At 38.0% G+C, this 144,179-nt stretch overlaps 5 protein-coding genes across 10 annotated transcripts; 2 read left to right on the plus strand and 3 right to left on the minus strand.

Annotated features, from left to right (window-relative positions):
• The first annotated feature begins 22,753 nt into the window (after positions 1-22,753).
• LOC110628230 (protein RRP6-like 3) lies at positions 22,754-48,997 on the plus strand. Of its 6 annotated transcripts, none has more exons than XR_002490024.2 (13): positions 22,754-23,115; positions 23,305-23,552; positions 23,663-23,761; positions 23,878-23,961; positions 24,142-24,228; positions 24,450-24,570; positions 38,262-38,446; positions 38,533-38,571; positions 39,629-40,140; positions 40,219-40,717; positions 47,625-48,271; positions 48,366-48,489; positions 48,676-48,997. XR_002490024.2 is itself a non-coding variant. In XM_021774790.2 (12 exons), exons 1-12 carry the CDS (start codon positions 22,893-22,895, stop codon positions 48,680-48,682), a joined length of 2,751 nt encoding a protein of 916 aa, XP_021630482.1. In that variant the 5' UTR covers positions 22,754-22,892; the 3' UTR covers positions 48,683-48,997. The 6 variants fall into 6 exon arrangements, 2 of the variants coding, with proteins under 2 accessions (XP_021630482.1, XP_021630480.1); XR_002490023.2 differs by having other exon boundaries at positions 48,706-48,997; XR_002490022.2 differs by having other exon boundaries at positions 48,366-48,448.
• A 3,033-nt stretch (positions 48,998-52,030) lies between these two features.
• LOC110628152 (NEDD8-activating enzyme E1 regulatory subunit AXR1) lies at positions 52,031-66,819 on the minus strand. Its single transcript, XM_021774671.2, has 15 exons — positions 66,667-66,819; positions 65,731-65,903; positions 65,491-65,654; positions 64,951-65,061; positions 64,501-64,580; positions 64,272-64,422; positions 64,088-64,181; positions 59,695-59,783; positions 59,394-59,467; positions 59,127-59,289; positions 54,567-54,652; positions 53,036-53,119; positions 52,748-52,928; positions 52,522-52,617; positions 52,031-52,399 (listed from the first exon to the last, which is right to left on the minus strand). The coding sequence occupies exons 1-14, from the start codon at positions 66,702-66,704 to the stop codon at positions 52,534-52,536; spliced, it is 1,572 nt and encodes a 523-aa protein (XP_021630363.1). The 5' UTR covers positions 66,705-66,819; the 3' UTR covers positions 52,031-52,399; positions 52,522-52,533.
• Positions 66,820-118,927: 52,108 nt separating this feature from the next.
• LOC110627515 lies at positions 118,928-124,137 on the minus strand. Its single transcript, XM_021773864.1, has 3 exons — positions 124,017-124,137; positions 119,371-119,585; positions 118,928-119,290 (listed from the first exon to the last, which is right to left on the minus strand). The coding sequence occupies exons 1-3, from the start codon at positions 124,135-124,137 to the stop codon at positions 118,928-118,930; spliced, it is 699 nt and encodes a 232-aa protein (XP_021629556.1).
• A 2,587-nt stretch (positions 124,138-126,724) lies between these two features.
• Positions 126,725-130,718, plus strand: LOC110627952 (probable terpene synthase 12). The gene is made up of 7 exons (XM_021774372.2): positions 126,725-126,975; positions 127,069-127,336; positions 127,505-127,892; positions 127,981-128,199; positions 128,544-128,682; positions 129,359-129,607; positions 130,019-130,718. Exons 1-7 carry the CDS (start codon positions 126,754-126,756, stop codon positions 130,313-130,315), a joined length of 1,782 nt encoding a protein of 593 aa, XP_021630064.2. The 5' UTR covers positions 126,725-126,753; the 3' UTR covers positions 130,316-130,718.
• Positions 130,719-140,406: 9,688 nt separating this feature from the next.
• On the minus strand, positions 140,407-142,311 carry LOC122725260. The gene is made up of 2 exons (XM_043962291.1): positions 142,060-142,311; positions 140,407-141,876 (listed from the first exon to the last, which is right to left on the minus strand). The coding sequence occupies exons 1-2, from the start codon at positions 142,309-142,311 to the stop codon at positions 140,407-140,409; spliced, it is 1,722 nt and encodes a 573-aa protein (XP_043818226.1).
• Between the last annotated feature and the right edge of the window lie 1,868 nt (positions 142,312-144,179).

Consider the following 144,179-nt stretch of genomic DNA (forward strand, 5'->3'; position numbering starts at 1 on the left):
TTCGGTTTGGTTTTTTTAATTTTTTTTTATTAAAATCAAACCGAATTGAAATAACCGAATTTTTTAAAATTAAAAATCGAATCGAATTAAATTGAATAAAAAATCAAACTGAATTTTAAAATTAATTTAGTTCGATCAATTGTTTTTTATTTAAATCGAATAATGTTGACCTGAATGGGAGAGAATGAACTCTTGAGTTTATTTCGCAAAAAATATTCTTTTATATTTTTTAGTATTTAAAATTTTAATTAATAAAAAATATTTTTTAAAAAAAATTTAAATTATTTTTTTCTCTTTTATATATTTTATTTTTAAATTAAAATTAAATAATTAAAAATATATTATTTTATTGAAAAATATTTTCTCCTATTTTAAAAATATTTTTTATAAAAATTATTTTTTAAATATAAATTATTTTTTATAAATAAATAAAATATGAGATCAATGAAGACCGGTGATTCTAAGATGTGAGATTATAGTGAAAAGAGTAAAAAAAATAAAAATAAAAGAGAGAATTAATATACCACAACAATGTCGGATTTAAAATATTAGTTCAATTTCATTATTTAGGTGTCCAAATCTTTTTAAGATCAGCGATCGAACCTTCATAATTATTTTTCAAAATTTATCTTTTTTTTTATAGTTAAAATTAAAAAAATATATATCTAAAATATAATAAAACTTCCATATTAATCTGAAATCTTAATTTTTAATTGACTAAATATACAAATTAAAATTTTTTAATAGAAATTAAAAATTAAAAGAGTAGAATTTAAAATTTTTTAAATTTATTTAAATATATTTACCATCAAATAAAATCTATAAGTGTGAGCGTATTTCGATGAAAGTCTTATTCTCCATAATTTTAACATTAGATTCTTCGGATATTACAATTTGTTATGTAAAACTTTTCACAATTAAAATATTACATCATATAGTTTAATTTACGATTTAATAGACATTTAAATGAAATTTTGATAAATTAATGTTTCAAAATATATAAAAATAATAATAAAATTAAAACATAATTAACATATTAATCTCTCAGCCATGAAGCACTCTTTGATTTAGTTGCATGAGATATTTTGTGAGAAGCTCCTGCTGCTTTTAGGTATCCCCTAACAATAATCATAAAATTGAAATTTTTAAAATTTGTAAAACAATAAACTATTTAATTTATAATTTCCAAAGAAATACTATTTGGCTTCAATAATAAAGAACAGTCTTGAAAAATATATTAAATATTTTAAAATTTTAAAAAATTTATTAATCAGTCTTTTTATTAATTTTAATTATTATATATTAAAAAAAGAATTTAAATTATCTTCAATATAAAAATATTAATTAATAGATTTTTTTAAATATTATGAGATTTTAATTTATTTTTCAAAATTAAAATACTTATTAATAAATTTTTTATACTATAAAAAATAAATAATAAACTCGGTTAAAATTAATTAATAAATTTTTTAAAATTTTAAAAATATTTTAATATTTTAATAAAAATTAATTAATAAATTTTTCAATACCACAAATACTAAATAGTAATTTTTTTTTAAATTTCAATTTGCAATGCTACCTGTTATTTCTCTAAAAACTAGTATTGAATTCTCCCATATTGGATGGACCCCAATTGGAATTCACCTTTCAAATTCTTCTTGAATTTCTTTTTGGGCAAAAGACGTTAACATTTTAACTTAAAGTTTGAAGTCCTTTTACTTATGATAGGGTATATATTTTTCCCATTTAATGTATTTTTTTTTTATGAAATTTGAATTAATTATGTTGAATTATGGATTTTTTTTTTGTGATATTGACTGATTTTGTAAGACCCGGCTCGAGTCCGACCTCGGAATTCCTGTCGTCTGGTGGAATCTCGGGTGTCGGAACCCTCGAAAAGGGTAAGACATATGTTTTCATGTGTGTTTTAAGAGTTTTGAATGGTTTAAATTGTTAAAGGAAATAAGTTTTGAAAGAAAAGCAATAAGGGAGAAATGCAAAGGTTCGGCCGCCGAAGGTCACTTTCGGCCGCCGAACATTGCATGGTTTCGGATTCACGTTCGGCTGCCGAAGGTGGTCTGGCCAGCCACCTATAAAAGGGCCAAAGGTCGGTGGCAGGAGGATATTTCTCCTCCACTTGCAGCCAGAGGTGAGTTCAAGCCTCTCCCAAGTTGACTTTCATGTTTTTCATGTTTTTCACCAAATCTTTCAAGGGTTTTAAGAGTTTTGGTGTGTTTTGAAGGTTTTGAGCAAAACTAGTAAGTTTGGAAGTTTGGAGCTTTGGAAGAGGTTTTCTTCATATCTCCACGTTAGGATCACTTGATCTCTTGTTTGGAAGAGGTAAGTCAAGATCCAGAACCTCTTTTACTGATTTTTGAAGGTTTTATGGGAGTTGTATGGATAGTATGCATGAATAAGGTTTTGGTTGAGGTTTTGCATGATTTTGTGTTTCAGCATGTTTACGTGTTGTTTGTATGTTTCTTGGGGTTATAAGTGAGTTTTAGGCCCTTTTATGCATGTTTTATGGTATGTGCTAGTTGGGAGTAGTTGATATGCATGTTGGATAAGTTTGGGGGAAAGGTTTGCATGAAACAGAGCAGGGTTCTGCCCAGCGGGCAAAACCAGGTTCGGCCGCCGAAGGAAGGTTCGGCCGCCGAACCCCTTGTGGAGGCAGTTTCGGCTACCAAAGCTTGCCCCCGAAAGCGAGGCTTTCGGTTTAGAAAGGGACTTTCGGCCGCCGAAAGAGGGAGTTTGGCCCCCGAAAGTGTGTGAGTTTCGTCTCTGAACGAGACCTTCGGCCGCTGAAGGTGCCGCCGAACATGCATGTGTTTCGTCTCTGGAGAGGTGTTTCGGCCGCCGAACCTGCCGCCGAAAGTGTCCTGTCCAGCTTTCTTTTGCATGTTTTATGTGATTGTTTGGGGATCGTTGAGAGGGTTTTTGAGGGAGTTTCTTCGAGAGTTCTTGAGTTAGTTTGGTCCCTCATTTGAGTTCACCTGTGTAGGTACGGACCAGAGGAACCCCAGAGAGCAGCAGTGAGCACTGTTTCTGAACCTGCCGAGTCAGCCAGAGGTGAGTGGAACTTCTCTTTTCAGAACTAAACTGCTTTGAGCATATGTCATGCATCATAAGAGTATAGTAGGGTGTTTGCATTAGTTTCACGAAGTTGACGCATTGCATAATACGATGTGTATGAGGCTGTGGATAGACCAAGACGACTCCAATAGCCCAAACTCTGTTATAAGACCTGGCCGGGCCAGGCAGCCATCTGTAGGTAAGACCTGACCAGATCAGGCAGCAGAGATAGTAAGACCTGGCTGGGCCAGGCAGGCAGAGTGGTAAGACCTGGCCGGTCCAGGCAGATTGAGGTTGTAAGACCTGGCTAGGCCAGGCATCCTTTGAGTGGGATTGTTGGTGGTCATGTCTGATCCCTGAGATGATGTGCTGTAGTGCATTCCATGAGATCATGTTTTCAACTTATGGTTTATATAGTTCTGCTCATTGGGCTTGTATAGCTCATCCCTCTCCCCTATCCCCCAGGTTTGCAGGTTCAGAGTCCAGAGGGAGTCCAGCAGGGTTTGCAAGAAGAAGAGTTATGTAATAGCTAGTGTGGACATGTACATGTAACGAGATAATGTATAGTGTGTAGCTTTGTGCTTGACTGATAAGAGTTGTAATCCCTTGTTGTAGACACATGATCAGTTTATGTATGTTTTCTTTTATTGTTATGAATATGAGAAAATCAGGCTTAACATTATGAGTTGATAGACCAGAAATAGTGCATGCACAGGTTAAGCCCTGGAGAAAAGAAAAGTTGTAATGGTTTGACAGAAAATGTATGATCATGTATGGGATTTCACAGGTACACAGACAGTATAGTAGGCTTACTACGGGTCCCGGCGACCTTAAGTCGATCTGGATCCTAGTGCCAGTAGCAGTTCGGTTTCCGGGCTGTTACAGATTGGTATCAGAGCCCTAGGTTCATATGGTCGGACCTAGATAGATAGAGTTGGGCTCATAGAGGATTAGTGGGTCAAGCACAATAGGAAAACATGTCCACTAGAATAGGATGTTAGTCCTGTCTATCTGCTGATGATGTGCAATGCCATGATGCATGTGTTGTTTTCCTCTATGTGTTGCTTATGTGCTCTGTTATGTGTTGTTTTCCAGAGAGAGTTAAGATGCGAGGAACTCGTCGATCCGCGAGATTGACTGGAGTCCCACCTGAAAGTGAGGGTACAGCTGCTCGTCCTCCTGCATTGCCAAGGGCAAGGACTCATAGGTCAAGCAGGGAGGGAACGTCAAGAGACCCTAGAAGGTCTTCTGACGAGAGCAGAAGAGGAATAGGCAGAGGGGGAAGATCAGAAGAAGAGAGAGTTGCTATGGAGGAGGATCAGAGTAGAGATGTAAGTATGGGTATAGGAAGGTCAGAAGAAGGTATGGGGGAGTCCCAGGGAGGCGTACAGGCCTCGGGGTTTGGCTATTCACCCTTTTCACAGGGCCCAGGGGATCCGATGGGAGGTACGTCGGATTACTCCAGCTTTGCCCCATATCCACCCTACATGCCATATATGCCCTATCCTTCCTTTTATCCACCATATCACATGTATCCACCCCCACCTTTTTATCCAAGTTCAGCATCGCCTGAAGCCAGAGAAACAGTACCTCCACCACCACCACCTGAACCAGCAGCCCCTGTTGTTGAAGCACAACCTAGTTCTTCAGGGGGAACTAAGGTGAAGATGACGGAGTACTTAAAGTTGGATGCTCCTAAATTCAACATGGGAGATGATCCCTTTGAGTATCTCAGTGCAGTCAGAATGATAACAAGTGAGTTGGGAGCAGATGAGAGCAGGGCCATTGAGATGGCAGGGTTCACATTAAAATGTAAGAAAGCCAGAGAATGGTTCAAGAACTATGTGGACCCCAGAATAGACAGTATGACATGGGAAGAGTTCGCCAACGAATTTGCTGGGTGGGCTTTCCCTGATAGTTCTAGGGAGCTAAAGGTTGTGGAGTTTGAGCAGTTGAGACAGACGGAGGAGATGAGCGTTGATGAGTATACAGATAAGTTCTTGGAATTGTTACCATACGTGGGTCAGGCGTATGATACGGATCAGAAGAAGGCAAAGAGATATGCCACGAGGCTTCATCCCAGGTATTTCTCCTTGATTCTCCACGCGGAGAAGGAGAGTTTCCACTCCATTGTGGATGCTGCGAGAAAGATGGAGGCTAGTGCCATAAGTCAGGGTGTAGTCAAGCAATTAAAGGCACAGTCTTCTGGTGCTAAACCAGGTTCCTCCTCACAGAGTACGGCAAGTGCGAGCAAAAAGAGATGGGAGAAATTCAGAGGAAAGAGAGGCAAGTTCTGGAACAGGATTAAGACGGGTCTAGGCATGAGTAGTGGCTCCAGCTCTGGCACAGATCTTCCAGTTTGCAATAGGTGTGGGAGACCGCACAGAGGAGCTTGTTTGTTGGGATCTACAGCCTGCTATAGATGTGGGCAGGAGGGACATTATGCACGGGAATGTCCTCAGGCGACTTTGGTTACACCATCCCAGCAGATGACCTCAGGTAGTGTCGTCCAGTCAGCAGCGTCAGCCCGTCCACCAAGCAGTGGCAGAGGTAGAGGAAGAGGGGCAGCCTCTTCATCAGGGATGGGTTCCCGAGGTGCAGGTCCGTCAGCTCCAGCACGGATTTTCACCATGACGCAACAGGAGGCAGACACGTCGAACACAGTGGTGTCAGGTACTCTCATCATTGGGTGTTCAGAGGTGTATGCTTTGATGGACCCCGGTGCTTCTCACTCTTTCATTTCTTCTAGAGCCGCAGAGAGATTGGGGTTGATTGTATCAGAGTTAGAGTGTCCTCTCTGGGTCAGTGGACCTAGATGTGACCCATCATTGGCAGAGTCAGTCTGTCAGTTCAGTCCAGTGTTTATAGAGGATAGATGCCTTCCAGCTGACCTTGTGGTTCTAGAGTTGACAGATTTTGATGTCATTCTAGGGATGGATTGGTTATCTACCTATAGTGCTACCTTGCACTGCAGGGACAAGGTAGTGAGTCTCAGAGACCAGGATGGGTCAGAGTGTGTCTTCAGAGGAGACAAGAGAGGGACACCTAGGGGTTTGATATCAGCCCTCCAGGCTCGTAGGATGTTAAGGAAGGGGTGTCAGGGGTTCCTAGCTTATGTGAGAGAGCTAGACAGTCGGGTGAGGGAACCATCCTTAGTACCAGTTGTTAGAGAATTCCCAGATGTGTTTCCTGAAAAGCTTCCAGGATTACCACCTGATAGGGAAATAGAGTTCGAGATAGAGTTGATGCCCGGTGCCATACCGATCTCTATTCCTCCCTACAGGATGGCGCCAACAGAGTTGAGAGAGTTGAAAGAACAGTTACAGGATTTGGTAGCAAAAGGTTTCATCCGCCCGAGTACCTCCCCTTGGGGTGCTCCAGTATTATTTGTCAGAAAGAAGGATGGACCACTTAGACTTTGTGTCGACTACAGACAGTTGAACAAAGTTACTATCAAAAACAAGTATCCTTTACCCAGGATCGATGATCTATTCGATCAACTGGCAGGAGCAGGTTGCTTTTCGAAGATAGATCTGAGATCCGGATACCACCAGTTGAAGATCAGAGAAGGAGATGTATCCAAGACTGCTTTCAGAACCAGATATGGGCATTATGAGTTCCTAGTGATGCCGTTCGGGTTGACTAATGCCCCTGCAGCATTCATGGATCTCATGAATAGGGTTTTCAGGGAGTACTTGGATCGTTTTGTGATCATCTTTATCGATGATATCTTGGTGTACTCCAGGAATGCGGAGGAGCATGCCCAGCATCTAAGAGTAGTTTTGCAAACTTTGAGAGAGCATGGCTTGTATGCCAAGTTCTCCAAGTGCGAGTTCTGGCTAAGGAGCATTGCCTTTTTGGGACATGTAGTATCAGAGGAAGGAATAACAGTAGATCCCAAGAAGGTAGAGGCAGTAGCCAATTGGCCTACACCCACGACAGTGACAGAGATCAAGAGTTTTCTGGGTTTGGCAGGCTACTATCGGAGGTTCGTTCAGGACTTTTCGAAGATAGCTGCTCCTATGACCAGACTGACCAGGAAGAATCAAAAGTTCGTTTGGACAGAGGATTGTGATGCGAGTTTTGAAGAGTTGAAGCGACGGTTGACTTCAGCACCGGTGTTAGCTCTGCCGATCAGTGATGATGATTTCACAGTGTTCTGTGATGCATCCCGAGTGGGATTAGGTTGTGTGTTAATGCAAAATGATAGAGTGATAGCTTATACTTCTAGACAGCTTAAGAGGCACGAGCTGAACTACCCGACACACGATCTTGAGATGGCAGTTGTTATCTTTGCACTTAAGATGTGGAGGCATTACCTCTATGGGGTAAAGTGTGAGATCTATACGGATCATAAGAGCCTGCAGCACATCTTGAGTCAGAGAGAGTTAAGCTTGAGGCAGAGACGGTGGGTAGAGTTGCTCAGTGATTACGATTGTAAGATCCAGTATCATCCGGGTAAGGCTAATGTTGTAGCTGATGCCTTAAGCCGGAAGTCACTTGGCAGTTTATCCCACATTGCAGTAGAGAGAAGACCGGTAGTGAAGGACTTTTACAGACTCATGGATGAAGGGCTACAGTTGCAGTTATCTGGTACAGGTGTTTTGATTGCACAGATGAGAGTTACACCAGTGTTTCTAGAGCAAGTGGCTCTGAAACAGCACGAAGATCCTGAGTTAGTGAAGATTGCCAGGACTGTTCAGTCTGGCAACAGTGCAAAGTTCAGATTTGACAGTGAGGGGATTCTTCGTCACGGTAAGAGATTATGTGTACCAGATGATAGCAGTTTGAAGGAAGACATTATGAGGGAAGCTCATAGTGCGAGGTATAGCGTTCACCCTGGAGCCACCAAGATGTATCAAGACCTGAGAAGGGTGTATTGGTGGCCAGCGATGAAGAGGGAAGTGGCACAGTTTGTGTCAGCTTGCGAGACATGTCAAAGGGTGAAGCTAGAACACCAGAAGCCGGCTGGAATGCTTAACCCACTGCCGATTCCAGAGTGGAAATGGGAGAACATAGCTATGGATTTTGTAGTGGGGTTACCGGCGACGTCTAACAGGCTAGACTCCATATGGGTGATTGTGGACAGACTGACGAAATCTGCTCACTTTATTCCAGTCAGGAGCAACTATTCTGTAGACAAGTTAGCGCAGGTCTATGTAGAAGAGATAGTCAAGCTGCATGGAGTTCCAGTGTCGATAGTATCAGATAGAGGACCGCAGTTCACCTCCAGGTTTTGGCGGAGTCTGCAAGCTGCGATGGGCACAAGATTGGATTTCAGCACGGCTTTCCATCCACAGACAGACGGTCAGTCCGAGAGGACCATCCAGACCATAGAACATATGCTGAGAATGTGTGTGTTAGACTTTGGCGGTTCTTGGAGGCAGCATCTACCTCTGGTGGAATTTGCCTACAACAACAGCCATCATGCTAGTATAGGGATGGCTCCTTATGAAGCTCTGTATGGAAGGAAGTGCAGAACACCTGTTTGCTGGGAAGAGGTAGGAGAAGGCTCTTGCAGGGCCAGAGTTAGTTGAGATTACCAGCAAGTTAGTGCCTATGATCAGAGAGAGGATCAGAACAGCTGTAAGCAGGCAGAAAAGCTATGCAGACATTCGTAGGAAGCAAATAGAGTTCTAGGAGGGGGATATGGTATTGCTGAAAGTGTCTCCAATGAAAGGAGTGGTTCGCTTTGGAAAGAAGGGTAAATTGGCTCCACGGTACATAGGTCCCTTTGAGATCTTGCAGAAGATCGGGCCTGTGTCGTATAAGCTGGATTTACCTGCGTCGATGGAACGAATTCACCCGGTATTTCATGTTTCGATGTTGAGAAAGTTTGTGTCAGATCCAGAGAAGGTTCTTAGTGAGCCTGAGGTGGAAATCTTAAGCGATCTCACCTATGTCGAGCAGCCAGTGAGGATCATTGACACCCAGATTCGAAAGCTGAGAAACAAGGAGATACCAATGGTGAAAGTCCTGTGGAACCACCATAACCTAGAAGAGTGCACCTGGGAGACACGAGAGTCGATGCTCCAGCAATATCTATATCTGTTTTAAGGTTAGATTGTTCCTTTGCTATGTGTTTATGTGTTTATGTGTGTCGTTGTTTGAGGAACATTCGGGGACGAATGTTCTTAAGGGGGGAAGAATGTAAGACCCGGCTCGAGTCCGACCTCGGAATTCCTGTCGTCTGGTGGAATCTCGGGTGTCGGAACCCTCGAAAAGGGTAAGACATATGTTTTCATGTGTGTTTTAAGAGTTTTGAATGGTTTAAAGTGTTAAAGGAAATAAGTTTTGAAAGAAAAGCAATAAGGGAGAAATGCAAAGGTTCGGCCGCCGAACATTGCATGGTTTCGGATTCACGTTCGGCTGCCGAAGGTGGTCTGGCCAGCCACCTATAAAAGGGCCAAAGGTCGGTGGCAGGAGGATATTTCTCCTCCACTTGCAGCCAGAGGTGAGTTCAAGCCTCTCCCAAGTTGACTTTCATGTTTTTCATGTTTTTCACCAAATCTTTCAAGGGTTTTAAGAGTTTTGGTGTGTTTTGAAGGTTTTGAGCAAAACTAGTAAGTTTGGAAGTTTGGAGCTTTGGAAGAGGTTTTCTTCATATCTCCACGTTAGGATCACTTGATCTCTTGTTTGGAAGAGGTAAGTCAAGATCCAGAACCTCTTTTACTGATTTTTGAAGGTTTTATGGGAGTTGTATGGATAGTATGCATGAATAGGGTTTTGGTTGAGGTTTTGCATGATTTTGTGTTTCAGCATGTTTAAGTGTTGTTTGTATGTTTCTTGGGGTTATAAGTGAGTTTTAGGCCCTTTTATGCATGTTTTATGGTATGTGCTAGTTGGGAGTAGTTGATATGCATGTTGGGTAAGTTTGGGGGAAAGGTTTGCATGAAACAGAGCAGGGTTCTGCCCAGCGGGCAAAACCAGGTTCGGCCGCCGGACCCCTTGTGGAGGCAGTTTCGGCTGCCAAAGCTTGCCCCCGAAAGCGAGGCTTTCGATTTAGAAAGGGACTTTCGATCGCCGAAAGAGGGAGTTCGGCCGCCGAAAGTGTGTGAGTTTCGTCTCTGGATGAGACCTTCGGCCGCCGAAGGTGCCGCCGAACATGCATGAGTTTCGTCTCTGGAGAGGTGTTTCGGCCGCCGAACCTGCCACCGAAAGTGTCCTGCCCAGCTTTCTTTTGCATGTTTTATGTGATTGTTTGGGGATCGTTGAGAGGGTTTTTGAGGGAGTTTCTTCGAGAGTTCTTGAGTTAGTTTGGTCCCTCATTTGAGTCCACCTGTGTAGGTACGGACCAGAGGAACCCCAGAGAGCAGCAGTGAGCACTGTTTCTGAACCTGCCAAGTCAGCCAGAGGTGAGTGGAACTTCTCTTTTCAGAACTAAACTGCTTTGAGTATATGTCATGCATCATAAGAGTATAGTAGGGTGTTTGCATTAGTTTCACGAAGTTGACGCATTGCATAATACGATGTGTATGAGGCTGTGGATAGACCAAGGCGACTCCAATAGCCCAAACTCTGTTATAAGACCTGGCCGGGCCAGGCAGCCATCTGTAGGTAAGACCTGACTAGATCAGGCAGCAGAGATAGTAAGACCTGGCTGGGCCAGGCAGGCAGAGTGGTAAGACCTGGCCGGGCCAGGCAGATTGAGGTTGTAAGACCTGGCTAGGCCAGGCATCCTTTGAGTGGGATTGTTGGTGGTCATGTCTGATCCCTGAGATGATGTGCTGTAGTGCATTCCATGAGATCATGTTTTTAACTTATGGTTTATATAGTTCTGCTCATTGGGCTTGTATAGCTCATCCCTCTCCCCTATCCCCCAGGTTTGCAGGTTCAGAGTCCAGAGGGAGTCCAGCAGGGTTTGCAAGAAGAAGAGTTATGTAATAGCTAGTGTGGACATGTACATGTAACGAGATAATTTATAGTGTGTAGCTTTGTGCTTGACTGATAAGAGTTGTAATCCCTTGTTGTAGACACATGATCAGTTTATGTATGTTTTCTTTTATTGTTATGAATATGAGAAAACCAGGCTTAACATTATGAGTTGATAGACCAGAAATAGTGCATGCACAGGTTAAGCCCTGGAGAAAAGAAAAGTTGTAATGGTTTGACAGAAAATGTATGATCATGTATGGAATTTCACAGGTACACAGACATTATAGTAGGCTTACTAAGGGTCCCGGCGACCTTAAGTCGATCTGGATCCTAGTGCCGGTAGCAGTTCGGTTTCCGGGCTGTTACAGATTTTGTACTTTTTGAATGAAAAAATTTATAGTTGGAAGATTTAAACAGAAATCAGAAGTAGAGTTGCAAGGACAAAGCAGACCTCAGATAAAACAGACTTTGGGCAAAACAGATTTCGAATAAGGCAGACACCGTACAAGACAAATCTCGAGCAAAACAGACATCGGACAAAATAAATCATGGGCATGACATATGAAATATCATGAAATTTTCGAAAATGATAGAAGAAGACCCATTTGAAAAGAAATGATTTCAAAATGATCAAGAAATTAAGAATTGTCACCTCCTTTTAAATTGATATTTTATTTTCTTTCTTTTTAGTTTAAGATTATCCTTAAAAAATGAAAGTTCTTTGTATTAGGTATTAAGATTTTCAGAGTTTAAATTCAGAGTTTTTGAGAGAATTTTTGAGAATTTTGAGAGTTTAAACACGAGTTTCAGTAGCTAAACTCTTTTATCTAGTTAGAAAATTTTCAAAGTGTAATTCATAAGAATAAGCTTAATTTTCTTTCTTATTTCTCATTTCTATATTATTCCTTTTATCCTTTAGATTATTATTTGTTTAGTTGATACAATCTAACTAATTGTTCAATTAAATAAATAATATATAGCCATTTAGATTCATTAAGTCTGTAATTCATTAAATCTGTAATCACGGATGAGTTTGATATATATGGCAAACTATATTTTATTATAGAATAATATATTTTAATTTCACAGCCGCGGTAAGTGAGTGAGTCAAGTCTTCTTAATTTTTAATATTATTATTAAATTAAATCTCATTGCACTGATTATGTGATTTGTTTGTTGATTAAGGGCTGATTAGTGAAGTGATCATTTTCAGTCTTTTATCTAAGGAAATATTAGGTTACTAGATCGTGTCAACGGCTATAATTAGCTTACTAAAATTCGAGTCGGATATTCTTACATCTATGATCAATTCAGAGAATTAATATCGAAATATTTTCAAAATTATATATTTTCTTATTCTAATTAATCTCTTTAATTAATTATTCTTTATTAATTTTTTTTTTGCATCCGATTAAATCTACTCAACTCAAACCCTTTTATTTTTGCAATTTTATTTTGCTTAATTGTGAAGTTGGTTACAAGTCGATCATTAGTCAGGACTATAACCATTAGATTGTCACTGGTCGGCCATCAAATTATCGAGTGATCGGTCGATAGGGCACCAGGATAGACAATAATTCAATCTGTCATCATGTGGTCGTGGATAATCATCAGTCGATCATCAAGTCGTCTGCTCAACAGGTCGTCACATCGTTCGTTAGAGTAGTTATCAAGTGATTGACAATTAAATCATTTTGTAGTCCGTCGATCATTTTATCAATAGTGAAGTGGTCAGTCGTAAGGTCGACAGGTCGATCATCCAGTCGACAAATCGATCATAAAGTTAGCAGTTTGTTAGTTTAGTTGTAATTCATTTTCTTCCATATTTATTATCACAAAATAAAAATACAAAGGTTAACCATTTTTTATGGATTTGACTCTACACACCATATTTATAATTCATAATGATTCAAACGAATAAAATTTATTTTTATTGGATTAGACATTCACCAACTTACAAGGACAATTTATTTTAGCATTCATTTTTACACTTCAAAAATTCATATATATATATAAAAGATGAAAATTTTTAAGAAAAGTAATAAATTCTTTTAAAAATAAAAATTTTAAACTTAATTTTGATACCTTAATCAATTTTATCAAATATTCTTTACTGTTGCTAGACATCTTTTCTCAAATCTAACCATTCATCAGAAACAAAATCTTGCAATTCTCCCAAAGATTCCCCCTCCTTTTTAATTAGTTGCTTCGATGCATTAAATTGAATCATAATTCATTAACCTCCAAACAATCTCTACACATTTTTTGTATGTATAATTTCTTGCTTTTTGCACCAGTACCTTACTCATCTATATGGTAAATTAATAATTTATAAACTTTTATCACTATTATTAAGGTAATATTCCTCATATTTTTACGCTCCATGACACAGAACAATTAATTTTGAACTTTACAGTAGGATTAGACCGGATCTAATTTTTATTATCGATATTTGATAGAGACCTACGATAATTTTTCGAAAATAAATTTCAAAACACATGACTTTTAAAAGGCTTAATTACAAAATTCAATATGAAAATTTTATTATTTAAAGATCAATTTTGCATTTTAATTATTTTTTTAAATATTTTTATAATTTTACATATTAAAATTTTATTTTTATTATAAATATTCTCCCTTTCTCTATTAGAAATTTATTTTTTCGATATTTAAAGAATTTCAATAAAATTGTTCGTTTTTTTCAATCTATTTTTTTTATATTACCTTAACTAAATAATATTAATTAAAATTTATGGAGAAATCTAATTAGATTTTTTATCCCCCATCTTCTTATATGTAACATAATTTATTAAGTGTTTAGTACCCTTCTTAAAAGGTAGCCAATGTCTGATAAGTATCCCATCAGCTATCAGCTGTTTCTTTGATTAGGTTTTTTTCTTATTAGTTGATAACTATGAGATTTTATCTTTTATTTTGTCTTTATTAATTATAAAATTTTTATATTAACATAAATAGATATTATAAAAATAACAATATTTGAGTTTTTTATTTTTATATAATAAAAATATAAATATACGTAAAAAATATTTTATTAACAATCAAATAATTAAATCTTTTATAATAGTAAAATAGACCGAAAAAATCTAAATATATGATGAAAGTAAAATCAAGAGATTAATTTTGAAAACACAATGATGAAATTAATAATAATAATAAAAGTTAGGAGTAAATAGTAAATTTGTGTAGTAATATCAATGGAGAAAGGTGCCTTTTTGGGTACAGTTGCGGTGAAGAGAAAGGTTCGATTTTGTTTATTCCACCAGTTTTATGGTTAGATTCGGTGAGGTTGTGGTCCTTGAATTGCTAGATGAGCATCACATGAGCTCAAATTAACGCTGCCACCTAACACCTCCCTGCTCCCTTTATCATTTTTCACACGTCAACTGTCCATCCTATGCAGATAAGGTATTCTTCATTGGAAAAAAAAAAACTTTTTCTTTTTTTTTTCATTGACTTTTTTTAATTATAATTTATTTATATTTATAAAATTTTCAAGAATATAATTAATGGTATAATTTTAAAATTTTGAGAAATATTGGTCTAATCTATCCGTCTCCAAAATTTATTCATCCAATTAATTTAAATTTATTTTCTTTATAATACCCTTATTATGATTAAAAGTAAAAATAATAAATAAATTTAAGCTTATCAACTAAAAAAATACCATCTATATAAGTAACTATATAACTATAGAACTCAGCAAGTTATAAAAAAAAATAGACGGTAAAATTTATTTTTTTAGTTTTTGAAAATATAGTCATGTATAATAAATAATTAAAAAAATTTAATAAAGTTAAAATAAAAAATAATCAATTTCAATTGATGAAAAAGAATAGTAAATGATTTTGAGAAATAATTGTTTTTATTTATATTCAATTAGTTGAAAAATATATAAGAATACCATTAATTACATTATCTTATAATTCGTTATTCTAAAATTAAAATGAAAAAAATTTAATTTAATATTTTTTAAATTTATTTTCAAATTGAGTTCACATATTTAATATTATATTTATATCTATTATCTATAAAACAATATTTAAATAATAATAATAATAATAATAATAATAAATTCACTTGATTTTATTATTTATTACTAACTTTTCACTTTTAATAACAATAATTTTTAATGATCAAAATTCTCAAATAGACTTTTAATTATTTTCTCCCACCGTTGAAAGATAAAATTCTCTTATACTAAAAATAAAAATAGATTCTTTTAAAAAAAATAGAATACAACAATAAAATTTAAGTCATGTTAGATACTGTTTTTAATTATTTATTTTACAATTCCATGATAAAATAAATGATTTATTTTTAATTTGAGCATATTAAAAGTAAAGAACAAAGTAGATGATTTATTTCTAATTTGAGCATATTCTAGCTGAGAGCATAGTAAAAGTAATGAATAAAATAGAAAATAAGAGCTATTTTTCATTCAAGATATATGCTATTTATATTAAAAAAATTAGTCGTTGTTATAAACTATTATAAAAACTTTCAGATAATATAATCAAATTTATATAAAATAATTACAATCAGATTTAATAGTAGATTTAAATATTAAATCTACAATAATAAAAAAATCTCATAAATAAAATTTTCAACTACTATAAAATCTTTTAAAATAAAATAATTATATTTAAAATTTAAAATATTTATAAATAAAAAATATTTATAAATAAAGAAAAATCTTTTTAAATATACATTTTTTTACAACAAGATTAAGAAGTCTTTTTAACTCAAAGAAATTAATTATTTATTAATTTGATCCTAGAAAAAATAAAATAAAGTTTAGTGTTTGGGTAATTTTTTCTGATATAAATAATTTTAATATTTTACTCGAATTAATTTTTAAATATATTTAATGCGTGTACACTCAATTAATAAATAAATAATAAATTTATCAAAATTACAGTAACTTTTGTAATTTCATTATTGAGATCACTTCTCATCTCATTACATTTCTAATTCCTTTAAATTCCATCTCAATATCGTTGGAAAGTAACTTTCAATTGTATAGAGAAACCCTATAAATGAGGAAATTGAAGCTTACACACAACCACATCAGTATTTTGAAAAATATAACACTAAGACTTCATATTATGATTGTTAAATTAGTATCGTAACTCGAAAAGAAAAATAGATTTTGGAGTAAGAAAATCAAAATTAAGAAAATAACTTTATATTACATTTTTAATATATTCTCAACATTTATTGATTTTATTATTAAATTATTGAAATTAATAAATTTTATTTGTGTAATGCTTTCTAAATAGTGATATGTTAAAAAATTAATAAAAATGTTATCTTTTAACATTTAAATTATATTTAATTAAGTGAATTTTTATTTAAATTTAAAATTTATCAGATTAATCGATAAGATTTTTATTATTTTTATTTTAAAATTTTAAATTATGAATTAAAAAATTATTTCAATTAAATAAATTTTTTATTTTAACTTAAAATTTTAAAATTCGAAATGGATATAATTTTATTGTGATTTTTAATTCAATTATTATTATATATTTACGTTTAAAAATATTATAATTAGTCTATTATTTTAATTAATTTTTTATTATAATTAAAATTGTTAAAAAAATGAAAGCTTTTAATTTTTATAAACATATAATTATAAATATTACAATTAAAATTATATGTAAATTATTTTAGTTACTCTTTTTACTATGATTAAAATTGTTAAAAAAAATTAAAATCGTCTAAAAAGTGATAGTTTTTAATTTAAATTTAACCCTTTCTTTTTAAAAAATAGATTTTAATATTAAATTGAGTAATATTTACAATATTTAAAATTAATTTTTTTTAATATATTAAATTTATTACTATTAAATGATAAATTTAATAACAAATAATTATTATTTATTTGAATGTAATTGAATTCTCATAAAATAGTAATTAGCAAAATTGAATTAAAATATAAATTTATAATATTGTGGATTATATATTATAAATATTTAAAGGCTTAATAACACCATCTTATTGATAATTTATAATTTTTATCTAAAAAATATAAAATTATTAAATTATATTGTTGGTTCAGTTATATAATTTAAAAATAAATTCAATTAATTAAAAAAATTAATATTAACTATTTAAATAAATATTATATTTTATTATAAATTATATTTTTTTATATTTTATATTTGTTTCATTATTATAAATTTTATAACAATTTATTTTTTTATAAAGAATAAAAATTGAAACAATTATATTTAAATATTTATTTGAAAAACAAACAATCCTATAATTTATTTTAATGTTCACATAAAGTATAAATTAATTATAATTTTACATTATTTTTTATTAATATTTAATTTTATCAATTACGTTTTTCTATTTTTTATAATATCAATAATTATTTAAAAATTATTTTATATAAAAAATATAATAACGAAGGAATCACATCCAAATTTATATAAATGTCAATGTTATTTTTTTATTAGATAGATAATTTTATTTCTTAAATTTATTGATTTTTTATTTAAATCAAATTAAAAAAGTAATATTTATAATTTTTAAATTATAATATATATATATATATATATATATATATATATATATATATATATATATATATAATAAATAATTCATTTTGAAAAATTTTAAAAATGGATGTTTTGAATATGCTAACTGAACCTGTTTTAACCAATTGTGTTAGGCGTGTTTAAGATAACCAATTGTGTTAGGCGTGTTTAGGATATAACAGACAGTGTCCGCAACATAATTCAAAATTTTAAGAATGGATATTTTTTATATGAGTTTTAATTTTTATATTAAATTTGATAAAAATCAAAACTGTTTTGGAATTTCCGTGTTTTGATTCCAAAGTGAATTAATCGGAGAAATTTATATCGAAAAGTGATGTATTTACATAAATTTTTTATTATTTTTTAGCTATTTTATTGATATTTTTTTAAATATAAGAAAATTATAATGCGTACATATTTTTATTGTGTTTTTTTTTTAAATTTTTGTATAAATTATTAAATGGATTTTAAAAATAATTATAGATATTAAAATAATTTTTTTTTAAATTTCAAAATTTCAAAATTTTTCTATTCATAATTCTAAAAATATATAATTATATATCAATTGCTATGTTGGAGTGTTGATCCCATTTTAAAGTGGGTTTATAATTATATTTTTTTATTAATAAGAAATAGAGAATTACTACTATTACTGACACAGTGTTTTCATATTGAATTAGAGGGATATAGATTTTGTGAGAAATCAATTTAAAAATAGTTCGTATTATTGAAAATAGCATGGATAAGAAAAAAAGTTTATGTATTGTTAAAATCTCTTAATAAAATTAAATATAATATTAAATAATTAAAGTTAACTCTTTTAATTTTTAATAATATAAAATATTAATAATAAATATATAAATTAATTAAATTATAAATTAAATAATGAGTATAAAGTGTGGGACACACGTATAAAAAAAACTGGTTATTTAAATAAGCATCAATAATTTAAAACGGATTAAAAATAGAAGAAAGGAATATATATATATATATATATAGTTTAATATTATATTAATTTGATTAGAAAATGAATAGTAACGGACAAATTGAGTTGGAAAAAAAAAAAAAAGAAAGAATAAAAAAAGGGAACAAGTAATGAGGCTTCGATTCTGGAAATGTTGGTCAAGAACACGTGAAATTAGTGCGACGTCTGATACGTGGCAAAATTCAAGTGGACAAGCGTAGCTTACTATGTCCTTTAATCATGTGACATATTGCACTTTGAGTCACGTGGACGCTGTAAGACTTTGCATGGGACGGGGCCCACCTCAAGAGCAATGCCTGACACGTGCCATGCCTGACACGTGCATGATATGGTTGACATGCACTAAATTTGATGTTACTTGAGAGTTCAGCCAATAAAAAGTGACATCCCCTTGCTCCTCCTCTCTGCAGCACCTCCATGTTTGGGGAAACGGCCATCCCCCTCCTCTTGTCACCCAAGGTCAATTTCGTCACAGAATTTATGGGTTAATTAACAAATTTATTTAAAAATATACTTTACTTCTAATTGTTTAAAAATGAATTTTGTAATTTATAATTAAATTATAAATTAAGAAAATAGTGGGTTAAATTCTTAATCTAATCATATTTTAATATTGTTTTATTTTAAAATATTGTTCAATATCAATTAATTTTTATTTTAAAATTATTTAATTAAAAAAATATTTTTATATTTATAAAAAAAATTAAAGAGTTAAATTTTATAAAATGTAAAACTATTTTAATTGAGTAATTTTAAAATAAAAATAAATCAATTAAATTTATAAAAATTTAAAGACTGAATAATAACTTATTCGTAATTTAATCTTAAATTTCATTGTTAACCAAAGTTTAACAAGAATTTTCCTTTAAATATAATAATATAATAAAAAAACACTTAGATGCATTGATGATTTCGAGAGAGCGACGGTATTGGTCGGTTTGGAATAACCATTAACCATCATCATCTTACAGCTAGCTTATCGAACGTCTCAAAACAATAGAGAGTTTATCGAAATTTTGTAATAATTGTTTTTGAAGTTGTCGTGGAATCCGAAAAGTACTCTTTGTTAATCCTAAGTGAAGATTAAGATATTAATTAATTGCTAAAAGGTTATTAAACCTATGGAGTTGGATGATGAAATTAAAATAAAAAATAATTTTTTTATTTTTTATTTTTTAATGGGTTATCATGCAGAATTTCACATGAGTTCGTGCATTTAAATAACCAATATTTTGTAATCTAAGCTAGTTTTCCACAGCAATTTGTCACTTTGGGTTCAGTGTCTTTAAACCATTTAGCTGACGAAGGTGACCATTTTTAAATATATATTCAATAAATATTATTAAAATAAAATAATTCAAAATTTCTAAGAAAAATGAGATTGGGGTGAATTGGTTGCTTGTGATAGGAGTTTCTGTCGCTTTACAACACCACATACAGCTCTTCTCAAGCAAACCCCATAGGGCTAAAAGCTGCCATTCCACCACTCCATCTGCTCTGCTTATTTTTTCATTTTTAGTAGGTGCAGCTGCTTTTTCAAGTAAACTAAAATCTTCTAACATTCTTGCGCATCAAGTTTCACATTACCTAAACATAACCTAACCCTTCACTCCTCTTCACCCTTTCTGATTTTTTTTTTTCCTTTTCTTTTTTCAATTGATTCTATATTTTCTCTAATAACACTAACCTTATCTCTTAATTTAAGAAAAAGCATACGAATCACATACTAGCACCGTTTTTCTTTTCTTAATTATGAGGGTGGATATTCTATGAAATGGAGTAAATGATAAAAGCATTATTACATATAATTAACCTCTACTTTTTGCATGAAACATGCAAGTTGATGCTAAGTTTTAAGAAAAGAAAAAAAAGAAAGAAAGAAAGAAAAAGAAAGAGGGATTCTTGTTGGGAAGAGGCTAATAAGGCTGATGAACAATCATTCCATTGCCACATAAATAAATCAAATGCTAAGGTAAAAAAAAAAGCAGAGACAGGCAGTCTACTCCAAGGTCCCACTTCTTTCCTTAAAACCTTTCAAAGATTTGCTAAACCAAACAGAACACACCATAAAGTTAACAATCAACCTTAGGTAGAATGGTCCTTATGATTTATGCACCACGTGGCCTATTTGAATTTTTTTAAAAATTATTATTTAATTTCGGAAAAAATTATTAATTTATTTATTAATTTTAATATATATATCTCTGCTCTAGACTTAAACATCTATTTTAATCATGATTTTCAATTATTGGTTTTTTAAAAAAATTGTAATATCTAAATTAGTTATTGCTATCTAAACAACCAGAAGCATAAGCATCCTTTAAAGTTGAATCAAAAGGACACTTAGATTATTATAGTGTCATTGTCAATGTCCATTTGGAGCTTAGAGGGTATGGACTTCATGGCTAGGAGATAGTCTTCCTTTCTTCCCATAATTGATGAGAAGTTGGCAAACAACCCACTCCTTGTCATGTCCTTCTTCTGGACCCATCCCATGTTTTCTCATTTATTTTAGTGCAACCTCAGGCTCGACCTTCTTTCCTCTCCATTTTCCTATCACCTAACGTTTTATTGGGTTTTTAAATATAAAAATATTTTTTTATTTGAAATAAAAGAATTTATTTTTTAATTTAAAAAATATTAAATTATATATAATTTTAATTTTTTTTTTATAAAATAAATCATGGTAAACGATGAGTTAAAATTTTGATTTGAAATGATAGAAAAAGATTTAATGAATTGTTACACAATGATTTTTATTTATTTTAAAATGAAAATTTTCAAAATTAAAAAGAATCGAATGTTATCCTTTGAAACAAGAGAATCAATATAAAAAATCAATTAAAATAATTTTATTTATAAAATTATTATTTTCAAAGATGGGAAAATACCTTAACATGAAAAATTATAGTTATGATCAATGCTCCATCTCTATCTGAAGTCTCACTGGGCCTCCATAAAATGCCAACACTGATGCCCATCCTACTCAGCCATCCACACATCATACCCTGTCAATAGCCCCATGCACCATGCACCATGCACCATGTGATCTCTCTGCCAACTGCCATCCCCTTAAAACCAAACACCACCTCTGTGTTGGGACACTATGACCCTAACCACCCATTTGGTGTTAGAAAAAGTTAGAGAAAAGTGGGAGAGAAAAGAAAGGAACGATAAAAATAAAATAACATTAAATGATGAAGAAAGAAAATGAGTTTTAATGGATAATTAAGTAATTTTGAAATAAATATTTTTAATTCAAATCATTTTTTATAAAAATCAATTAATTTTGGTCAAATTTATTTTTAAGTACAAAATCAATTCTCATAAAAATTTAAAATAATTGAATTTTTAAATTATAAATTTTGCTAAATATAAAAAAAAAATTCAATTCATTTAAATTTCTTAAAATCAATCATTCCAAACAAGGTGTTAAAATGATCAAATTTCTCAACAAAATAGCTGTTTATCATTTTCTTTCTGTCGAAGGTAATATGTCATTAAAGCTTTTAGGCAAAGAGTACAAGAAATGACTAATTCGTACGCAATAATTCAACACAAGACTTAAATCCAGTCTTAAAAAAAAAGACCCAAAGCCAAAAATAAATGGAGATTGAGACCAACGGGTCAGGACAAATTACTACAAACGCCATAAACATGCTAGAATCCTTGATTGGAGTGTCTACGCATCACTAGAAAGAAAAGAATTTCAAAATAGTCTCAAGCAACAGTCACTATAATGAAGAAGAATAACAAATTTACAATATTAATATCCGAGTTGTATGAAACCCGATAAAACTATCAAAGGCAAGAGAATTCATAGCAAAAGATATCGGTAAATGATAGATGTTAGCGTCCCACTTAGACCTTCCAAAACTTTTTAATTACTGCGAAGTCCAGGAGGAAGGATGGTTGCTTATCGGTTCACTCTCACCCATTCATCTTTACCCTATTCTAAAGTATGAAACCAAACAATTTAATCCTGTAGTTCAAAGTAAGCATATAAAATTTTAGATTACAAATTTTTTTTTTTGGCAGAACTGAACCGATCACTGATTCAATTTCTAATTAAACCAATCGCATCAATGAGCCCAGTCCAAAAGATCATGCTTGAGGACTATAGAAAATTATAAACAGTTGTCAGACTCGATAGAAACCCTTTAGGATCGCCATAGACTAGGCTTTTTAATATGGATCCGACATTGGGCCGGATTGGATTTTGAACAGGTATAAGTTGAGTTGGAGCACTGAGGTTTCGGCCTAATCCACTTGGATCCAAGCCGCCACATAAACCTCCCATCACCTCCTCCTCCGGTTCTCCGCCTCTTTGAACCCGCGCTCGTCGCCTCCATTTACATTCCGGCCAACGGAAGAGGAAAACCGGAAGCGAAATGGAATACAAAGACAAGGTCAGAATCGCAGTGGCCGTAGCTTCTCTTGCAGCAATTTCAATCTTTTTCACGAGGCAGTATCGTAGACGAGGAAAGCAAAAATGCCTTACAAGTAAATGCTATTTGCATTCCGACTCAAAGCCACAGTTCGCTTTCAAGCGCGTTTTGGCTGATAACTCTTTTTCTCAGTTCAAGCACTTGAAGCTCCCAAACTCCAATAATGGTAAGATTTTTAATCTTTTTCCCCTTTCTGCTTGTTTGATGAGAAAATTGAGATAAATTGAACTTTGACTTTAGAGTGATTAGCATTTAAACTCTGTTTAGTTTCGCTGAATGCTGCATTACAGAAAATGAGCAGTGATGATAAACTTGTGGCATAACTCAAAAAAATTTATATTTGATGTTATGGCAGAGATGTCTTCGAATTTGCATCCGTATGAACGAGAGATTACAGCTTTCATAGAGAATCCGCGAGTTGAATTTGAATTTGATATGTATTCTAGCATAGATCTGAAGGAAATGAATGATGTCTATGTTTGGGTTGAAACCGAGTCTCAGTTGAAGGAGCTAGCTGATGCATTGAGTAAAGAGAGATTTTTTGCTGTTGATACTGAGCAGCATAGCTTACGCTGCTTTCTAGGTTTTACCGCTTTAATTCAGGTTTTGAGCATTTTGATTCTATTTACTTGCAGCATGTCTATTTGTTGTTTTTTGTTGGGATGCACATCTGATCATGTGTTTATTTTTAATTTAAATTTTTGAATGAGCAGATATCTACTCAAAAAGAAGACTATTTGCTGGATACAATTGCATTACATGATGCAATGGCAATTTTAAACCCAGTTTTTGCTGAGCCTAATATTTGCAAGGTAAAGTAATTAAGCAATTACATGAATGCATTTAATCACAAGGATAAATATTTAGTACACGTTTGATTTCAGAGTTAAGTTTTGTTTCTTGTCATTGATTGTAAATTGTGGTCTAGGTGTTCCATGGGGCGGATAATGATGTTCTCTGGCTACAAAGAGACTTCCATATATACGTAGTTAATTTGTTTGACACTGCAAAGGTGAGGTTTGATGTATATTACATGAGCATATGTTAACGCTAGTGTACTTGTTACAATCATTTTGTATTGATGAACAATTACCAGAAAAATAGTTGCATGAAATACAGAAAGGACAGATGTTATATCTTAACAATTCACTGGCTAACTTTTGATTAATTTGTTCCCATCCTAATATGGCAGGCATGTGAGGTGCTGTCTAAACCACAGAAATCACTGGCATACTTGCTGGAAACTTATTGTGGTGTTGCTACAAACAAATTACTACAGGTTTGAGATTGATACTTTCAATATCTGTTTCCCTAGCATTTGATGAAGCTTATTAGCAATCATTTCTGAAAGAATTCTGTGACATCTTCTCTTTCTGAGTAACTAAGTTATGAATGACAAAAAATTTTAGATTCTTAGGCATTTTTCTAGATTTTGATTTATTTTATTGCTTAAAATAAACATGGATGTGGAAAAGAAGTAAATTCTTATGTTTAATTCAGCGTGAAGACTGGAGGCAACGTCCATTATCAGTAGAGATGTTACACTATGCTCGAACAGATGCACACTATCTATTGTACATTGCAGGTTGTTTAATTGCTGAGCTCAAACAACAAGATAATGGTATGTTCTTATTCTTGTTGTTGTAAATTCTCCACAAATTTTTATTACAAATTGATGATCTGAGATCCAATAGAATAGGGTTTTACAAGGGTTTTGTGTTACAAATTAAGGCCTTGGCTTTCTGAGGATGGGACTCCTCTTTTATACATTGTCTTGCTTGCTGGTGACGTGTAAAGGTCTCTCCAGGATTGGGCCACGCGTCTCTGCCATGCGGATTCGGAGGTACTAGGGTATCAGCCGTCTGCTCCATGCGTAACGGCCTCTGATTCTCCTCGTGCGTACGTTCGAGCGGATCTGCCAGGCTGTCTGGTGAATATTACTCCGGATCCTGGGCTGGGCTGAGAGTTGGGCCGGATGCTAAGCCTGAGTGGGAAGGGTCTGCTTCGTGCGGGCCGGGCCGACTTGAGTGAGGAAGATGGGCCGAGCCCGGCCTTGAAGGTTGGATGAGCCAGGCTTGTTATGTACATCAGGTATGCGGGCCCCTACGTCGTGGGCCTTGGGCTGTGGTCAAGCCCCTGGTCTGGGGTGAAGGGATCCAGCGGTCATCAATTGCCCCTTCACCTTCTCGGCTGTTATTGCTCCAACTGCCGAGGGGGTGAATATCAAGAACTATTATGATCGCGTCTGTTCGGGTTCAGGTGCCTTAATAACATCCTTTCATCTTTCAGTCGTTGCGCAGTTTCCGAATTCTATCTGCTCTTTTCTCTTTCTGTCTTTTCTCTATTTTTCTTGTCCTCTGCCGCCTTTACTTTCTTGTCATCATTATCTGGACATCTCCTTTCTTTCCTTTTCTGTGAATATCTTTTAGAAATCTGACATCATTAGCTTAGGGTCTATTGTAGCTCTGCCCCATGCTAAGTCCTCAGGCTCCGAGTATATATCAGCGCCAGCTTTTCTTCATTCTTGGGCCTTCTGTTGAAGCGAGAAATTCTTGTTTTATCTGTGGCAGGTCTATCCGACGCCTTCTTCAAACAGATTGCCTTGCGCCCCAGAGGTTTGCCTTGATTGTGCTCTCATCATCTTAAGGGAGAACTGTTTCTGACTTGTCCCTGTTTTGAAACTTTTGGCCGTTCCTGAGATAAAAATGGGTCAGTTCAAAATTCTTGAAAATTCAGTGTTACCTCTAAGGCGTCTGGATGGTGTATTGAAGATTCTTCGGATATGGCAGGCGAAGGGCGAGACCATTCAGCAAGCTGTTGAAACTGATTTACCCAGGTCGTCTGGCCGACCTCCTCCTCTGCTTGTTGTCCGGGCTCCAGAGAAGTTCTGGACTGTTGAGGGGTTCGATCTTACTTTGCCTTTTTCCACAGAGAAACAGGGAATTTCCTCGATGCCCCTGTTGTCCTCTTTTGATATAAACGGGAGTGGCGCCGGCGCTCAGCTTGCTGTTCTTTTTGGTGTGAAGTACCAGTATTATTATTCCCTTTGGTGTGAAGTACCAGTATTACGTGAGACTGGGATCTGCTGCACTCAGTCAGGTCTCCAGCGATTTATTCGAATGTGTACTTCGCGATCTTTTCGAGGCCATAGCCTCGAAGACTTATGTTTTTCATGTGTGATGCACGGCCGGCATACCATATCTGAGCTAGTTCGAATGTATCGTGCATCACACTTGGATAACTGGACGTTCGCCCAGGGGAACAGTGAGAAATGCTTATGGGAATCAACTTGTTCAGTTCCCCTGTAATAGCGAGATAGATCTTGGCCTTTTCTGAAAAACTCTCATTCCGAGCTACGAGAAGTCCTCCGAGCTGAAGACTAGAATAGTAGGGTAGGTAATAGTCGTAGATGAGGAAGTATCTGGATATGTAAATTCTTTGAGAATAGTCTTTTATCCCGTAGTGTAGGCCTTTGTAACGTGCTGTAATGTGCTTTTCTTTTAATGAAGCTCTTGTTCTGCTCTCATGCTTAAGCCGTTCTTCTTCTATTATGTGTGAAATACTTTAGATTGCTCGCCTTATCATTTTAACCAACTGAGCTCTGTCCTGCTTTTTCCCGAGCTAATCTAACCTATCTGCGAGCTCTGATGAGTTGAACTCCGGATCCACTTAGTCAACTGGGCTTCCAAGTTTTCGAACTGGACTGTCTGACCGACCTGTGAGCTCGGTCTTTACTTCGATGAATTGAGCTTTGAGTCTCCTTCATCCGATCGGGCTCTCAGGTCATGTTGTCCGAGCTGAATTGACCGACCTGAGAGTTTTGTCTTTGCTTAGTGAAATGAGCTCTGAGTTTCCTTTAGCTGGCCGAGCTCTCAAGTCATGCTGTCTGAGCTGGACTAATCCGACCTCTGAGCTCGGCTTTATATGAGTTGAACTCTAAGCTCTCAGCTTTGTATGACTCCGAGGTGCTTTTGGCGCCTTTTTCCGATTTTCCACCCTTTGTTTAGTAGTGGTAAATCAAATCTTATAACTTTTTAAGTGATGCGTAAGTCTGACCTTTATCATGCTCCCATTTGCTTGTACTTTTGAGTCTTTTCATGACTTGCCCCTCTGTTTCCACGGTATTGACTATAGGGATGGTAAAGTAGTAGGCTAAGTTGCTCTGACTGATGATTTGGGCCTGTATTATGTGAATGGCGAATGGGCTTTTAAATAATGGACTGTCATCGTATACTTGGCCCTTGATAGATGTAGAGAAGCCCAGCGATCATCCTTTTGCCCCTTTACCGTCTGGCCGGTGATTTCCTAACCGTTCGAGAGGGTAAACTTCGAGAACAATTAATGATCGCGCCGCTCCAAGACAAAACTGTTCAGTATCAGCGCTTTGCCTCATAATAGCCTTTCTTTCTTTCTTTTCGAATTCTTTCTGTCTTTTGAAGAACTAGCTCTTGGTTGCTCTCTGTCTTCCTGCAATTCCTTCTACGTCTCTTTTTTCATCCCATCGTGTTCTCAGGTACGCTTCCTTGTTCTTCCATGGCAAGTTTAAAGCTTCCTGATGTTTTTGACCTTGAGTCGCATATTACCCCTTCCAACATAGCTAATCACATTTCCCGGAGGCTTTTAGACACTCCGTTGTATCTTATTCGAGCACCTCTTCCGAATGAGAGGATAGTTCTTCCTTACCCTTGCCCACCTGGTTTAGTGGATCCCCAAGGGGTTCGTAGCATAGTGTTTTTCCTGAAGCAGAGAGAATTTGGTCTACCGCTTCCTTTTACCCCTTTCTTTGTTGAGGTGTTTGAATACTTTGGGGTAACTCCTCGAATGTTATCCCCGAATTCCATTTTGTTCATGTCCTGTTTCGAGTCTATCTGTCTGGGTTGGGGTTTCGCCCCTACAGCCTGTCTGTTTGTCACATTTTTCCGCCTGGTTAGGGCGAAGCAAAACTTCTATTACTTTTCCCCCCGTAATGGGCTGTCTCTTCTTACGGGCTACAAGGATTCTATAAAGGGATGGGTAGAGAATTTCCTTGTGGCGGAGTTGAAATTAGGGTCCTGCCGATCATGGGATGTGGACCTAAGGTGGGGGGAGATCTTTCCGGGTTGCAACGATCTGCCCGAATTGAGTCTCATTGAGCAGGTCGGGCTGCTTCGACTGACTTCCGTTGAGAGGAAGTATGATGTCGAGAAATGTATGTTTGCGTCCAACCTTGGGGATATCCGGGACACGGGTATAGTGCTTTGTCCGGCTATTCTGTTTCTTCTTTGCTCATGATATCAGGAAGTATGCTGATTCTTTATAACCTCTTGTTTCTTGCAGCTTCTGAGGTTAGGATGGAGGGCATCAAATTCCCCAAGAATTTTGACCTGTCTCGGGAGAACATGCATGCCATTTTTGACGCCTTTGGGGATGGGCGTTCTGTAACTGAGATTGCTGCAGAGCTGGCTCAGGCCGCTTCCTCCAAGAAGATCAGCCGACCTCCCGTCAAAGCCTCTTCTCGAACTTCCAAGCCGAGCTCTCGCAGCACCAAATCAGCTCGGTCATCTAGCCATGGTGGGTCGAGCTCGACCTCGACGCCTGCTGAAGGGTTTAAATCCGGTCCAGCCTCCTTAGAGGTCGTGAGGGAAGCTTCCCTAGCTGTTGTGGAGCAGACTCCAGCTACTGAACAAGTGGGGCAGGGTGCCGTTCATTCTACTGAGGAGGTGTCAGGGGGGAAGTTTAAGTCCCCTGCTGAAGATAAGGAGATTTCTAGGACAGGGATGGAGATCGTCCTCCTGGAGGATCAAAGCCCAAAGGTTTCTGGTGAAGGTGCCCCTGCCCCTGTGAGGACTGAGCCTGAGGGATCTGAGGGTGTCCCCTCAAAGACTGGGGGCAAGCGTCCGACCCCTTCTGGAACGCCTGTCCCATCTCTTGCTCGGAAAAAATCCCGGACTGCTGTGGGTCCTTCCCCACCTCTTCCTCCCATTGGGAAAAGGAAGGGTGTGTCTACTGTTCCTTCGTCGTCCCCCACTGACAACATTCTGGACCTGTCAAGCATTTCCTCGGAGTCTCCGGCCTCCGCTGTTGCCGCACTTCTCCGGGAACGGATGTTCGGCGGGATAACAGAGGCTTCGGATCCTCGTCTTCTGGCCCTGACTGGTCACTTGGCCAGTTCTACCAAGGAGCAGGTGTCCTTCCAATCTCGCTCTCGTGAGGAGCTCGGATCGACGATTGGAGAAATGCTGCTGATGGTAAGTTATGTTTTCACCTTTCTTTTGAGTTTGCTTGGTGTTTTTTCGTGACAATTGTTCTTCCGTCCTAGGTGTTAGGCCTGGTTATGGAGGTGGATGCCCGTGATCTCTCTCTCCGGGAGTCCGTGGACCGCCGGATCGAGGAAGCGCGTCGTGATGAGAACCTGACTGCCACCAGTGACGCAAGGGGCCACCTGGCAGCCGCTCGGGAGCAGATCCAGTCTCTTCGAGTGGAGTTGCATTCTGCCCAGGAGGCCTCTAAAAGAGCTGAGGACAAAGCAACGGAGGCGGCAGAGCATAGCAAATCCCTGGAGTCAGAGCTGTCTCGTACTCGCAGAGTTCTCCAGGAGTCTGATGAGAGGGCAGCTGAAGTGGAGACTCGTTGTGTAGAGGTTGTAAAACAGCTGTCCTCTATGACGACGGCCCTTCAGGAGAGAGATGAGGCTGTAAGCCAAAGAGCCGAGATCCAGCGCCAACATGAGGCCTTAAAGGCTGATTTTGAGGGGCTTCAAGCTCACCTGGGTGAGGTGAAGGCTCAGAAGGAAAGTGCCCTAGCCCGGGTGGAAGTCCTTGAGCAGGAATTGGGCACAAGTTCGGAACGTATCAAAGATCTGTCTTCATCGGCTGAAGAGTTCACCCTTCGCCAACAACAGCTAAAGCATGAAGTTAGGTCTTTGGAACGTAAATGTTTAGCCCTGCTTGAGGTGGTAAAGTATGTGGAAGGGAAGGCGCAGCTGAAGCATGAACAGTATATAGCGGAGTATCAGGAGTCTGATGAGCTGAAGGTTAAAATTGATCAGGCCTGTGAAGCTCATCTTCAGGACTACAAAGACTCTTCTGAGTTTAAGGAATTTGTGGCTGAGGCTTGTGAAGAACACCTTGAGGAGTATAAAGCTTCTGGTGAGATGAAAAAGGCTATCCTTGATAAGGCCTACCGTATGTATGTAACTGGCTACAATCGCGGTTTAAGAGAAGCTAGGCAGGCTCCTGATATTCCTTTGGCCGAGCTTCGTAGGCGCGAAGTGGACTCAGATGGCGAGTCAGTGCTATACGGGGAGGATGATTTCCCTTTGCCCCGAGGAGATTCTCGGAGGAACATAGACCGGCCAGCTGAGTCTTCGTCAGAGGAGTCTGAGGTAGGGTCGGAGGAAGATGATCTTGATTATGAGAAGGACGGCCTCCATCTTAGGTCAGAAGTTGCCCCTACTATTAATGTTGAGAGCTCTGGCCCCAGGGACACCGAGCTTCCTTCGGGGGTGGCTGTAAATAGAGATAATGCGGGCGAGGGCGTTCTTGCTGATGTAAGTCCTTTAAGGACTATCTATCCTTCTTCTTCGTCGGAGAAATAAATTGTAATAGTTATTAATGAAATATTATTTTCCTTCTTGTTTTTCATATTTCTTGACATTCTACTCTTCGTACTTGTGATGTAAACTACATCTTTTCATTCAGAAGCTCTGAATTAAGCTTAAGTTGCGAGCTCAGCGCTTAGCTGATAATCTGAGAGATCAAGTCTCGTACCTTTTTAATGACAACTATCATGTCAGTTGTTGGCTTTTAGTCCTGCTTTCTTTGTTGTAATTTCGCATATTTGTTTCAGATAAACTGATTGAGGCTGTAATATAGGCTTTGATTATAGCCTTTTTATCCTCCTAAGGATGTCGTCATTTATGAGTCCTGCTATGGAGAGAGCTCGGCCTTTCTTTTTGGCCTTCGTACCTTGATCCCTTAAGGATATGAGCCAACCCGAGCTGAGAGCTCGGTCTTGGGTTTTTGTGGACATCGGTCCGGGCTGGGAGCTCGACCTTGAGTATTGTAAGGATATAAGTCCGTTCGAGCTGGGAGCTCGGCATTTTTTTTTTTTTTTTTTCGGGACGACCTCGGGGCCTCGCCGGTAGTTTTTGTTTCCAGGAGATCTTACGGGATCCTGTTTTTCTTTGAATTTCCGGGACGACCTCGGGGCCTCGCCGGTAGTTTTTGTTTCCAGGAGATCTTACGGGATCCTGTTTTTCTTTGAATTTCCGGGACGACCTCGGGGCCTCGCCGGTAGTTTTTGTTTCCAGGAGATCTTACGGGATCCTGTTTTTCTTTGAATTTCCGGGACGACCTCGGGGCCTCCCCGGTAGTTTTTGTTTCCAGGAGATCTTACGGGATCCTGTTTTTCTTTGAATTTCCGGGACGACCTCGGGGCCTCGCCGGTAGTTTTTGTTTCCAGGAGATCTTACGGGATCCTGTTTTTCTTTGAATTTCCGGGACGACCTCGGGGCCTCGCCGGTAGTTTTTGTTTCCAGGAGATCTTACGGGATCCTGTTTTTCTTTGAATTTCCGGGACGACCTCGGGGCCTCGCCGGTAGTTTTTGCAAAATTCAGGCTCATTGGCCTTACTGTCGCTTCGTCATCTCAGCTGGTTTTTGTGCCTAACTGAGGTCTTGTTTGCGAGGGATCTTTTTGAGCCCTGTTCTTTTCCTTATCATGAAAAATGTTTTTTCACACAGATAATCATATTGTATAAACAATTTTCATTTATTCACATTTGTCAAAATACGATGTTTTGTCTTTACAAATATTTCAAGGAAAATACCTTTTTAAGTGCTGGATGTTCCAAGCATGGGGCTCGGGGTTTCCTTGCATATCTTCAATTCGGTATACCCCGGGTTTAACCACTTTTGTCACCTTGAATGGACCTTCCCAGGTCGGTGCTAGTTTGCCTGCGGCTGCTCTTTTTCCAGTAGCTTCCAGGTTTCTTAAAGTCAGGTCTCCCACCTTCAAGCTTCTTTCTCTGACCTTTTGATTGTAATATTTTGCCGCTCGTTGTTGATAAGCAGCAGTTCGGACTTGGGCTTCTTCCCTAACTTCTTCAAGAGCATCTAGGCTACTCCTTAATTTGTCCCCATTAGCGTTTTCACTAACGAATTGAACTCGATGAGTGGGGATCTGCAACTCAATTGGGACTACAGCCTCTGTGCCATAAGCAAGTGCAAATGGGGTTTCTTGAGTGGGCGCTCTGGGAGCGGTTCGGAGTGCCCATAGAGTGCTATTGAGTTCTTCTGCCCAATTCTCCTTTGCGCCATCCAGCCGTTTCTTTAATCCTTGAAGGATAGCTCTGTTAGTGACTTCTGTTTGACCATTAGTCTGAGGATGAGTCACGGAGGAGAATTTATGCCATATGCCCATGTTCGTCGTGAAGGCTCTGAAAGTGCTGCAGTCAAATTGTCTGCCGTTGTCTGAGATAAGTACTCTTGGTATGCCAAATCTGCAGATGATATGTCCCCATACGAAATCTATCATCTTGCGAGCTGTGATTGTGGCTATTGCTTCTGCCTCTGGCCATTTCGAGAAATATTCCACAGCCACCACTACGAATTTCCTTTGCCCCGTAGTCTTGGGGAAAGGTCCCAGGATGTCAATTCCCCATTGTGAGAAAGGCCATGGACTGGATATGCTTGCTTGAGGAGTGGCAGGGGTCCTGATGGCATTAGCAAATCGCTGACATACGTCACACCTCCGGACAAACTCTTCTGCTTCTTTTTTAACAGTGGGCCAGTAGTATCCTTGCCTGAATATTTTATTGGCTAATGTCCCTGCTCCCTCGTGAGCTCCACATAGGCCTCTATGTATTTCCTCCATTACCTTTGCAGCTTCTTCCGGACTCACACACCGTAGCCATGGGCTGGATTTCCCTTTTCTGTATAAAGTTCCCTTTATTACTTGGTAATTGGCAGCTCGAGCTGCTATCTTTTTGGCTTCAACTTTGTCTTCGGGGAGTTCGCCCTTCTCCAAGTATTTCAAGTATGGAGTCATCCAAGTTGGGCTCTGCTCCACCTGTAGTACCGTACATATTTTTTTGAAAGCAGGTGTGCTGACATGCTGTATGTAGACTTCATCAGGGAGCTGCTCTAACTCTTCTTTGGTCAGCCGACTAAGCAGGTCTGCCTCCTCATTTTCATCTCGAGGTATCCTCTGAAATCTCGTAAATACTCCTCGGCGCGTGAGGTCGGCTTCCACAGCTTTTACTTTATCAAGGTAACTCTGCATGATGGGATCTCTGGCCTGATATATTCCCGTCACCTGGTTGATCACCAGCTGAGAGTCACTATTTACTTCGAGGTCGGTTACCCCTATTTCCAAAGCTACCAACATTCCGTTCACCAAGGCTTCATATTCGGCCACATTATTAGAAGCTTTGAATTCTAGCCGTAAGGCATAACATACTTTAAAGCCCTCCGGCCCCTTAAGTATTATCCTAGCGCCACTGCCCTCAGAGCCTGATGCTCCGTCTACATATAGCTTCCAGCTGGACTCTTGGGAAAGCTCTCCCTCTCCTTCTTTTCTTGGTATCTCCGAAGATGATCCTTCCTTTTCCTCGTTGAATGAGCATTCTGCTATGAAATCAGCCAGCGCTTGAGATTTTATAGCTGTCCGAGGTCGGTACTCCAGACAGTAAGGGCTGATTTCCACGGACCATGCTAACATCCGTCCTGAAGTTTCCGGCCTACGTAGGATCTTCTTTAACGGTTGGTCCGTCATCACAACTCCTTGGTGGCCTTCCAGATAAACTTTGAATTTCCGGACTGCTAACAACAAGGCATACGCCAATTTTTCAATGTTCGAGTATCTGACCTCAGTGTCTCGGAGTACCTTGGTGACGTAGAAAATAGGTTTCTGCTCCCCTTCTTCCACTCTTACTAGTACTGCGCTGACTGCTTGCTCTGAGGCTGCCAAGTATACCAAGAGTTCTTCCCCTTTTACGGGGCTGCTGAGCACGTGAGGTGAGCTGAGGTATTCCTTAAGCTCTGTGAAGGCTTTTTGGCAGTCTTCTGTCCATTCAAAATTCGGGACCTTTCTCAATTTTTTGAAGAATGGCAAACACTTTTCTGCCGACCTTGACATAAATCGATGAAGCGCCACTACTTTCCCGGTTAATCTCTGGACGTCCCTTACACAGGTCGGCTCTGGCATATTCAATATGGCTTCCACTTTCTCCGGATTGGGCTCAATGCCTTTTCCACTCACCATATACCCCAAGAATTTTCTTCCCCTGATGAAGAAAGCGCACTTTGCTGGATTCAGCTTCATCCTGTATTGATCTAACACCCCAAATATCTCCCTTAAATCCGTTATATGTTGTTGAAAAGTTGAACTTTTAACCACCATGTCATCCACATACACTTCTACATTCCTGCCGATCTGATTTTTAAAGATTTTATTCATTAATCGTTGGTAAGTTGCCCCGGCGTTTCTCAATCCGAAGGGCATAGCTCTGTAGCAGTAAGTCCTGTCTTCAGTTATAAATGAGGTCTTCTCTTCATCCGTTTTTTCCATTGGGATTTGATGGTAACCAGACATGGCATCCAAAGAAGACATATAATCAAAACCAGCCGTTGAGTCGACCATCTTATTAATATCGGGGAGGGGGTAACAATCTTTAGGGCAGGCCTTATTCAGGTCGGTAAAATCTATACACATCCTGTATTTGCCATTGGCTTTTTTAACTAACACAGGATTTGCCAACCACTGCGGGTACATAACCTCCCTAATAAAGCCTGCCTCTTCTAGCTTCTGCACCTCTTCTTGGGTAGCCTGCTGCTTTTCTCTTCCCACTACTCTCTTCTTTTGCTTTACTGGTCTAGCCTCGGGGAGGACATTCAATTGGTGTGTCATCACTTTGGGGTCAATTCCCGGCATGTCTGAGGGCTTCCATGCGAAGGTCGGTGAGTGACTTCGGATCAGGGCCATGGCTTCACCTTTTTGCTCTTTGGTGAGGCCGGCATTGAGACTGAAGACCTTACTCGTTTCTTCTTCTGATAGGGAGAAAGTCTCCAGCTCTCCAATGGGCTCTGTCCGGGCTTCCTTTGTCTCATCCCTGACCTCCAAAACTTCCGAATCAAGCGCTTCTCCGGTTGAGTTCGGTTCCGTCACTGTGGCCAAGTATACTGCCCTTGCTTCCTCCTAGCTTCCCCGGACCATTCCCACTCCTCCTTCCGTTGGGAACTTGAGTGCCAGATACCTGATGCTAGTGACAGCTTCGAAACTGAACAATGCCGGCCTCCCCAAAATCGCATTGTAGCTCAGTGGGAGTTTGACCACCAAGAACACCTCATAATGGGTGCGAGCTTTGGGTGCTTCTCCCAAGGTAAGGGCCAGCTTCACCTTCCCTTCTACAAGTACCGGTGTTCCTCCGATCCCTTTGATGGGTGACCGGTCCCGAACCAGCTGTTCCTCTGGTATTCCCATCTGCTGGAAAACCCGATACGGCAATAAGTTGACCTTACTCCCATCATCCACCAGAACCTTCTTCACCCGAAAATTATGAATGACTGCTTCAATGACAAGCGCGTCATCATGGGGCATCTGAATGCCCTGTGCATCCTCCGAAGAGAAAGCGATGGTCATGGGAGAGTGTTCAACGATCTGCATCACCTCGCCATTGTTGGTCTTCCCTTCCCGGTTTCTCTTCTTTCCTCGACGGTTCATTCGTCCTCCAGTTCCTCCAACAATCATATTAATGGTCCCACTGGACCCATCATTCACTGGTCCAGTGCCAGTTCTCCTGGGCATCTGGGCTGCCGGACCGGGTTGAGGCCTCTGCCCCTCCGGTTTCTTCACAAAATTTTTGAGATGCCCCCTTTTTATCAATCTTTCAATCTCCGCGATTAACTGAAAACAGTTATTTGTATCGTGGCCATGCGTCCGGTGGTACTGACAGTACTTGTCAGGATTCCTCTGATCTGCTTCTGACTTCAAAGGTTTGGGCCACTGGAGAAACTCCTTATCCTGGACAGCCATGAGCACCTCGGCTCTGGACGCATTTAATGGGGTCGGCTTCTCCGGGACCCAAGGAGGGAGCACTCGTGGTTCATGAGCCCTGGGAGGAGGGGGAGGCCTTTGATCCCTTCTTTCCCAGGCCTGCTTATACGGCTCAGGCCTCTTTCCATGCTTCTTTTCGTGTTTCTCCGGTCTCCCCTCCTCCGAGGCTTTCTCTTTTCCTTCCCCCCCTTTGGCAAATCTACTTGTTACTAAGGCGTCGTCCTGCCTTATATACTTTTCCGCCCTCTTCATCAACTCGGCCAGTGAGGTCGGAGGTTTCCTGCTCAGAGAACCAAAGAACTCGGCAGAGGTTGTTCCCTTTTGCATGGCCTCTACCGCCCTTCCTTCGTCAAGCTCGGGAATCTGCAGGGCCTCCGTATTGAAACGGGCGACATACTCTCTGAGGGATTCACCAACTTTTTGTCTCACTGTTTCCAGATAGCTCGTCTTCCTATCTGCTGGCACCCCGGCTACGAACCGGCTAATGAAACGGGTGGCCAGATCTCCGAAACTTTTAATGCTTCCTGCTTCCAGGCTGTTGAACCATGCCCTCGCTGGCCCCGAGAGCGTTGTGGGGAACACCTTGCACATCAGAGCATCTGACAGAGTTTGCAACTCCATGAAGGTCTTATAGTTCATGACATGCTCTCTCGGGTTACCAGCTCCATTATAGGCCGCCATCGGCAGCATCATAAACTTTTTGGGAACGATCTCCTGCTGCATTAACTTTGAGAAAGGAGAAGAAGTAGGCAAGGAGGTTTGACTCTGATCTTTCTTACCTAGCTCGGCTAGGAGCTGCTCCTTCAACCTTTTCAGCCTTTGGTTCATTTTCTCGTCTTCCGGGCTGGATCTTTTGCCCAAACTGCATTCTTCCTCCTCTGCTTCAGTTCCCGTTTCTCTGGTTATTTCGGCAGAATAGTCGTTCACCTCTTCATTTTCTATCAACTCTCTTGCCCTTCGCCCATGAATTCGGGCCTCCGGTTCTTCCTCTTCTCCAGCATCGTGGTTATTAGTTCGGAGGCGGGCAGAGGTAGGTTGGGGTTCATCGGTTCTGGGTTCCTCCACTACTGGGAGTGCGTTTACTGGGGTGCTAAGTCCCCTTTGTTGCATTATCTGGCCCAACCAGTGAGCAGTGGTTTGTAGCTGGAGAGCCATGGTTTGAATGTCTTGGTTAGACAGGGTCATGGTGGGAGTATTCCCTGCCAGGTTTGGCGAGGGATTAAGAGAAATAGGTGTTTGGTTATTCAACGTTGTAGGGCTAGAAAAGGAGAACTGCTGCCCATCTTGGGCAGAGCTCAGGTCATTTGGAATATTAAGGTTACTGTCTTGGTGGTTTGCCATCGTGGATCTCAGTGGGTTTTGAAAGTGAAAACTCCGGTGATGAAAAGATCTCCTTCGTTTCCCACAGACGGCGCCAATTGATGATCTGAGATCCAATAGAATAGGGTTTTACAAGGGTTTTGTGTTACAAATTAAGGCCTTGGCTTTCTGAGGATGGGACTCCTCTTTTATACATTGTCTTGCTTGCTGGTGACGTGTAAAGGTCTCTCCAGGATTGGGCCATGCGTCTCTGCCATGCGGATTCGGAGGTACTAGGGTATCAGCCGTCTGCTCCATGCGTAACGGCCTCTGATTCTCCTCGTGCGTACGTTCGAGCGGATCTGCCAGGCGGTCTGGTGAATATTACTCCGGATCCTGGGCTGGGCTGAGAGTTGGGCCGGATGCTAAGCCTGAGTGGGAAGGGTCTGCTTCGTGCGGGCCGGGCCGACTTGAGTGAGGAAGATGGGCCGAGCCCGGCCTTGAAGGTTGGATGAGCCAGGCTTGTTATGTACATCAGATATGCGGGCCCCTACGTCGTGGGCCTTGGGCTGTGGTCAAGCCCCTGGTCTGGGGTGAAGGGATCCAGCGGTCATCACAAATATTTATTTTGTTACAGATGTCAAAGAAAAAAGAAAGATTGTACCATCTAAACATGCAAGCATCAATATGACCAAACAATAAAAGCTGGTCATTGAAATTCGGATATTTCCTTTGCACTTAGGGAGAGGAGATGGGGCTGCATCTAACAGGATTATTCATAGATAGGGTTTAATTTTTTAAACTCAAAATGTAGGGGCATTATAACTCAGGAAAAGAAAAAAGAACTTAGTTGATGTAAAAAGGAACAAAAAGTCCTTTCTTGGCACTTGTTCATGCATTACACATAGTTCTATGTTGATAACCATGCATAAACACAGTTACAATTGCCTCAGAGCCACTAATCATGTTAATGGAACAGACAACTCAACTCATCCAGATGGCAAGTTGCATTTAACTCTTGAGGCTATTCGACGTTCAAACATGACTTGTCTGCAACTCTACACTAAGGAGGTTGAAGATTTTCCTGGTGAGTCTGCTGCATCATCAATTTTTTCTCGACATTTGAATGGTCAAGGAGGTTCATCAGTTTCATGTGAGATACAGGTGCACTGCTTTGCATATGTTTATTAGAGCAGGCTGTTTCTACTAACCTTCATATACAGTTGTTAACTTTACAGTGTTAATTTCAGGATCTTGTCAGACGTCTATGCACATGGAGAGAATTAATGGTTAGTGATGACCTTTTCAGTAATTTTTCTGTCTGGTGGATAGTGACTTCTCTATACTAGGAGGAAACAACTTTACTCTCATTCATTCATTTTTACCTTGTTGATATGCAATTTTAAATTTGATTATGTTTTATCTATTAGAGAAAATGACTTGTCATTTCATTTACAATCAATCAGCATGGAGGGATCACATAATGTTATGTGTAAAACCTGCATCAAGACAGCATATTATTTAATCCTCCAAATTAGAATCTGTAAGCACAAAGCGTTCTTGATTTCCTGGCTTAGGTTGAGTTTCACGGATGGTCTGATCGAAAGATATGATTTTATATCATAATATAGAAGCATTTTCAATTGAATTGCGGAGTTTGACCATGCTTTTGCTCATGGAACTACCATGCAGGAGGCAAAGGATGCAAATCTCATGTTGAGGATCATAATTGCTAGTGTGGACATTCCTATAAGTAATTTTCTCAGTCTTGTGGCTATCAATGCCAAGTTCAATTAATTTGTATTTAAGCCTAAAAAGGATAGTAGCATCATCAACATGTCTCATATTGGCATATGCAATAATTTTTGTAGCCATCAAAATTACATATGGTTTGGTACGTGGAGATGGGCTATCAAGTTGCCAGCCACCTCTGAGTGCAACTGATTTAAGTGCTGGCTTATCCTGTCCTTAAGTTACCTTTAGTAATTACATGAGCCAATGCATCTGTCAACTCATAGAACTAATGATTAACCACTACTTCTCTGAGCAACTTGGTAGTATCCAATCATTTTCCTGTCGTGTTAGATGTTAACTGTGATGTTGGATACATAGTTTTGTATTACGTTTTTCTTTCAAGAGAGCTTGTCATATACATCTTTGCCAAATTTGTTGTTTATCATTAATTTTGTATTACGTTTTTCTTTCAAGAGAGCTTGTCTTATACATCTTTGCCAAATTTGTTGTTTATCATTACAATGCTCCTCTTCAATTCTTTGTCATTGTGAGACATGTTAGAGAGTGCATTTTGATTGTGTAATTTGATCATGTGGTTTTGATTTCCTTCAGGCTCGTGTGCATGATGAGAGCTTAAGATTTGTATTATCAGACCAGGCCATTGTTTCTATTGCAGACAAGTTTGCAACAGAACCAACAGAAATATGTGACACCATAGCTCAAGCTGATGTGAATGTGGATCCTATGAATTTGAATTCTGCTCTGCCATCTCCATCCCCTGTTGTTTACAGTCATTTGGACGATCTTTGTTGCTTAATCCAGGAAAGTAAAAGCGACATTGATAATATTTTCTCAGTGCTTCTTCAAAAATGCCTGGGTACAAATGGGAGTTGTCCGTTGTCTGTTTATAATTACGCATTACTGGTTAACTGTGACATGAGACCAACAAATAGATCAGTTTTAAAGAGGAATGGGGTTAAAAATTCTAGGCAAGTAGCTCGGAAGGCTTCACGAGAGCTTTTCGTTCAAAAATTCTCCTGCAAATCTCCGGTGTATCATAACTGTAGGATCTATGCGAATGATGGCCGGTTACTTTGCTATTGTGATAAGAGAAAGCTTGAATGGTTAGTGGGTTGACATCTTTTTAATCTTTTGTTCAACTAGAAATGTTGTCCGTGATAGGATCAGGTTATTTTTTACAGGTACCTCAATCGAGAGCTGGCAAAACTTGTTGATGACAATCCCCCTGCCATAATGCTTCTTTTTGAACCAAAGGGTCGACCTGAAGATGAAGACAATGATTTTTACATCCAAAGTAAGAAAAATATATGTGTCAGCTGTGGTGAAGGAAATCATTACTTACGATATCGAATAATCCCGTCATGCTACAGAATGCACTTCCCCGAGCATTTGAAAAGCCATCGTTCTCATGATATTGTCCTGCTTTGTGTGGACTGTCATGAGATTGCTCATGCTGCTGCTGAGAAACACAAAAAAGAGGTGGCTGCGGAATTTGGGATTCCATTATTTGTTCGTAAGGTGGTTGATTCTAGAGAAGCCCCTGTTATACCTGGGCCAACTTCATCAGTGATAAATGCTGAAGAGGCAGGGGTATCTCCTTTGCAATTGCGCACTGCTGCAATGGCTCTTTTGCGCCATGGACCCAGAATGCCACCTAGGCGCCGAGAAGAACTGACACAGGTCAGTAAAACTGGTAACTTAATTAAAATCTCAATATCTGAGTCTTGTTTATAGTACTTATCCAGCGTTTTTTATCTGTTGCTTTAATGCATAGAGACTTGCATATTGCATGGCCTTTCAGTAGTTACCTCTGCTGAATGCAGACTTGCATGGCATATTATGCACTCAATAGAACATGTCATCTAAGTGAGCACTATGTGATAACTGTTGCATTGCTTAAATACTTTGTGTTTCTCTCTATTTGTAAAATAATGCTTACATAATCCTGTGTCACTGGTTTCATTTGTAATTTTGTTGCATAGTAATATATTAAAGACTCAAGACTAAAGGAAAAAAAGGAAGTGAAAAATGGAGCTCAGATATATGCATCCAAATCTTTTGGGAAATCTGACCCATTAGTCAATTACCCACCAAAAGACGATTGTGAGAGTTGGCACGTATAATCTACTTTAAAGCTGTATGATATTTTTTTGATGTATAATGTTAATTCCTTGTGACCACAAATGGTTAAATTGTCTCCCACAAGAACCCAAGCAAAAAAAAAAAAAAAAAAAACAAAAAAAAGATCCTAAACACAAGGATGCTACTGGCTAGTTGTATTTAACCTAATTTTCATCACCAAAAAAACCTTCATTGTAAAAGGTGCAAGTTGGAAGGCCTTAATATGTCCTACAAAGTAAGTTGGGTAGACTAGGTAGACTAGCAATGACAATGGAATGGGATAGCTTTGGTTTAGGAATTCCATCTCAACCTGATAGGAATTGGAGGATGTAAACTGTAAGCAGACCCTTGCTAATATACAAAAGATTCACACATGGAGAAAGAAAAATATTGAAATACAAGACCAAGTCAAAGTCATTAATACAGTTGAGAAAAATTATGCTGTTACTACCTATGATATCCTACTTACTAGTGGTGTTGTCTCTTATGTTAAGGGTGATGTTAGCAGTGATATTAGTGTTTTGCTTTGTTTTCTTCCTCTTTCTTTAGTTGTAGGAGGTGATCCTTCGTATTCTGATCATGCTAATAACTTTTCTTGTTTATAGAAAGAGATTATCTATTTTTTTTGTATTTAAATACAAAATTTAGTTGAGTTAATAAAGAAGACACGATTAATTTGCTAAAAGTTATTGAGTACTTAAGAGATTTTCAAGTTCTCTCTTAATGAGTTTATACGACCTTCATCATAGGTCAAAAAAGAAACAACCACTTTCTTCTTCATCCATTGATTCATTAATTCCTCAACTTCATCCCATAACTCAATTCCATTTCTAAGGACCCTAACATTTTAGTATCAGAGTCATGAGTTACGGGGGATTCAATCCAACATCAATTCAATAGAATTTTAGCCTTGTTTCTTGAAGAACAAGCTGCCAATAAAACTCGATAGGAGGAACTCAATATAAAATCGGAGAACCTCGCAAGAGCCGTTGCTAGTGTCAAACAGTCTCCATCCATCTCTAATAGTAGTATCCAAAGTCGAGCTTCAAAATTAAAAGGGGCAACCAATTCAACTTGTACAAAATTTGATTCTTCTAGTAATGCTCCTGTGGTCCCTAAATTCACTATATTGAATTTTCCACGTTCAAAGGGTAAAAAGATCCTTTGGATTGGTTAACTCATTGTGAGTATTTTTTTCATCATCAGCAAATGGGGAACTATGAGAAGGATCCATCTTGGGAAACTTTCACTCATTTGAAGCGACAATTCTTTGCACTCGTGTTTGAGGATAAGCACGTCAACATGGGGGAGAGTAATGTTAGTAGACCCTTGCTAATATACAATTTATTCACGCATGGAGAAGGAAAAATATTAAAATGCAAGACCAAGTCAAAGTCACTAATGCAATTGAGAAAAACTAGCTCCATATGTTGTTACTATCCATAATATCCTACTTACTAGTAGTGTTATCTCTTATGTGTTAATGGTGATGTTAGTAGTGGTGTTAGTAGTTTGCTTTATTTTCTTTTGCTTTCTTTAGTTGTAGGAGGGTGATCCTCCATGTTCTGATCATGCTAATAACTTTTCTTGTTTATAGAACGAGATTATCTCTTTCTTTTGTATTTAAGTTTAGTTGAGATAATAAAGGAGACGTGATTAATTTGCCAAAAGTTGTTGAGTGCTTAACTCAAGAGATTTTCAAATTCTCTCTTATTGAACTTGTACAACCTTCTCATAGGTCAAAAAAGAAACAACCACTTTCTTTTTCATCCATTGATCCATTAATTCCTCAACCTCGTTTCATAACTCGATCCCATTTTTAAGGACTCTAACATTTAATGTTAGCAATCCTCTCTAGATTTACAAGAGATTTACTCGTGAAAAGAAGAAGGGAATGCATGCCAAACAAGTCACTAATGCAGTTGAGAAAAACTAGCACCATATGCCCATGATGTCCTACTTACTAGTGGTGTTGTCTCTTATGTGTTAATAGTGCTCTTAGTTGTTAATAGTGTTGTTAGTTGTGTTGTTAGTGTTTTTCTTTGTTTTCTTCCACTTTTCTTAATTGTAGGAGGGTGACCCTCTATATTCTGATCATGCTAATAAATTTTCTTGTTTATAGGAAGAGGTTATCTCTTCCCTTTGTATTTAAGTTTAGTTGAATCAACAAAGGAGATATGATTAATTTGCTGAAAGTTGTTGAGTACTTAAGAGATTTTCAAGTCCTCCCTCAATGAACTTGTGTTATTGTTATCATAGATCGAAAGAAGAAAAAGATTTCCTCTCAGCTATTAATTCCTTAACTCCACCCATTTGCCTCATAACTAGATTCATTTCCTGAAACCCTAACAGTTTGGTATCAGAGCCACGCATTATGAGTGAATCCATCCAGCATCAACTTGATCAAATTCTAGCTTTGTTTCTTGAAGAGCAAGCCGCTAACAAATCACGGCAGGAAGAATAAATGCCAAATTAGAAATCCTCACCCAAGATGTGGCTAGTGCCAAGCAATTTTCCTCTACTGTGGATGACTTTGACTTGATCTTACATTTCAATATTTTTCTTTCTTCACGTGTATGCTAACATAAACAAAGTCTAGCGTGGGGATGGCTATCCTATCTGTTTTTGTTCCGTTTAATTAATGTACAAGACGTTGAAAGTCTGCCATCTTCTTTAAAAGTAGTTTTTTTTTTCTCTAATCCAATCCTTTTTTTTGTCCTATCCAACCCTACACTAGACAAATGTCTGTGTAAAATTAGAAAAGAGAGAAAGAAGATTGGAGTAAATTAGCTTTTATTATTTCCTCAAGCCTTTGGGAGTTTAGATGCCTGATTGTATGAAGAAATAGGAACATCTAAAGTAAGAAATCTATTTCCAACACCATTTACGCATATAACAAATATCTTAATTACAAAGTAATTTTCTAATCTAGTGCAATTTCTCAATCTAAGGCATAACGATAGCGATGATTTCAACACTCTCCCTCAAGTTGGAGGTTAAATATTATGCATCCAGCTTATTATGGATGTAATTAGTCATAGATCCTCTGAGAGATTTAATACAAACGTCTGTAACTGGTCATTTGAAAAGGAAAAAAAAATAATAGCAATATATCCCAAGTCAATAGTCAATAAAGAAAAAAAGTGACAGTATAGCTTTGTGTTTTGTTCTTTCATGAGACACTGAATTGGAGGCAAAGTGCTGCTTGATTGTTGCAGATCAGTTTCTTTTTTTTTTTTTGGCACCTCATTCTAATTTCTGAAGAAGCTGCTTTAACCAGAAAAGTTCACAATGGCTAGGATTATAGCTCGATATTATGCTTTTGTATTTCACCACTACATCTTGCTTTTTTTCTTGTCTATTGGATATTAGATTCCTGTAATAAAACAAGGAACAATTAGGCAATTTTGTGTGTATTCTCTATTGAAATAACTGTGTTTATATACAGATTATAAGGTTTTGTTAAGGCAACTCTTAAGAATTTTCTATCAATCAATTAGTATCAATTAATATATGATTATGTAATCTCCTTTAATTATGTATAGATTATATTCACACCCTAACAATTCCCAATTAGAATGCCATACCTTGAAGTAGATCATCATTTTGAAGGAGAATTTGTCCAAGTTGCATCGAACTATGTTACTCAGACTTGGTTATGGGTGTCAACTGGATACATATCCATGTGTTAGTCTTATAACTTTCATAAATAAAAAATAAGGGGATATGGATAAAAATTTAGACACGGATGCTTAAACATATTATGTAAATAAAATAAAATATAAAATTATTTAGTAACGACTACTGTGGATCATATTTATTTCTGATTCATTTTTTAATTTTACTTAGTCTAATGTATTTCTAATAAAAAAAGGTATATGCGTGGGTATGGTGGGGCTTTCTGGTGTTCATAAGCAACACTTTATCTGGATACAGGTCTTGCAAAAGTACATGCTGTACGTTTCAGCATTGCTCTTGCATTTCAACATGGCTACCGGTAGTATCATAAAAATTGCAATGATTTGATGATAATGCCTATTTTATTCTGAATTGTGGAGCTGATGCATCTATTTCTCTCTTTCTTCCCTTCAAATTATTCAACTCTTGATCCGTTGAATTTAAATCATTCAAGAATGCACTAGCTCCTTCCATCTTCCCTTTTCCATATTTTCAATATTTCCTTCTCCTTCATGAGTATATTAATTAACTCTATATAAATTAACTCTATATATTTTGGTACCTCAAAATCAACCTCTCCAAAAAATTCATAGCCTTTATTTTCGACATTTTAGAATTATAAAAATAATTATGATTTTTTTAAATAATATGACCTTTTATGATTTTTTTTTTATGAATTCTTTAAAAAAATTTATAATTTTTTAGTAAACCTTTTAAGAACTTTAGGGACGTTTTAATACATTTTTAAAATCGAGAAACCAACCACGTGTGAGTTTTCGCATAGTAAACAATACATTTAACGGTTTTAATTAGTAGATTTTAAATGTATTAATTAGTAGATTTTTTAAAACTCCATGAACTTTTTAAATCGATGGATCAATTAATAAATTTTTCCATACTATAGAAACTTAATCGTGATTTTTTCTATTGATGAGGGAAAATTACTTAATTGCATCAGGTTCTCTCATTGCTCAATGGACATAGAAGCTTAGGGGTCGAATAGCACAAATAAGTACATTCAAACTGTAAAGGCTGCAATCACAAATGCAGAAACAAAGGCCAGCTTTGTCTTATGGAATGTAGGGACCCTCTATGAAGTCTTTTAGGTTTTCAGGATTCTTGAGAAGTTTTGAAATTGGATGAAGATGTGTGTACAATTCTTGGTTACTTAAAAGTTGCGTAAAATATGGGCTAATTTACATAAATAGTACACCAATTTAGTGGTTGTAACTGTGAAGTACATAAACTTCATTTTGTCACATAAAACTACCTCAACTTCTATTTAAGTAATATAAAACTCTATTTTCCTATAGTAACAGGTTTTTAGATTATTTTGCTGACGTGATGCTTGTTAAGTTAAAATTATATATATTTTCTCCCTCATATGTAATATTTAATTAATTTTTGATATTTTAAACAAATTATTTGATTATTTAAAAAAATAAAAAATAAAATAAATATTATACATGAGAATATATATATATAATTTAATAAGTGTCACATCAGCAAAATAACCTAAAATTCTACTATTATAAGTGGAATGATGTTTTATATTACTTAAATAGAAGTTGAGTAGGCTTTATGTTACAAAATGAAGTCTATGTAGCTTACTGTTACAGAGTTTAAATTGATGTACTCTCTATATAAATTATCCTAAAATATGTAAGCACAGGAGGTTTCCATTGTTGGTCATAACCAGATAAAAACATTAAGAAATGCAAGTTAATGCTAACAAACAAAAAGGATACTTTAGAATTCAGACAAACCCCTTGTTTATTATCTAGGTAATATTTTTATTTAAATTTATTTTCGGTTTTTCTTAATTTTATCTTGTTGAAGGTTAAATATATCTAGCAAATATTATTAAAGCTTAAAACTTTCTTTGATATTATTTTCTTTTTTTTTTTTTATATATGTTTACCTAAAAATAATTAAAAAAAATAGCTAAAAAATAGGAAAAAGGAAAAGAATAACTCACACTTTTCTCTCATTCACTTCAAAATCATTTTGTCTATTTGATGAGATATGCTATTGAGCTAAAAAATTTGTAGTGAAATCAAGTTTATTGTTGAAAGAATTAAGAGAGTTGAGAGAAAATGGCTTGGCTGCCTAGAAAAAAAAATGAAGAGGAGCAAAAATCAACAAGTCAAGCTAGTTGTCTGCCCCCAAAAAAGTCCTCTTTGCTGCCTTTGATATGAAAAATGTTAAAAACAGTTAAAAGATTATGAGCTGGAGAAATAATAGCCATTACACTTTCAAACAATAGTTGGTGATGGCCGTTACCTTAATATAATGTTGGTAATGGCCTCTGGGGTTGCAAATTTAAAAATACCTATATATAACGGTAACAGTAAGCTAAAATTCCTTTAAATAATGGCCGTTACTTAAAACCATGACTGTGAGGCACATGGCTAAATGAATTTATGTTCCTGATCATAAATACCTTCAACTGACTAATATTTTCCTCTCTTTTCATTGTCATAAATACCTTCATGACTAATTTGCGTCACTTTTCATTGTTCTTTCCTCTGCATTTCATCCAGTAACTGTAGTACATAATTTAAGTCTATATGCATATTAGAGGATCTCCGTTAGGGGCCTACTGAACTGTTTTGAAAATGTTCATTTCTCCCAAGTTGCAAACTCATTTTTCATCAAGGAAAAAGAAAATGTAAAGGAGTAACACTACTTGTTATTTACATGCAATCATTGTACTCTATAGTGCTGCTGGTTAGTCATTTATGTTCTGCCAGAAATTTAACGTTAGGAATAATTTTACCGTTTGTAGATTGTCGCACAATATTATGGAGGAAGGGAGATCACTGAGGAAGATCTGAAAAGAGCCTTGCTGGTGGGCATGAGTCCACATGAAAGAAGGCGATATGAGAAGAAAGGTCTTTCTTCAAAATATTCTCCTCGTGATATCCTTCCAAACAACAAGAAGATTCATGATTCTGTTACCATTGTCCAATCTTCCATTGACACATCCGAAGTTGATTCTCCAGATGGTTCCCGAACTACTGAAGCAGAGCCAACTGGCGTACAGGATGATAAAGACTATGTCGCAGTAACAGACTCCGATTCAAGTGTCTGTTCTAATCTACAAGTTGCAGCAGTTTCAGCTACTGCTTATAAGGATACAAATTTAGATGAAAGTGAAATTTCTGCCATAAACACATGTGAAAATTGTGAAAGAAGTCCACCGAAGGAAGCAGTTGGCATAAATTATCCTAGACATGAAGGCAGTGCTCTGCCTGCAAATAATTCAAAGCTATCGCTATTAGGACATGGACCACATGGGAAGCAAGTCGTGGAACATATACTTCAAGAATATGGAGACGACGGCATTCACCAATTTTGTCAGCGATGGAGACAAGTTTTTGTTGAAGCAGTTCATCCTCGTTTCTTACCTGCTGGTTGGGATGTAAGGCACAGGTAAGTCATCTCATCATGCTTTCTTTGACCAAGATACACTCATAAAATCAAGGTCAATGTATCTCTAACAAGATTTAGCTTGCTCTGAATCCAGATCTTTCACTGCATCCGTTGTAAAACATTGAGCGTACCATGCATTGCTGCCGCTAATAAAATACATACTGTCACCAAACACCAGTATGTCTCCAGCAAATTCATTAGTTTACATAGCCTAGGAGGTTGTATTCTTAGCTTGAAATTGTTCACGAAAAATCATGTTTTTGTCTAATTTTGCTTTGCGACAATTAGCTTTATTAAGTGGGTAAAAGCATAATGTATAAATTTGGTTGGTTTATTTCTTCATATACTTGAAAAAGAAAAAAATGCATATGTTCAGCAACTGAAGTTGTGTTTATTTGTCCAAGGATTTGATTGTGAGACGCCGTTTTTGGCAGTGGCAAAAGGGACTTCGGAGAGTTCAGCGTATACAATCCAGCAAAGAACACATCAACAGCAAAAGGTTAGAAGAGTACATTCACCAGCTGCTGCAAAGATTAGAATATCATTTAGGTTCACTGGTTGGAATTTTGAATTAAAAATCAGTTTGACAAATAACAAAACATTTTGAGTTATTATTTGTTGTTGTTGTTATTATTATTATTATTATTGCGGAAAGATGATGAATTTTGATCAGAAATTGATAGAACCCAGTAATGCGATTGGCTCGTTGCTTGCTGGATTAAATTTCGGAGAGGTTACTCGTACACAAGTAAGTCTCATGAGTCGGATTCTGTTTGAAGTGCTTGAATTTGTACTTTTATGGTCAAATTTGCACAATTAATTAATACATGTGAATTTCGCTCGTTATTCTCGTAAATTTAACTAACGTTCCGGGCACATTTTCTTTGTGAGGAGAGTGTAAAATAAGTTTATAGATGTATGTTTGTTTGTTTGTCGGTGCTTCACATGTAACGTTTCATCTTTATAAAATAATTATTTCACCCTAAATTTTATAAGAATATTACAAAAAGTGAAAGCATGAGCTGATTTTTTGTTTTTTTTCCTACCATGTGAAATTCTTGCAGTAAAAAAGTCCAGCGGACCAACCGAACATGCAAAAGAGGACTCATGCTCAACAATAGAAACCCATACCAACCAAACTCTCAGTCAATGTACAGCCCAACTCCAAATCAATGCCACCAGAATCACAAGCCACCGCCTTACGTCCTCTACGGTCACAACTGGAGAAGGAGAGGAAGAGATCCATTGTATGCCCAAAAAATCGATCCACAAAAAAACATAAAGACCTGCAAATTCATACTCAGAGAACAACAAGAGTAAGACAAGAAGCAAACAATCCTCAGCACAAGGCTCACCACCCCCCAACCAGGCGATAGAAAAAAAAAAAATCATAAATAAGGAAGCTTGAGAGGAGACACGAAAAAGCGCACAACTGCTCAAGAGTTTAGCGGTTAAAAACAAAAGACTTAAACAGTTAACAAGAAAATAAATTGAACAACAAAAACCTCTCAAAACAAAACAAATCTCGATCAGTGGAAAAACTACTAAAATTATATGCTACTAAATAGAAAAAAGACACGGAAGCCAAAGCATCTTATCTGTCGAACATCAATAAAACTTAAAACGTTTTCTCTCGCCGCTCTCCTCTTCTCTTCATTTTTCAGTTAGAACGTCAATAAAAGTTGAGTTTACATGTGTGCTGAATTTTTATGTAAATATAAGAGATCCAGATAATATATTATTACTTAAATTTATTGATGAAATTTTTTTTTATTTAATTTCTTTTGATCGCATTAAAAAAAAAAAGAGTGAGATCCAGATAAAAACTATTGTGTCAAAACAATTCAACACAATTCCCATCCATTTCCTTTTTTTTTTAATCACTAAAATTTAATTCTTGTTGCTTTATTCTATTAAAATTAAGATCTTATTAACTTTAAAGAGATATAAGTGAAATTTGATGAGTTTAATGAAAATTAGTAGTTATTAAATAATGATAGATAAATATCCATATGTTTTCCTTGGCCACTTAATAGAGGTCTTTTTGCTCTTCATTTGAATACCATGGATTTGTTTTGAAAAAAATATTTTATAATTAAAAAGTTTAATTGACTTCATGCATAAGTAAACATGGTTTTTTATTTCGTTTAAAATAAATTGATAAAAAATTAAATTAAATTATTTATAAAAATTTTCCAAACTAATGGATAAAGAGAAAGTAAAGAAGAAAATTGAATACCCTTTATTCATTTTAAAATAAATAACATTTTTATTTTGCATTTGTATCACACATATAATTCCAGTTGTCGATTCAACTGATGATTCATGTTCACTTCTCTTTCTTTAGGGCATAAATTGTATAAAATCCTTTCAAGAATCGAGACTCAAATTAGAAAAAAAAAAGTATTAAAGAATTGAATTCAAACTAAAATATTGAAAACCAGAGCAAATAAAAAAATAAAAATTTGACTATATTTTGCTCCATTTTTTTCCCCAATATTTAGCCGGAGTTTGATTCTTAAAGAGAAAGACAACCAATTTGGACCCAACATCCCAACTAAAATTAGTATGCCACATATTCATATAAGTTTTTTTTTAAAAAAATAATTATAGATGGTGAATCTTACATAATATGAAAAAAAAAAATTATAAACCGAAAATACTAAATAATTTTCCAATCATAGTGATAGGAAATTGAAAGCCTCATTATACACTTAAATTATTTAAAAGTGAAATTAAGATATAGGTAACACAAATCTTTTATATTATTTTTAAACTAATTTAAATTAAAAAAAAATATTGTATACAAAAAATAGAGTAAATTTTGATTTTAAATTTTAAATATTCTATATGATAATTATTATTAGATTATTTGCAATGTCACGAAGATTTTTTTTTTATAATAAAATTCAAGTCAAGAATGCATATATGTATTTGACCTTATCTTTCCTATCAAATTAATAATCAATGATACTAGGTATTTTAAACAAATTACAAATTCAAGAACCCATTAAATTTGACTAACCAAGCAACTACGGTCTATTTTTTTATTAATTTATTTGGATAGAAAAATTTGAAATATGATATTTAAATTTAATAAAAATATATATTTTACTCAATTAATTAAAATGATAAATACATACTAAATTTTACAAACATGAAAACCATCACACTTGAAATGTGGATTGACAATAATTCATAAAATTATATCATTTCAAATATAATTAAAAAATTGCAATGATTCATAGAATAGTATCATTTCAAACACACTTCAAAAACCTCTTAATAAATAAGATAATGCAATTTGAAATCCATAATTTATTAAGAATCTATACAAAGGTTAAATCTAAATCCTCCGTTTTAAACTTAAGTATCCATAATTCACATTGGTTTTTCTTCTTTTTGCGTTTTTTTTTTTTTCCCCGAAGGGTGTAATTTGTAAGCTAGTGACCTGAATGGAGGACTTTAATCGAGTGTAATTCTCAAGTATCTAATTTAATTTCTGAGTTGAATACATCAATGGATGGAGGCTAAATTTGAAAAAACGAGTAAAAAAGTTTAAAAATGAACTTAAAATATATACTAGAAAGGGTTCATAATATTCAAATGCACCCTCTCAAAAAAATAAAATAAAAATAAATAGCCTTTTTTTTTTTAATATATAGTCCACATCCAAATCTGAATTCTAAGGATTCAAATGGGGCATCCAATGCTTGCACTAATTCACGTCAGTAGCAAACAGCTCTGAACAGAAACAAATGATAGAAAAGAGGCAGGAGAGTAATCACGTAAAATCATTACTCTCTTTGCTAGGGCTTGCATTATAGATGGAGCTTCAATGTGAACAAGTTCAAGATGCCAAAATAAACCCAACAAGAATCATGAATAGTGCATTCTCATGGCTAAAAAATTGAAAAAGCAAGTATTCTTAGATTTACCTTAACTCATTTCATTTTTTTTCCTTTTTGAAGTTTCACATCAATGACTAGATTACAAAAAACTTTCAAATCAACGAACCCCGCCTAAATAATGTGTGCCTTGCAATGATGCATAGAATGCCTCCATTATGCAATGTAATGAAGCCGTACCTGCGAAAAGATGGACTGTTCCTTCCCTAAAGCAAAGGATCTGCAAGTAGAAACCAAAGCCGTGAATACAAAACCTCAATAGAAACCAAAACCGTAGATATAAAACCTCGAAAAAAACTACCGTTGACAAGCGGTTGCATGCAGGAATGCAAAATAACTTACTTTTGAAGCATTTTACAGTGCCAACAATTGAGACTTGTGATCGATTCCATTGAATATAAAGGTCCCAGAAATGGGAACAAACTGTCTTGTTATTAGCTGTAGTGAACAAAAAATAAAGGCATCAACTAAATTTTGAAAATGTTCATCCCCTGATGAAAAATCTTGAAGTGATAGTATAGTCATCATTATGCATGGCTCAATAATAAACTAAGCTCACAAAACAGACCTTGATCACTTCTTGTGATGCAATTCCTCCTATGAAGGCTGCTACTGCATGGAGCTCTGAAGCACCAAACCGGCACATTTCATTTATAAGGTCCTCAGTCAAGGGGGATCCATTGCAACCCAAGTCACTTAGCAGACTGACGGCTGTAGTTTTTAATCGGGATATATCCTCGTCCATTGCCCTGTGAGATGCCAATCAGAGAGTTGTACAAGCAGTACTCAATTCATTAATCCAATAAAGTAGATGTTCAGATAAGAGAAAATCACTTTCCAGGTTATCAGGCATTACCCATCAAATTGCCCAGGAAAACTGTTATAATTAGCGGCAAAACGGTCAACAGCTCGCAGCAAAATATAAAAGCCCATGGCCATACTGCAACATAGTGGGAATTACACAGTGGTCTTAGAATACCACCTCATCAAGTTGAATTGGTGTACTTAATTAATAATAACATGAAAAATCATCACATGATCTAAAACTAACCACCAAATTCCACACCTCTGCTAAGCTAATCATGACATATATGGTAGTTTAAAGTAGATTTAAATTTACTAAAAATTTTTTAGTAAAACTATTGATGTATAATATTGGTCTGGTGTAGAGCTGAGGTGGTATTCCAGGTTCATATAATAATATTTCATGAATAGAAAATATTACAAGTCTATAAGGAAAACAAATTTAGATAATTTAGTATGAAGCCACATTTGTGGCCACATATGAAAATATTTGACATAATTGCATAGGATTCAACTTCTAAGAGCCAAGGCATTTACACTAACAAGCTCAGCACATTACACAATCAAGGGGGGAAATATAAAACAATAAGAAAATCTTTAAGGAATCAAAACTACAAATTTACACTATTTGGATCGACGGAAAATAAGGAGGGAAGGAAAATAAGGATGAAAAATAGAAGAGAAAAAGTTATTTTCTTTTGTTTGGGAATGAGAGGAAATAAATGGAGGAAGGAAAATAAATCGTTATTTCCCTTCGCCATAATCTCTCCAATTTGGAGAGAAAATAGAGAGATATGGAGGGAAATTGTACAATCTAAATTAAATTACAATAAAGTCCATATATAATTCAAATTTGAATTTGTAATTCCATGTAATATTTTCATTCTTCTCATGTTTTTAGCTTTGCAAACAGAGGAAAATAGAATTATTTTCCTCTCTTATTTCCTTCCTCGCACTGCCATTTTGCCAAACATAGAGTTAATCTAATAAACAAAATACACTAACAGGAATCTGCAAAATAAATGTTGGATCCTCTAATAAAAGACAAAATATAAGAAAAGCAGGGGTTGAAAACCAATCATGCTGATCCCTGTTCATGATTGTTAGATCTCCAAATTTCCCAAAAGTCTTCTACTACATTTGGGGATTGAGTTGCACTGTAAAGGAGGGATGAGTAATGCAAATGCATTTGAAAGCTCATGCGCATTGCAACGGAATGTGAAATTTTGATTGTGTATCAAACTATTCATCAATTGTTCAAAACAGTTGCATACAAAAAAAGGTTCCAAAATGATAATAGAGCATTATTTTCTTGAAAATCATGTTGAAGAGGAGATCCCCAAAAATAATAAAAAGGTTTTCAGCACAAGAAACAAATCTAAGGAATCAAAACCAAATCAAAATGAACAAAGCCCAATACATCCAAGTATCTCACAGAATTGAAATCCATGATTTTCCTGTTTCCTCTACCAACCTCAAAAATTTTTCAGAATTTGTACGCAGAACTCCTTAAGTTTCGGATACACATTGCACTACAAGTGCAATCTGAAATGTGAAATTGTAAACAATAAACTCAACATCACCTGTAATCCTCATCCGTTAAATACTTCTGCAACTGAGGTAGGGAAGGGTTGTTGAACTCATCCTCAATAGGGCGATACCTGCAAACCTACAAAGTAAAGTTTGAAAGCCTCACTACAAAGCCTAGTTAAGAATAATAACCTACCTAAAGAGGCAACACGTCATTTCAATTTTCAAATAAACGCTGTGATGTAACATAATGGTCATAATTTAATGTGGAAAAAATGAAGGGGTGATCTTTATCATAAGGCCCAAGTAATGAGCACCAAAAAGTTTGGGTAAATTACACAGATTGATCTCAATTTACGGGTGTGTAATAACAAGAGATCTGAACTTTAATTTGTAGCACAAAATCCTCTTAACTTTAATTTCAATAACATAAAACCCCATGTGTTAGTAGCTGATTTGTAGGTAACTTTTTTGCTGATGTGTCATTATCCTATTACAAAAATTATCTTATTCTCTTCTAATTTGACATTTGTCAAAAAGACATTATTAATTATTTATAATTAATTTATCTCCCTACATTCTCTCTCTTTCCTATTCTCTCTCCAAGATCCCCCTTTCCAACTATATACACCGATGTGAGCTACACCCCAACTCTATTCTTCAATTCTCTCTTACATTTCCATAGCTTCCTCCACCCCACAACCAATCTCACCTTGGTTAGTCCAATTGAACCAAGGCCTTGACCCTATCCCTCTCTGCCATCTCACCATCAAAGAACCCTCAATTATTCACAATCGAACCCAACTCCTCACCCACACCTCCCATACCTCTCACTCCCAATTGCTCTGTAGACCCACAATTGACTGAGGCATACAAAGAGGAGACATTTTTGGAAGTCAATGAAATAAATCTAGAATTATTCCAGATTGCTCAAGTCACACAATACAAGTTTGCCGACCCTACCAGATTCATCCCCAATCAGGTGTTGAGGCATACAAAGAGGAGATAGAGCATTTGTGCACCCAAACAGATAGGGGTGGCAATTAGTAAGACGAAAAAGGATTAGGATTGAGCTTATTCGTGTTCGTGTCAAAATCGTTTCTACTCGTTTATGACATACTGATAATTGTGTCATGTCACAAGTTGATCTGCCAATCTGATTTGACACATTTATGACATAGTTTGTTATTCATATCACGTTCAACCGTGACCACCAACCCATTTTGGCCTACCAATTGATCAGTTGAAATTTAGACCATTTTATCATGATATTATTAATGTTAATTTACACTTTTTCTGCCTAATTTTGTGATTCTGGTCTTATTTTGCAGAAAATGGTGTAAAGAGGCAATTTGGAGAAAATGCTAACTGCCTAAAATGGAACAAACGAGAACAAACATGCCAAGTTGCAACCGAAGAGGAGATAAATAAGGAAAGTAATTTGAAATTCAAATTTCAAATCTTTAAGAGCATTCAAAATTCAAAATTCAGTTTATTCAAGAAGCCAAATCTCAAGGAGATACGCATTCAAAATTCAAAATTCAAAAGGAGGCTCCACCTCATCAATGCAAACTTGGGCAGCAAGTTAGTACTTGGGTAGCAACTTGGGCAGCAAGGAAGAGCTAGGGCAACACATAAAGGCTATATAAGGATCACATAAGCAAGCCGCACGCCCCATCTCTCTTCTCCACCATTCGGCCGCACCACTCCTTTGATCACCAAGCCGCCGCACACTCTCCTTCCTTCTTCCTTTCTTTATTTTCTTGTTTTGTTTCAGCCATGAGTGGCTGAAACCTTTTTTTCTAGTTGAAGATTGGTTGATACTTTAGTTGTTTTATGGATTGGGAGATCTGAATACACATTGTTTAACTTTTGTTTTTCAATATTCATGCAATCTCATGTTTAATTCCACTGTTGCTTTGTTATTTTGATCAATATGGCCAATTGATTCTTGATTACAAGGTAATAATTTGTTAGTTTGGATAGTCTTAAGTCCGTAATTGCTTGGATTGTTCAAGCACAAGTAACTCTTGGTGTAATAACTAAGAAAATTGCATGATCTAGCAATATCACCATGCATTTGGGTAGCTAGAATTAGGTCTCTCTATTTCTTAATGCAATTGACAGTTGTTAGATGCCTAAGGCCCAAGGACATTCCTTGGCAACTTGTTGATTAGTGATTAGTTAGAGGACGTTCCCTAATTAATTTATGCTTAAGGAGAGAGATGGTGGTGAGAAGCGTCTTCCATCTCCATAACTAATTTATTGAATCAAACAAAGGAACCTAAATATCAATGATCAATCCCAACAACTGAAGTGAATCTAATTCTTCAACTAGAGCTTTTCTCATATTTGAATCTTCTTTACTTTTGTTATTTGCTTTACTCTATTGCTTTCATTATTAGTTTAACTGAATCAATCTCAAAACCCCCATTTTATTTTGCTTTCAGTTTATTTACTTTCAATTTATTTTCTTGGTCTTGATAAGGAAAATAGGTAAGTATCAATTCCCTGTGGATTCGATCCTTTTGCCACTATCTGCAGTTGTAAAATTGTTGATAACTAAAAAGGTTATTTTTTACCGGTTTCGACAACCGCACAGTCACCAACCCATAATTATATTATTCAAAAAAGATAATACTATCCAATAAACCACTAATTTGTCAAATATTGAAATCTCACCTTATTTAATTTTACATAATTAAGTTTTATATTTTAATGTATTATTAAATTTATGAATGTTAAAATAAATATATAATTTCATATAATACCAATTTTGTTAATGTGACGCCTCAGTCCACTAAGGTGTCTGGCGAGCGGCACTGGAGTCAAAGCCTCACAAAAGCAAGTTTTTTTTAAAAAAAAAAAAAAAAAGCTTTTAAACAATAAAAGAGAAACCCTAGTTTCTCCCCATTTCTTTCAAACGGCAAATACTACTTCCACAACAACCAAAATGCAAATTTCTTGCTCTTTCTTGTACCTAATACCATCAATCAGGTATATGTCTCCTACTCTCTCTTTCTCTCTTCTTCTTTCTCCTCTCTTCTCTCCTTGCTGGACTTGCATAGCATAATATCTTTTTTTTTTTTTAATTTTTCTCTCCTCTTTTCCTCTTTTCCTTTCTCTTTCTCATCCTCTCTTCTATCTTTGTTGGACCTCGTATAGTAGCAAATCCTCTTTTTTCTTTTCCAATTTTTTTTTTTAAAAATTATTCTCCCTTCTATTTTCTATTGTTGCAAATAATATATATATTTCATTTAAATAGGTATTGTTTTTCCTTCGAATATGGGTATTCAATGAAGTGTTTATATATATATAACAAAATTTTGGCTGTCGCGATTTTTAAAAAGGCGTCGCCTCGCCACTCGCCTAAAGCAATAGGGGACCATGTCACCTCTCGCCTTAATAATACTATATAATATTCTATTTTATAAATATTAAAAATATTGAATTTTATCAAAATATATCAAATAAGTAATACTAATTCGTGACAAAATGTGTTAAATGTGTTGAATTGTGTCAATTTATATTAATGGTTTTATCGTGTCAAATCGTGTTAGATGGATTATGCCATGTCGTCTTAACCCAATACAATTACACCATGTCTACCGTGTAACTCGTATAATAAAAAGGTCGTGTTGGTGTTTAAATTTTTGACACAATTCATTAATCGTGTTGTATTCATGTCGACCCTTAATCATGTTCATGTCGACACGATCACGACTTGTGAACCCAAATTGCCACTCTTACAAACTAGTCTATGTAACTCCTCTATTTTGCCAAGGCACCACCCAATGGGCCAGCGACACCTCTACTATTCTCGATGATAGGTGGTGAGATTTGAGACAACAAAAATTAGTGAAATACAAAATTAGTTTGTGTTGCTCTGAATTTTGATGTGTATGTGGCAAAGGAGTATGTGATCTATGGTTTTTGTGAGGTTCGAGAGGAAGAGGGTATAGGATAGTGAGGGTCTGTGGAGAGAGAACAAGGGAAATAGAGAATATGGAGAGAAATAAATTATGATATTATTATTATTTTATTATTTCAACTTTTTAATCTAACAAGTTGATGTGTCAGCAAAAAGTTTACCTACAACTTCACTACTGTCATAAGGGGTTTTATGTTACTAAAATTAAGGATAAGGAGTTTTCTATCACAAATTAAAGTTTAGGTACCTTATTGTAAAACATTAAGTTGAGGCATAACTTGTGTAATTTACCCCAAAAAGAAATTGCAAGATTAATGGAACAGCTGCTCCACATAGGTAGTGTCATTCTGAACAGGTACAATCTTCTATCATCCACATCCATTACTTAATGGTAATAATCACTATCAAGTTTACTCCTTTTTGCTGCCAATCCATCTCTTTCCCAACCTTTGCTTTCTTTAACCCTAAAATGAACTCATATTGCTAACATGAAATTTTCACCTGACACTTTACCTTAACAAACCCCTAGGCACTCTTTTTGTAGTGATAAGGCTAGATCTTAAATCTTCCTTTATTTTGTGGTCATTATTGAAGTCTATTGATACTTTCAAAATCAACAGACCTGGAAACCATTCACACTTGCATATAAATGGATAGTCAAAATTATACATTAAAAGTATACCTTTAGCTTCCTAGCATTTTTGCAGAAGCTTTTTATCATAGTCTTTGGGATACTATCAGGATCTCTACCAATTTTCTTCAGTATATTCCTCACCCGTTGCTCAATAACAAGAAAATCAGCTTCAGCTTTTGCTTGGTAGATTTTCTGCAAATTTACATAGAGCCTGCCAAAATTTTGATATAGTTCTTATCCAAGGAAATTACTTTTTTTATTGTAAGATTTTAATTAAATATAAAATAGAGATAGATTATAAACTCAGTTACTCACTCGGTTGAAGAAGTCATATCTGGTATTGAACCCTCAAGAGGTGCCTCCCCCACACCTTTATTGACAATGAACTCCTAGAAATATGCACAACTTGGGAAACTCAAAATCACAAGAGTTGGAGAGAGATCACAAGGATATAAAACTTGATGGAGCTGCAGAAGTAACTGCAATCCTCTAAAGTCTCAATTAATTTACGAATCTAAAAAAATGAAACAAAAAGAATGATAGGAGATCCAAAATACTCCAACAATCATAATAATTGGATTCCCCTCACAAGTCAAGCTAGGGTATAATTTATTACCTTTAGAGCAGCCACCATCACCCAGAAGTCTGAAGAATTAGAATCGACTTCCGTGCAGCTATCACTAATTATCTGCTGCAGATCTGAACCTGAGATACAAATAGGTGAAAGAGAGAGTTAAAGCAAGTAGCCAGCATTCACATGGAATCAAATGATCTTTTTTAATGTCCATTATTAAAGGAACATAAGCAGATAAAATAACTGCAAATTTAGAGAACAATAAAATGAAGTAAAAATAGATTTAAAAAGAGCACCCACGCAACTTCATCTAGAAACTTGCCAAGTGGCACAACACTATCTATTTTGCTGTAGCAGAATGCGGTTTCTCTGAACATAATGTAAGCCAAACCCATCCCTAGAGGAGCAGAACATGTTTGTTCAACAGGAATACCTGGTCTATTGCTCTACAATAGGTGTGAAAAAATGTGCATGGAACTCCCCCTCTGTTCTCTTTCTTTTTTTTTGTTAAATAAAAGGTGTAAAGACCTTCTAATCAAACAACCTATACAAACATTAGGAAAAAGAAAGCATTCAGCTTATCTAAACCAACTAGTTCCTACATGATTATCTAATACATATTTGCAGGCCCAAGTCAAGCTTAATCATTATTGTTTGATCTACTGGGGTTACCGGTTAAGGGTTTTGCTTTTACTATTTTTGACTGTCTAGTCACTAGTAATCCATAAGGAATCTAGAATTATGCTCCTCAAGAAGTCTTCAACTTTTCACCAAGAAAAATGTGATGTTTAATCGTCAAAAAATTTCCCACTGCGAGGTCTGCACTTATTAGACCATGCTGTGAAAGTTCTGAAAGTTTCCCTAACAAGATTTCTGTTGTGTTTTTCAGAATGAATTTAGTCGAAATTATTGCAGAACAAGTCATGGATTTTCTAGGATGGGTTATTTCAACATCCTTCTACTAAAGGTTGACTCCTCCCACCACTTGCATTCTCATCTAGGGGTGTAAATAAGTTGAGCTGCAGGCAAGCTGCTCGAGGCTAAGTTTGGCTTGGTTTCTCAACAACCAAGCTCAAGCCTAATTTTAGACTCATTTAATAAATGAACCAAGCCTAAGCTCATTCATGCTCAGCTTATTAAGGCTTGCAAACTGGCCTATTTATAGGCTTGTAAGCCAACTCATTGAATAAGCTCGTCAGCTAACTTGTTTAATAAGACAATATAATAAAAGAATCAATTAAAAGAGATTATATAATTTCAGTTAGAAATTCATTGGGCCCTTTAGAAACAGCCCTTCAAATTGTGATTTTTTTTATTTATTTTTATCGTTTAAATTTAATATTAATAACTCATCTTGTGAGTAGGCTCATGAAGTGGCTTGTTAGACTAGCTCATTAGGTTGAAATTTTACTCATTCATGTTGATTAATGCATTTAATAAATTTGCAAATGTATTAGCTTGCTTTATGATTCTATAAATAATATAATTATTATTTAAAACTATGATACAACTAAGTTATTTAACATATGGTATAAAATTAAAATACTTAAGCACAATGTTTTATGGCATCAATATAATCATATTCGTAACTTAAATTTAATTTTCTACAATAAGTTATTTTTAAATTGCAAATAAAGTTCAAATGAATATATTTTTCAACCTTCAAATTGTATTTGGGTTATAAGACACATTTGAAATTTTGAATATATATAAAGCTTGAACTTGAATAAAATAAAGGGATAATGGCAAAAAGAAAACCTGAACGTTCACATTTTAACAAACATACCCCAAACTTAAAATTTTCCACCTAACTTTATATATTCCCTACCATTAAGTTGGACAATAAATCTAGCGGAAATGCCATGTTCCTAGTCAACTGAACACCCTAAATAAAGACTTCAAAATAACCCAAAAGAGATAAAACAACAAACTTTACTAGTTTCAACGATTGTATCCTAAACTTTTTTTCTTAACAAATATACCCCAAAATTAGTTTTCGGTTCAGTTTGATTTTTCAATTGCATTTGATTTACTTATAACTTCCAACAACACATTTTTAAGAGTCAATAACTCATTTTCTGACACTTTTTTGCATTGGTAAGTATAATTTTTCATGTCCTTATATGTCATAAGGGTTATGGTGACACTATTTCTAAAAATTCAAGAATCACGATTTTCCTACTTGAAAAATTAATCATATTTGTCATATCTACTCTAATAAAGCTAAAACTTAATAATCAGTCTAATTAAGCCAAAATGGCTAAGTTCATTAGAATTTGACTTTGAGCTCTATTAGAGAGAATAGGATATGTTTGATTAATTTCATAAGTAGAAAGAATCATGATTCTTAATTTCCTAGAGCTAGCTTTACCACAATACTAATATCCCATAACAATGCAAAAAATTGCATTTACATACACAAAAAGAGTGTCTGAGTGATCGACTCTTACAAATGTGTCGTCCGAAGTTATAAGTAAACCAAATCAAATTGAAAAATCAATCCAAACTGAAAAACTTTGGATATATTTGTCAAGAAATTAAAGTTTAGGATATAATTATTGAAACTGATAAAATTTGGGATTTACTTTACAATTATCCATTTTAGATTTTAAGGTGCTAGCTAGGATGATGATGTGGCATTTCATTTACATTTAGCGGTTCAAAATAATGGTAGGATAATTTAGATGGTTAGTATAAGGCATGGTTTTAAACTTATTTCAAAGTGTTACAAGGAGCCGTGACCGTTAATAGTAATTTAGCATGGCTAGTAAAACAAGCCAAACTCGAGCTTAACTCATTTGTATCATGAACAGGCTCCATTCAAATTTGGTTCAAGTTTAAAATATTATCACCTGATGACCGCCGAACTTTTTGCACTTGGGGCAAGGCCAGGCCTTAAAGAAGGACGCAGGCCCAAGGTCCACAGGCCTTCTCAAAGCCAATCAGGTCACACGCGCAGGCCCATCTAAAGGGAGGCTAGCTAGGTGACGTGACAAGAAGTAGGAGAGTGGGCGCAAACACCTCGCAGCCCAGCCCGCATGCGCGTCGGGGAGAATTAAATGGCCGCTAGGCATGGAGAGGAGTCCTGACACATCCGTACGTACGGAGCTGAGTGACAGAGAGACAGCTATCATTGTAGCAGAGGACCAGATATACATCACGAGCAGACGGAAAGTAGAGGGGGATCTTCTTCTTCCTCAGCTCCATATTTTTTATTTTTCTCTGCAGCTCTTGCCTATCCATACTACACTAATTCATGAACCTGACTTGAACGTCGGAGGGTCTCCACCGGGGGCATCCCCAGTAGACCCCTGACCATCTTTCCTTATTTTGCAGGTCCTTTCATCAAATCCAGTATTGAGGGACCCATATGATGGGGCAAGAAGAAAACCAGATCTATTATGGAGTAAGAGGAAATCCAGATTTATCATCACCGATCCAAATTCACGCTCTAATAGTAAAGCTCAAGTCGAGCTCAAGCTAAGCTTACGCTTATGTAAAAAGTGATGGATAATTGAAAGCTTGGCTCAACTCATATGCTCACGTAAATTTTGCCGCCAATTTTGTTATTCCTATCAAATGCCCCTAATAATTCATGAGTATTTAAGAGCATTTTTGTCCTTTTTTTTCTTTTTATCTAGAAGAGAATGATGAGTAAGAAAGGCCAGAATCAAGGACTTCAAAGTTCTGATATTTGCCACAAAACTCAAAAAGCTTGATTCATCAGAGCTGGACTTACCAGGGTTGAGGGTTCATTTTTTTATTTTATATTATAACTTAGTCATTAACTGTGATCCACTCCATAAGGAGTCCAAAATAAATCAGTCAAAGGAATATTTTAGAATTGCAATAAATGAAATATTTGGAGACAATATTCAGTTCTGAGGTCTGAATTTAAGGGCTTATTTGCTTCAGTGGTTATAGTTAGATGTTGGTTGTTGGTGATTAAATGTTAGCAGTTAAGAGCTAGCAATTGGAGAACCAAAAGCTGACTCTAGAAATCCCAGGTTTTACCAGTACAATTATAATTTTAAATAGCTAATTGTTGATGTTTAAAATTTGTTGGTATTTGTTGGTCTGACCACTCTGTTTAACAAAACATCCCAAACTGACAGGTGGACACCCAAACACCAGCTAGCTTTGAAATGCTCAACCGAACAAGCACTAAATCTTAAAATTTCTAAGAGTACTTATAATAGATTTTGAGAAATGCTTCAGAGAGTTTTGAAAAATAAAAGGAATTAAATTGGATTATGCAAAACCTGCTGAAAATTTTCTAGTATTAGAACTTATCATGGTGCCCAAGGAAGCAAACACCTCCTGAACTTATACCCATCCGGTAATTGTATCCATTTAACTTAATTTCCATTCTAATTCTACAGGCTGAATATACAAGTTCAAAAAATTTAAATCCATGCTTCAGAATTTTACTTACTAGTTCCTCGAGGAGCAAAGACTTTAAAGGAGGCCTCTATAGCTTCTTTATAGTTTTCTTCTTCTACAGCAAGCATCCCAGTTTTGAGAAGCTCCTTTAACATTCAAGATAACAAGTCATTTATAGACATTAGGCAGAAGCAGAAAGCAAACCAAACTGACGAAATATGAATTAACACACAAACCTTGAATTGCTTTTTCTCATCCCTAGTTGATGGAAGGCCACCACCATGAGTCTTGGCCCACTCCTCAGCCATCTTGACAAGGATAATTACATATGGAGTGTGCTTATGGGCAACAGGATCAGCCACATTTAAGTCAATTGTTTCGGCAAAACTATAGCAGGCAACTACAGAATAAGAAACATGAAAATATGTACATACGTTTCTCCAACACCACACAAGTGGAAGTTACCTTTTGAGCTCAGGCCATGGGTTATTCAACCGAAGATCATCCAGAAAGTGATCAGGCTTTGACTCAATCACTGTATGCTCCTGCAAGAAATAAGAAGAGTCAATTTCTCGCCCCTTGGATAAATTGATGGTTCCTATAATTTGACGATGGTTACAACATGTTTCCTACTTCTACATATTTCAGTTCTCAAATTCTTCAACAGTTTGACTGCCCATCATAGTTACATGTCCTTATAAGAATTTCAAATATTAATATAAAATTGAGATACTGTCTAAGACCCTTGTCTTTGAGGGAAATCAAATGGAGATATATATCAACAAAGGGCCATTGTAGTTCATACATCCACTGTTCATCTGCTCTCTTAAATAATGGTATCCTGATCATAATATTTGTTTGAAGAAATGTCAAGGGAGTTGCAATGATTTCAACCACAAAATACTAACAGATTACCTTCACACTGACTCTAACAAATCCAGTAAGGCCGTAGGAGCGGGCAAAAATCAACTTCACATTGGCCTCCCTACAGATTTTATCAAGCTTTATCATTGAATCTTCTACTAGCTGCAAGTAATATCAGGAAACCTCCATTAAAGATATTGCACATAAAGAAAATAAACCAGACAACTCTTCACCATATATATATATATAAATATATATATAGGATTTACTTCTAATGCTTAGACATTGATTAAGGAACCATGTAAGAAAAAAGGCACAAATTCTGCTATTACGCCACTGATACAAGCTTATGAGTCTTAGAACAAAACAAATCCACAAAAGAGTTATTATCAAAAATGACATGAAAGGTTTGGGTAACATAAATAGACAAGAGTGTAAAAGCACACTACACTACAATGAAACACATTAAAGATGCTATAAACAATATGATAAAACAAAATTCCACCAAATAAGCACAAACATTTTTTTTATTTGGAAGCTTATATTTCTTGTCTATGCAAAAATATTCCATCGATGAACAGCATTCTGTACCTGAGTTGCTACTACCAATGTAAACTGAGAGAAAAAAGATGGATTTGTCTCGATCAATGCTTCAGGATGCTCTTCTATAAACTTAGCTTTAACAGCATCATTTAGCTCTTGAAGAAATGCACACACACACTTTGCTTTTGATTGCCCCACACTAGATTCATCCACTACCAAAATCACAAGGCAATATAAGCACAAAAAGATAAATAGAAGTAGATAGAATGCAAGACCAGAGGAACATACCCATGAAATTATTTCCAAGATCACTGACTTCAACTTTAGATCCATCAATCACTGTGATTGATCCAACCCCACCAAGGACAAGATTTTTTAATGTCTCGGAACCAGTAGGACCACAGTTAAGCAAGCATATGCTGGCTTTCTCTAGGGCTGCCTGTCCTTGCTCACCCCATATCCTAAAGTTTCAGACAAACACTAATTTGTTAAGTGGAAATTTTGAAATAAAAAACTATACTCTCAACTTCAATTTTTCATATAATTCATCTGCATTTATAAACTATCTGATTGGTATATTATATCTCTGTTCTATCTTGATCCTCCTTACAATATGCGACTTGAAGACAAAAAAACATGAACACTTCAACAAAATAAGCAAAGGTCCTATTGCATTTTCACCGTTTACTACCCATTGGCAAACAATTATGAGGTCAGCCAACACAAATCCATGAGATTCTGAATTAAACAGCTTATTTCAAAACACGACCCAACCTTCCCAACCATTCTTACCAATAGTAAATTTCTTGCTATAGCTTGTCTCCTAAATTTGACTTTTAATTATCATATCTCTTCACTTTTTTCTGAGAAATATATATATACAAGATTCTACTCAGACTATTCAGAAGCAAAGATTAGCCCACAAACTTACTCCAAAAATTAATTTCAGCAATTTTTTTATTTAAATTTGGTTTCAGATAAGTCATCTATTCAGCACAGCAAGATAGAGAGCTACGTTTTACAATGTTTACGAACTATTGTAATTTTTCCTCTAAGCTAAAACTTTCCATTGAGAGATGCACAATAAGCAGCGAAGTGTCTCCCAAGTTACCCAATTTGAGAGCTGTGATTTTACAAAGATAGGGCAAGATAGAGCTAAGTTGAAGGAGTGGAGAAGGAAAATGAAATGAAAACGGAAGTGATAAGGCGGTGAACGACCAGTACCTGAGTTGGCGATCGTATTTGGTTTTTGGCTCCGCCATTACTGAGGTGTTGTTCACTGTAAAATCCGAGGTTTTTAGCTGTTTAAACTCGCTTCGTATCTACGCAGGATGTGAAACAAAGAAGAAAGCGCTTGCAAAATGAAGAGGAGAAGCCACCTGGACCTGAAAAGAAAAACGATGTCGTTCAATAGCTTTTTGTCGGCTTTTTCTGATATTTCCCATTTTGGGCTAAGGAAAACAAAAATTTAGTATTGCTAAATTAAATGTTTATACCAACATTTTTACAAAATAGAATTAAAAATATATAACATATTATTAATTATTATCATATATTTTTATTATTTACAATTAGATTCAAAGATGGAATTATAAATATTTTTTATAAAAAATTATTATATATTTTATTAGAAAATTTTTTATAGAGATAGAAATGGAATAAAAATAAAAAAATTAATAAATAAATACTTTAAATTTATATATATATTTATTAGAAAAAAATTTATAAGGATATTTACTGTGATAAAAATAGAAAAATTTTGCAAATAGATAGCTGAAATTTCTTATATATGGTGTTTGAAAAAAATTTTGAGTTGAAATAAAATTGTGATATTTATGTTTATATAAATTTATTTTATCTTTATTAACAATATATAACATATTATTAATTATTATTATTATATATTTTTATTATTTACCATGAGATTCAAAAATAAATGGGATTGTAAATATATTTTATAAAAAATTATTATATATTTTATTGAAAATTTTTTTTATTGAAATAGAAATAGAGTAAAAATAAAAAAATTTAATAAATAAGTATTTTACATTTATATATATGTTAATTGGAAAAAAATTTTATAAGGATATTTAATGTGGTAAAATAAAAAAAATTATAGAAATAAATGGCTGAAATTTCTTTATATATAGTATTTAAAAAAATTTTGAGTTGGTATGAAATTGATAAAATTTAGATATCTATGTTTATATAAATTTTTTCTATCTTTATTAAAATAATATAATATATTATTAATTATTATCATATAATTTTATTATTTACAAGTAAGTTAAAAATAGATGGGATTGTAAATATTTTTTATAAAATATTATTATATCCATTTTAAAAAAAATTATTATATATTTTATTGAAAATTTTTTATAGAAATAAAAATGGAATATAAATAAAAAGAATTTAATAAATAAATGTATATACGGTGTTTGATAAAATTTTAAGTTGGGATGAAATTAATAAAATTTAAATATTTATATTTATATAAATTTTTTTGTCTTTAATAAATAAGTGCTTTAAATTTATATATATTTATTGAAAAAAAATTTTATATAGATATTTAATGTGATAAAAATAGAAAAATTTTATAAATAAATAGCTGAAATTTTTTTATATTTAGTGTTTGAAAAAATTTTGAGCTGGGATGAAATTAATAAGATTCCTAATCTCTCTATAAAAAAATATTGTTAGTAAAAAAAAAATGACGAAACTACCTTCTATCTTTTTTTTTTACTCTCAATACATTCCCTCTTAATATTCTTTTTTTTTTTCAGAGTTGAAAAACACAAAATAAAACCCATTCACAAATTAAAACAATAAATGCAATCTCAAATTCAATTTACACAAATAAATAAAAATTTTAACAAATTTATAATTGAAACTCAAAGTTGTAGCATCTTCAGTGGAAAGCAGTAAAGATCTCAAATAAAGTATCATAGAAACGGCAAAGAATGAGATCAGTGCTTGCGGTGAACAAAAAATACCAAAAGTGGAGCTAACATCATCTTTTGCACCTTTCTCTAATTTATTTTTATCTGCTGCAAATATTTCATTCCATATTAATTAGAGGTTTTCAAATGAAAATTGTCGTCCAAATAAAACCCGCAACCAGCGAATAAGTACTATGGTTCAACACCAAGCTCAACAAGATGGCTATGTAAAGATGAATCAACAACAGACAACAAATGGTACAATGCAGCTGAAGCTTCAATAACAGAAGGTAACGCAGAATGAGACCCACCTGCGATGGAGAGAAAAAGTCTGCCATGGCCTGCTGATCCGTACTGCTTGCTACTCGTGTCGACTGTTGCTCCCATTGCTGGCTGATCCATTGCATGCACCTGGCCATGGCTCGCTGCTTACTGTCGACCGCTGCTAGTGTTGCACGTTGCTCCCTTTGCCGGTCGATCCATCATCTATCACTTATGTCGCTCCATCATTCGTGTCGCTCCTCTCTATCGATCCATCACCTGCCGATTTGTTGCCTGCCTCTCACGTCGTCTGCCGCTCGCTGTTTGCCGATGCTCTTACATCTCCTCCTCAATTGCTACAACCATTGAAATTCAAATTTTACGAGGGTGCTTGATTAGAGTATGAAGTAATTTTTGTGATGGGAAGAAAATAAAAAAATTTAGGAATTAAAGTATAGAAGTAATTTTAATTATTGATAAGAATATTTTTAAAATTATATTTTAATATTTTTTAACAAAATTTAAATTATTGACTTAAATGAATTATTTTAAACGGAATCAAACTTTATTGACTAAAGTAATTTAAAAATAAAAAGATAAATTTATTAATTATATTATTTTTTAAAGATGAAAAAATAATTTTTTCTTTATAAAATTAAAGAAAAATTACTGTTTAATTTCTATGATATGAAAAATTCACTGGTTAGTCTCTTAATTTTTAAAAATGTGTTAAAATGCCTCTAATATTTTAAAAAATTTATTAATTAATCTCTCTATTAATTTTGTCATTAAATATTTTATTATTTAATTTCTATAATTTTAAAAAATTTATTAGTTTGTCCCTTAAAATTTTAAAATATTTATTAATTACTTTCTCCGTATTTAGAGGCATTTTAGATTTTTTTTTTAATATTTAATGGCTAAAATTAATAGAATGACTAAGTAGTAGACTTTTTAAAATAGTAGAGATATTTTAATATAATTTTTAAAATTGAAAAATTAATTAGTAAATTTTTTCATAGAATTATGTAGTAATTTTTTTTAAATTTAATTAAACAAATCTATTTTTTTTTTAACATGCAGAACATTCACATTAATAAGGCCTCTTTTAAGGCAAAGAGAACAAATATATCATACAAACCCTAGAGACGGAATAGCCCAACTCAATTTCAGCTAACAATCCAAACAAATCAACCTAGAAAATCCGACTACTAACCAACCCTCCAGCCTAGAGAACCAAAGAATAGGACCAATAAAAAGTTTTTCTTGACAAAACTTAAAAATTCAGAAATTAACTTGTATTTAAAAAATATTTTTAAATATTTTTATAAAAAATATATTTTTGTAAGAAGTCTTTTTTAAAAATATTTTTCAACAAAAATAATTTTTTTTCAATTGCTTACTTGTAATTTAAAAATAAAAAGTGTTATTAAATATATAGTCATATTAATAAAATTTTCAAAATGTAAAAAAATAATTTAATATTTTAAAAAGATAAAACTATTTTCTTTAAACATGATTCAATATTTCCTATTAATATGTTCCATTAATTAATTATTTTAAGTGTTTTACGCTTTAGAGAATGTGAAAATTATTTTTTAAAAAAATAAATAAATCCTAAATTTATTTTTATTTGTACATAATTAAAGAAAATAGAGTTTATATTGAGCTCTCAATATATTTTTTTCAGCGCAATTTTTATTTCCTAGGACCGTCTTTGAATAAACCTATCTTCTACCACTATCACAGCATGTTGCCTAGACCGCCCAATAATACTAGCAAGCCTAAATATCAATCAAAAGGATGCAATTCTCTCATATGAAATCCAAAAAGTAGCTCGTGCTTAAAATCCATAGGTGTGTGCTTACTAAAGAGAAGATAGGACTTGAAAATTAATAAATTAACTAGAAGGCAAAGTGTAGGACTAAAAAATATGCCACAAATATTTGATCTACTTTCTCTCTCGTAGCCCGAACAAATAACAATAAGTATCATTCGCAAATAAAATATTTGTAATTATTGGAATATACCATGAGAGTTTACTTTTATTTTTATTAAATATATACACTGAAAATTATATTTTTTATTGTTCTTAAATCCTCTTGTGGAATCATGCATTACATGACATTTAAAATATAAAAATCGTTACATCAACATTCTATTTAATAGATAAAAGGATGATCCAATAATATAAAACCTAATAAATTTTTATGAAAATTAAAGTTTACTGTTCAAGTGATTATGCACTATATCACATCTCTATTTTTTTTTTTAAATAAAATACTTCTATTTTACGTTAACCTAGTCCTTGGATTTGTATCATAAAATCTATGGTAATGCAGTAAACAGATTGACATGTTTTTTAAAATTATCTATAACTTTTAATTTTATAAATAATTTTGTATATGTATTAATCTAACTAATACAATATCATTATATGTATGTACCTGAGTGACATAAAATTTATTAAAGGCTAAGATTAAGGAAATAATAAAGCACATAAATTTAGAGAAGTTAACTCTAAAGAAATTTTAGATCTGATTTAATAGTTATTTTAGAAATTATATTGAACTACATACTTTTGCTAATCAAGTTTATATCGTTGCATGTATTAATCGTAGACATTTATAAATTATAATTGCCTTTAGTTAATTATAGACATGTTTTAGAAGAATTGTAAAATTATTGACAATCAAATTGAGTAATTAATTGGAAGGAACATGGACAATACGTTGAAGATTATAATGCAAAAATGGTAATTTTAGAATACAATTATGGACTAAGCGCATTATGTTAATCTATAATCTAGACTATATATAAAAGTGAGAAAGAAAATGGATATTGAAATTGCTAATTATATCTAATGCGGATGAAAAATAGAGTTGCACTATAATTGGCTAAACCTATAAAAAATAAAATGTTAAGTAGTGGGTGTTCACAGTAGTCACTCCGACGCTCAAGTAAGTAAACTAGAGAATAGAGTGAATCGCTTAGAATTTGAGAGTAATTGTGTAAGAGAATTGCGTACTTTTATTTTTGTAATCGTTTCCCTTTTATACTGTAAGAAGATGGGGATAAATATAGTATTCTCTGACAATCCAGTGATGATGTGGATAGCTGTTTAATAAGAGATCCCGTTGGGGTTCACTGGTTGGGGATCTTGTGATTATAGGTCTACTGGATTGTGCCCGCTAACGGTAACTTCATGCTAAGACTCGACTTATTTTGGGGAGGACGAATCTTGATGATGAGCCGGGCGTTAAGGTGTCTGGATCTTTCTTTCCTCAAGTGGGACCGCGCTAGCTACTTATTAGATCTTTGCTACGTAGACCTGTCATGTGGTGACAACTCATAGCTCACTTTGGGTGATTCTTATGTAGCATCAGAGGTCCTCTGCTGGTTTTTGATTCTTTAGATTCGAATATAACAGTTGTTTTCACGATCTGGGACACATGGTCCATCGAGACTGGCTATTACTTAATCATGCCATTTTGCTGCCCTTCAATGACAGCTGCCCATTTCTCAAGTCGCATTTAAAGCATATCGTCAAAACCATCTTATAAAAGTTCACTCTTTTTCTCCAAACATCACTTTTGCTCACGATCGTACCCTTTGCTTCTGGTAAATCTTGGTCGCTCATTCTCTTTCGCTTACACTCCCTCGTTTTCACAATAATTTATGTTTTTTGTTTTCTTTTAAGATGAATAGGGATACTTCTTCTTCTTCTCTTAGTGGAAACCCTTCCTCAAGCTTTTCTTCTGATGGCCCCATTCGTGCCTCGACCCCTATCATTCCATTGAGGGCGGCTCACGAAGGCGAAGGCAGCTTGATTAGCAATGTCCCTTCCACACTATCGGAGCAAGATGTAGATTGTCTTCATGATCAATACCAAATTTTGCGAGAGATTTTTTGTATTTTTGCTTCTTCCTCAGGTGTTCGCGTGATTGACCAGATTCTTATAGAGGACACCCTAATTATCGATAAAGAACAATTGAAGGCGAGTCTTCGATTCTCCATGGACCCATTTTTTGTTGAAGTCATTCGATTTCACAGACTCACTGTCACCCAACTGCATCTTAACAGTTGGAGAATCCTAGTGGCTTTCTAGTTTGTTTGCTTAAATAATAACATCGAGCCGAGTGTGGCCATTTTCTTCCGGCTGTAGCAACTGAGTACACGCAAAAATGAAGATTTCTGAGTTTTAGTGGTAAAAAATGCCAGACGATATTTGGCCAGATACCTTTTTCATTAAAACGATGGAAAAATAAGTTTTTTTTATCCTAAGTCATCGAATGTCCTGGAGTTTCAGGTGCCTCCGAACGAGTTGAAACCTGCGGGTAGAGTTAAGGAATGATAGAGTCCAACCACGGAGGGATGAGGATGAGACTCTAAATTTTCTTTGACGATGACTAAATCCCGAAAGAAAATGGACATGACCAAGGCGATGAGAAATGTCGTTTTGTCTTGACAAAGTCATTTGCAGGCGTTCCAGACTCGAGCCTTTTGCTGCTGTCTCCCTCCTACTGAGCCCACTCCTGTTGGGGTTGACTCCTTCTAGCTTCTAATCATTCAACGCCTGACATTGGTACTAACTCGGACGCCTTCTCTTTTTGATGATCCTAACTTGACCATCCTATTAATTAAGAATACCCTAAAGTCCAAAGACTGCCGCTGCCTGAATGATTTCGAAACAAACAAGCTTTTTTTAGAAAATTCTATTATTACACGTATAGATTATTGATTTATAATTAATAATTAAATTTTAAATTGTTAAAATTTATTTAAATTTAATAAATTAATTAAATCTCTTAAATTTAGAATTAATAACATTAGGTATTTATCTCACTTATATATATATATATATATATATATATATATATATATCTATATATATATAAATATTCAATAAATTAATTTTAAAATATCCCTTGACGTACAAAGAATCATAATGTATTATTCATTCTTTTCCATCCGCATTCTTTCTATTAAGTTTATTAATATTAAATTAATTTTACATTCTTTTAAATATTAAATTAAATTTATTAATATTTTATTCTTTCTGTTAAGTTTTTAAAAATAATTAATAATAGTTTATTATACTAATAATATACTATATTTTAATATTTATTAAATTAATATATTATAAAATAATAAAAATAGTATTTTCAGTGAGTAATTCATACAAAAGTGAATAATATTTAAAAAAAATCTATAACATTAAAAATGAGATAAATTTCTAATATTATTAGTTTAAAATTTTATTATAATAATAATTTATTGAATTTACATAAATTTTAATATTTAAAATCTGAATTAAATTTATAATATATAATTTATATCTTTTTAAATTTTAAATTAGTTAATGAATATTTATATATTTTCACTTGTTCAAAATAATAGATATATTCAGTACTACATGAATTTTTTTATTATTGTTATTTTTACCATTATTTATTGTCATTTCTAAGATAGAAAAAAAATATTAGACATATGCTTTCTAATAAAAAAGCTAAAAAATTCATGACGAGACTGAATTATGAAATGAAGTTCATTTTACATAGATACCAATATTCTAAACACAAAAAAAGAAAAAAAAAATCAAAATTCAAAGTTATATAAAATTTCAAGTATAAAAAAGAAAAATCAATACCAAATTAATATATTTAAAAAAGTGATTAAGAAATAGTAAAATATAAATAAAAAATAATATTTTTTTTATCGGTTTGAAATAAACAAAAAATTAAAAATTAAAAAAAGAACACAAAATTTGAGAACTCATTTGTGTTTTGCTGAAGTGTTATGAACAAAAGGTGTATCTTGAGTTTAAGATATAGTTTATACACCTATTTATATAAAAAAAAATAATTCTAATTAAAAATAATATAAAAGATGTAATGAATTTTCAATTCTATTCATAAAATAAATTTAGTTAAATTTAACAGTAATTATTATATTTTATATAATAATAATATATTATTATAAAAGTTTAAACTATAAATATCATTATTTATTAGCTAATTAATTATTAATAAATAAATCATTTATGTATATATTTATAAAAACATTTCACCTCACACTTATTGCAAACATTTAAAAATTTATTTTTATATTAATTTTATTATACGATATAATTTTATAATAATTATATTATAACATAATATTAAATAATTTACATTAATTTATATTATATATAAAAACGGAAAAACTTTTTAAAAATTTTCTTAACTAACTATTATTGATATAAAGTAAATTATTTATTTATTTTAAAAATTAAAATTTAAAAAATAAAATTATCAATTATTTAAATAATTAAATATTATTATAAATAATTTAAAGACCAGTAGAAGACAAACACGTGTTTATCGGCGAGAGCACATGTGAAACACAGATTGCGTGTATTAGTACAGCGGTATTTCGATTTAAATTAAAATAATTAATAGAATTGAATTAATTTAAATTTTTAATTTTTAAAAATTCAGTTATTTTAATTGATTTTATTTTTAAAAAAATAAAAAAAAGTTTCAACCAAATTATTACTTATTAATATTATATTTTTTTATAATATAAAGAAAAATTATTTTAATTAAATTATAAAATATTTAAAATAAGATATAAAAATAAAAAATTTAACCAATCAAATTAAATTGAATTAAATAAAATCAGTTTAATTTAAATTAATTTTTACTTAATTTAAATTTTAAAAATATTTTAATTTCAACTTTCAATTAATTTAATTTAATTTTATTTAATTTGAAATCCAACTGCCTAAATGGTAAATGTGACATCTCCGAGTTGTTCATTCCATGAAATTAGTCCCTTTGGTCCACTTTTATCTCCCAATTTGCAATAACAATTTTTTAAAAAAAAATTAATTCAATTAATTTTTTATTATAGAAGTTCTATAATTTTTTGACTTTAAAAGAAATTAAATTTTATATAATTTTATAAAAATTCCTTACAATTCTTTATTGAAAAATGAATGATTCCAAAATAAAAGCTATATGATACCTGCGTACGTGTAACTTGTTGAATTCCTCTAAAGCGTTCACAATACGTTCATGACTAGGGCTGTGCAATTGATTGGTTTGATTTTAAATTGAATTGAATTAAAAAAATTAAAAATTGTATTATAAAAATATTAAAAATTAAAAAATTGGTTATAAAAATATAATCGAATTAAATTGAACCGATAAAAATCAATTCGGTTCGGTTCGATTTAAATTAAAATCTGTAATTTTTTTTAATTTTTTATTTTTAATTTTTAATTTTAATAGAATAATTTAATAAATATTTCACATAAATTTATTAATAAATATTATTTGAATACATAATAATAATATTTAAAAAATCTATGAAAATTTATATAAAATTTAAAAATATATATATAATTAGTATTTCTATGTATAAAATCGATTTTTCAGTTTTTCAGTTATTTAATACGTTTAAATCGAACCGAATCGAAAATCGAATAAATTAAAAAATATTAATTAAATTAAACTGAACCTTTTGATTAATCAAACCATTAAACTAAAATTAATCGATACGATTTAATTTTTCAGTTCAGACCGATTTATGCTCCCCTATTCACGACGCTGTTTTCTCGTGCGAATATGTAAAGCTGAAGAAGACAAGTACATGGCCTCGTAATAATCGACGACACATGGACAAAAAGATGACAAGGACATGGTAGCTAACTGAAAACAACATGAAATAGTGAAAAACTATGCATAACAATCAAAGAAAAAAATAATGTTAAAACATTAAATTGCAACAACCATTTTACGGTATTAGCCTTCAGACTTGTCACAATCATCAAATAATGCAAGCCTTTTCAGGTACACAACAAGAATTTTCAACGGCCTTTTATCTTTAGCGCTCGTCCTTTCTTGGCGCACAACGCTGTTATATATTCAAATAATTTTAGCTATTATAAAAAAATTTAAAATGGTCTTAAAAAAGTAATTTTTAAATTTTTTTAAAATTTAAGAAATTAATTAATAAATTTTTTAAAATTATTAGAATTAAATAATAAAGTAATTAATTGTAAAATTAATAAAAAAAATTAATTAATAAATTTTTTAAAATGTTAGAAATATTTTAATATATTTTTTAAAATAAAAAATTAATTAATAAATTTTTTATATTATAAAAATTAAATAATATTTTTTTTAAATTGAAATATGATGCTCATCCGCTATATTTTAAACTTTAGTTTTTTCATTTTATCTCATAAAAAATAACTTATATTTAAAAAAAATAAAAAAAAATTTTTAAAAATATTTTGTAAATTTTTAATAAAATAACTTATTTTTTATTTATTTAATTTCAATTTAAAATAAAATATATTAATACATTTATATATGAATGTCTTAATAAATTTTCAAAATATCGAAAATAATTTCCTATTTTAAAAAGAAAAAGCCATTTAAAAAATATTTTTTATTAATTAATTTTTTTAAATATTTTAAATATAAAAAATATAAAATATTTTCTATAAAATAAAAGGAGTACGGCATACTAATACTCATTAAAGTTAATTTATTTTACTCAATACACTTTATCCTTCTTAAGGTGCTAGCTTGCTCTAAAAGTGTTACTGTGCCATTATCTAATATTGATCTAGATGATAACTCGCAGCTTAAGATTTGGGGGAAATAGGTTGCCGCTTTTTAAAACAATAGCTCATGGACGATCTCTTATTGCCTAAAACTTCCTAGGCAATTACTCCCTAAAATTTGTTAAAGCAATAGTTTGCTTACTAGGTATTTAAAATGACAGTTTGCCTAAAAATTTTTATCAATGATTCTCAAAATCTTTTAAAATGATTTAAGCTGTATAACATGACCATAGCGTTATACATAGCTTCATCATCTAAGTTTTGTACTCAAAGAGATTAATGATTGATGTAATCCACAAATATATTTAAATTAATGGATTCAAGTCTCAATCTTTAATAATTATAATGGTTCAAACCAAGATCATAATTAAATCAATATTATTTCTCCGTATGTTAAAATAGCCTAGGTATTGCAACTTGAATGTCTTATAGCTCTCTGAAAGAAAAAGAGATATCGAAGAAAGTAGGGAAAAACAAATAATTATTTCATTATTGTATACCCTTATATATATACATGACGAGAACTATTTAGAATAAGTTTGTTACATCATAACGATTATTGCTAGTTATTTACAATGTGCGTGAGGAATTTGTTAGTACCAAATACGTGGACAAGTAGAAGAATATGGAACAAATAAGTTATTAAAAAAATGGTGTCGTTTCATGCATTGTTGAATACTACATCGTTTTGTCACATCTTCTCTACTATGTCATTTTGGACATTTCTCTTTACTCCCCCCTTAAGATGGAGATAGATTGAAATAATGAAGTCCCATCTTGGACAACTGAAGTCTTAGGGAAGTGGAATTGATAGATTTAGTAAATAGATCTACAAGATGGTTCTTGGAGGCAACATGCATGCATTGTTGAATACTACATCGTTTTGTCACATCTTCTCTACTATGCCATTTTGGACATTTCTCTTTACTCCCCCCTTAAGATGGAGATAGATTGAAATAATGAAGTCCCATCTTGGACAACTGAAGTCTTAGGGAAGTGGAATTGATAGATTTAGTAAATAGATCTGCAAGATGGTTCTTGGAGGCAACATGCATGAGTGAAATGAATCCTTTGGAAAGTTTATTGCAAACTATATGGTAATCAATTTCCAAATGTAGTGTTCTTCCATGAAATATCGGGTTAGCAGCAATGTGTTGTGCTGCTTTGTTATCACAATGAAGCGCGATGGGTAATAATGGTTGAATCTGAAATTCCTTGAGAAGATACACCATCCATTGGAGCTTGCAAACCGTTGCAGCCATACTTCGATATTCGACTTCCATAGAAGACCGACTTATAGTTGCCTTTTTTTGCTTTCATGAGGCCAATGGTGGACCAAGGAAAATGCAAAACCCCATCACTGACTTCCTAGACATGGGACATGCAAGCCAATCCACATCATAGTAGGTAGAGATTTTGAAGTCATTGTGCGAGGAGAAGACAAGTCCTTTATTTACAGATCCTTTCACATATCTAAAGACATGTAATGCTGCATCAAGATGAGGCTTTGTTGGAATCTGCATGAATTGGCTTAGTTTCTGTGCAAAGAAGGCAATATCCAGCCGTGAGATAGTCAAGTATAACAACCTTCCAATCAAGCATCTGAATTGTTTAGAATCAGGTAATAACTCTCCTATTTCATTATCTAACCTAAGTCCTATTGGTAGAGGATTTTGAACATCCTTTGCATGCTTAAGTCCAACATATGTGATAATATCTTGAGCATACTTTCACTGATTAAGAAATATTTCCTTGGAAGATCTAACAATCTCAAGACCTAAAAAGTATCTTACATACCCTAGGTCCTTAATTGTGAATGTACTATCTAGGAATTTCTTAACTTCAGTAATGTCCAATTCATTATGCTTGGATATTAGAACATCGTCCACATATACTAGGAGTACTAGGAAGTTGCATCCAAATCCTTTGAAAAAAGGCAGTGATAAAATTCAGACTGTCTAAAACTAAATTCTTTTAGTTAGTAGATAACTCCTTATTCCATTGTCACTTAACTTGCTTTAAGCCACAAAGACGTTTAACCAATTTGCATACCTGCCCCTTTTTTGCTTTTGTGTAACCTTCTGGAGGTTGCATGTAGAGGTCTTCTTCATAAATCCATGCAAGTATAAATTGTTGATGTCTAACTAGTGGACATGCCTATTATTAGTAGTTGAGATAGCTAAGAACATTCTAAAAGTAACCACTTTAGCAACAAGTTGGAAACTATCATGAAAATCTACTCCAGGAAGCTGGTTATAGTCTTTTGTCACAAGCCTGACTTTATATCTATCCAAAGACCCATTTAGCTTGTATTTTAGTCTGTATACCCATTTGGAGGCTATTGCTTTCTTCCCTTGAAGCAATTCTATTAATATCCAGGTGTTGTTCTTCCCTAAGGCTTCTAATTCATTCTGCATGGCTAATTTCCAATTATTGCCTCTTTTTCTTTCTTGTAAGAGTTAGATTCTGTAATAGTAGATATCTATGCCACAAAACTTATATAATCATTACCAAAATATGTGTGTAAGTGGGTGGTTGTATGTGTGATGCATTGGCAATAAAATCATTTAGCCATTATGGCCTTGTTTTAATTCTTGTGCTTCTTTTTGTAGAAATATCTTGAGGTCTACTGTCGGAAGGCTCAATGGGTGATATTGTATCTTATGGAATGGTATGTATAGTAGGCTCTATTTGGTGAGTTTCTGTATCAATTTATCATTTAATGGTTTCTTGTAGTTGCACAGGAGTGTCACATATGTTCTGTTCTGTTCTGTGTCTAGTATTTGGATAGGTAGAACTAGTTGTAGATCATCATCTTTGAAAACTTTGACTATATATTGGAAATGCTTGTCATAAAATATAACATCCCTTAAAACAAAAATAACATTATTTTTCAAGTCAAACAATTTATATCCTTTATTTTCTGATACATACCCTAAGAAAATACTTTTAATTGCTATTTTCTCAAATTTATTTTTTTGAGGTTTATTGTTAGTTGGAAAACAAGACACCCAAAAATTTTCCGATATAAATAATCTGGTTTCCTTTTATGTAAGGTCTCAAAAGCGCTTTTCGATTTTAAAACAGAACTTAGCAAAACATTTATGATATATGTAGCAATGAGAATTGATTCACTCTAAAATCTTTTTAGTAGCCCTTATTGAAACATTAAAGCTCTTGATGTTTGTAACAAATGCTTGTGTTTTCTCTTTATAACTCCATTTTATTATGGAGAATAAGAACAAGACTTTTAGTGTAATATTCCTTTGTTTTTAAACCAATCAATACATGATTTATTGATAAACTCTGTGCTATTGTTAGATCTAACAATTTTAATATTCTTTTGAAACTAATTTTGAACCATTCTAAAAAAATCTTCTAAAATTTGATGAATTCATGTTTTATCCTTTAGTAAAAAAGTCTAAGTAACCCTTGAAAAATCTTCTATAATAGTTAATATATATGAAACACTAATTATGGATTTTACTGAGTAAGATCCACACAACTCAATACCCATTATTTCAAAAATATATTTAGATAAGATTTGTTATTTAGGGAACCATAATCTTTGTTGTTTAGCTAATGAGTAAATTTCACAAACACGATGATCTACTGAGTAAAGCATAATCTTTGTTGTAGCTAATGGATAAATTTCACAAACATGATGATCTACTGAGTAAAGAATATTTAATTCATTGATGTGAAATAACTTTTTCTTTAAAGTATGGCTAAGTCTCAAATGCCACAGTTCATATAAGTTTGTTTGAGTAAATTGGCTTATGTAGAAGAAACTATGTAGTAGTTAAACTTGTTTTTTTAAATTTTGTTTTATTTATTTTATTATTGCTTGGTCAATAGTTAGTACCTATTTTGTAGGAGTAATTGCTGTTAGTGCAGATATTGAGCAAATCTGTTACAACAGATTTCCGCTAAGTTTTTTTTCCCTTTATATATTGCTGTGTATTTTAGAGTTTTAGGAATATGAAGAAAGAGTAATCTTTTCCTCTGTTCAGTTGTGTTGCTCTCGATTTCTACTGTTTTTTATCTGATATTCTAACACTTGGTATCAGAGCCTTCATGTAACGACCCCAAAATGGACTGTCACCGGCGCTAGGATTCAGGTCGGCTTAAGGCCGCCAGAACCCGTAGCAAGCCTGCTATACTCTCTGTGTACCTGTAAATCTCATACATGATCATACATTTTCTGTGAAAATAAAAACTCTTTTCTGTACCAAGGCTTAACCTGTGCATGCACTATCTCTGTACTCTGTACTCTGTACCCCTGACTAGAGCTTGCTCTAGATGGGTTAACTCACACCTGTTAAGCCTGGTTTGTCACATACTCTGTAAAACAGTTATATATCAACAGACCATGTATACAACAGATTTACAACACAAAAATAACTAAGTCAAGCACAATTCTAACTTTATACACAACTGTTACAACTCTTTCAATGTACATGTCCACAATATACTATTACAAAACTCTTCTCTCTTCCTGTACTCTGCTGGACTTTCCCTGTACACTGTACACTGAACCTGCAAAACTGGGGTTAAGGGAGTGGGATGAGCTCTATAGCCCAGTGAGTAGAACAGTAAAACATATCATGAAAATATGATCTTATGGAATGCATCATATCACAGACAATCCACATCAAAGGTAAACCTGTCACCATATAGTCCCGGTAACTCTGCCATTCCAGGGCGTAGAATTGAGCACCTGGTCTTCCTGTTATATATGTATATGTGTATATAACACCTCTGTACTTACCATTGCCAGGGCGTAGTCAAAGGCTCCTGGACTTTACTATACCTGCCAGGGCGTAGTCAAAGGCTCCTGGACTTCTCTCAAAGACTATTGGATCATTCAGCATTCACCCACATCAATAAATAAGTATGCAATGCAACATATTCGTGGATTCTAATGCAATCAACTACTGCATAATCATGATGCATGACATATGCTAAAACATTCCATTTCTCAATTAAAAGAATTACGTGTAGTTCCACTCACTCTGGCTATCTGGACTGACTCTGCAGGCTCTGAAAACTCTGGAGCAGTACTCACTGCTGCTCTCTCTGGTTCCTCTGGTCTGTGTAAGCACAGATAAACTCAAATGAGGGACCAAAACTAGCTTATGAACAACTCTAAGAAACTCCCCAAGAATCCCCTTAAACTCACTCAATCATCCTTGCAAAGCATGCAAAGGAAGGCTGGACAGGACACTTTCGGCGGCAGGTTCGGCGGCCGAAAGTCCTCTCCAGAGACGAAACTCAGGCACCTTCGGCGGCCGAATCTCTACTTTCGGCAGCCGAACCCTTTCGGGGGCAAGTTTCGGAGGCTGAAAGGCACTCCAAAGACGAAAGTCTCTAACCTTCGGCGGCCGACCTCCCCTCCAGAGCCAAAAGTCCAAAAGCTCGGGGGCAAGCTTGGGCAGCCGAAGCTACCTCCTCATAGGTTCGGCGGCCGAATGTACCTTCGGCGGCCGAACCTGAGTTCATCCGCAAGGCAGAAACTTGCTCTGCCTCTCACCAAAAGCACAAAACTCTCCCAATCTCAAACACCTCGATTCTTCAACTTGCATACACCCAAGTATATGCTCAAAGGGGTCAGAAACTACCTGAAAACCCCAAACACACAAGACATACAACACATATACAAGCTTTTCTCACAAAAACACCAAAACCTCAAAAATAACCCTATGCATGCCACTCTCTCCCATAACCTCCTAAAACCTTCAGAAAACATAAAAACAAGCTCAGGATCTTCACTTACCTCTTGAAACCAAGAAGATGAACGATCCTAACGTGGAGTTTTGGAGCAACTCTCCTTCAAACTCTCCAAACTTCAAAATTCATGTTTCTAACTCAAAACCTTCAAAACAACATAAAAATCAATCAAATCTTTGCATGATTTAATGAAAACATGAAGAAAACTCTAAAAAAAGACAGAGACTCACCTCAGAAATTGAAAGGAAGCGGCGTGCCTTATCCTTTCAACCGACTGAGGGCCTTTTATAGGTGGCTGGCCAGACCACCTTCGGCGGCCTATCGTGAAACCGAAACTTTAAACTTTAAACTTTAAACTTTAAACTTTTCTGCCTTGGTTCATTTCACTCAAAAACTCATTTCATTTAAACTTTAAACTCTGAAAACATACTATATTCTAAAGGAAAACATAAATCTTCCCCTTCTAGAGAATTCTGACATCCTGGATTCCACCGGACGATAGGAATTCCGATGCCGGACTCTCGCTGGGTATTACACTTCAGATCAAGGCCTTAAGATGTCTCATCTTGAAATTGAGAGAGCTAGAATGTTGAGAGAGAGAGAACAGAAAGAGAGAGAGTTAAAAGAAAGTGAGGAAATCTCAAATGAAGAGAGTTCTACTACAGCTAGAGGTACCTTGTTCCCTGAGAAAGAAAGTTCAGTTTCGTTAAAGTATCCTATGCTGACAAAGAGTAATTACGCAGCGTGGGCTACAAAGATGGAGGTCTTCTGTAACGACCCGAAAATCGGACCGCTATCGGCGCTAGGATCCAGGTCGGCTTAAGGCCGCCGGGACCCGTAGCAAGCCTGACATACATCCTGAAAACCTGTTTAATCCCATACATGATCAACAACATACATAAAAAATTTAAATCTTTTCCTTCAAACATCCAACTCAACCTGAACATACACTGTAACGACCGGAAATCCGGACCGCTACCGGCGCTAGGATCCAGATCGACTTAAGGTCGCCGGAACCCGTAGCAAGCCTAACATACATCCTGTATAGCTGGTATAATCCCAAACATGATCAAACATAAGCATAGACTTTAAAACATAAAACTGTAAACTTCTTCTTTAACCCGTTTGACCTGTGTATGCACTATGACTGAACTCATAGAACCCCTAGGGTCAGCATACCCTTTGTCAAACTCGGTCCATCACATGAAACGACATAAAATAAAACTCATGTATAAAGGGATTAACCAACTCGGGCCAAGCACAATACTATAACTCTGAACATATAACAAAAAGTCATATTACAATATAACTCTTTTTACATCAATACATAACCTTACATTACATCATGTCCACTACTATTCTATTACATAAACATGACCGTGGACGTAACCTGCTGATCTCCTGACTATCTCTGACCCTGCAAACCTGGGGTTAGGGGAGAGGGGTGAGCTAAAAAGCCCAGTGAGCAGAAACCATAAAGAAAACAGTTCATTTTAACGTATGCTATCATGAAATGCATCACATCACAAACATATCACATCAAGGATGAATTTGTCACCCTTAGCCCTCTACGTGTCGTAATACGTCCAACTATACCAGGGGCGATGAGGCCACACCTAGTATTCGCTTACTTAACTCATATCATAACATGTCCGACTACACCAGGGGCGATTAGGCCTCACCTAGTGTTCGCTTACATAACTTAGTGCCAGGGGCGACCTGGTCTTTCTATCTCATGTCATACCATGGCATATCATATCACATCATATCGTATTGAGGGCTAGAGGATCATTCAAGATTCATCCACATCATCAACATATTATGCAATGCAGCATATTCGTGAATACTAATGCAAACAACCTACTACATATCATGGCATTTTATGATGCATGAACATGCTTAACATTTGATTCATTTGCTTTAAAATAAGAGAGTTGTGTTCCACTCACATCTAGACTAGCTCTGGACTATCTCTGAAGCAGTTGACACTGCTAAGCACCTCGGTTCCTCGGGTCCGTTCCTACACAGGTGGACTCCAATAAGGGACCAACATACATAAACATAACTCTACTATACTCCCCAAAAACCCCCTAAAACATCCTGAAAACATCACATAAAAACATGCAAGAAAAGTCTGGACAGGGCACTTTCGGCGGCACCTTCGGCGGCCGAAAGTCCAGACAGATCCGAAAGTCAGGCACTTTCGGCGGCACCTTCGGCGGCCGAAAGTCCCAGACAGATCCGAAAGTCCTCCTTCGGAGGCAAGCTTCGGCAGCCGAATGCTGCCTCCACAAGGGGGTTCGGCGGCCGAAAGTCCCTTCGGCGGCCGAACCTGAGTTTCTCCCGAATGGCAGAAACTCAGTTCTCCTATGCAAATTTCGCCTCCCAAGCTCAAATCATGCATACCATTCAACCAAAACATGCATACAAGCTCCTAGGGGCCTCAAACAAACATATACCCCATCTACAACACTTCAAACATACTCAAACATGCCACATTGTTCAAAAATCACATAAAACCTAACATAGCTCAACTAACTCAAACATGCATTTCTACCCCATAAAACTTCATAAAACTTATTTAAAACATACTATGAGCTTAAGATCGGCTCTTACCTCTTGAAGATCGAGGGTTGAGGAGATCTAAACTTGGAGATGGGAGAAGTTCCAACTTTTGGTCTCCAAGCTCCAAAACTCGTTCTAAGCTCAAAGATCTTCAAAACCAAAGTTATAAACTTGTAAAAATCATGGAAAAAGGAAGGAAAAACTCAAGATTGGGGAAGGATGGCGGAATGCTCACCTTGGCCGAAATGGGGAGAAAAAGCTCGCCCATTTTCGGCTAAGGGACCCTTTTATAGGTGGCTGGCCAGGCCACGTTCGGGGGCCGAATGTGCCTCCGCATGCATGTTATGTTCGGCGGCCGAACTTGACTTTCGGCGGCCGAAACTGGACTTCCCTAACTCATGCTTTCGGGGGCCTAACGTGCCTCCAAAACGCATGCATGTTCGGCGGCCGAACTTGACTTTCGGCGGCCGAACCTGAGTTTTCCTCCAAGGACTTTTTCATGCAAAAACTCATTTTATTTCATACTTAAAACATTAGAATACATGAAAACATTTTATAAAAACATGATTTTACCCTTCTAGAGGTTTCCGACATCCGCGATTCCACCGGACGGTAGGAATTCCGATGCCGGAGTCTAGCCGGGTATTACATTCTCCCCCCCTTAAGAACATTCGTCCCCGAATGTTCCTCAACTAAGACATGCATAACATATAACATAACATACAATCATAACAATACATAAGTTCTGATCTAAAAAGAAACACGGTGTCACTGGAGTATGAACTCTCGGTCTCCCTGGTGTACTTTATCATCTAAGGTGATCCTAAGGGACTTTCACCATCGGTATTTCCTTGTTTCCACACTTTCTAACTTGCGTGTCTGCGGTCTGTACTAGCTGCTCAACATAGGTGAGATCCTCTGCGATCTCCACCTCTGGTTCCTTCAAGAACCTCACTCGGACCCTACACAAACTCATATACCGTGGAAACATGGAAAAACGAATGGATCTCTTCCATTGAAGTAGGTAAATCTAACTCGTGGGATACATTCCCAATCCTCTGCAGGATTTCAAGGGTCCAATGTATTAGAGAGTTAATTTACCTTTTTGCCCGTAACGAATCACCCTCTCTTTAGGAGACACCTCCAGTAACCTCATCTTCCTCGAGAACCTCAACATGTTTCCGCTGCACACTCTGACAAAACTCTTCTCTCTTCTGGTACTCTACATGCCTCTTGCGGACAACTTCATGATTCTCCTGCTGACTCACAGCAGTTCTGATTCTTCTCATCTTCTGACTACTGGCCTTCTTCTTACTATACTAAGGGATGGGATAAGCTGTCAAGTGGTTTTCCGGTTGAGGGCATCTATCGAAATATCTGCCTCAGCCGAATATACCGAACCTTGAAGTCGCGAATACCATGCAGTTTTTACCCATCTCCTATACCTCATGTTCTTCTCCCTTGACTCAAGATGTATTGCAAGCTCTTTTGATCTGTAAAGATCTGACATCATACCCTATACATGTATTGCCTCCACATCTTGAGTGCAAGTATTACCATTGCTACCTCTGGATCGTGTGTAAGATGATTCAACTCATGCTTCATCAGCTACCCAGAAGCATAAGCAATCATTCTACCACTTTACATAACACACAACCTAGTCCCACACGGGACGCATCACGGGACACTGTGAAATCTTCATCACTGGCGGACAGAGCCACCACTGGTGCTGACATCAACATTTCCTTTGGCTCTTCCAAAGCCCTCTTCACTCTGAGTAGACCACACACCTTCTGGTTCTTCTTGATCCATCTGGCCATAGGAGCGGCAACTCTAGAGAAGTTCTAGATGAACCTCCATTAGGTAACCTGCCCAACCCAAAAAGCTCTTGATCTTTGTCACTACAATGGGCCTGGGCTAGTCAGCTACAACTTCAACTTTCTCGAGTCTGACTCACCTTTCTCTTTTCCCCGACATACCATGACCTAAGAAAGGTATGCTCCTTGACCGGAACTCACATTCGGAGAACTAGGCATCCAAGCCATGTTCTCTCAGGATCTGCAATCCTGATTTCAGATGATGGGCATACTCTTCTGCATTTCTGGAACTCGCCGAGATATCGTCAATGAAGACAATAACGGAGTGATCCAGAAACCGATTAAAACTCTGCTTATGAGGTCCATGAATGATGTAGGGGCGTTCATTAACCCGAACGACATTCCTAGGAACTCATAGTGCCCATATCTGGTTCTAAACACTGCTCTCTGTACATCTTCTTCCTTGATCTTAACTGAAGGTACCTGGACTTCAGATCTATCTTGGAAAGGCAACTAGCTCCTGCTAGCTGATTTCAACTAGATCGTCGATCCACGGTAACAAATACTTGTTCTGGGTAGTGACTTTGTTCAACGACTTGTAGTCGATACAAAGTCCTAGGGATCCATCCTTCATCCTCCTAACAACACTGGAACACCCCAAGGTGAAGTGCTCAGTCAGATGGGAACCCTTAACTACCAACTCTTACCACTGATCCTTATAACTCCTTTAACTCTGTTGATACCATCCTGTGGGGAGGGATAGAGATTGGTCCAATTTCATGAATTACTTCTATTTTAAGCTCTATCTCCCTGACAGGTGGTAGTCCTGGGAACTCATCTGGGGAAACATCTAAAACTCTCTCTAACAACGGGCACTGAGGCGGGCTCCCTGACCTGACTGCTATACTCTCTCTGAAGAGCTAGAATCCCTGACAACTTTTTCCTGAACAACCTACGAGCCTATAGGGTTGATACAGAACCTCTAGGTATCCCTATTCTGTCCCCTCTAAGGACTACCTCTGATCCATCCTGACCTCTGAACCTGACTACCTTGTCTCTGCAGACTAGGTAGTACCACTAGTAGAAGAACCAATCCAACCCTAGAATGACGTCAAACAGTCAAATCTAGAACCGCTAGGTCAGCTGGAAGGCATCTACTCACAACACATACTCTGACTATACCGGCAGACTGACTCTGCCACAGATGGATCACACTTGGGTGCACTGACCCCAAGGGAATACTCTAACCCATAAGCTATCAACCCAACCTCACAAGGGCTCACAAGTAAACAAAGGAAAGAGAAACATCAGGGTTCATGAAACAGACACACCAGAACATACCAGAGTGAGATTACCTGATCCCATCGGGTTCGATGTGTTAGCCTCCTGCTGGGTCATGGCGAAGATCCGCGCTGGAGCTGATGGACCTTCCCCACGGGAACCTGCTGAAGAAGGGGCTGTCCCCCTGTCTCCGCCTCTACCACTGCCCTGAAACATGGCTGGAGCTACTGGGTGAGCTACACTGCCCGAAACTGTCTGCTGGGACCGTGCCACCAAGGTCGCGGTGGGACACTCACGTGCCATGTGCCCCTCCTGTCCGCACCTGAAGCATGCTGTTGTCCCAATCAAACAGACTCCCTTGTGCTGCCTACCGCACCGTGTACATCTGGAGTTACCCGAACCAGAGCTCGAACCATCACCTAAACCCAGACCAGACTTTATCTGTTCCCAAAACTTGCTCTTCTTCGATCTTCTGAGGCCTCTGCCTCCCTTCTTACTCTTTGTGACAGCCTCGCTCAGAGGGGAGAGATCAACATCACTTGTCCCCGGGATTTTGGAACCCGAAGACTGTGCCACGTACTGTTTAACTGTCCCCTGGACAATGGCACTAGCCTCCATTCTCCGTGCCATATCCACTATAGCATGGAAGCTCTCCCTTTCTGCTGATTGAACCAACGAGGAATACCTGGAGTGAAGCTTCATAACATATCTCCTAGACTTCTTCAAGTCTGTGTCAAGACCTTGTCCTGCAAACGGCAACAACTCCAGGAACCTGTCCGTAAACTCCTCTACGCTCATCTCTTCCGTCTGCCTTAGCTGCTCAAACTCAATCATCTTCAGTTCTCTGGAACTATCTGGAAAAGCCCATCCTGCAAACTCATTGGCAAACTGCTCCCAGGATAAGCTCTCCAACCTTGGGTCCACATAGTTTTTGAACCACTCCCTTGCCTTCTTGCATTTCAATGTGAACCCTGCCATCTGAATGGCTCTACTGTCACTTGCTCCTAACTCATCTGTTATCATCTTTACCGTTCTGAGGTACTCAAAAGGGTCATCACCTGATTCAAACTTGGGGGCATCCATCTTTAGGTAATCTGTCATCTTTACTCTACCCCCAACTGATGAACCAGGTTTGGGTATCTGGACATCAGGGACAATTGGTTCTGCTGGTGGAGGAGGAGGTGCAGCATTCCCTGGGTTAGGGTTTGCTGGAACTGAGAAAAAGGGTGAGGATGGAAACATGGGGTACTGTGGGAAAAAGGGAGGATAGGACATAAAGGTGGGATATGGGTTATAGCTGAAGAAATCCGACGTACCTCCCATCGGATACCCTGGCCCTTGCGGGTAGGGTGGATACTGCGGTGGAACAAAGCCCGAGGCCTGGGTGCCTCCTTGGGACTCTCCCATATCCTCTACTGACATACTCATGCCCAAACTACTATCTCTTCTCTGGTTATCCTCCTCTGTTTCCATCACATCCGCTGACATACCTTCATGAACTGATCTCCTCCGACCTGCATCAAAAGACCTTCTAAGGTCCCTTGATGTACTCTCCCTGATCGTCCTACAAGATCTTGCCCTCTGCAGAGCAGGGGGATGGGCATCCATGCCCTCATTCTCTGGCGGAGCTCCAGTCAATCTCGCAGATCGACGAGTTCCTCTCATCTTGACTTCTGAAAGCATAACATAGCACATAAACATTAGCATCTTATGGTTCATGTGGAAACACATGAACCTACCTCACATACATCACATGCATAGCATAACATTAATGCCTATGCCTATCATCATGGCATTCCACATCATCATACAAGACAGGACTCCATATCCTATCCTAGTGGACATGATCTTCCTATTGTGCTTGCCCTACCATAACCTCTATGAGCCCGACACACTATAGGTCCGACCATGTGAACCTAGGGCTCTGATACCATTCTGTAACGACCCGGAAATCCGGACCGCTACCGGCGCTAGGATCCAGATCGACTTAAGGTCGCCGGGACCCGTAGCAAGCCTAACATACATCCTGTATAGCTGGTATAATCCCAAACATGATCAAACATAAGCATAGACTTTAAAACATAAAACTGTAAACTTCTTCTTTAACCCGTTTGACCTGTGTATGCACTATGACTGAACTCATAGAACCCCTAGGGTCAGCATACCCTTTGTCAAACTCGGTCCATCACATGAAACGACATAAAATAAAACTCATGTATAAAGGGATTAACCAACTCGGGCCAAGCACAATACTATAACTCTGAACATATAACAAAAAGTCATATTACAATATAACTCTTTTTACATCAATACATAACCTTACATTACATCATGTCCACTACTATTCTATTACATAAACATGACCGTGGACGTAACCTGCTGATCTCCTGACTATCTCTGACCCTGCAAACCTGGGGTTAGGGGAGAGGGGTGAGCTAAAAAGCCCAGTGAGCAGAAACCATAAAGAAAACAGTTCATTTTAACGTATGCTATCATGAAATGCATCACATCACAAACATATCACATCAAGGATGAATTTGTCACCCTTAGCCCTCTACGTGTCGTAATACGTCCAACTATACCAGGGGCGATGAGGCCACACCTAGTATTCGCTTACTTAACTCATATCATAACATGTCCGACTACACCAGGGGCGATTAGGCCTCACCTAGTGTTCGCTTACATAACATAGTGCCAGGGGCGACCTGGTCTTTCTATCTCATATCATACCATGGCATATCATATCATATCATATCGTATTGAGGGCTAGAGGATCATTCAAGATTCATCCACATCATCAACATATTATGCAATGCAGCATATTCGTGAATTCTAATGCAAACAACCTATTACATATCATGGTATTCATGATGCATGAACATGCTTAAACATTTGATTCATTTGCTTTAAAATAAGAGAGTTGTGTTCCACTCACTCTAGACTAGCTCTGGACTATCTCTGAAGCAGTTGACACTGCTAAGCACCTCGGTTCCTCGGGTCCGTTCCTACACAGGTGGACTCCAATAAGGGACCAAACATACATAAACATAACTCTACTATACTCCCCAAAAACCCCCTAAAACATCCTGAAAACATCACATAAAAACATGCAAGAAAAGTCTGGACAGGGCACTTTCGGCGGCACCTTCGGCGGCCGAAAGTCCAGACAGATCCGAAAGTCAGGCACTTTCGGCGGCACCTTCGGCGGCCGAAAGTCCCAGACAGATCCGAAAGTCCTCTTTCGGAGGCAAGCTTCGGCAGCCGAATGCTGCCTCCACAAGGGGGTTCGGCGGCCGAAAGTCCCTTCGGCGGCCGAACCTGAGTTTCTCCCGAATGGCAGAAACTCAGTTCTCCTATGCACATTTCGCCTCCCAAGCTCAAATCATGCATACCATTCAACCAAAACATGCATACAAGCTCCTAGGGGCCTCAAACAAACATATACCCCATCTACAACACTTCAAACATACTCAAACATGCCACATTGTTCAAAAATCACATAAAACCTAACATAGCTCAACTAACTCAAACATGCATTTCTACCCCATAAAACTTCATAAAACTTATTTAAAACATACTATGAGCTTAAGATCGGCTCTTACCTCTTGAAGATCGAGGGTTGAGGAGATCTAAACTTGGAGATGGGAGAAGTTCCAACTTTTGGTCTCCAAGCTCCAAAACTCGTTCTAAGCTCAAAGATCTTCAAAACCAAAGTTATAAACTTGTAAAAATCATGGAAAAAGGAAGGAAAAACTCAAGATTGGGGAAGGATGGCAGAATGCTCACCTTGGCTGAAATGGGGAGAAAAAGCTCGCCCATTTTCGGCTAAGGGACCCTTTTATAGGTGGCTGGCCAGGCCACGTTCGGGGGCCGAATGTGCCTCCGCATGCATGCTATGTTCGGCGGCCGAACTTGACTTTCGGCGGCCGAAACTGGACTTCCCTAACTCATGCTTTCGGGGGCCTAACGTGCCTCCAAAACGCATGCATGTTCGGCGGCCGAACTTGACTTTCGGCGGCCGAACCTGAGTTTTCCTCCAAGGACTTTTTCATGCAAAAACTCATTTTATTTCATACTTAAAACATTAGAATACATGAAAACATTTTATAAAAACATGATTTTACCCTTCTAGAGGTTTCCAACATCCGCGATTCCACCGGACGGTAGGAATTCCGATGCCGGAGTCTAGCCGGGTATTACATACACTGTACATAGTCATAATCATATTCATGATCCCTCTGTGGGATCTCGTCAATGCCCCAATGGGCGATACATCATAAGATGAGTTGGCTTTCATGAACATTATAAAACATTTTTTGATCATGTAATAAAAGGGATACCTCAAACATAATGTCAAGCACAATATCTAATCCTCAATATCAATACATGACTGAAACTGTACTTTTACATAACATTAATACATTTATCATGTCCACACTATCTATTACATACACAGGACTTCAATACTCTTATGGATCTCCTGGTCTACCCTGTACCTGCAATCCTGGGGGAAAATGGGAGAGGGATGAGCTACTAGAGCCCAGTGAGCAGAATAATAAAACATTTAAATCATATGGATCATGAAATGCATCACATCACAGCTAATCACATCAAGGATGAACTTGTCACCAATAGCTCTCTACATAGTCCAACTGTGCCAGAACGTAGAATGGGTCCTGGTCTTTCCCTTACATATCATAACATAACAGTGTCCAACTGTGCCAGAACGTAGAATAGGTCCTGGTCTTTCCCTTACATAGTGCCAGCGAACGTAGAATGGGTCCCACTGGTCTTACTTTCCGTACCGTACATATCACATCGTCATATCATAGATCGAGGGCTATGGATCATCCAACATTCATCCACATCAACATAAAATATGCAATGCAACATATTCATGAATTCTAATGCAAGCAACCTAATTCATCACATGGCATTCATGATGCGTGAAACATGCTGAAAAGTTCATTCTTTGCTTTAAAACATAATAAGTTATTCCACTCACCTCTGGATAGCTCTAACCAGACACTGGGGCAACAGACTCACTGCTGGGGTCCTCGGTTCCTCGGGTCCGAACCTACACAGGTGGACTCAAATGAGGGACCAAACATACATGAACATAACTCTAAACTATTCCCCAAAAACCCCCTAAAACATCATGGAATAATCATAGAGAAACATGCAAGAAAGGGCTGGACAGGGCACTTTCGGCGGCAGGTTCGGCGGCCGAAAGTCCCTCCAGAGCCGAAAGTCAGGCAGGTTCGGCGGCACCTTCGGCGGCCGAAACTCCCAGACAGAGGCGAAACTCATGCATGTTCGGCGGCACCTTCGGCGGCCGAAAGTCCCAGACAAAGACGAAAGTCTCCTTTCGGGGGCAAGCTTCGACAGCCGAAGGCTGCCTCCACAAGCATGTTCGGCGGCCGAAAGTTTCTTCGGCTGCCGAACCTGGTTTCGCCCAGAATGGCAGAAACTCAGCTCCCCTATGCATTTATGCCTCCAATCTCAACCAAACATGCATAAACCTATTCTACAACACTCATACACAAGCATACAAGTTCCTAGGGGCATCAACTAACTAAAACTCCATCTATAACACATCCAACATACATTTGCAAGCCACATTGTTCAAAAATCACATCAAAAACCCATAAGCTCAACATAAGCTACACATGCATTTTCTACCCCATGAACTTGCATAAAACTTGTTTAAAACATAATGTAAGCTAGAGATCGACTCTTACCTCTTGAAGATCGAGGGTGGAGGCGATCTAACTTGAAGTTGGAAGAGATTTGAGTTCTTGAACCTCAAAGTTCCAAAACTCGCTCAAAACTCGGAAATCTTCAAAACAAGATGAAAACTAGTGAAAAACTCGAAAGATCTGAAGGAAAAAGACTCAAGATCGGTGAGGGGTTGCGGAGAACTCACCTTGGCCGGAAATGGGGAAAAAGCTCGCCCGTTTTCGGCTAAGGGACCCTTTTATAGTGGCTGGCCAGGCCACGTTTGGGGGCCGAACGTGCCTCCGCATGCATGCCATGTTCGACGGCCGAACTTGAGGTTCGGTAGCCGAACCTGGACTTTCCTCACTTATGCTTTCGGGGGCCTAAAGGCGCTCCCGAAGGCATGCATGTTCGGCGGCCGAACCTGAGTTTTCCTTCAAGGTTGTTTTCATGCAAAAACTCATTTCCACTTTACTTAAAACCATGAAATACCTTAAAACATTTTATGAAAACATGATTCTACCCTACTAGAGGCTTCCGACATCCGAGATTCCACCGGACGGTAGGAATTCCGATACCGGAGTCTAGCCGGGTATTACATTCTCCCCCCCTTAAGAACATTCGTCCCCGAATGTTCCTCAACTAGCACATAGCATGGCATACAACATAACATACATACATAACGCATAAACACATAGAGATCTAACCTTAAAAGAGATGAGGGTACTGCTGGAGCATAGACTCCCGTGTCTCCCAAGTGCATTCCTCCAAATTGTGGTGGTTCCACAGGACTTTCACCATCGGGATTTCCTTGTTTCTTAGCTTTCTGATCTGGGTGTCTATGATCCGTACTGGCTGTTCAACATAGGTGAGATCCTCTTGGACCTCCACATCAGGCTCACTAAGAACCTTGCTCGGATCTGACACAAACTTCCTCAACATCGAAACATGGAAAACCGGATGGATTCTTTCCATTGAAGTAGGTAAATCCAGCTTGTACGACACATTCCCTATCTTTTGCAAGATTTCAAAGGGTCCGATGTATCGTGGGGCTAGTTTACCTTTCTTTCCGAAGCGAACCACTCCTTTTATAGGAGACACCTTGAGCAATACCAGATCCCCTCCTGAAACTCTAACTGCCTTCTGCGGATGTCTGCATAACTCTTCTACCTGCTTGCAGCAGTCTTGATTCTCTCTCTGATTATGGGTACTACCCTGCTGGTAATGTAATACCCGGCTAGACTCCGGTATCGGAATTCCTACCGTTCGGTGGAATCTCGGATGTCGGAAGCCTCTAGTAGGGTAGAAACATGTTTTCATAAAATGTTTTAAGGTATTTCATGGTTTTAAGTATGAAAATTAAATGAGTTTTTGCATGAAAAGTCTTTGGAGGAAAACCCAGGTTCGGCCGCCGAAAGTCAAGTTCGGCCGCCGAACATGCATGCGTTTTGGAGGCACGTTAGGCCCCCGAAAGCATGAGTGAGGGAAGTCTAGGTTCGGCCGCCGAAACCCAAGTTCGGCCGCCGAACATGGCATGCATGCGGAGGCAATTTCGGCCCCCGAACATGGCCTGGCCAGCCACCTATAAAAGGGTCACTTAGCCGAAATGGGCGAGCTTTCTCCCATTTTCGGCCACAGCTAGCTTCCGACCTCCCTCTCCCCAAATCTGGTGTTCTTTCTCCAAATCTCCTCCATTTTTCTTGAGTTTTCACCTTTCATTGCAAGTTTTGAGCATTTAAGATAAGTTTTGGAGCTTTGGGAACTCAGGAGCTCATTTGCTTGGATCTCCGAGTTTAGGTCGTCTCTCTCTCTATCATCAAGAGGTAAGAGCCGATCTTAAGCTCATTGTATGTTTTAAGTAAGTTTTAAGTTGTTTTATGGGGTAGAATGGCATGTATAGGGTTGTATGAGTTTTTAAGCAAATGTTATGTTTTTGAACAATGTGGCATGTTTGAAGTGTTGTAGTTGGGGTATTTGATAGTTTGAGACCCCTAGGTGTGATGTATGATGTGTATGCATGTTGTAGAATAGGTTTATGCATGATTGGATGAGTTTGGAGGCATAAATGCATAAGGGAGCCAAGTTTCTGCCCTTTGGCAGAAACCAGGTTCGGCAGCCGAAGGAGCTTTCGGCCGCCGAACATGGCTGGGGAGGCAGGCCTTTCGGCTGCCGAAGTTGCCCCCGAAAGGAGACTTTCGTCTCTGTCTGGGACTTTCGGCCGCCGAAGATGCCGCCGAACATGCATGAGTTTCGCCTCTGTCTGGGAGTTTCGGCCGCCGAAGGTGCCGCCGAACCTGCCTGACTTTCGGCTCTGGAGGGACTTTCGGCCGCCGAACCTGCCGCCGAAAGTGCCCTGTCCAGCCATTTCTTGCATGTTTTTATGTAATTGTTTTATGATGTTTTAGGGGGTTTTTGGGGAGTATATTAGAGTTATGTTTATGTATGTTTGGTCCCTCATTGGAGTCCACCTGTGTAGGTTCGGACCCGAGGAACCGAGGACCCCAGCAGTGAGCCAGCTGCTACAGAGTTTGTCAGAGCTAGCCAGAGGTGAGTGGAATAAACCTTAAGTTTTAAAATAAATGAAATATGAATTTTGAGCATGATCCATGCATCATGAATGCCATGAGATATAGTAGGTTGTTTGCATTAGTATTCACGAATATGTTGCATTGTATTTATGATGTTGATGTGGATTGGTTATTGGATGATCCTTTAGTCCTCATATGGTATGATGATGTTACGGCATGATATGGTATGGAAGTCCAGGTTGTACCCATTCTACGTCCCTGGCACGATGTAAGAGAAAGTCCAGGTTGTACCCATTCTACGTCCCTGGCACATTGGTATGTATGATATGTTATGTTAAGAGAAAGACCGGTTGTACCCATTCTACGTCCCGGCACTTTGGAATGGAGAGGACTATAGGTGACAATACCATCCGAGATGTGATTTGTTGTGATGTGTTGCATTTCATGAAAGCATGAAATTTTAATATATGATTTCACTATTCTGCTCACTGGGCTTTGTAGCTCACCCCTCTCCCCTAACCCCAGATGTGCAGGTACAGGGTAGACTAGGAGGTTAGCCAGAGTTTTGAAGTATGTTTATGTAATAGTTAGATTGTGGACATGACAATTGTACTATGATGTAATGTAAGAGATTACAGTATGTTATGTAATGAGGTATATTGAGGTTATAGATGTGCTTGACCCTATGAGTATTGTTATCCCTTTTGATACATGATCTATAGATATGTTTATAATGTTTATGATTCAACCAAGCTTATGTATGATGAGATACCCCATTGGAGCATTTGATGAGGACTCCAGTGGAGGTTTATGTTCACGTTTATGTTCACGTTTATGTTTATGTACAGGTTATGCTTGGTTGATATATGAGAGAGACTACAGGTTTATGTTATGTATGATCATGTATGGGATTGAACAGGTTTACAGGTTATATGTCAGGCTTGCTACGGTTCCCGGCGGCCTTATGCCGATCTGGATCCTAGCGCCTGTAGCGGTCTGATTTTTGGGTCGTTACAGAATGGTATCAGAGCCCTAGGTTCATAGGATCGGACCTAGAGTGTCGGGCTCATAGATGTTATAGAAGGTCAAGCACAATAGGAAAGATCATGTCCACTAGGATAGGATGTGGAGTCCTGTCTTGTTGATGATGTGAAATGCCATGATAATATGCATGTGCATTAACGATATGCTATGCTATGTGATGTATATGTGATGAGGGTTCATGTGTGCCCACATGAACCATATGATGCTAATGTTTGTATGATGTGTACTGTTTTTCAGAAAACAGGATGAGAGGAACTCGTCGATCTGCACGATTGACTGGAGTGCCACCTGAGGATGAGGGCACGAGCACCCGTCCTCCCACATTGCCTAGGGCAATGTCTTGTAGAGCCAACAGAGAAAGAGTGTCAAGGGACCCTAGAAGGTCTTTTGATGCTAGCAGAAGGGGGACAGATAGAGGAGGAAGTTCTTCAGATGTGAGGGAGGTTACAGAAGAGGATCAGAGGAGGGATGGGAACCTGGATGTTAGCATGGAGGAAGAAGGGACAGGGGAGTCTCAGGGAGGCGTTCAGGTCTCGGGGTATGGTTTTCCACCCCATTATCCAACCTTCCCACAGGGTTCAGGGTATCCGATGGGAGGTACATCGGATTACTCCAGCTTTAACCCCTACCCTACCTACATGCCTTATCCACCTTTCTATCCACCTTACACACAGTACCCAGCTTATCCACCCTCACCCTTCTATCCAAACCCGGCAAACCCCACCTCGGGGAATGCTGCACCTCCACCTCCACCACCTACAGAACCAGCAGCCCCAGTTACTCAACCTCCTAGACCTAGCTCAGTCGATGGGAGCAAGGTAAAGATGACAGATTACCTCAAGCTAGATGCTCCCAAATACAAGTCAGGGGATGACCCCTTTGAGTATCTGAGAGTGGTGAAGACAATAACTGATGAGCTAGGGGCAAGTGACAGCAGGGCCATTCAGATGGCAGGGTTCACTTTAAAGTGCAAGAAGGCACGGGAATGGTTCAAGTGTTATGTGGACCCGAGACTAGACGGTATGACATGGGAAGAATTTGCGAATGAGTTCGCTGGATGGGCTTTTCCAGACAGTTCCAGAGAACTGAAGATGATTGAGTTTGAGCAACTGAGGCAGTCAGAGCACATGGGTGTAGAGGAGTTCACGGATAAATTCTTGGAGCTATTGCCTTTTTCAGGGCAAGCTCTAGATACAGATACGAAGAAAGCCAAGAGGTATGTTATGAAGCTGCATTCCAGGTACTCCTCGTTGATTCAGTCAGCTGAGAGAGAAAGTTTCCACACTGTGGTGGATATGGCTCGAAGAATGGAAGCAAGTGCTATAGTTGAGGGGTCAGTGAAGCAGTCAGTGACCCAGTCTTCAGGGGTTAAGACCCCAGGCAGAGGAGGGCCAGGTCTCTCTTCTCAGAGCTCAGGTAAGAAGAGGTGGGATAACACCACCAGGAAGCCGAAGAAGAATAAGTTTTGGAACAAGTTGAAATCCGGTCTAGGATTTGGCAGTGGCTCGAGCTCAGGCTCAGATGGTACAGAATGCCAGAGATGTGGAAGACCGCACAGGGGAGTGTGTCGAGCTGGGACTAATACATGTTTCAGATATGGACAGGAGGGACACATAGCTCGGGAGTGTCCTAGAGCGCCTTTTATGGGCTAGCCCCAGCAGACAGCTTTTGGTAGTGTGGCACAGCCAGCAGTTCCAGCCACAACTCAGGGCAGAGGTAGAGGGAGAGGGGCAGCCTCTTCTTCTGGTTCCCGAGGTGAAGGTCCATCAGCTCCAGCCAGGATCTTCACCATGACACAGCAGGAGGCTAACACATCCAACACCGTGGTGTCAGGTAATCTCGTCATTGGGTGTTCTGATGTGTATGCATTAATGGACCCGGGTGCATCTCATTCATTTATTGCTCCGAGAGCCGTTGAGAGGTTGGGTCTGATAGTCTCTGGGTTAGAGTGTCCCCTATGGGTCAGTGGACCCAAGTGTGACCCATCAGTGGCAGTGTCAGTCTGCCAGTACAGTCCAGTTTTTGTTGAGGGAAGATGCCTCTCCGCCGACCTTGTGGTTCTAGATTTGACAGACTTTGACGTCATTCTAAGGATGGATTGGCTATCTACCCATGGTGCTACCTTGGACTGCAGGGACAAGGTAGTCAGGTTCAGAGATCAGAACGGGTCAGAGGTCGTCTTCAGAGGAGACATGAGGGGCACACCTAGAGGTCTGATATCAGCTCTTCAGGCTCGTAGGTTGCTTAGGAAGGGATGTCAGGGGTACTTAGCTCATGTGAGAGAGCTAGACAGTCAGGTCAGGGAGTCGGCCTCGGTGCCAGTTGTCAGAGAGTTTCAGGATGTTTTTCCGGATGAACTTCCAGGTTTACCACCTGCTAGGGAGATAGAGTTCGAGATAGAGTTGGTGCTTGGAACTAGACCGATCTCTATCCCTCCCTACAGGATGGCCCCAGCTGAGTTAAAGGAGTTGAAAGAGCAATTGCAGGAGCTGGTAGAAAAGGGCTTCATCCGACAGAGTACCTCACCTTGGGGTGCTCCGGTCTTGTTTGTGAGGAAGAAGGATGGATCCCTTAGACTTTGTATCGACTATAGGCAGTTGAACAAAGTCACTACCAAAAATAGGTACCCTTTGCCAAGGATCGATGATCTATTCGACCAGATAGCAGGAGCAGGTTGTTTCTCCAAAATAGATCTGAGATCGGGGTACCATCAGCTAAGGATAAGGGATGAAGATATGCCGAAGACAGCTTTCAGGACCAGATATGGGCATTTTGAGTTCCTTGTGATGCCGTTCGGGTTAACAAACGCCCCTGCAGCATTCATGGATCTCATGAACAGAGTGTTTAGCCAGTACCTGGATCACTTCGTTATTGTCTTCATAGATGATATCTTGGTGTATTCCAGGAATGCAGAGGAGCATGCCCATCATCTGCGGTTGGTCTTTCAGACCTTGAGGGAACATGGCTTGTATGCCAAGTTCTCTAAATGTGAGTTCTGGCTGAGGAGCATTTCGTTCTTGGGGCATGTAGTGTTAGAGAATGGGATAGAGGTAGACCCCAAGAAGACAGAAACTGTGGCTAACTGGCCTAGACCCACTTCAGTGACGGAGATCAGGAGTTTCTTGGATTTGGCAGGTTACTACAGGAGGTTCGTTCAGGACTTCTCGAAAATAGCAACTCCTCTGACCAGACTAACCAGGAAGAATCAGAAGTTTCTGTGGACCGACCAGTGCGAAGAGAGTTTTGAAGAGCTTAAGAAGAGGTTGACTTCAGCACCAGTTTTAGCTCTGCCATCTAGTGATGAGGACTTTACGGTCTTTTGTGATGCATCCCGTGTGGGACTGGGTTGTGTACTAATGCAGAAGGAGAGGGTGATCGCTTATGCTTCTAGGCAGCTGAAGAAGCACGAGTTGAATTACCCCACACATGACCTGGAGATGGCAGCAGTAATCTTTGCACTCAAGATGTGAAGGCACTACCTCTACGGGGTAAAATGTGAGATCTTCACAGATCATAAAAGCCTGCAGTACATCCTGAGTCAAAGAGATCTGAATTTGAGACAGAGGAGATGGGTGGAGCTGCTGAGTGACTATGATTGCAAGATTCAGTACCATCCGGGTAAGGCGAATGTTGTGGCAGACGCCTTAAGCCGGAAATCACTCGGTAGTTTATCCCACATATCGGCAGAGAGGAGGCCAGTGGTGAAGGAGTTCTACAAGCTTATTGAGGAAGGTCTACAGATGGAGTTGTCTGGTACAGGTGCCTTGGTGGCCCAAATGAGAGTAGCACCCGTGTTTCTGGAGCAGGTGGCTCAGAAACAGCATGAGGACCCGGAGTTAGTGAAGATTGCCAGGACTGTTCAGTCAGACAATGATAGTGAGTTCAGATTCGACAGCAAGGGGATCCTCCGCTATGGGAGCAGACTATGTGTACCAGATGACATAGGGCTAAAAGGAGACATTATGAGGGAGGCTCATAATGCAAGATACAGCATTCACCCCGGAGCCACCAAGATGTATCAAGATCTAAAGAAGGTTTATTGATGGCCAGCTATGAAGAAAGAAGTGGCACAGTTCGTGTCAGCCTGCGAAGTGTGTCAGAGGGTGAAGCTGGAACATCAGAAGCCGGCTGGAATGCTTAACCCGCTACCTATTCCAGAATGGAAATGGGAAAATATAGCTATGGACTTCGTAGTGGGGTTACCGGCGGCGTCCAACAGAGTGGACTCCATATGGGTGATTGTGGACAGACTCACCAAATCTGCTCACTTCATTCCTGTCTGGAGTGGCTACTCTGTGGACAAGTTGGTGCAGGTATATGTGGATGAGATCGTTAGGCTGCATGGGGTTCCTGTTTCGATAGTGTCTGATAGAGGGCCCCAGTTCACCTCCAGGTTTTGGCGGAGTCTGCAGAATGCCATGGGTACTAGGTTGGATTTCAGTACTGCCTTCCACCCCCAGACTGATGGACAGTCAGAAAGAACCATCCAGACTATCGAGGATATGCTCAGAATGTGTGTGCTGGACTTTGGCGGTTCTTGGAGGCAGCATCTACCTTTGGTGGAGTTTGCCTACAATAACAGCCATCATGCTAGCATCGGGATGGCTCCATATGAAGCTTTGTACGGAAGGAAGTGCAGATCACCTGTTTGCTGGGAGGAAGTTGGAGAAAAGGCCTTGGCAGGGCCTGAGCTAGTAGAGATCACCAGCAGGGTGGTACCCATAATCAGAGAGAGAATCAAGACTGCTGCCAGCAGACAGAAGAGCTATGCAGACGTCCGCAAAAGACAGTTAGAGTTTCAGGAGGGGGATCTGGTATTGCTCAAGGTGTCTCCAATGAAAGGAGTGGTTCGCTTTGGGAAGAAAGGTAAACTAGCCCCACGATACATCGGACCCTTTGAAATCTTGCAAAAGATTGGGAATGTGTCGTACAAGCTGGATTTACCTGCTTCAATGGAAAGAATCCATCCGGTTTTCCATGTTTCAATGTTGAGGAAGTTTGTGTCAGATCCGAGCAAGGTTCTTAGTGAGCCTGATGTGGAGGTCCAAGAGGATCTCACCTATGTTGAACAGCCAGTTTGGATCATAGACACCCAGATCAGAAAGTTAAGGAACAAGGAAATCCCGATGGTGAAAGTCCTGTGGAACCACCACAATTTGGAGGAATGCACTTGGGAGACACGGGAGTCTATGCTCCAGCAGTACCCTCATCTCTTTTAAGGTTAGATCTCTATGTGTTTATGTGCTATGTATGTATGTTATGTTTTATGCCATGCTGTGTGTGCTAGTTGAGGTACATTCGGGGACGAATGTTCTTAAGGGGGGGAGAATGTAATACCCGGCTAGACTCTGGTATCGAAATTCCTACCGTTCGGTGGAATCTCGGATGTCGGAAGCCTCTAGTAGGGTAGAAACATGTTTTCATAAAATGTTTTAAGGTATTTCATGGTTTTAAGTATGAAAATTAAATGAGTTTTTGCATGAAAAGTCTTTGGAGGAAAACCCAGGTTCGGCCGCCGAACATGCATGCGTTTTGGAGGCACGTTAGGCCCCCGAAAGCATGAGTGAGGGAAGTCCAGGTTCGGCCGCCGAAACCCAAGTTCGGCCGCCGAACATGGCATGCATGCGGAGGCACTTTCTGCCCTCGAACGTGGCCTGGCCAGCCACCTATAAAAGGGTCACTTAGCCGAAATGGGCGAGCTTTCTCCCATTTTCGGCCACAGCTAGCTTCCGACCTCCCTCTCCCCAAATCTGGTGTTATTTCTCCAAATCTCCTCCATTTTTCTTGAGTTTTCACCTCTCATTGCAAGTTTTGAGCATTTAAGACAAGTTTTGGAGCTTTGGGAACTCAGGAGCTCATTTGCTTGGATCTCCGAGTTTAGGTCGTCTCTCTCTCTATCATCAAGAGGTAAGAGCCGATCTTAAGCTCATTGTATGTTTTAAGTAAGTTTTAAGTTGTTTTATGGGGTAGAATGGCATGTATAGGGTTGTATGAGTTTTTAAGCAAATGTTATGTTTTTGAACAATGTGGCATGTTTGAAGAGTTGTAGTTGGGGTATTTGATAGTTTGAGACCCCTAGGTGTGATGTATGATGTGTATGCATGTTGTAGAATAGGTTTATGCATGATTGGATGAGTTTGGAGGCATAAATGCATAAGGGAGCCAAGTTTCTACCCTTTGGCAGAAACCAGGTTCGGCAGTCGAAGGAGCTTTCGGCCGCCGAACATGGCTGGGGAGGCAGGCCTTTCGGCTGCCGAAGTTGCCCCCGAAAGGAGACTTTCGTCTCTATCTGGGACTTTCGGCCGCCGAAGGTGCCGCCGAACATGCATGAGTTTCGCCTCTGTCTGGGAGTTTCGGCCGCCGAAGGTGCCGCCGAACCTGCCTGACTTTCGGCTCTGGAGGGACTTTCGGCCGCCGAACCTGCCGCCGAAAGTGCCCTGTCCAGCCATTTCTTGAATGTTTTTATGTAATTGTTTTATGATGTTTTAGGGGGTTTTTGGGGAGTATATTAGAGTTATGTTTATGTATGTTTGGTCCCTCATTGGAGTCCACCTGTGTAGGTTCGGACCCGAGGAACCGAGGACCCCAGCAGTGAGCCCGCTGCTACAGAGTTTGTCAGAGCTAGCCAGAGGTGAGTGGAATAAACCTTAAGTTTTAAAATAAATGAAATATGAATTTTGAGCATGATCCATGCATCATGAATGCCATGAGATATAGTAGGTTGTTTGCATTAGTATTCACGAATATGTTGCATTGCATTTATGATGTTGATGTGGATTGGTTATTGGATGATCCTTTAGTCCTCATATGGTATGATGATGTTACGGCATGATATGGTATGGAAGTCCAGGTTGTACTCATTCTACGTCCCTGGCATATTGGTATGTATGATATGTTATGTTAAGAGAAAGACCGGTTGTACCCATTCTACGTCCCGGCACTTTGGAATGGAGAGGACTATAGGTGACAATACCATCCGAGATGTGATTTGTTGTGATGTGTTGCATTTCATGAAAGCATGAAATTTTAATATATGATTTCACTATTCTGCTCACTGGGATTTGTAGCTCACCCCTCTCCCCTAACCCCAGATGTGCAGGTACAGGGTAGACCAGGAGGTTAGCCAGAGTTTTGAAGTATGTTTATGTAATAGTTAGATTGTGGACATGACAATTGTACTATGATGTAATGTAAGAGATTACAGTATGTTATGTAATGAGGTATATTGAGGTTATAGATGTGCTTGACCCTATGAGTATTGTTATCCCTTTTGATACATGATCTATAGATATGTTTATAATGTTTATGATTCAACCAAGCTTATGTATGATGAGATACCCCATTGGAGCATTTGATGAGGACTCCAGTGGAGGTTTATGTTCACGTTTATGTTTATGTTCAGGTTATGCTTGGTTGATATATGAGAGAGACTACAGGTTTATGTTATGTATGATCATGTATGGGATTGAACAGGTTTACAGGTTATATGTCAGGCTTGCTACGGTTTTCGGCGGCCTTATGCCGATCTGGATCCTAGCGCCGGTAGCGGTCCGATTTTCGGGTCGTTACAGGTAATCTCTACTAGCTCAGGCCCTGCCAAGGCCTTTTCTCCAACCTCTTCCCAGCAAACAGGTGATCTGCACTTCCTTCCATATAAAGCTTCATATGGAGCCATCCCGATGCTAGCATGATGGCTATTATTGTAGGCAAACTCCACCAAAGGTAGATGCTGCCTCCAAGAACCGCCAAAGTCCAGCACACACATTCTGAGCATATCCTCTATGGTCTGGATGGTCCTTTCTGATTGTCCGCCCGTCTGTGGGTGGAAGGCAGTACTGAAATCCAACATAGTACCCATGGCATTCTGCAGACTCCGCCAAAATCTGGAGGTGAACTGGGGCCCTCTATCTGACACTATAGAAACAGGAACCCCATGCAGCCTGACGATCTCATCAACATACACTTGCGCCAACTTGTCCACAGAATAGCCACTCCTGACAGGAATGAAGTGAGCAGATTTGGTGAGTCTTTCCACAATCACCCATATGGAGTCCAATCTGTTGGACGTCGCCGGTAACCCCACTACGAAGTCCATAGCTATGTTTTCCCATTTCCATTCTGGAATAGGTAGCGGGTTAAGCATTCCAGCCGGCTTCTGATGTTCCAGCTTCACCCTCTGACACACTTCGCAGGCTGACACAAACTGTGCCACTTCTTTCTTCATAGCTGGCCACCAATAAACCTTCTTCAAATCTTGATACATCTTGGTGGCTCTAGGGTGAATGTTGTATCTTGCATTATGAGCCTCTCTCATAATGTCTCCTTTTAGCCCTATGTCATCTGGTACACATAGTCTGCTCTCATAGCGGAGGATCCCCTTGCTGTCGAATCTGAACTCACTATCATTGCCTGACTGAACAGTCCTGGCAATCTTCACTAACTCCGGGTCCTTATGCTGTTTCTGAGCCACCTGCTCCAGAAACACGGGTGCCACTCTCATCTGGGCCACCAAGGCACCTGTACCAGACAACTCCATCTGTAGACCTTCCTCAATGAGCTTGTATAACTCCTTTACCACTGGCCTCCTCTCTGCCGATATGTGGGATAAACTGCCTAGTGACTTCCGGCTTAGGGCATCTGCCACGACATTCGCCTTACCCGGATGATACAGAATCTTGCAATCATAGTCACTCAGCAGCTCCACCCATCTTCTCTGTCTCAAGTTCAAATCTCTTTGACTCAGGATGTACTGTAGGCTCTTATGATCTGTAAAGATCTCACATTTAACCCCATAGAGGTAATGCCTCCACATCTTGAGTGCAAAGATTACTGCTGCCATCTCTAGGTCATGCGTGGGGTAATTCAACTCATGCTTCTTTAGCTGCCTCGAAGCATAAGCAATCACCCTCTCACTCTGCATCAATACACAACCCAGTCCCACACGGGACACATCACAAAAGACTGTAAAGTCTTCATCACTAGATGGCAGAGCTAACACTGGTGCTGAAGTCAACCTCTTCTTAAGCTCTTCAAAACTCTCTTTGCACTAGTTAGTCCACACAAACTTCTGATTCTTCCTGGTTAACCTGGTCAGAGGAGCTGCAATCTTTGAGAAGTCCTGAACGAACCTCTTGTAGTAACCTGCCAAACCCAAGAAACTTCTAATCTCTGTCACTGAAGTGGGTCTAGGCCAGTTAGCCACAGTTTCTGTCTTCTTGGGGTCCACCTCAATCCCATTCTCTGACACTACATGCCCCAAGAACGAAATGCTCCTCAGCCAGAACTCACATTTAGAGAACTTGGCATACAAGCCATGTTCCCTCAAGGTCTGTAAGACCAACCGCAGATGATGGGCATGCTCCTCTGCATTCCTGGAATACACCAAGATATCATCTATGAAGACAATAACAAAGTGATCCAGGTATTGACTAAACACTCTGTTCATGAGGTCCATGAATGCTGCAGGGGCGTTAGTTAACCCGAACGGCATTACAAGGAACTCAAAATGCCCATGTCTGGTCCTGAAAGCTGTCTTCGGCACATCTTCATCCCTTATCCTTAGCTGATGGTACCCCGATCTCAGATCTATTTTGGAGAAACAACCCGCTCTTGCTAGCTGGTCGAATAGATCATCGATCCTTGGCAAAGGGTACCTATTTTTGGTAGTGACTTTGTTCAACTGCCTGTAGTCGATACAAAGTCTGAGGGACCCATCCTTCTTTCTCACAAACAAGACCGGAGCACCCTAAGGTGAGGTACTCTGTCGGATGAAGCCCTTTTCTACCAGCTCTTGCAACTGTTCTTTCAACTCTTTCAACTCGGCTGGGGCCATCCTGTAGGGAGGGATAGAGATCGGTCTAGTTCCAGGCACCAACTCTATCTCGAACTCTATCTCCCTAGCAGGTGGTAAACCTGGAAGCTCGTCTGGAAAGACATCCTGAAACTCTCTGACAACTGGCACCGAGGCTGGCTCCCTAACCTGACTGTCTAGCTCTCTCACATGAGCTAAGTACCCCTGACATCCCTTCCTAAGCAACCTACGAGCCTGAAGAGCTGATATCAGACCTCTAGGCGTGCCCCTCTTGTCTCCCCTGAAGACGACCTCTGACCCGTTCTGATCTCTGAACCTGACTACCTTGTCCCTGCAGTCCAAGGTAGCACCATGGGTAGATAGCCAATCCATCCCTAGAATGACGTCAAAGTCTGTCAAATCTAGAACCATAAGGTCGGCGGAGAGGCATCTTCCCTCAACAAAAACTGGACTGTACTGGCAGACTGACACTGCCACTGACGGGTCACACTTGGGTCCACTGACCCATAGGGGACACTCTAACCCAGAGACTATCAGACCCAACCTCTCAACGGCTCTCGGAGCAATAAATGAATGAGATGCACCCGGGTCCATTAATGCATACACATCAGAACACCCAATGACAAGATTACCTGACACCACGGTGTTGGATGTGTTAGCCTCCTGCTGAGTCATGGTGAAGATCCTGGCTGGAGCTGATGGACCTTCACCTCGGGAACCAGAAGAAGAGGCTGCCCCTCTCCCTCTACCTCTGCCACTGCCCTGAGTTGTGGCTGGAACTGCTGGCTGTGCCACACTACCAGAAGCTGTCTGCTGGGGCTGGCCCATAAAAGGCGCTCTAGGACACTCCCGAGCTATGTGTCCCTCCTGTCCACATCTGAAACATGTATTAGTCCCAGCTCGACACACTCCCCTGTGCGGTCTTCCACATCTCTGGCATTCTGTACCATCTGAGCCTGAGCTCGAGCCACCGCCAAATCCCAGACCGGATTTCAACTTATTCCAAAACTTATTCTTCTTCGGCTTCTTGGTGGTGTTATCCCACCTCTTCTTACTTGAGCTCTGAGAAGAGAGACCTGGCCCTCCTCTGCCTGGGGTCTTAACCCCTGAAGACTGGGTCACTGACTGCTTCACTGACCCCTCAACTATAGCACTCGCCTCCATCCTTCGAGCCATATCCACCACAGTGTGGAAACTTTCTCTCTCAGCTGACTGAATCAACGAGGAGTACCTAGAATGCAGCTTCATAACATATCTCTTGGCTTTCTTCGTATCTATATCTAGAGCTTGCCCTGAAAAAGGCAATAGCTCCAAGAATTTATCCGTGAACTCCTCTACACCCATGTGCTCTGACTGCCTCAGTTGCTCAAACTCAATCATCTTCAGTTCTCTGGAACTATCTGGAAAAGCCCATCCAGCGAACTCATTCGCAAATTCCTCCCATGTCATGCCGTCTAGTCTCGGGTCCACATAACACTTGAACCATTCCCGTGCCTTCTTGTACTTTAAGGTGAACCCTGCCATCTGAATGGCCCTGCTATCATTCGCCCCTAGCTCATCAGTTATTGTCTTCACTACTCTCAGATACTCAAAGGGGTCATCCCCTGACTTGTATTTGGGAGCATCCAGCTTAAGGTAATCTGTCATCTTTACCTTGCTCCCACCGGCTGAGCTAGGTCTGGGAGGTTGAGTAACTGGGGCTGCTGGTTCTGTAGGTGGTGGAGGTGGGGGTGCAGCATTCCCCGAGGTGGGGTTTGCCGGGTTAGGATAGAAGGGTGAGGGTGGATAAGCTGGGTACTGTGTGTAAGGTGGATAGAAAGGTGGATAAGGCATGTAGGTAGGGTAGGGGTTAAAGCTGGAGTAATCCGATGTACCTCCCATCGGATACCCTGAACCCTGTGGGAAGGGTGGATAATGGGGTGGAAAACCATACCCCGAGGCCTGAACGCCTCCCTGAGACTCCCCTGTCCCCTCTTCCTCCATGCTCACATCCAGGTTCCCATCCCTCCTCTGATCCTCTTCCATAACCTCCCTCACATCTGAAGAACTTCCTCCCCTATCTGTCCCCCTTCTGCTAGCATCAAAAGACCTTCTAGGGTCCCTTGACACTCTTTCTCTATTTGCTCTACAGGACATTGCCCTAGGCAATGTAGGAGGACGGGCGCTCGTGCCCTCATCCTCAGGTGGTACTCCAGTCAATCTTGCCGATCGACGGGTTCCTCTTATCCTATTTCTGAAAAACAGTACACATCATACAAACATTAGCATCATATGGTTCATGTGGGCACACATGAACCCTCATCACATATACATCATTCATATCATAGCATCAATGCACATGTATATAATCATGGCATTACTCATCGTCATACAAGACAGGACTCCACATCCTATCCTAGTGGACATGATCTTTCCTATTGTGCTTCACCTTCTAGAACATCTATGAGCCCGACACTCTAGGTCCGATCCTATGAACCTAGGGCTCTGATACCATTCTGTAACGACCCGAAAATCGGACCGCTACCGGCGCTAGGATCCAGGTCGGCTTAAGGCCGCCGGGACCCGTAGCAAGCCTGACATACATCCTGAAAACCTGTTTAATCCCATACATGATCAACAACATACATAAAAAATTTAAATCTTTTCCTTCAAACATCCAACTCAACCTGAACATACACTGTACATAGTCATAATCATATTCATGATCCCTCTGTGGGATCTCGTCAATGCCCCAATGGGCGATACATCATAAGATGAGTTGGCTTTCATGAACATTATAAAACATTTTTTGATCATGTAATAAAAGGGATACCTCAAACATAATGTCAAGCACAATATCTAATCCTCAATATCAATACATGACTGAAACTGTACTTTTACATAACATTAATACATTTATCATGTCCACACTATCTATTACATACACAGGACTTCAATACTCTTATGGATCTCCTGGTCTACCCTGTACCTGCAATCCTGGGGGAAAATGGGAGAGGGATGAGCTACTAGAGCCCAGCGAGCAGAATAATAAAACATTTAAATCATATGGATCATGAAATGCATCACATCACAGCTAATCACATCAAGGATGAACTTGTCACCAATAGCCCTCTACATAGTCCAACTGTGCCAGAACGTAGAATGGGTCCTGGTCTTTCCCTTACATATCATAACATAACAGTGTCCAACTGTGCCAGAACGTAGAATGGGTCCTGGTCTTTCTCTTACATAGTGCCAGCGAACGTAGAATGGGTCCCACTGGTCTTACTTTCCGTACCGTACATATCACATCGTCATATCATAGATCGAGGGCTATGGATCTGTAACGACCCGAAAATCAGACCGCTACCGGCGCTAGGATCCAGATCGGCTTAAGGCCGCCGGGACCCGTAGCAAGCCTGACATAGAACCTGTAAACCTGTTCAATCCCATACATGATCAACAATCATACATAAAAATTAAAACTTCTCTTTCATCATCCAACTCAACCTGAACATACATGTGCATAGTCATGATCATAATCATGATCCCTCTGTGGGATCTCATCAATGCCCCAACGGGCGATACAACATGAGATGAGTTGGCTTAAGCATAAACATTTTAAAACATTTCTATAGATCATGTATTACAAGGGATAGCAATACTCATAGGGTCAAGCACATCTATAACCTCAAAATACCTCATTACATAACATACTGAAATCTCTTACATTACATCATAATACAATTGTCATGTCCACAATCTAACTATTACATAAACATGCTTCAAAACTCTGGCTAACCTCCTGGTCTACCCTGTACCTGCACATCTGGGGTTAGGGGAGAGGGGTGAGCTATAAAGCCCAGTGAGCAGAATAGTAAAACATTTAAAACATATGATAACATGAAATGCATCACATCACAGCTAATCACATCAAGGATGGATTTGTCACCAATAGTCCCCTACATGGACCAACTGTGCCAGGGGCGTAGAATGGGCCTCATTGGTCTTTCTCTTACATAACATAACATAACATGGTCCAACTGTGCCAGGGGCGTAGAATGGGCCTCACTGGTCTTTCTCTCACATAGTGCCAGGGGCGTAGAATGGGCCTCACTGGTCTTCCGTATCGTATCATCATCATCATAGCATAGGGGGACTAATGGATCATTCAACGTCCATCCACATCATCAAACATAATATGCAATGCACATATTCGTGAGTCTAATGCAACACCCTATTATCTCATGGCATTCATGATGCGTGAATCATGCTAAAACTGATTTATTTATTTAAAAGTATAAGAGTTATTCCACTCACCTCTGGCTGAAGCTCTACAGACTCTGAAGCAGCTGTCTCACTGCTGAGGTCCTGGGTTCCTCGGGTCCGAACCTACACAGGTGGACTCCAATGAGGGACCAAACATACATAAACATAACTCTAATAAACTCCCCAAAAACCCCCTAAAACATTAGGAAAACATCACATAGAAATATGCATGAAATGGCTGAATAGGGCACTTTCGGCGGCACCTTCGGCGGCCGAAAGTCCTGGACAGATCCGAAAGTCAGGCACTTTCGGCGGCCGAAAGTCCCAGACAGAGACGAAAGTCTCTTTTCGGGGGCAACTTCGGCAGCCGAATGCTGCCTCCACAAAGGGGGTTCGGCGGCCGAAACTCCCTTCGGCGGCCGAACCTGGTTTCTGCCAGAAGGGCAGAAACTTGGTTCAAACGAACCTCTTGCCTCCCAAAACCTCTAATCAAGCATATATCTCAACCAAATCATGCATACAAATTCCTAGGGGCCTCAAAACATCAAATACCCCAACTACAACACTTCAAACATACTCAAACAAGCCACATTGTTCAAAACATCAATATTAACCTATAACTCAACCTATAACCTAACAAGCATTTCTACCCATAGATCTTGCATAAAACTTATTTAAAACACATAAGGAGCTTAAGATCGGCTCTTACCTCTTGAAGATCGAGAGGGAGACGACCTAAACTTGGAGATCCACAAAAATGAGCTCCTGAGTTCCCAAAGCTCCAAAACTTGCTTTAAACGCTTAAAACTTGCAATGTGAGTTTAAAACTCAAGAAAAATGGAAGAGATTTGGAGGAAGAACACAAGATTTGCAAAGGGAAGGTCGGAAGCTTGCTGTGGCCGAAAATGGGAGAAAACTCACCCATTTCGGCTAAGTGCCCTTTTTATAGGTGGCTGGCCAGGCCACGTTCGGGGGCCGAATGTGCCTCCGCATCCATGCAATGTTCGGCGGCCGAACTTGACTTTCGGCGGCCGAACCTGGACTTCCCTAACTCATGCTTTCGGGGGCCTAACGTGCCTCCAAAACGCATGCATGTTCGGCGGCCGAACTTGACTTTCGGCGGCCGAACCTGGGTTTTCCTCCAAAGACTTTTCATGCAAAAACTCATTTAGTTTTCATACTTAAAACCATGAAATACCTTAAAACATTTTTATGAAAACATGTTTCTACCCTACTAGAGGCTTCCGACATCCGAGATTCCACTGGACGGTAGGAATTCCGATACTGGAGTCTAGCCGGGTATTACAGGATCATCCAACATTCATCCACATCAACATAAAAATATGCAATGCAACATATTCGTGAATTCTAATGCAAGCAACCTAATTCATCACATGGCATTCATGATGCGTGAAACATGCTGAAAAGTTCATTCTTTGCTTTAAAACATAATAAGTTATTCCACTCACCTCTGGATAGCTCTGACCAGACACTGGGGCAACAGACTCACTGCTGGGGTCCTCGGTTCCTCGGGTCCGAACCTACACAGGTGGACTCAAATGAGGGACCAAACATACATGAACATAACTCTAAACTATTCCCCAAAAACCCCCTAAAACATCATGGAATAATCATAGAGAAATATGCAAGAAAAGGGCTGGACAGGGCACTTTCGGCGGCAGGTTCAGCGGCCGAAAGTCCCTCCAGAGCCGAAAGTCAGGCAGGTTCGGCGGCACCTTCGGCGGCCGAAACTCCCAGACAGAGGCGAAACTCATGCATGTTCGGCGGCACCTTCGGCGGCCGAAAGTCCCAGACAGAGACGAAAGTCTCCTTTCGGGGGCAAGCTTCGGCAGCCGAAGGCTGCCTCCACAAGCATGTTCGGCGGCCAAAAGTTCCTTCGGCTGCCGAACCTGGTTTCCCCCAGAATGGCAGAAACTCAGCTCCCCTATGCATTTATGCCTCCAATCTCAACCAAACATGCATAAACCTATTCTACAACACTCATACACAAGCATACAAGTTCCTAGGGGCATCAACTAACTAAAACCCCATCTATAACACATCCAACATACATTTGCAAGCCACATTGTTCAAAAATCACATCAAAAACCCATAAGCTCAACATAAGCTACACATGCATTTTCTACCCCATGAACTTGCATAAAACTTGTTTAAAACATAATGTAAGCTAGAGATCGACTCTTACCTCTTGAAGATCGAGGGTGGAGGCGATCTAACTTGAAATTGGAAGAGATTTGAGTTCTTGAACCTCAAAGTTCCAAAACTCGCTCAAAACTCGAAAATCTTCAAAACAAGATGAAAACTAGTGAAAAACTCGAAAGATCTGAAGGAAAAAGACTCAAGATCGGTGAGGGGTTGCGGAGAACTCACCTTGGCCGGAAATGGGGAAAAAGCTCGCCCGTTTTCGGCTAAGGGACCCTTTTATAGTGGCTGGCCAGGCCACGTTCGGGGGCCGAACGTGCCTCCGCATGCATGCCATGTTCGGCGGCCGAACTTGAGGTTCAGCGGCCGAACCTAGACTTTCCTCACTTATGCTTTCGGGGGCCTAAAGGCGCTCCCGAAGGCATGCATGTTCGGCGGCCGAACTTGAGGTTTGGCGGCCGAACCTGAGTTTTCCTTCAAGGTTGTTTTCATGCAAAAACTCATTTCCACTTTACTTAAAACCATGAAATACCTTAAAACATTTTATGAAAACATGATTCTACCCTACTAGAGGCTTCCGACATCCGAGATTCCACCGGACGGTAGGAATTCCGATACCGGAGTCTAGCCGGGTATTACATTTATGATGGCTCAAGGAGTGTGGGACGCAGTTGAGTCACCTGGCCCAATTGATAGTCACAGAGACAAAATGGCATTGGTTTCCATTTACCAAGGTATAGGGGAAGATACCTTGCTTCAATTGGGTGTGAAGAAGACCGCAAAGGAGGCATGGAGTATACTGAGAACAATGAACCTAGGGGAAGACATGGTTAAAGAAGTGAGAACTCAGTCATTGTGGAGTGAGTTCGACGCGTTGAGAATGAGCGAGTCTGAGAATGTTGATGATTTCTCAGGGAAACTCACGATTATTGTCAATAAGCTGAGAAGCCTTGGCAACACTGTGGAGGAAGTAAAAGTGGTGAAGAAACTGTTGAGATCAGTTTCACCAAAGTTTCTACAGATCGCAGCCACAATTGAAGAATTCAGTGACCTAACCACCAAATCAGTTGAGGAGGTGATAGGTTCACTCAAAGCTCATGAAGAAAGATTGCTTAGTTATGGTGGGAGATCTGATGAAATAGTTCTTCTTACAAGAGCTGAGTGGAAAGCTAGGGAGGAGGCTAAAAAGAACAAGACTGCTGATACAAGAGGTGGTAGAGGCAGAGGACGCGGAGGACGCGGTTGTGGCAGAGGAAGACACAGTGGTGAGTCAAGCCGAGGCAGTGATGATGAGTCGAAATCGCAAAAGAAGAAATTCGACAAATCAAAAATCAAATGTTACAGTTGTGGAAAAATGGGACACTTCGCATCAGAATGCTCATCGAAGGAGAGAGAGGAGCTAGCAAATCTAACCGAGAGAGATGATGGAGAAGAGTCCCTGTTGATGATTGAAACTTGTGAGCTGAATGGTCAGATTTACTTTGAAGAACCCTCTTTGATGATGATTGAAGTTGTCGAATTGAATGGGGTTCAAGGAGAAGCATATGTTGCTGCCACGAGTGGGTGTCTCATGAAAGGAGTAGGTTGGTACCTCAACACTGGAGCTACCAATCATTTGACAGGTGATAAACACTATTTTGTTGAAATTGATTATTCTATTTGTGGCAAGGTTAAGTTTGGTGATGGTTCTGTAATTGATATACAAGGGATTGGGTCAGTTATGTTTCAATGCAAAAATGGTGAACATCTGACCCTAACCAATGTCTATTATATACCAAAATTGAAGAGTAATATTATTAGCCTTGGCCACATTGATGAAAGTGGAGGTCGAATACTCATTGAAAGTGGAGTCTTGAGGGTCTATGGTAACTCAAATAGACTCATAATCATGGTCAGAAGACAACAAAATAAACTGTTTATTGTAGATCTACAGATTGCCGAAAAAGTATGCTTGATGACAAGCATAACAGAGTCGAGTTGGCTATGGCACGCAAGATATGGTCACTTAAATTTTCAAGCGTTGAAGAAGCTGTCTAAAGAGAAAATGGTACAAGGTTTACTAGACATCTCGTTCCCAAATCAAGTCTGTGATGGTTGTACTGTGGGAAAACAACATTGGAAAGCCTTTCCATATGCTGCGAAGTTTAGAGCAAAAGAAAAACTTGAATTGGTGTATGGAGATCTCTGCGGTCCTATTACACCAACAACTCCAGGAGGTACATATTCATATTCCAGTTCAACTCCACCATAGAAATTTCGATCATTGCAAGAAATTTACAATGAGACCAGAGAAGTTGATGAAGAAGTCGGGTTGTGTTTCTTATCAATGGAGGAACCAACACGATATGAAGAAGCAGTTGGTGACGAAAATTGGAGACGTGCGATGGAGTCTGAAGTTGATTCAATTCAAAAGAATGGAACCTGGGAACTCTCTGATTTGCCGAAGAACCAAAGAGCAGTGGGACTCAAGTGGGTCTTCAAATTGAAGAAAGATCCAAACGGCAAGATTATTAAACACAAAGCTCGTTTGGTGGCAAAGGGCTATGTGCAGAAATATGGCATTGATTATAAGGAAGTCTTTGCTCTTGTAGCTAGAATAGAAACTGTTAGAACTATTCTTGCTTATGCAGCTCAAAAACAATGGAGAGTTCACCATCTGGATGTGAAGACTGCGTTCTTAAACGGAGAGTTAGAAGAAGAGGTATATGTTAGTCAACCAGATGGTTTTGTTGACAAAACAAATCCACAGAAAGTGTTACAGTTACACAAGGCATTATATGGTTTAAACCAGGCACCCAGGGCCTGGAACACCAAGTTAGATCATAGCTTAAAGTCATTTGGTTTTCAAAGGTGTCCTTTTGAGCATGCTCTTTATATGAAGAAGGAAGGGGATGACGTTACTGTTGTGGGAGTTTATGTTGACGACTTAATTCTTACCAGCTCAAATGGAAAAAATATTGAAAGTTTTAAACAAGAAATGATGAGGATGTTTGAGATGAGTGACTTAGGGCTGCTGAGTTATTATCTTGGGATTGAGGTAAAACGAACTCCAGATTGTATATCTCTTTGTCAAGCAGGTTATGCAAGCAAGATTCTTCAAAAAACTGGGATGCTTAATTGCAACAGCAGCCGTGTTCCAATGGAGCCGAAGTGTAAACTAAAAAGACAAGATGGTGAACCGTTTGTTGATGCCACTGAGTATAGAAGAATTATCGGCAGCTTGAGGTACTTGGTAAACACACGTCCAGATCTTGCGTACTCCGTTAGTGTTGTCAGCAGATACATGGACACACCAACGGTGTCACATATGAATGTTGTGAAACAGATACTGAGGTATGTGAGAGGCACTATTGGAATGGGAATTGTCTACAAAAAGAATCAAGAAAAAAAAGAACTTGTAGGTTTTAGTGATAGTGAACTTGCAAGAGATACGGATGACAGGAAGAGTACTTTAGGGATTATATTCTTTATTAGAGAAAGCCCAATCACATAGGTCTCTCACAAGCAAAGAATAGTTGCGTTATCTTCTTGTGAAGCTGAGTACATAGCGGCAATAGGTGGAGCTTGTCAAGGGTTATGGCTCAAAAAAATAATTGCAAAATTGAGAGGTGATGATAAAGTCAAACCAGTATTGAAGGTTGACAACAAATCAGCCATATCACTAGCCAATAATCCAGTCTTTCACGAAAGAAGTAAGCATATTGACACAAGAATTCATTTTATTCGTGATTATGTTCAATGTGGAGATATACAGCTTGAATATGTAAAGACTGAAGAACATGTTGCTAATTTGTTAACAAAACCGTTAGCACGGCAGAGGTTCAATGAGCTGAGAGATAGAATTGGTGTTAAACAAGTTTAAGGGGGTGATTGTAGTAGTTAAACTTGTTTTTTTAAATTTTGTTTTATTTATTTTATTATTGCTTGGTCAATAGTTAGTACCTATTTTGTAGGAGTAATTGCTGTTAGTGCAGATATTGAGCAAATCTGTTACAACAGATTTCCGCTAAATTTTTTTTCCCTCTATATATTGCTGTGCATTTTAGAGTTTTAGGAATATGAAGAAAGAGTAATCTTTTTCTCTGTTCAGTTGTGTTGCTCTCGATTTCTACTGTTTTTTATCTGATATTCTAACAAACTAGACTTCCAACAATATCATAGTGATGACTTTTTATTTCTATATTTAGTAGATATAAATCTCCATGCACCTTTCCTTTTGCCAGTGCCTCACTGGTCAGTAGGTCTTGAAAAATGCAATAGTTAAGAAAGAATTGGACTAAAATAGAAGAATTTTTTGTGAACTTGCTAATTGACTGTAGGTTATGTTTAAAGTTTGGTATATACAAGACATTCAGTAATTGTAACTTTAGAGTCATTTTTACTGAACCTGTATGGGTAACTAGTTGAGTATAATCATCTGGTAGGGTAATAAATAGTTTATTTTCGAGTTTAGTGAGATTAATTAACAAAGAGAAATCATGACATGGATCCAATGTGGCACCCATATTTATAATCCATATACCTTTTCCCTTATTAAGAGTAAAAGAATAGTGATTAGAAATATTACCTGCAAAGCCAGTGACACATCTAGCAGATATACAAGTAGTTTTTCCTTTCATATACCTCATAATTTCTCCTTGGATTATGTTTGTGAGTTCCTGGTTCTACACTTTAGTTTTGTGAGTCTCAATGCCTAGCTCTAGGGGTGTTTCATTACATGGCATGGCAATAGTTGCCTTCTCCTTTCCCTTCTTCTATTTATATTAAGTGAACCATTCAGGATAGTCGTATAACTTAAAGTAAGTTTCCTTTGTATGACTAGGATTTCCATAATGTGCACCAATTCTTCCATCATTCTCTTTCTTAAAGAATTCTTTCTTCTTAAACTGAGTTTTGTTAAATATTTCCTCAGTAAATTTTACATTCATAGTAGCATTATTAAACTCAGTAAGACTCATATTGAGGACCTCACTTTGTTTTTCAACACTAAGAACTATGAAATAATCTCTATTTAAGCTACGTAAAGGCTCCATTATCAGAATTTGATTTCTGGCATGATCATAAGAGTCATTCAATCCCATGAGAAACTGAATTAATCTATCCCCATTGTCAATATTACTGATGACCTTAGATGCACATTACTAGAGGTCTTAACTAGTTTAATGCATCCCATAGTTTTTTTTAGTTTAGTGAAGTAGACCACTACATTCAAATTAGCATAAGTAAATGAGCTAATTTCTCTCTTCAATTGGTAGAGTAATGACCCATTACTCTCCTCAATTCTATCCTTAATTTCATCCCACAATTTCTTTGCAAAACAAGTATATAGAAATTTATCAACAGTATCTTTAGAAATAGAATTTAACAGCCAATAAGTTACCATACTATCTACCTTTTGCCATTTGTCATAATCTTCTGAATCTGGATGTAGTATTTCATACTTTCCAGTAATGAAAGCTAGCTTATCTTTTGCTCTAAGTGTGATTGTTATTGATCTACTCTAGGTCAGATAATTATTGCCATCCAGTGGAGCACTTACAAGTTACATTTCTAAATGGTTAGAGTTGTCAGAGCAAGTATATCAACAACTTTGGTAGAAGTTTCTTGAACCAGAGTTTCTGGTTTGTACAGATCCAGTGTCATCCGCCATTTGGTGAAGAAGGGAGAAGACAAAGGAAGAAAAGGAAGGCTAAAACACACTGTACCAACACAAGCGCAACTTTCATACCATAAAGAAAAAGAAATGCTAGAGAAAATAGGTAAAAATGAATGATTATTTCATTAGTGTACTCCCTATATATACACATGGTGAAACCCTTTGGAAAGCTATTATGGTGTGTAAAGAATTTGTTAGTACTAAACACATGAACAAGTGGAAGAATCTGGAGCAAATAAGTCATCCGAAGAAAAGGTGGCATTTTCTGCGTTGTTGAATACTACATCGTTTTGTCACATCTCCTTTGCTATGTCATTTTGGGTATTTCTCTTCACTCAAAGTGTTAAAATTTTAGTTGAATGGGATTTACAAATTACAAGGATTATCCTTATCCATATATGATTCAGTATGTTATCTCTAATATATCTTGTTATCTCATACACTCTTAACTATATTCAAACATTATCTATTTTTCTATATAAGTAGTTTATAGCCACCATAATAAGAGCACCGAATCTGCCAAATTAACTAATTCTCCTTTTCCATTCAAGAATTCTGTAGATAGGCTGAATGAGTATCGATCCTACAAAAACTTTAAGTTTATTTATTTTAAATGCCAAGTCAGAAAAAAGATGAAAAGAAATTTTGAAATAAAAAGAGAAGAAAGGGAATTTCAATTGGAAAACTTAAAAGGAAATAATTAATATGGTAGAATAACGAAATGAAATAACTATTGATAATAAAAATTCAATTGAAGGTAATCTAAATTAAAATGTTTATTAATTGATCATTGATTCTTAAGGTAATTCACTTCATTTTCTGTTATTTTATTAAAGTGTTCAAACAATTGAAATTTATTAATTCTTTCTTAATATTAAATTAATTTGTAAAGTGCTAAATTAATTTTTAATTAATTAACAATATCTCAACAAGCGTATAGATTTAACTAATTAATTTCATTAACTAATTAATTTCATTAAAAAAAAGAAGAACTCAAAGTTGAATAATAATTACAAGAGAATTATTTAAACCAACTAACTCAATTCCTTAATATAAATAGATATGTTAATCATTACTTGTATTAATCCAATTAAACAATTACGTATCTATTTGAATTAATTAGCAATATATTGTCCAGTTAGAATACTCAATAGATCTTTTGAATCCTAAAGAAGACAACAATAGATGTGTTTGTTCCTCAAAAACAGAAAAAATGAAAATAGAAATTTAAGATGAAAAGGAAATGAGATTGGATCTCACAATTTGATAAAAATCTCTACTGAGTTAACCTTCAACTAATAAAAGAATTTAACTACTAAGATCCATTACAAAATACAGAAAAATATAAAAGGGGAAAGAAATTATTCCATTCAAGATGCCGAAGAGATTGAGAGATGAAGAGAGAAGAGATGAAAATAAGAAATGATTTAAGAGTTGATATCCTACTTCTAAAACAACCATTTAAATAACTCTTTATATATGTTTTTTTCAACGAAAAGATAAAAAAAATATTCAAATTTAAAAAAAAGAAAATAAATGAATAAATTATTCTACTATTGTTATCTTAATTTTTAATCTGATCATATCTGCAGTTATCAGAAACATTTTGAATTCACTATAACTATTAAATCTGAATTTTTACTGTCTTTCAGTCGAGCTTCAATTACAACTTTAGGTAAGGCAGAACCTCTCAGTCCAAAACTACTTTACAATAGTCTCTACTAGTTCCTTTTAACACTTTCAATTTCAAATCTTACTAAAATTAAAATTCAAATGAAAATAATATTTTAACATAAAATTATAATAAAATAATAAAAATTAATATAAAAAAAATAGTGACAACTCATCATATAATATATATATATATTTTTATAATTAATTCTATTTAATATCGGTATTTATATTGATTTAAGTACTAGAAATATTGCAGAGTACAATCTTTGAGATATTCTCTCATTTATCTTGAAGGGTTATTTCTAAAGGAAAAAAAGTTTGTGTATAACTTCACTATGTAAAAAATTCATTTGAATAAATTTTGTTGTATAATAATAATAATAATAATAATAATAATAACGTAAATTATAATTTTTACAAAAATAATTAAATAAAAACAATGAGTAATTAACTAATTATAATTAATTAAGAATTCTCTTCCTATTTTTACTTCCTTTGATTATTTAAAAGAATATAGATCAAAATAAACCAATCATTGAATTAAATACAATTAATAGGTGGACCAACCTATTATGATTTGTAAGACATTAATTTGAAAGAAGTGAAATGACTAAAATGCTAAATTTGTTCTTATTATTGTAAGACAAAATAAATTTAAATAGAATGAAAAGTGGATAATTTATATTTTGATAATAATTAAAGATAAATTTATATAAAAAAAATAAAATTTAATATTTTTATTTGCTATATAGTTAACGACAAATTTAATCTTTTTGCTTAAAGAACATTATATACAAAAAAAAAAAAAATTGAAAAGCTAAAAATATAAATAAGATCAAATGAATGGGACTGAGGTTGTGAAGCTCGTGGGGAAAAAAGGTTATTACTTTTCAAACACCTTTGGAATTTTGATTTTTCTACTTTACGTCTTTCCGTCTTTTAAACGGTGGAGAAGTTCCATTTTGCAAACTTCTCCCAAAGAATAACAACAATTAATGATATTCAAATTCAGCTCCGAGAACTCAATCCCTATTTGATATTTTGTTTATGAAATAATTATTATGGGTTGCCATATTTTAAAAAAAATATTAATCCGTATTTATTTTAAAATTATTCAAATAAAATGTTTTTATAGTTTATAAAATCATATTTGGTAATCATTCTATTAAAAAACTAATATATGTTGTTAAATTTTTTTAATAATTAATTTTTTCTAATAAACATCTAATTAGCGAAGAGAAAATATAATGATTATTAATAAAATAAAATTTTAAAAATTAAATTATTTCTTGTTAAAATAGGAAATATTAAATTATATATTTTTTATTAAATATCAGATATTATATTAAAATTATAAGAGATTTTTTTATAAAAAATAAAAAATAAAAACGTGATATTAAAGCTGATGTAATTAAATGATAGGAGAAAATTAATAATTTTTTAAATATATTTTGGAGGATATTATTTAATGACATTTTGATAACGTTTCTAAATTTTGAAAAGGGATTTTAATGAAATGTTATACATGGGGGGACATGTTGCATCGTAGAAGCAGACTGATATATGGGTTGTTACGAACGTCTCCTGACTCCTGATATTGACATTCAAACTACGGTGGTTCACTCCAGGAGTAATTTTATAATAAAATGGTGATATAACAAAGTCAATAATATTATTATAATATGTGGAGTGAAAAAAATAAATAAATAAAACCAACTTTTTTTTTTAATTTTATTTTTTTTTCTAATATAGATGTCAAAATATATGGAAAGGAATTATAGAAACGATTAATTAAAAATAAATTATATTTTAATTCTTAAAAATTTTAATATAATTAATCAATTTCTATATTTTTCAAATTAAAATATTTGTATTGTTCTTATAAATAAATAAATTATACTTTAATTTTTAAATTTTAGTATAATTAATAAATCAATTTATATATTTTTAAAATCCAACATTAATTTAAATTCATTTATAATCAATTTATTTAAATTTCAAATTTTTATTAATTTTTTATTATTAAAAATTATAAAAATATCTTTATTATCCTTTTTTAAATTAAATCATGATCCAACTCTTGAATATTGTGGTTCGCTAGTATCTCGGACGACTCCACCCCGTCTCGCACGGGTAGCCCTTTCCTCACAGACCTACTAGCTCCGCACAATTTTTTTGAGCCAATGTGCTCTGATATCAATTGTAACAGTTCAGTCCAAACTAAGCTAAATAACTTTTGGATCCATTTTTCACTTTGTACAAAATGATTAACCCAAGTTATTTAGTAGTTTCGTACTAACTATTATATATAATTTCATTTTTCAGCACTTTAACGATGTGGGACATTTCAGCATAACATATGAAAAAATATCTCGTTACCTTGTTATTGATAAATTTTCTCATATTACAGATATTCCAGAAATGGGAATTGACTCGACCATCTAGCTTGGCCAACTTATAGGATCTTGGGCGAATGACCTTTGAGACCCTAAACGGTCATTTTCAGTTCTTGCTCAACTTACCAGATCCAGCACTACCGCTTGTTACATCTATTCTTTTAAGAACTAAGTCCCCCACATTAAAAGCACGCGGCCTGACCTTACTATTGAACTTTTTGGATATTTTATTTCTGTAAGCCGCCATTCTGATTGCGACCTTTTCTCGTAGAAATTTAGCTTGATCCAAATTGAATTACGTTTCTTTGGGATTCTCTGAAATTTAGGGTGTTGTGTACTAAAGCTGCTTACTTGGATTTTTATGGGGATGACTGCATTGGCCCTATATACAAGAGAAATAGGCATTTCTCCTATGGCTATTCTCGGGGTTGTCCTGTATACCTATAGTATGTGAGGCAATTCTTTGAGCCGGTTGCCTTTGGCTTTCTTTAACCAAATGGCATCATCTTATAGCAGAAAACTCATTTATCTGTTATGAACGCAATCTTTTTTGCTTCCTCGGTATCCATCATAATTTGGTGGTAACCTGAAATGGCATCAAGAAAGGAAATCACTGCATGACCCAAGGTCGAGTCTACTAACTTGTCGATAGATGGCAATGGGTAATGATCTTTCGGACACGCTTTATTCAGATCAGTAAAATTCATGCACATTCTCCATTTGTCGTTAGCCTTCTTCAGTAGGACCATATTGACAAGCCATGTGGGATACTAGACTTACTTTATTAATCCTGCACTTAATAGCTTGTCAACTTTCTCTTTGATTACCTGTTGTCTCTCCTGTGTGATCCTCCTTTTCTTTTATTAGACTCGCTTGACAGCTTTGTTAACAGACAGCTTATGAGTGATGAGAGTCGGGTCCGACCCTGTTACATCTTTTGTAGACCAAGTGAAAGTGGTTACTCGGCACTTTAGCAAATCTATTAAACGAGCCTTTATTTCAGCGGTTAACGCAGTACTGAACCATATCTTTTGATCCTTACCTAGTTGGACCTCTTCTATTGGGTCTACTGGCTCTGGCTTCTCTATCAAGTCGATGGGCATTGTTGCTTTCCCGAGACTTTTTGCGGGGTTTCCATAATATTCTTTGGCCAACCTCAGGTTGCCTCGAACTACGGCTATCCCCCTAGAGCTGGTAACTTAAAACACATAACATCTATATTAATAACAATACTGTGGTAGTTTAGAACTGGGCGGCCGAGTATCACATCGTATGCAAATGTATCTACCACTGCAAACTCTGCATACAACCCTCGCCTATATTTTTTGTCATCCAGCACTAGAGGGAGGTTAATGGTGCCCAGTACTGCCACTGTCTTATCTCCTAATCCTACTAACGAATAGAAAACTTTGATAAGGCTATTTTTATTCAAGTTTAACTTGTTAAAAATATTTAATATGAGAAGGTTAACAGAACTACCTATATCCACCAATACTCACCTTACTTCATACCTATTTAGAAGGATCTTGACGACCAGCGAATCATTTTGAAAGAATCCAATCGCTTTGTCTACAGGACCAAATCTTACTTCCTACTTGGCTTATGGCTCCTGTTCACTAATAGGACATCATCTGCTACGTATTTATTTTTTCCTTCGCCCTTGTCAGGTTCTCTTGCAATGACATGTATGACTCCGGCCATTTCAAGAGAGAGAGAAGAGAAATTTCTTTTTCAGAGAAAATGAATAAGAGACCGGCTTTAACTCAAATGAATCAAAAAAGATTCAATGGATTTCTCGGCAATGAAACCAAATGATACGGCCGGAAAACAGAGTTATGTTGTGATTGGCTAAACCTGCAAGAAGAAGAACATAAGGTGGACAGCCACTTCGACGCTCAAGTCAGTAAACTAGAGAATGGGCCGAACATAAAACTTGAGAATGGTTGTATAAGAAAATTGTGTAATTTTACCTCTGTGATCGTTCTCCTTTTATATTGTAAAAAAATTGACATAAATATGATATTTTCTGATAATTCGGCGATGATGTGGGTGATTGCTTGATAAGGGATCTCGCCAACTAATAGGTCGATGATCCTGCGATTACAGGCGTAATGGAAATATATTAGTTTATACTTGTACTTGTTAACGAAATTTTATGCCGAGATTCGACCTATTTCAACAACCTTCGTCCACTTCAACACCTTTATTTCTAATTTTTTTTAATAGGCAAAATTTCCATATGGTATGAATTATTTTGAGTAAACCGTAAAAATGCATATACAATATATGAAAAAAATTATCCCACATGATTTGGACTAATTATTGGATACATGGTGAATTTATGTAAGACAAATATATGAAATGATAGGCCAATAAAAAATTAACATGTAAACCTATTTAATTATAAAAATAAAATTATTTGGTATTTTTTTAGTCGACTTCCATATTTATAGAATCCAAAATCACTGAAATATTAGTATTTCAATTGGTTTATCATTCTATATAAAATTTACTACATAAAATCACCGCTGTAATAATATATATATTTTTTTGTCTTTGAATGAAATACAACAGTATATAGCGTTTCGTAGGTCAGGAATAGGTCAGGAACATAATTAGTACGAGATGAAGGTTCAATGAACATGACATTTTGCACTGTATAAAAACGTGCATAATTAGTACTAGGTGAAGGTTCAATTAACATGACATTTTGCACTGTATAAACACGTGCATGAAAGTGAACTCACGTTTATATGAAAGTACAATAATTTGAACAAGGCACTAAACCAAGTGTCTATTTAACCAAGGCTGTATGAAGATTCCTCATATCCTCCAACCATATTTCATAATATTGTCTAAAGAAATGGCCATCAATCTCTCCAACTTGTCCCTTTTCTTCCCCAAGAATCCTCACCATCCTCAGCCAATACTATTTCATAGTTCTAACGTAGAGCCCATTTGGTCAGTGAAGGCTCAGAAAACTCAATCTCAGAAAACTTATTCCCAAAATCAAAGACAATCTTCCAATTACCAACCTACTGTTTGGAGTCACAGCTTTATACAGTCCTTAAAGAATGAAAATGCAGTGAGCATTATTATCTATTTCTGTATATTAGTCTTATTGTTGCTGATGAACATTTTCTTGCAATTAAGCTTGGAATTTGTACGTTTAATTCAGGACTTGCTGTACAAAGACAAAGCAAGGAAGTTGGAGGAGGAAACAAGAGCAGCAATTTATAATGAAAATGAGGATTTCTTAACCATTCTTGAACTGATTGATGACATCCAACGTTTGGGATTAGCATTCCGCTTTGAGAAGGACATAAAGAGAGTTCTTGATAGATTTGTAGAATCAAAAGGACGTAATTTGTGGACTCAGAAATCTCTTCAGGCTACTTCTCTCATATTCAGGCTCCTTAGACAGTATGGTTACGAGGTTTCTCAAGGTATCATTATTGTTTAGGAGAATTATTATTTAGTCCCTATAGTATGGAGAAACTCATTAAAAAGTCTACTAGTTAGTCCCTTGTTAATTTTAGTTATATGTATTGCAAAAAAGTCTAAAATACCTCTAATACGGAGGGATTAAAGATTATTTTACTTGACACATGCAGATGAGTTCAAAAATTTCATGGACGATAAGGGTAATCTTCTGGCAATCTACAAGAAGGATGTTAAAGTAATGCTAAGTTTATATGAAGCTTCATCTTTGCGCTTTGAAGGAGAAGATCTTTTAGATGAGGCGATGGCACAAACTAGAACACATCTCATCAATACTCTTCAGAAAGGAAACCTTTCAGAGTTGGATAATTCTACAATGGAAAGTATTAGTCACGCACTGGAGCTCCCATTGTATAGAAGAATGGTTATGTTGAAAGCACGTTGGTATATTGAAGCATACAATAAGAGGAAGAATGCAAATCATTCCTTGCTTCAACTCGCAAAGATTAATTTCAACATGGTTCAATCTATACTCCAAAGAGATCTTAAAGAAATGTCAAGGTATGTCTAAAAGCTAGCTGTAAAAGTTTGTTTGGTTTGCAATGTAAATTTCTCAAGTGATTTCACTTAATTTTATCTTTGGAATTAGGTGGTGGAACAATTTGGGACTTGCAGGCAAATTAACCTTCAGTAGAGATAGGCTGATGGAATGCTTCTTTTGGACAGTTGGAATGGAGTTTGAACCTCAGTTTAGTTCTTGCCGTAAAGGGCTAACAAAAGTCACATCATTTATAACCATTATTGATGATGTATATGATGTTTATGGCACATTGGATGAATTGGAGTTGTTTACGGATGCTGTTGAAAGGTATTTTCATCTCGTTTATAATATTTTTTTTAATAAATAGTTTGTTTTAATAAGATAATAATTTTAGTTGCATCTTTATTTCTTGCGACAAAAAATAAAACTGCTCTAATAATAAAGACAGATATAGATATAGTAATTTTCAATCACTTGCTATTAATTTATAATTACAGTTTAAATATATAATATAATAATTTATGACCGCTGCCTTAAATATATTTTTATAGTATTATATATGGCTCACGAATTAGCATTATCTACATTTTCAATTTAATGCGGCCGATTGAGAAATATGTAGCATTTCTTGTATTAATTTAAAATGCTAATTACTACTTATTTCATACCAGATGGGATATCGATGCAGTGAAAGATCTTCCAGAACATATGAAGCTATGTTTCTTAGCTTTATACAATACTGTCAATGAGATGACTTATGATACTCTAGCAAAACATGGAGAATTCGTCCATCCATATCTAAAAAAATCAGTAATTAAGTTTCACCTATTGTTATTTTTTATATTTATTTAGATAAGATTCATTATAAATTTAAGATATAACGACGATGAGAATTTATATCCACATATATGTATCCCACCAATTTTTGTTTGTTGAATTTTTTTTATAGTAAATCAAAAAAAATTATTAATTTATTCTTTATAATATAGAAAAATTCATTAGTTAGTGTATTAATTTAGAAAAATATATTAAAATATTTTTAAGGTTTTAAAAAATCTGTTAATTATTTTTCTATTAATTTTAGTCATTAAATATTTATTATTTAGTTTCTATAGTATAGAAAAATTTATGGGTAATTATTTTTTAATTTTAAAAAATAAATTAAAACATCATCAAAAATTTTAAATATTTACTATTTATTCCCTTCGTATTAAGGCATTTTAGATTTTCTTTAATACTTAATGATTAAAATTACTAAAAAAATTAATAAATAGAGTTTTTAAGATTTTAGGTACGTTTTAATTTATTTATCAAAATTAAAATTGATTAATAAATTTTTCTATAATATATGAACTAAATAATAATTTTTTTCTAAATTAAATTTAGATTAGAATTTCATCTTTTTATAATATAGATAAATATTCTTTTTATTCGTTCAATTTGATTTGAGTAGAAATTGACAATATAAATACTTTTTAAATTTCAGTGGGCTGATTTATGCAAAGCATTCTTGCAAGAAGCAAAGTGGAGACACAAAAAATTCACACCATCATTTAATGAATATATTGAAAATGGATGGAGATCCGTATCAGGAACAGTCATACTTATGCATGCCTATCTTTTACTCGACCAAAACATCTCAAAACAAGGACTCGATTCCTTAGTAAACTACCATCATATATTGAAATGGCCATCTGTTGTTTTTCGACTTTGCAATGATTTGGCAACTTTATCGGTACGTGCATTAATCTCATATTACTGATAATCTATTTTTTTTAGATGAATTACTATCAAGTCCTTAAATTTTTAGAAAATTTACTAATTTATTCTATTTGAAAATCACTCAGATTAACACGTCCTATATTTTATAAAATTCAATTCTTTAGTCTTTCTGCTAAAAAAACTGTAAATCAATTTGAACATTTATGTCGTTTAGTCCCTCTAACAAAGACTAAAATAAGTTGATTAGCCGTTTTTTCACTGAAAGATTAAAGAGTTTAATTATGCAAAATACATGGATGTTTTAATTAAATGATTTTGAAAAGAGGATGAATTAGTGAATTTTTTAAAAATTCAGGGATTTGATAATAATTCTTTCTAATTATTTTAGAACAAATAATTGATTCTTTATGTTGTGATTTTCCAGGGTGAGTTAGATAGAGGTGAAACGATAAATTCAATTTCCTGCTATATGGATGAACATGGAGTTTCAGAGGAGCATGCACGTAAAGAAATAAATAAAATGATAGATAATGCTTGGAAGAAGATGAATCAATATAATCAAACGGAGGTGAATTCTTTCACGAAGCCTTTCATTGAAGCATCTATTAATCTTGCTAGGATTTCTCAATGTGTATACCAGCATGGAGATGGACATGGAGCTCCTGATACCAAATCCAAGAAAAGAGTTGTATCATTAATAATTGAGCCGATTTCAAAATAAATTTTATCATACAACCATTATGTATATAATGATTAGAGGACTTACATAAGATCTATCATGATTAATTAATAGCTATTGATGATCTGAGATCCAGAGAAATAGGGTTTTTACAATGGGCTCTGTAAAGTTGAGAAAAAGCTTAAACCTAGAAGAGAGCATTTCTCCTTTTATAGGTTTCCTTTTGTCCGCTAGTGACGTGCCGATAGAACGAATATCAGTAGACCACCTGTCCCTGCCACGCTGATACGGACGTACGAAGGAATCAGATCTCTGCCCCATGCATAACGGCCTCTGATCCTCTCCAGGATCGGGTAGGCGGGTCTACAAGATGAGTGGACGGACCCTCTTTCGGGTTTTGGGCTGGGCCGGAGAGTGAGAGTAGAGCAGGGCCTAAATGGAATCGGCCTAAGGAATAGCGTATCCGGCCTGATGAGGGGAGCCAGATGAACCTGGTCATGAGGCTTAGTGGGTTGAACCCAATTGGCGTGGATGGCTTGAGGATCTCTGGGCAGTGGGCTATTTTCATGGGCCTAGCCCTAGACGGGGATGAGGTGAACTCAGGGGTCATCAATTGCCCCTTTACCTTCTCGGCAGTTATTGCTCCAACTGTCGAGGGGGTAAACCCCTAGAATCATTATGACTGCGTCTGTTGAAATTCGGCTTGCCCTTTCATCTTATTGCCACTTGCAGCTTTAAATCTTCTCTGCCTTTTTCTATATTTAGCTTTCCTCTGCCATTTGTACGTGCTGTTACCCTTGTTTTCTTACTTTTATCTTCCCGGTACATTTTCTTTCCTTTTTGGTGAATAACCTGTAAGGATTCTGATGCTACTGACCTAGAGTATGAAGTCGCTCTGTCTCACATTAAAGGGTTAGCCTCTGATTATATATTACTAACCTTTCCTTCTTATCTTTGGGATTGTTAGCAAAACAGCAAGATTTCTCTTCTCGATGGTTTGCTCTTCCCTTGCTCCAGCTCGGGCCTCCATGCCGAGCTCTCGAGGCTTCGAATCTTCAAGACTGTACACCTGTGTCGAGTCAGTCTTAATTGTTTCGATTGTTCGAACTTTTAGGTCCTCTCGGACTTTGAGATCGATCGCGAATTTCATGTCAACAGGATTAAAGTTTGCCCTATCTCCTGATGATGTCTTTCCGCATATGTTTTACAATGTTGGAAGTTCAACTTGTTCCATTGCTCTTCAGAATGTTTCGCTAATTTTCTGGTGTTGCCTTCACTTGTTCCATTGCCCTTCAGAATACCTTGCTGGTTTTTTGTTGGTGCTTCGGGCAGGTGGACGGGTGATGGTGCCGATCTCCCTGGGACTTTAACTCGAAGACTTATGTTTTTCATGAGATCGGCATATAATATCTGAGCTCGTTCGTATGTACCGCAAATCACATCTTGAGGCGGAGCTTAGTTGGTTTACGAAGTCGATTTTCCGAACTATAAGAATTCCTTGGAACCACAAGCTAAGATAGTAGGGTAGGCGATAGTGATGTAAACGTAGATGATGATGTATCTGGGCGTGTAAATCTTTTAAGGATAGCCTTTTAGTCCGTAGTGTTGGTATTTGTGACATGCTGTAATGTGTTTTTCTTTTAATGAAATTTTTATTTTGCGTTCATACTTGAACTGTTCTTTCTTTATCATAACTGAAGTACTTAGATTGCTTACTCCATAACTTTTCCCAAGGGATCTGCCGTATTGCTTTCTCCTTCTTGCCCCTTTAATCGTTTAGAACTAGAGTTTATCCGGCCAACTAAGCTTTTGACTTACTTCTTTCCGAGCTGGACTAGTCGTACACGCGAGCTCTGTTTTAATCCTGTGAGCCGAGCTCCTGACCTTCTTAGGTAATAAGCAAGGCTGGTCTTTATCGTGCTTTCATCTGTTATGTGTCTGACTAGTCGTACACGTGAGCTCTGTTTTAATCCTGTGAGCCGAGCTCCTGACCTTCTTAGGTAATAAGCAGGGCTGGTCTTTATCGTCGGGTGAGAGGTCCAAGTGGAGCCCGGTCTTACGGTTTGAGCGAGTTGGATTTGTCTTATGCAGATGGCATGTGGGCTTTTGGGCCTGTCCGTCAATTGCTTTCGGGTGATGGGCTATTGCCGTGGGCCCAACCCTTAATAGAGGTGGCGAAGTCCAGCGGCCGTCGGTTATTGCCCCTTTACCTTCGATTATTGCCCCTTTACCTTCGCGTCAGTTATTGTATAACTGAGGAGGGGGTAAACTTCGAAAGTAATTAATGACTGCGCCGCTCCAAGATAAAACTGTTCAGAGTGACATTGCGTTTCATTATTGCCTTTCCTTCCGAATTCTCTTTGTCTCTCGAAGAAACTTGTTCTCGTCTGCTCTCTGTTTTCCTTCGACTTCTTCTGCCTTCTCAACCTTATTGCTTTTCAGGTACGCTCTTTTACTTTTCCATGGAGGATTCTAAACTTCCCGATGTTGTCAATCTCGAGTCGCACATTACTCCTTCCTCCATAACCAAGTATATTTCTCGGAGTTATTTAGATACTCCTCTTTACCTTATTCGCGCTCCTTTCCGGAATGAAAGGATAGTTCTTCCAAAACCTGCCCCTCCTGGTTTGGTAGATCCCCAGAGGGGTCTTTGCATAGTCTTCTTTCTTAAACAGAGGGATTTCGGTCTGACCTTCCCCTTTACCCCTTTCTTCATCGAGGTTTTTCAATATTTTGGGATAACCCCCCGGATGTTGTCCCCGAACTCTATTTTGTTTATGGCTTGTTTTGAATCCATTTGCCTGAGTTGGGGTTTTACACCCACAGCGTGTCTGTTTGTCACTTTCTTCCGCCTTGTTAGGGCAACTCAGAAATTTTACTATTTTTCTCCCCGTGGTGGATTGTCTCTTTTCACGGGCTACAAGGATTCAATAAAGGGATGGGTAGAGAATTTCCTTGTGGCGGAGCTGAGAAAAGATGTTGGCGTGTCATGGGGAGTGGGGCTAGACTGTGAGGATGTCCCTCCGGGCATCAACGACCTGCCCCAACTAAGCCTCACCGAGCAGGTGGGGTATCTCCGACTGACTTCTGTCGACAAGAAGTATGACGTCGAGAGGTGTATGTTCGTGTCTAATCTTAGGGATATCCGGGACACGGGTATAATGCCTTGCTTAGCAACTCCGCTTTTCTTCGTAAGTGATATTAGAAAGTACGCTAACTCTTTCTGACTTTGTGTTTTTTGGCAGCTTCGAACGTTAAAATGGATGAGATCAAGCCTCCGAAGAACTTAGTTCTATCTCGGGAGAGCATGAACGCTGCTTTAGATGCTCTTCTGGCTGGGCGCCCCGTTCCTGAGGTCGCTGCAGAGGTGGCCCGGGTTGTTTCTACCAAGAAGGTTAACCGGCCTCTAGCTAGAGCTCCTTCTCGGGCTCCAAAGTCGAGCTCCCATGCTGCCAGACCTTCTCGATCATCTCGTCAGGGTAGGTCGGCCTCTGCCTTGAAACCTATTGAGGAGGCTAAATCTGGTCAGGGTTCTACAGAGGATGTGGAAGGAGCTCCCCTAACTGTTGTGAAGCAGGCTGTGGATATTGGACAGATGAGGACGGATCTTGCTCCTTTTGTTGAGGAGGCACCAGGGGGGAGGCTTGAATCCCCTATTATTGAAGAGGAGGCTCCTGGGACAGGACTGGAGATCGTTCTTGTTAACGATAGTGCTCCAGAGGTTCCTACCAGGGATGCCCCTAAGGAGGCGAGGTCTGACCTTGCCAAGGACGAGGATGTCATAGAGAAGGTAGGGGACAAACGTCCTGCCTCCCTCGAGGTGCCATCCCCAGCTCCAGCTCAAAAGAGATCCAAGGTTGTTAAGGGATCAGCTCCAGCTCTCCCTCCCATTGGAAAAGAGAAAGAAGTCCCTGTGATACCACTGCTGTCGGCTCCTGATAACGACATTCTGAACGCAAAGGATATCACTCCTCAGTCCCCAGCTAGCGTGGTTGCTGAGATTGTCAAGGAACGGATGTTTGGTGGCATCTTGGAAGCTTCGGATCCACGCTTGCTTGCTCTCACTAGTCTTTTGGCTAGCTCTACTAGGGAGCAAGCAGCGTTCCGCTCCCGACCTCGCGAGGAGCTCGGAGATACGATCAGGGAGATGCTCCTGATGGTAAGCTAAACTACCTCCTCTGCTTTTATTCTGGGTGTCTTTGTTTTAACAGTTTTTTTCCTTTGTTTTAGGTGATGGGCCTCTTCATGGAAGTGGATGCCCGCGATCACTCTCTCCGGGAATCTGTGGACCGCCGAGTAGAAGAGGCGCGCCTGGAGGAGAATTTGTCTGCCACTGGTGATGCCAGGGGCAATCTTGCCGCAGCTCGAGCTCATACTGAGTCCCTTCAAGCGAAGCTGCATTCTACCTTGGAAGCCCTCAAAAGAGCCGACGAGAGAACGGCTGAGGCACAAGAGCATACTAAGTCCCTGGAGGCAGAGTTGTCTCATACTCGCAAGGTTCTCAAGGAGTCTGATGAGAGGGCGGCTGCAGCAGAGATTCGAAGTGAAGAAGTTTTGAAGCAGCTGTCCTCCCTGGTGGAGACCCTTCGTGAAAGGGATGAGGCGATAAGCCAGAAGGAGGAAGTCCAGCGCCAGTATGAGGCCTTGAAGGCTGATTTTGAAGGGCTTCAGGTTCACCTAAATAAGGTGAATATTCAAAAAGAGAGGGCCTTGGTTCGGGTGGAGGTCCTTGAGCAGGAGTTGAGCACGAGTTCTGCGCGTATCAGAGACCTGGTTTCATTGGCCGAGGAGTCTACGCTTCGCAACCAACAGCTTAGCCATGAAGTTAGGGCTGCAGAGCGTAAATGTTCAGCCCTGCTCAAGGTGGTTAAACATTTCGAGGAGAAGATCCAGCGTGAATGTGAGAGGCGGCTGGAGGAGTATCAGGAGTCGGAGGAGCTGAAAGGAAAGATTGAGCAGGCCTATGAAGCTCACCTCCAAGACTATAAGGATTCTTCTGAATTGAAGGCGGTTATAGCTGAGGCCTGCGAGGTGCATCTGGATGAGTATAAAGCCTTCGAGGAGATGAAGACTGCTATTTGGAAGAAAGCCTTTCGTATGTTTAGATCTGGCTATAATAGGGGTTTAAGGGAAGCCAAACGTGCTCCTGATACTCCTCTAACAAAACTTCTAGCTAGAGAAATGGATTATGATGGAGAAGAGGTTCTGTATAGGGAGGATGATTTCCCCTTGCCTAGGGGGACCTCTCGCATTGCGGCTGGGTTTCCTGGAGAAGAGTCCGAGCAACAGGGGGACAATATGGAGGACTCCGGGACTGAAGGCGAAGGCCTCGAGCCTGAGACGGGAGGCCCTGACCCAGGGTTGGAGGGTGCCAGATCTCCTCTGGATGTAAATGTGGATAGAGATACTATAGGTGATGGTATTCTGAGAGATGTAAGTCCTTTGAGGACTGTTTTTCCTTCAAATGTATCAGATAAATAAGTTGTACTATCTTCTCCTTCTAATGAGAGTTTACTTTCTTTTACTTGAACTATTGTTGCTTTTATTTTCTTCTTGAACTTATCTTTTCTTATCGTAATTGGAGCACTTAACCTTCATATCTCGTAATTTATGTTTGACTGAGATATTTCACTAAGAAACTTCAGATCGCATACCTTTGAATGGTAAATAACAGGGCTGATTGTAGCTGAGGTATTCTCTGTTTGATGCTAAATTTTCCTCGGATTGCCCCTTTACTTCCGCAATATTTATTACATAAGTAGTGAGGAAGTAAATTTCTGTATTTTATTTGCGCTCGCATGGCCTTCCCTTAGGCGGTTTTATTTTGCCTTTTTTGGTTGTGAGATCAGCTATCTGGCGCTTTCCTATCTGTGTGTTCCACGGGGAGGTCGGCTTTTGTCGTTTTTGCTTCTTGTTTGGGTTGTTCTTGTGAAATGTCTGCTTATGACCAATTGGCTTGAACTAGGAACGCACTCTTTTGCCTGTATCCATCCTTCTGAATGTCACATATTGCGAAACTATCCGGGCTAGGAGATCGGTTCTTTGCTTTTTGCTTTAGGCTTTTATTCCTGCAATCTGCAGCTCGTCCTATACTTCTGAGTATTGCCCGGACGTGTTGCAGTTCGGACCTCTTTCTAGGCTAGCGAACTCAGCACTAGAAGTTGATTAGTGAGGTTAATGTTGTGCCGAGCTCGCTTTTTGGAGATTGGCCTGGGGCTATGACGCTCTTGGCTATTTTGCCCCGAGCTATTCTGGGAGGTCGGAATTTGATTTTTCATTAGTAACTTAGGATTTGTCTTCTTTGTTTTCCCGGAAGTTCTAGGGGATCCCGGTCTTCTTTGTTTTCCTGAGAGTTCTAGGGGATCCCGGTCTTCTTTGTTTTCCCGGGAGTTCTAGGGGATCCCGGTCTTCTTTGTTTTCCCGGGAGTTCTAGGGGATCCCGGTCTTCATGCTCCGGGAGGTCTTTTAAGATCCTCATTGGCCGTTTTTGTTTTGTTTTCCCGGGAGTTCTTAGGGATCCCGGTCTTCTTTGTTTTCCCGGGAGTTCTAGGGGATCCCGGTATTCATGCTCCGGGAGGTCTTTTAAGATTCTCACTGGCCGTTTTTGTTTTGTTTTCCCAGGAGTTCTTAGGGATCCCGGTCTTCTTTGTTTTCCCGGGAGTTCTAGGGGATCCCGGTCGTCATGCTCCGGGAGGTCTTTTAAGATCCTCACCGGCCATTTTTGTTTTATTTTCCCGGGAGTTCTTAGGGATCCCGATCTTCTTTGTTTTCCCGGGAGTTCTAGGGGATCCCGGTCTTCATGCTCCGGGAGGTCTTTTAAGATCCTCACCGGCCGTTTTTGTTTTGTTTTCCCGGGAGTTCTTAAGGGATCCCGGTCTTCTTTGTTTTCCCGGGAGTTCTAGGGGATCCCGGTCTTCATGCTCCGAGAGGTCTTTTAAGATCCTCACCGGCCGTTTTTGTTTTGTTTTCCAGGGAGTTCTAGGGGATCCCGGTCTTCATGTGCTGTTTTTCTTTTTGAAAAGTGACATTCATAATAGAAATGACAGTATCGTATAAAGAATGTCATCATTTTGTTCAGTTGTGTTTTTCAAAGTATAATAACATTGTTCTTTACAAATGTTTCAAGGGAAATACCTCTTCAAGTGTTGGATATTCCAAGCATGGGGCTCGGGGTTTCCCTTCATATCTTCAATTCGATATACTCCTGGTTTGACTACTTTTGTTACCCGGAATGGGCCTTCCCAGGTCGGTGCCAACTTGCCTACCGCCGCTCTTTTTCCCGTAGCCTCCAGGTTTCTCAAGGCTAGGTCTCCTACTTTTAAGTTTCTTTCTCTGACCTTTTGGTTGTAATATTGTGCTGCCCGCTGCTGATAAGCGGCAGTTCGGATTTGAGCCTCTTCTCTAATTTCTTCAAGAGCATCTAGGTTGCTCCTTAACTTATCATCATTAGTGTTCTCACTGACGAATTGGACTCGATGTGTAGGAACTTGTAGCTCGACTGGGACTATGGCCTCAGTACCGAATGCGAGTGCAAAAGGCATTTCCTTAGTGGATGTTCTGGGGGTAGTTCGCAGTGCCCATAGAATGCTGTTGAGCTCTTCTGCCCAATTTGCTTTTGCCCCATCCAGCCGCTTCTTTAATCCCTGGAGGATAGCCCTATTAGTAACCTCTGTTTGGCCATTAGTCTGGGGATGGGCCACGGGAGAGAATTTGTGCCATATGCCCATATTTGCTGTAAATACTTTGAAGGTATTACAATCGAACTGTCTGCCGTTGTCTGAGATAAGCACTCTTGGTATACCAAATCTGCAGATGATGTTTCCCCATACAAAGTCTATCATCTTACGAGCTGTGATTGTGGCTATTGCTTCTGCCTCTGGCCATTTTGAGAAGTATTCTACAGCCACTACTACGAACTTTTTCTGCCCCGTGGTCTTGGGGAAAGGTCCCAGGATGTCTATTCCCCATTGTGAGAACGGCCATGGGCTGGATATGCTGGCTTGTGGAGTGGCTGGAACCTTTATGGTGTTAGCGAATCTTTGGCATACGTCACACCTTCGGATGAACTCTTCCGCTTCCCTTTTAACGGTGGGCCAGTAGAATCCTTGCCTGAATATTTTATGGGCTAACGTCTCTGCCCCTTCGTGAGCTCCACATTCTCCCTTGTGTATCTCTTCCATCACCCTTATAGCCTCCTCCGGGCTCACACACCGGAGCCATGGACTGGACTTGCCTTTTCTGTACAAGGTCCCTCTTACTGCTTGGTAGTTGGCAGCACGAGTTGCTATCTTCTTGGCTTCTTCTTTATCCTCAGGGAGTTTTCCCTTCTCCAGGTACTCTAGGTATGGGGTCATCCAAGTTGGGCTTTGTTCCACCTGCAACACCGTGTTAGTTTTACTAAAAGCAGGCATGAGAACGTGTTGTATGTATACTTCATCAGGGAGCTGTTCTAGTTCTTCTTTGGACAATCGACTGAGCAGGTCGGCTTCCTCGTTCTCTTCTCGTGGTATTCTTTGGAATTTGATGGCAACTCCCTGATCTATGAACTCGGCCTCTATTGCTTTTACTTTTGCCAGGTAACTCTGCATGGTTGGATCCCTAGCCTGATATACCCTAGTAACCTGATTGATCACCAGTTGTGAGTCGCTATTTACTTCGAGGTCGGTTGCCCCTACCTCCATTGCCACCATCATTCCGTTTATTAGGGCTTCATACTCCGCCGCATTATTGGAAGCCTGGAATTCTAAGCGCAGGGTGTAGCAAACCTTAAAGTCTCCAGGCCCCTTAAGCATGATTCCTACACCGCTGCCTCCAGCGCCTGAAGCCCCGTCTACGTATAACTTCCAATTGAGCTTTTGGAAAGGTTCTTCCTTCTTCTCCATTCTCGATGCTTCGGAAGATGATTCCCTTTGTTCCTTACTGAACGTGCATTCTGCTATGAAATCGGCAAGGGCTTGAGATTTTATAGCTGTTCGAGGTCGGTACTCCAGGCAGTATGGGCTAATCTCGAGGGACCATACGAGCATCCGACCTGAAGTCTCTGGTCTATGCAGAATCTTCTTCAATGGTTGATCCGTCATCACTACTCCTTGGTGGCTTTCTAGGTAAACCCTGAACTTCCGGACTGCCAACAATAGAGCATATGCTATTTTTTCAATGTTCATATATCGGACCTCGGCATCTTTAAGCACCTTGCTGACATAGAAAACAGGCTTCTGTTCCCCTTCTTCCACCCTTACCAATACGGCACTAACTGCTTGTTCAGAGGCTGCCAAGTATATCAGAAGTTCTTCACCTTCTACGGGGCTGCTGAGCACACGGGGCGAGCTGAGATAACTTTTGAGTTCTTTGAAGGCTTCACGACAATCTTCTGTCCATTCGAAGTTTGGCACTTTCCTCAATTTTCTGAAGAACGGTAAACATTTTTCCGCCGACCGTGACATGAATCGATTGAGTGCCACTACTCTCCCTATCAGTTTCTGGACGTCCCTTATGCAGGTTGGTTCTGACATATTTAATATGGCCTCTACTTTCTCCGGATTGGGCTCGATGCCTTTCCCACTCACCATGTATCCCAAGAATTTTCCTCCTCTGATGAAAAAGGCGCACTTTGCCGGATTCAACTTCATTCTGTACTGATCTAATACTCCAAACACCTCCTTCAGATCTGCCACGTGCTGTTGGAAAGTTAGGCTCTTGACCACCATATCGTCTACATAAACTTCTACGTTCCTGCCGATCTGCTCTTTGAAGATTTTGTTCATCAGTCTTTGGTAAGTTGCCCCGGCGTTTTTCAATCCGAAAGGCATGGCTTTATAGCAATAAGTCCCATCTTCCGTTATGAACGAGGTTTTTTCTTCATCCGACCTATACATTGGGATTTGGTGATAACCAGACATTGCATCTAAAGACGACATGTAATCAAAACCGGCCGTAGAGTCGACCATTTTATTAATATCAGGGAGGGGATAACAATATTTAGGGCAGGCCTTATTCAGATCAGTAAAGTCTATGCACATCCTATATTTGCCATTGGCTTTTTTGACTAATACAGGATTGGCTAACCACTGTGGGTACATAACTTCTCTAATAAAGCCTGCCTCCTCTAGCTTCTGTACTTCCTCCTTGGTGGCCTACTGCTTTTCCCTTCCTACTACCCTCTTTTTCTGCTTTACTGGTCTGGCTTCAGGGAGGACATTCAGTCTATGGGTCATCACCCCGGGGTCAATTCCGGGCATGTCCGAAGGCTTCCAGGCGAAGCTTGATGCATGACCTCGAATCAAGGACATCACTTCGGCTTTCTGCTCCTTGGTGAGGCCGGCGTTGAGACTGAAGGTTTTGTCTGTTTCCGTTTCTGATAAGGAGAAGGTCTCTAGTTCCCCCACCAGCTCTATTCTGGCTTCTGTTTTCTCATCTCGGACCTCCAAGACTTCTGGATCCATCTTTTCTTCTGTTAAGCTCGGCTCTGTTACGGTAGCCAGGTACACTGCCCTTGCTTCCTCTTGACTTCCCCTAACTGTTGCCACCCCTGCTTCTGTGGAGAATTTCATTGCCAAGTATCTGATACTGGTGACAGCTTCAAAATCGAACAGCACAGGTCGTCCCAGAATCGCATTGTAGCTCAGAGGGAGTTTAGCCACCAAGAACACCGCATAATAGGTGCGAGCCCTCGGGGCCTCTCCCAAAGTAAGGGCTAGCTTTACTTTCCCTTCCACTGTTACTGGTGCTCCTCCAATCCCTTTAATCGGGGCTTGATCCCAAACTAGTTGCTCCTCCAGAATGCCCATCTGCTGGAAGACTCGATAAGGCAACAGGTTTACCTTGCTTCCGTCATCCACCAAGATTTTCTTTACCCGATAATTGTGAATAACAGCTTCAATGACAAGGGCGTCATCATGAGGCATCTGAACACCCTGAGCATCCTCCGAGGAGAAAGTGATGGCTGTTGAAGAGTGTTCAACGATTTGCATGACCTCGGTACTGCTAGTTTCTCCTTCTCTGCTTCTCTTTTTCCCCATTCGGCTCATCCGACCTCCCGTGCCTCCTACGATCATGTTGATAGTTCCACTGGACCCATCATTCACAGCGTTAGCTCCTGTTCTTCTTGGCGTTTGAGCTGTCGGATTGAGTTGAGGTCTCTGTCCTTCCGATTTCTTTACAAAGTTCTTTAGGTGCCCTCTCTTGATCAACCTCTCAATTTCTGCAATCAACTGGAAACAGTTATTGGTGTCATGACCATGAGTTCGGTGGAACTGACAATATTTGTCGGGATTTCGCTGGTCGGCTTCCGCTTTCAGGGGCTTGGGCCATTGCAAGAATTCTTTGTCCTGGACGGCTACGAGCACTTCGGCTCTAGAGGCGTTAAGTGGGGTTGGCTTCTCTGGAACCCATGAAGGAAGTGGCCTTTGTTCTGAGGACCGTGGGGGAAAAGGTCTTTGGTCCCTTCGCTCCCAAGGCTGTCTATAAGGCTCAGACCTTTTGCCATGTTTCTTTTCATGCTTCTCCGGCCTCCTTTCCTCCGGGGCTCTCTCCTTGCCTGCCGTTCCCTTGGCGAATCGGCTTGTCACGAGAGCGTCATCCTGTCTTATATACTTCTCAGCCCTCTTCATTAGTTCAGCCAGTGAGGTCGGAGGCTTCCTGCTTAATGAACCAAAAAATTCAGCGGAGGTCGTCCCTTTCTGCATGGCCTCCACCGCCCTTCCTTCATCGAGCTCGGGAATCTGCAGGGCTTCTATATTGAAACGAGCTACGTACTCTCTAAGCGATTCCTCTCGTCTTTGCCTTACTGTTTCCAGATAACTCGTCTTCCTATCCGCTGGTACCCCGGCGATGAACCGGCTAATGAAACGAGTGGCTAAATCTCCAAAACTTCCAATGCTTCCAGTCTCCAGGCTGTTGAACCATGCTCGCGCTGGCCCTGAAAGTGTCGTTGGGAATACCTTGCACATCAAGGCATCCGATAAAGTTTGTAATTCCATAAAGGTCTTGTCATTCATGACATGCTCCCTTGGGTTACCAGCTCCGTCGTAGGCTGCCATGGACGGCATCATAAACTTCTTAGGGACAGTTTCCTGCTGCACCCACTTCGAGAAAGGCGAAGAAGTGGGCAGGAAGGTTTGGCTTTGATCTTTCTTTCCCAGCTCGACCAAAAGCTGCTCTCTCAACTTCTGCAGTTTTTGGTCCACATCTTCATCTTCCGACCTGGGTTTTTTCTCCAGGTGATACTCCTCTTCCTCTGCTTCACTCCTGGTCCACCTGGTTGTCTCAGCGGAATAGTTGTCAGCCTCCTCATTTTCTATCATCTCCCTCGCCCTTCTTCCGTGGACTCGGGCCTCCGACTCTTCCTCTTCTCCAGTTATTCTCTCCCGTACCCCGGCGTCGTGGCTTCTGGTTTGAAGGCGATCAGGGGTAGGTTGGGGCTCATTGGTTTGGGGTTCTTCTACCACTGGGAGTGCGTTCACTGGGGTGCCAAGGCCCCTTTGCTGAATTATCTGCCCCAACTAGTGGGTGGTGCTTTGTAGCTGGAATGCGATAGTTTGGAGGTCTTGGTTGGACAAGGCCACTGCGGGCGCGTTCCCTGTCAAGCTTGGCGAAGGATTGAGAGGAATGGGTGTTTGGTTGTTTAATGTTGTAGGGCTAGAAAAGGAGAACTGCTGCCCTTCTTGGGCAGAGCTTAGGTCGTTTGGGGTGTTAAGGTTGTTTTCGTTGTGATTAGCCATTGTGGATCTCAGTGGGTGTTGTTAAGAGTGGAACTCCAATGATGAAAAGATCTCCCTCGGTTCCCACAGACGGCACCAATTGATGATCTGAGATCCAGAGAAATAAGGTTTTTACAATGGGCTCTGTAAAGTTGAGAAAAAGCTTAAACCTAGAAGAGAGCATTTCTCCTTTTATAGGTTTTCTTTTGTCCGCTAGTGACGTGCCGATAGAACGAATATCAGTAGACCACCTGTCCCTGCCATGCTGATACGGACGTACGAAGGAATCAGATCTCTGCCCCATGCATAACGGCCTCTGATCCTCTCCAGGATCGGATAGGCGGGTCTACAATATGAGTGGACGGACCCTCTTTCGGGTTTTGGGCTGGGCCGGAGAGTGAGAGTAGAGCAGGGCCTAAATGGAATCGGCCTAAGGAGTAGAGGTAGCATATCCGGCCTGATGAGGGGAGCCAGATGAACCTGGTCATGAGGCTTAGAGGGTTGAACCCAATTGGCGTGGATGGCTTGAGGATCTCTGGGCAGTGGGCTATTTTCATTGGCCTAACCCTAGACGGGGATGAGGTGAACTCATGGGTCATCAGCTATAATATTATACATACAATAGTTTTATGTAATAGTTTTTCAAGTTTCCATGTACGAAAGTTAAAATATTATTTTTACGGTGTTTGATTTTTTATGGTTTCAAATCGAACTAAAAAACATATTAAATCGTATCGGAAGTCAAAAAAAAATTGATGTTGTAGAAATAAAACTGAACTTATTTAACTATTTAATTATAATTCTAGTTCTTTATCAAGAATAGCACCAAAAGCAAATGAGAATTATACTAAAAAATTGATTTTATATATATTTTAATAATTTTAATGATATTATAGTTCAATTATATACTTTTAATAATATTTTTTTCTATCTCCTATATTTTGAACATAATCTTATAAATTACGTTGAGAAAATTATTAGAAAAAATTACTATTTAGTCTCTATGGTATAAAAAAATTTACTAGTTGGTCTTTCGATTTGAAAAATACATTAAACGTTCTTGATATTTTAAAAAGTCTACTACTTAGTCTCTCTGTTTGTTTTAGCCGTTAAATATTGTAAAAAATTCTAAAATACTCCCTAATATAGAGAGACTAATTAGTAAATTTTTTAAAAATTTAAAGGATCAATTAATAAATTTTTTAAAA

This window comes from Manihot esculenta, chromosome 12 (genome assembly GCF_001659605.2).
Source record: "Manihot esculenta cultivar AM560-2 chromosome 12, M.esculenta_v8, whole genome shotgun sequence".
Lineage (NCBI taxonomy): Eukaryota > Viridiplantae > Streptophyta > Magnoliopsida > Malpighiales > Euphorbiaceae > Manihot > Manihot esculenta.

Coding starts and splice junctions, on each gene's coding strand:
- LOC110627515 (XM_021773864.1), bottom strand. CDS start 124,137: ATGGCGGCTTACAGAAATAAAATATCCAAAAAGTTCAATAGTAAGGTC. Junction 119,586..124,016: donor AAGCGGTAGTGCTGGATCTG/GTAAGTTGAGCA, acceptor TACTACATCCAG/ATTCAGAAGATTATGACAAA. Junction 119,291..119,370: donor TTACTTATGCTAATTTGAAT/GTAGTGGTCTAC, acceptor TGTGCATCTAAG/GTCATCAGTAATATTGACAA.
- LOC110627952 (XM_021774372.2), top strand. CDS start 126,754: ATGGCCATCAATCTCTCCAACTTGTCCCTTTTCTTCCCCAAGAATCCT. Junction 127,337..127,504: donor TGGTTACGAGGTTTCTCAAG/GTATCATTATTG, acceptor TGACACATGCAG/ATGAGTTCAAAAATTTCATG. Junction 128,683..129,358: donor ATCCATATCTAAAAAAATCA/GTAATTAAGTTT, acceptor TTTAAATTTCAG/TGGGCTGATTTATGCAAAGC.
- LOC110628230 (XM_021774788.2), top strand. CDS start 22,893: ATGGAATACAAAGACAAGGTCAGAATCGCAGTGGCCGTAGCTTCTCTT. Junction 23,116..23,304: donor GCTCCCAAACTCCAATAATG/GTAAGATTTTTA, acceptor ATGTTATGGCAG/AGATGTCTTCGAATTTGCAT. Junction 38,447..38,532: donor CAGTTTCATGTGAGATACAG/GTGCACTGCTTT, acceptor TGTTAATTTCAG/GATCTTGTCAGACGTCTATG.
- LOC122725260 (XM_043962291.1), bottom strand. CDS start 142,311: ATGGCAGCCTACGACGGAGCTGGTAACCCAAGGGAGCATGTCATGAAT. Junction 141,877..142,059: donor AGACGAGTTATCTGGAAACA/GTAAGGCAAAGA, acceptor GAACTAATGAAG/AGGGCTGAGAAGTATATAAG.
- LOC110628152 (XM_021774671.2), bottom strand. CDS start 66,704: ATGGCGGAGCCAAAAACCAAATACGATCGCCAACTCAG. Junction 64,423..64,500: donor CCATGGCCTGAGCTCAAAAG/GTAACTTCCACT, acceptor TGCCTGCTATAG/TTTTGCCGAAACAATTGACT. Junction 53,120..54,566: donor TTAACGGATGAGGATTACAG/GTGATGTTGAGT, acceptor ACTATGTTGCAG/TATGGCCATGGGCTTTTATA.